At 41.9% G+C, this 123,867-nt stretch overlaps 1 protein-coding gene across 10 annotated transcripts; it reads left to right on the top strand.

The window, feature by feature from the left end:
• Nucleotides 1–10,319: 10,319 nt before the first annotated feature.
• On the top strand, nucleotides 10,320–121,577 carry MARK3 (microtubule affinity regulating kinase 3). 10 transcript variants are annotated; one of them, XM_084632626.1, is made up of 19 exons: nucleotides 10,321–10,840; nucleotides 25,031–25,069; nucleotides 34,169–34,360; nucleotides 47,888–47,941; nucleotides 54,144–54,192; nucleotides 56,959–57,024; nucleotides 62,744–62,814; nucleotides 73,554–73,610; nucleotides 74,505–74,741; nucleotides 74,837–74,956; nucleotides 76,323–76,422; nucleotides 76,680–76,792; nucleotides 82,086–82,239; nucleotides 91,515–91,732; nucleotides 99,317–99,420; nucleotides 106,646–106,903; nucleotides 110,853–110,879; nucleotides 117,337–117,381; nucleotides 120,536–121,577. In XM_084632626.1, exons 1-19 carry the CDS (start codon nucleotides 10,790–10,792, stop codon nucleotides 120,879–120,881), a joined length of 2,301 nt encoding a protein of 766 aa, XP_084488752.1. In that variant the 5' UTR covers nucleotides 10,321–10,789; the 3' UTR covers nucleotides 120,882–121,577. The 10 variants fall into 10 exon arrangements, with proteins under 10 accessions (XP_084488756.1, XP_084488752.1, XP_084488754.1 ...); XM_084632630.1 differs by lacking the exon at nucleotides 117,337–117,381 and having other exon boundaries at nucleotides 10,320–10,840; XM_084632628.1 differs by lacking the exon at nucleotides 110,853–110,879.
• The last annotated feature ends 2,290 nt before the right edge of the window (nucleotides 121,578–123,867 follow it).

Here is a 123,867-nt window from a genome sequence, read left to right on the forward strand (position 1 = left end):
AGGTCAGAAGGGACCGTTATGATCATCTAGTCCGACCTCCTGCACAATGCAGGCCACAGAATTTCACCCACCCACTCCTGTGAAAAACCTCTCAGCTATGTCTGAGCTATTGAAGTCCTCAAATCGTGGTTTAAAGACTTCAAGGAGCAGAGAATCCTCCAGCAAGTGACCCGTGCCCCATGCTCCAGAGGAGGGCGAAAAACTTCCAGGGCCTCTTCCAATCTGCCCTGGAGGAAAATTCCTTCCCGACCCCAAATATGGCGATCAGCTAAACCCTGAGCATATGGGCAAGATTCACCAGCCAGATACCCAGGAAAGAATTTTCTGAAGTAACTCAGATCCCACCCCATCTAATATCTAACATCTTCAGGCTTTCTTCATGCCCCAGGTAGCATCAGCCAGCCTATTAGCCTTTTGGGAATGAGTGCATTTCTGCCCCCTGCCAGAATACCTTGGAATCCTTTCTGCCTTACACTGAGATCAGAGTTCATTTTCCTTCTGTTTGAAGATGGCTTATAGGGGGTATGTCTGCACTGCAGCTGAGAGCAAGTCTCCCAACTCGGGGAGACAGACTCAGGATAGCAGGGCTCAAGCTGGTGCACTAAAAATAGCCATATGGAAATTCCAGCTCAGGCAGAAGCTCGAGCTCCTAGGCTTCAGAGCTTCACCTTCAGCCTGAGCTGGAAAGGCCACATGGCTATTTTTAGCGTGCTACTGCCATAGGCAGCAGGTATAATAAGCCAGAGGAGGCTATGGCTCCCCTGACGCAGCCGCTTCCAACCTGCCACCGGATGCCTGGGCCGTGGTGGCCCCACCTACGCTCTGCCTCTTCCCATCCCTGTTCTGCCCCTTCCCCAAGACCCCCACTGTCCGCCACTGCCTGGCTGAGTCACCTCCTCTCCTCCACTCCACCCCCCTCTCCATAGGTCCCTGCAACTCGCTGCATCCCTGTGGGCAGTGGGGGGCTTCACGGGGAAGAGGGTGGAGGGAGAAGGGATGCTGGGAGCAGCGGGCAGTGGGGGCCTCGAGGGGGAGGAGAAGGAGGAAAGTGACGAGTGGTGGCAGCGGGGAAGGGAGGCCTGGGGCAGAGCAGGGGTGCTGTGGGCAGAAGAGGCGGGACAGGGAGCTAGCCTCCCCCAGGGGAAGCTTTATCCGCTGCTCATGGCCAGTGCTAGTCTGTCTACCCAGGCTGGGAGGCTCGCTCCCAGCTTCAGTGTAGACATATCCTAGGTGTAAACCTAGTAAACTAAATTGCAAAATTATCTTAAGACAATTTTCATTAGAAAATTAAAACCTCCCAAAGTTTAGCAGTATAGAATCGTATCTGGTTTAAGACCTAAGTAATGCTTCACTAGTTTGGGTAACATCTTGTAATTACTATGGTTTTAAGCAAGAGGAAAATTCTTACATTCTTAGTGTTTGTATGTTTTTCCAGCATCCACTTCTTTCCCTGTGTTTTATTCCTGAGGTTCATGTGTTTTTCCAGGCTGTCACATCTTCCTTTGTGTCTCGTGTCTTTTTCTTGCTCCCCTTTTCCACTCCAGTTAGCGTCTCAAAGTCTGTCTGACCCATGCTGTTTCACTGAAGTTGTCCTTTTTCCCTGTAACTTAGCATCACAAGGTCCATCTCTAATGGAAAAATGATCCATTGCTGATATTCCTATCCCTCTCCCTATGTGGTGTTGAAATCAGTCTAACTGCTAGTATTGATAGAATAAAACTGCTGTCACCTAGAGCTAGTCAAAAAACAGAAATAAATGTTTGCAAAAAAGTCATTTTCATTCTGCTGGTTTCAAAAAGGAACAATTTTTTGTTCAGAATTTTTCATGAAAATGTTTTATAAAAAAACACAAGCTTGATCCTCCCCATCTCCTTTCCTTCTTTTAATCTCTTTTTGCCTTTCTTCCCCTTTCCCTCCCCATATTCCTTTTTTCATATTGGCACTAAAAAAGGTGGTGGGAGAGGAGGAAAAATGGGTGAGGGAAATGTATAAACATTTTCACAAAATGCAAAACTCAAAAATGAAAAAAACAGACTACATTTTCCACAAAATGTTGTTTAAATAATGGAAAATTTTGAAAAACCTCAAAGCCCCAAAACTATTTAATAAAAAATAAAGTGGTCTTTTTTTTTTTTTGACAAAAAAGATTTATGCTCAGAAAGTTTTCAGCCACTTCCATTTTCAATACCACAATGGAAAATGGAGAGAGACCTGGTAGAACATGAAGTCTATCCCATTTTTTGTAATGGTGCTGAAAGGTTGTTTTTTTGTTTTTGTTTGATTTGCACTGATACCATATTCAATTCCAGCCAAAGAAAACCCCATTGGTGGTAATCATGGATCTAATAAATATTTCCATCTCTACCTATGTGATCCTATAGTCTTAAGGGCAAATCTTGCCAGAGAATCCTCATCCTTCACACTAAGGCTATCAAAGAGCAAAGAGGTCTGGAAAAAGCTAGTACTTTTCCAATGATGAAGTGGGACACTGCTCAGAGAGGGCAAGGGAAAAATAACAGAAAATGGGGAAAGAGCAATAGCCAAGGGAAGAAAAGTAATTTGTGTTAATTTCCTGTGTTTATACTGATACATTTGCTATTATTTTTAAAACTTTACATAATTGTATGTAATATATAAAAAATAAATGAGAAACATACAAAGAGAAATTCCAAGATATATCAAAAATGAATAACTCCTGTGTGCACCAGATCTCAGGCCAAATTCTGCCCCAGGAGGATACATGTAATTCACATGGACTTCATCCTAGAAGGGAAGATTTTTATTAATTTAATTAATTAATTTATTAAACTGCATGAAGCACTTGATGATCCTGGCAGGTTGCACAAAGCTGGTCTGTCTAATAATAAAAATAACGAGGAGTCTGGTGGCACCTTAAGGACGAACAGATATATTTGGTCATAAGCTTTCGTGGATAAAAAACCCACTTCTTCAGATGCATGGACAAGATGCATCTGAAGAAGTAGGTTTTTTACCCATATATTAGTCTTTAAGGTGCCACCGGACTCCTCATTGTTTTTGTAAATACAGACTAAAACGGCTACCTTTCTGATGTCTAATAATGGCTCATGCTGGTCGCAGACCCAATCCTGTGACTTTTGCCATCACGTTCCATGAAAGCAAACTTGGGCTTCATGTCAAGTGGCAGCTAGTATCCTTATTCATTCTTTTTCACTCTTCATTGACTTGATTATTCTGGGACTAAGTTATAACCTTCTCTCAAAAATGATTAGTTTTAGGCATGTCACTCATTTTAAGGACCAGATCCTGCCCTGGTTTACATCTTGGGGAACCCCTGTCAGTTTCATTAGGGTTGCACAGGATGTAAGTTAGGGCAGGATCAGGTCCTATATCAGCAACTTCAGTTGACTATGCAGATAAATTCTATTATTAACCTAGTTTTGCATGTGTATAATTCATGTTTGCTTGAAATGATTGATGGTCCTTTCATTTGAAGATTTCTTTGATAATGTCAACAATTTCTTGTAATATAATTCACTTTTGTTTCTACATATCTTGAAAAGATTATTTTACTTGGATAATAAAACATGTCTTTCTATATAAAATGCGGCTTATGTGTGTATGTGTCATGGATCGAGAATTCTACCCAGGATTATTATGATGAATGTTAGAAACTATTCATATGATTTTGGTGGGATGAAACTGTTGTCCTTCCACCAAGTATTTTCATGTGAGTGTCTGATTTCTTTCCACCACCACTCCCATTTCCTATAATTAAAAAAAGTGTTACAACATACCTACAGTTTGAAATCTGTAGTGAAAACTGAAAAGAACCCAACTGTTTGTATATTCCCTGCTGCACCCAACATAGACTAAGTGGAATAGCAGACAGAAGGAGGCTTAGAACTGGAATAGCAGAGGTGTTGTAGGTCAAGATTTAAGTACTTTGGTAAAGCTATGTTGGGAAACTTGCACACCATCTGCCTGCACTCAAGTCAGTCCTGTAAGTTCCTTGCTTTTATCTGCACTATATTTATTCATATTTTTGACAAGGAGAAATGTATTTGACGCAGCATATTACAGCAAAGGCACCCAGAATACACAAACAAATTAAATCCTTATTCCGACGTTTTTGCAGAAGGTTGTTTATATGTAGGACGTACCTTAAGCACTACATATAATTATAAGGTTAATTCATTTACCTAAACAAATTTTACTTCACTAGAATTTGTAGTGTGCCTGTTTGTGTCAGTATGGAACTGAGGCCAGGCTGGGGACTTTGGAACAGAGTGTTTTTGGGAGCACATGGAACATCGTGGATGAGCCAGGGAGTAGGATGGGTTTGGTCAGTCGGATTGCCAGCTGCATGGATCCCCTGGCCACTAATCCTTCAGGGGGGAATGGGATGGCATATACTAATACTATAACCAGCTGCAGTAGCAGCCATTGACCAGACAGTCCAGTGTTCTACTTCAAGCCTCTAGGCCAGGGGAACAAGTCTATCTTCCAAACCTCTGTGTGGGTCCTTCACATAAAACCCATTTGCTGTTTACGAAGGTGTTGTGAATTTCCCCCTGCTGTGTGTCTAGCACCTGGAAGGACTATACATTTACGTGTTCTTATTTAACCCACATCAGTGCTACCAACTGTGGGTAATATGCACCACAAAAGCCCAGATTTTATCTCATTGTTATAAAACAATTTCTTCCCTACTATGTTCAGGCACATCAATTATTAACTTGCACTTGAAAACATTACATGTACTAGAGTCATCTATTCTCTTCCCATCATAGTGAATGGAGCCTTTGATTCAATATTAACCACACAGGAAACACAGTGTAGGTGGAACAGTTACATGCCTGACTCAGAAGGCAAAGCATCTGAAAGGATTTATGTTTAAGATGTAACTCCATCGGGGACATATGATATGCATAGAATATGAAAGGAAGCTCGTTATAAAACAACTCTGTTTTAAACATATTTGACTTAATTCATTGCTAGTGTCCCTTCACTGACTTCAGTGTAGTTACACCAAGAAAAAATTTGGCCAGTTGTTCTTTTGTATTTGTATGACCCATGAGAGTTCACTGATTTATAGAAGCTAAAATTAAGGCATTCTAAAACTTTATTTTTAGCTTTCTAAACCCTGACCTTGTACCTAACATGTAATCACACTGTTTTAACCATAGTTTCCTCAATTCAGTGATTCTGGCCCAAATCTTGCCCACCTAGCTGCTCCATGCATGCTCATGGCCCAAATGGCAGTGTAACTGGTGTGATTCTGCCATGTGTAGGAGATGGCAGAATACAGAGATACCATGTAGGAAGTTCACTCCCATTTTGGTCCATAAACATTGCTCCAAAGGCACTAGGTCTTCTGTAGCATAAGGAGTGGAGTTTGGAAGTTAGGCATAGACAGATCAGGAAAAGGTGCAGAAGTGTTGTCAATGGATCTGCAGTTATGCACCTCATAGCCAGTTCTCTTCTGTCCTTTCCCATTTGCAGGCAGGGGGGAAAGCAGTGGAGATGGAGCAGCTTTGCTACCATTCTGAGGAGATTCTATCTATTCTATGTTTCAAAAAAGAACTAGATAAATTCATGGAGGATAGGTCCATCAATGACTATGAGCCAGGATGGGCAGGGATGTTGTCCCTAGCCTCTGTTTGCCAGAGGTTAGGAATGAGCAATAGGGAATGGTTCACTTGATGATTACCTGTTCTGTTTGTTCCCTCTGGGGCACATGGCATTGGCCACTGTCGGCAGACGGGATCCTGGATTAGATGGACCTTTGGTCTGACCCAGTACGGCCGTTCTTATGTTCTTCCACCTCCAATGTCTCCCCTGTGGAAAGGTCATTTACATAGGCTTTGCACAGGGTCCAAGATTTGGGCAGTTCCTAATTATAAGTCGACATGATATATTGATTCAGCTTCTAGTTGTAGGCAGTGATCAGCTACTTGTCTATCAATAGCCTCATCGTGCACCATTTTTAAAAAAAATACATTTTCCCCTTTATATTATAGGACACCCCTAGGGTTTTGTATTCTTTAAAAGTTATTTGCTATTTTAAACACAAATACAAAGAGTGACAGAACAATCCAATAGATGTTCCATTGCACAACATTGCTAACAGGAAAAGTAGTATTAGGAAACTATTTCATATATTTTTTGTCTTTTAATGCTATTTAGCATCTGTGCACAGAACTGTCAATGACCTTGATGCTGCAAACACTTAGGCCTGTGAGTAACTACTTTCACCTGCTGATAGTTACTCACAGACCTAAGTGTTTTCAGGATCAGGGACACTGATGTTAGTGGGAGTCCCATAAGTGCAGTCTGAGACCATTAATCAGATTAATGAGCAAACCTGTCTATTTTGTTCCTTTTCTTGACTTCATCATAAGTCAATTACAGTTTTTAGAAACACCACGTAAGGAACATATTCTATTAGCAGCTGAGAAAGAAAAGGGTGAAGAATAGCTTCGGGGCTAACGCACAGGACTGAGTGTCAGAAGACCTGTATACTTTCTCTAGCTCTGCTTTAGACTTCCTTTGTAACTTTGGTAAGCCAGACAGAGGCAAATCCCTCCTCCTTCTGCAGAGGATCCTGCCTGCTACAAGAGAAAATTGTATGTGTGTGTCAGCATGTGGGGAAGCAACACATTTAGACAGCCTAAACTAGGTATGCATAGCCCTGTGTGGCACAGGTCCATGAGGACTTTCTGTGCAACTATACAGATCCACTGGCCATTGCCCCACAGATGTGGGCAGGAGGCAGGTGTTGTGGAGATTACTCTAGCTCTAAGGATAACAATGTGACACTCCTCTGCTTGGGGAGTGTTAGGACAGGATCTCTAAAAATAGGAACAATAATACCTATCCCCACAGGGGGTAGTGATTAAGTTCCCCAGACGCATTTTGGCATAGAATGGCAAGGTATTATTCTCATGGGATCAAATCCTCAGCAGTGCTGCGAAAGAAAAATGGACGGTACTGAGCACTTGTAGTAGTGACTTTTCTTTATGTTCTTTAATTCAAAATTAATTCTGCATCCAAGATAAGGAATATGAATATTCTTAAAACTGGTTATGCAAAATAAGTACTGACTGTCTGCAGTGTGTTTTTGTAACCCACACACCTTCTGGGTGTGGTGTTCTGTCCCATTTAGTGGCACTGAGACCACTAAGAGAGAGAGAATTAAATATGTCTGCTCTACACCCTTAGCTAACAGCCAGTTGGCTTTTAGCTCATGGGGTGGAGGCTTATGCACTAAGCATCAGATACCCCAGGTTCGATCCCGCCCGCCAATGACCAGGGTCTGTTGGCATTAGATTTTGATAACACAAATTCTCACCCCTTCCTACACACAGGAGCCAGCCATAATGTTAACACTAAAGCTCACCCATAATATTGTAGATCTCAATCTTACAAAAGGTCCACAAGTGCAGCCCCTTACTCCCATATGAAGTCCCACTGGACCTGTCACAGTTCTCTACTCACCCCTGGGGTGCCTTCTTGTTGCTGCATCTAGGGAACAGCTCCACCGAGTCTGAAAGCCCCTTCTGTCTTTCACTCACTTTGCAGCCCCTCTTATGATCCAGGAATTGCAGTGCTCCCTCTTTGTGGCTTGGGCCTCAGACCAAGTCACTATCATTTTCCCCTTTCGGGGAATCAAAGTCACTGAACTGGTTGACCAGGTATCATTCCTGCCAGTCCTCCAGTTCGAAGCTATGCCACTTCCCCAGTGACTAGTAGGGGAACTGAGGCCCATCCTGTACACTGGATTCCATCTTAGCAACCCTCAAATTAGTGTTCAAGGTCTGCACTATTTCAAACCTTACAGCTGTTTTCCTGATCCTTTTCCTACCACATCTCTATCAGGCTTTCACTCCACCACCCTTCTTGGTAAACCCTTCCTCAGGACCTGGACCTGAAGCTTCTACCTTCCCCCTGGGTTTCTTCCTTTCTCTGTCTAAACCCAGAGAAAGACTACAGGCGTGCACAATGCCACCTTTTGCTTCTTCAGTTCTGTGGTGTAGCAGACTCACTTCCTGAGTCTATGACAACATGCACTGTACTGCATATCTTGTTCATGACTTACAGTCTCACACCTTTCCCAGTATTCTTAAAGAATTGCAAAAGAGTAGTTTTTTTTAAAATTGGGCCTAGGGTTGCCAACACTCCAGGATTGTCCTGGAGTCTTCAGGAATTAAAGATTAATCTTTAATTAAAGATTTTTATGTGATAAAACCTCCAGGAATATTGCCAACCAAAACTGGCAGCCCTAATTGGGCCCCATTTTCCACCTCTTGCTGCTGTAAACTTTCTGACTTTATACCAGCCCTGCCTACTCCTGTCCAGGTGGGCTCCATGTCAGTGCTTTCCTGTCAAACATAAACTCTCCCTCAGTGTGGCCTATCTGGTAACTTAGCCTCTCCTGAGCCACACTGACTCTTCCCAGGCTAGTGTGAGGTGAACACCCCACCACAGGGCCATACTTACATAGCCCCTTTTTAGGGCTGGAGCCTTAAATATACCGTACCACAAAGGGAAATGAAAACTTCTGGATTGAGTATAAGGGCCCTATCTTGCAGTCTCTTGTGATTTTGCTTTCAGCAAATAAACTTCAGGATTGAAAACCCAGGGGCGTAACCCCTCACTTTGTTAATGCACAGCTGAATCAGCTCCAAAGTTTTCATTTCTAGACCAGAGATTTCCCAACATTTCATACTGTGGACCACATTTTTATAAAGAAATTGTCTCTGGCCTTCACCCCATCCATTCCCAATAGCATCATTCTGTTATTCTTGCTAACATAGACACCTCCCAATCACAAGTGCATGGACCACCTCCTTGCTGCTTCACAATCACATGCATTACCTTCCCCTACATCCTTCATGATGCACCATCTCCCCTTCCATTCACAAGCATGCAGGCCCCCTTCCTTCCCAGTCACTCTCACATGAACTACTTCCCAGCATTTCCGCGATCCTGTAACATTCTAGTGGCAACTACAGCAATTGTTTACAAAAATTAATATTAGGAAAGTATTTAATGTGTTTTAGTTTCAAATGCGTTAGCAGCAGGAAACAGAAAGGTGGAGTGAGCACTCTGAGATTGGCAAGCTCGCAAAGGCCACACTGAGAAACCCTGCAACACCCAATTGTTTTCAAAGGGAGTCAGTGTTAGACTGACCCTTATAACAAAATGGTATTGTATGTACAGGTTTCAGAGTAGCAGCCGTGTTAGTCTGTATTCGCAAAAAGAAAAGGAGGACTTGTGGCACCTTAGAGACTAACCAAATATGCTCAAATCAATTGGTTAGTCTCTAAGGTGCCACAAGTCCTCCTGTTCTTTTTATTGTATTTACAGTAACTGCCCCTACATGGCAGCATTGCTACTGGGCCACAGAGTGACTTGGGCCATTACCACGGAATACGCCACGCCGGCGGAAGTGGAGCAGGGCCATGGCAATGGCGCTACTGCCATGCAAGGCCAACCAGGGCAGTGCCCTGTGCGATGCAAGACGGAGCTGGGTAGTGCCACTCGGGCTGAGGCTGTGCGTGCCAGAGCAGAGTGTCACCACATGAGGTGGAGCAGATCCGAGCCGCTGGCGCCAACGCCACATGAGCTGCGTTGCCACCGGTACCAATGCCAGGGTGGCGTCAAGGCCACGCGAGGTGACTAGCGGGCTGCCACTAGGGCCAATGCCACAGAGGCAGAGCAGGGCAGTGCTGCCAAGGCCACGGAGGTGGCGCAGGGCGGTGCTGTTGGTGCCGCTGCCACGCGAGGTGGAGCAGGGTGGTGCGAATGCCCCGTGAGGCGAGGAGGGCGGTGCTGCTGGTGCACGCCAGGAGCCCAACACCTGGGCTGCGTGGCTGCTGGGGTGGGTGCGCCTGTGGCTGAGGGGCTGGGCGGGGTGGGTGAGCTCAGCAGCCCCAAGCCTGGACTGACACACAGGGAAGCTGACTGGGTGCCACCCGCCCCCCGGGGCGCTCAGTCCCTGCGGAGGCCTCTCCCCTCCTGCGCCCCGCCAGGGCCAAGCCGCCTAGCAACAAGCAGCCGGCGCCGGCCGCCCAGCCCAGCCCAGCGCCAGGGCAGGGGGCGGGCTCTTCCGGTTCAAGTCGGAGCGGAGGAAGCCGGGCGGCCATCTTGGATCCTCCATCCCGGAGCGGGCGGCGCTGAGCCGTGGAGTGGGGGCGGGGGCTGCAGGCTGCCGGAGCCGGCCCGCGGGGCTCCTGACACCCGGCTCGGAAGGCGCAGGGGAGCCCGGGCCAGCCGGGCGGCGGAGCGGGTGGGGGGGGGCCCGGCATGCTAGCGGAGGCCCGGTGAAGCGGGGCTGGGGGGAGAAGGGAGGGGGAAGCGCTTCGGAGCGGGCCTGCCTGGCTGCCAGTGCTCGGAGCTGGCTGCGGAGCGGCGGCTTGTTTTCCTGGCCGGGCTCTGCAGCGCCCCGCTGCCTTCTCCGGGCCGCTCCCTCGCCCCCCCTCAGCCCGCTGCGCTCTGCAAGGATCCCCCCGCCCTCCCCCTCTGCGCCCTGGGCTCCTAAGCTGGCTGTAGGATGAGCCCGGAGGACTCCCCGGGGGAGACGCTGCTCCATCGCCAGGCTGGAATATAGCTCGGAAGTGGGGTGGCGGCGGTGGAAATAAGCAGCCCCCCCACCCCTTCCCTTTGATGGTGGCCCTTCGTAACCGCTGTCTCGCAGCAGAGTGACAAGCATTCTTGGGGGGGGGGTGGTCGGCTTTTGTTGGGGGAGGGGGTGTTTTGTTTTGCTGTCGCAAGCAGCCAGTGGCTCCGGCACAAGCGAATTAAAATGTCCACTAGAACTCCCTTGCCTACGGTGAATGAACGCGACACCGAGAATGTAAGTAACCCGGGCCGCCGGCTGGGCTTTCTGGGGCGGGGGCGAGTGGGCGCTGGGGTGGCCGGACCTGCCCGTCACCCAGGGAACGGGTGGGCTGATGTGCCTTGGGGGCTGTGTCGCTTGTGTGGCTGAATGTGACTGCTCTACACAAAGGACGGCCTGCGTAGAGAGGGGTGGTTGTATTGTGTCCAGACACACAAATGTCTCAGAAGAAAAACTGCTAGAGAGAAATGTGCATTTGTTTCAGCAGTTGTTGGCCCTCTCTGTGCCAATATAAACCCATAGTTGTAATTTGAGTGAAAGACCCTGTACAGAATCAAACTGTGTAATTTAAAATCCCCAAAGTGGAGCCTGGCATTGTGGGTATATATTATGTTCCTACTGTTGTGACACTGGTTCAAGGCACTGTCCTGGCAGCTGGATGCTGTTAAACATCTGATGAAGTGAGCTGTAGCTCATGAAAGCTTATGCTCAAATGAATTTGTTAGTCTCTTTTTCTTTTTGCGGATACAGACTAACACGGCTGCTACTCTGAAACCTGTTAAACAGATGTTTCACAGGTGTGTGAAGAGTATTGTTAGTGTGAGTGCTGTCATTGAGGTCCAATGCCTGCTTATTAAATTACTTAAATTACGGTTTAACTTAGTGTTTTTCAAGAGCTTGGTTTACTAGTGGTGGTAAAAAAAAAAAAAAAGACAAACCCTGTAATGTTTTAATGATGTATCTTATATGGTGCAAATTCAGTACTGTCTCGTATATTAGTGATGCAGAATTTGAGAAAAATAATCCATCTGCTCTGATGTTTGTAAGCTGAAGTGTAAAATAATCGCTAAAACAAGCCAATAAAGCACTAGTAAACAGGGTGCAGAGAACAGTCCTGTACTGGCAGGGGAGGACTCGATGACCTAGATAATAAGTCTTTCCATCTCTAATTTGTATGATTATTAATGACTAGAATAATAGCTTTATTGTCACTTGTTCAGATGATATTGGAAGGTCCCCTTTTCTGAATTAGCAGCAAAGTCAGAAAGTCCTTCCTCTGTTAAAAGGTAGTATTTGGCAGTGAACGCTAAACATATTCTAAATAAAACTGCATGTTTTTAATGAGCTCAATCAAACAGTAATATAGTTAGCATTTTATCTGAAATATTTTTAATATGTAAATAAATTGTATGTAGAAACTTAATATAATAAAAAATCAAACTCAGTGAGACAAACCCTCTCTAAGTAGGAACCTTATTTGCTTAAAGTTGAGACCAAACTTATTTGACCTCAGAATAATCATTCTAAAAGGAAAAATTATTAGGAAAAAAACTGGTCTTTTTGTGTGAGAAGGTATGCAGATGAGTTGTAGTTTATACTGCTCTGAAGCACAAATTAGCAAAATCAGTGAGCATTATTCATATTTCTTTCTTTATGAATATAACCCAGTGTCCTTTAGAAACTATATGCTGGGTCTGAGTGAAAGTGATTGGGGAGAGAGATACCTGTTTTGGACTGAAATAAGGAAAAAGAAGATTTAGGCTGAATATTAAGAAAAACTGCTAGATTTGTTAGAGAGCAAGTAGTCTTCTAAGGGAATTGGTGGAAGCCCTATTGCTTGAGACATTTTAAAACAAGACCAGACAAAGCATTAGAAAACATGCTGCATAAAAGAATCACTGCATTGGCAGGATTTGGATTTTATTGACATAATACTCATTTTTCACTTCTATGTTCTTTATTTGTCTTAGCCTTTGGTACAACCTGCCGGCTAAGGGCTGTATTGAGCAAAAAGTCAACTAAGCATATTTTGTTGCAGAATCTCAATGGGCTTCAGCCCAAGGGCCAAAGCTGCCGTGTGGAAGAAAAGCATTAAAAATGAAAATTGTAGTGGCCTCTTGTATTCAGCTGAACTTCCAAATGGCTAAAACAGATTCCCCTGTGATGTTTTGCCCAGTCATCGTACTCCTAGCTGCATTGGATCAAAGTTTTTAAATTCCATTTTGGCCTCATCTTGATCAACCAGTCAACAGTGCCCTTGTTGCCAAGAAGGCCAGTGGCATTTTGGGCTGTATAAGTAGGGGCATTGCCAGCAGATCAAGGGACGTGGTCCTTCCCCTCTATTCGACATTGGTGAGGCCTCATCTGGAGTACTGTGTCCAGTTTTGGGCCCCACACTACAAGAAGGATGTGGAAAAATTGGAAAGAGTCCAGCGGAGGGCAACAAAAATGATTAGGGGACTGGAACACATGAGTTATGAGGAGAGACTGAGGGAACTGGGATTGTATAGTCTGCGGAAGAGAAGAATGATGGGGGGGATCTGATAGCTGCTTTCAGCTACCTGAAAGGGGGTTCCAAAGAGGATGGCTCTAGACTGTTCTCAGTGGTAGCAGATGACAGAACAAGGAGTAATGGTGTCAAGTTGCAGTGGAGGAGGTTTAGGTTGGATATTAGGAAAAACTTTTTCACTGGAGGGTGGTGAAGCACTGGAATGGGTTACCTAGGGAGGTGGTGGAATCTTCTTCCTTTTGAAGTTTTTAAGGTCAGGCTTGACAAAGCCCTGGCAGGGATGATTTAGTTGGGGCTTGGTCCTGCTTTGAGCAGGGGGTTGGACTAGATGACCTCCTGAGGTCCCTTCCAACCCTGATATTCTATGATTCTATGAAACCACTTTAGAAATTGTTTAAAACTGGTTCTATAATTTGGTTTAAATCCTAGTTTAATAAGTTGGAAACATGTTATTTGACATTGGAGCTAGAGATGAAGTTTTTTTCCACACAGGGTATTTCATTCTGGTTTCAAAATACAGAACAAACTCCTCAGTAATTTTCTTAATTAATGTACAGTGCTTGTCACCTTTGCTTACAGATATGTCACTTTATACTCTGATCAAAGCAGATTTGCAAGTTAAGCAAAACTGAGCTGGGTGACCACTCAGGAATACCTGTAATTAGTAGTAGTGTGATTCAGTAAGCTAATTCTTCCTTTTTAGTCACACTGAACCAAAACCCAAATATATAGTACTGTACTGCTTGAGGTGCTGCCTTCAGATGTCGTGACCATCAATGATAAAAACATTTGCTCTGTGATCTTTAATGTAAAGTGTTGTTCTGGCCAAATTTAAACTGATATTTACATTCTTTCTGCCTAAATTACCTCTAAATTCAGTTGGATACAAAATTAATTTTATTCCTATTTTAATTCTAAAATACAGTATCATTCACTCCTAGTCTAACTGTTCTTCCACCTCCAAGATGGTTGTATTTTATTAGAAGGTAAAATGAAGCCTTAACTACCTAGATGAGGCTTAATTAGTTAATGTTCCTAAAGAACTTTGATCTTTAGATGAAAGGTGCTTAGAAATGCAGAGTATCCAGGGAGCCTTTTGGCCATGGTCATGGGACTCCGTAATGTCTTCTGTATACTAGGAAAATTACCTAGTGCTGATAAAGGGTGCAGTTTAACTGGACATATAGGCAAGGCCTCCTCATCAGTGCTTAATTTTTTTTTATCTTTTAATAAAAGGCAATGTATAGCTCTCTTTGTTACTGAAAGATCCTTCAAAACGTAAACCATTAGAGTGGAAAGTTTGTGTCAGTCGTTTTCCCTTAAGGCCATTGGTTATTCATGTTTCCCAGCCAAAAAGGGCTGGCCATTGAGGTTCAAGAATCTGTGACCAGGAGTCCCTTATATTTCTCAGGAAAAGGATCAGGGGTGACTCATATATAGGGGAGCTTTCTGACTTCCACTGATAACACGAGGACTGCTGCAGGCTGGCTGACTGCCTGAAAATGAGCTCTGAGCTACCATTGTAGCTTCTGGCCACAAGGGTGGAGCAGCTCATCTTAGGAACCTGCTAAGCTGAAGGCTGTTGGCCAAACCTACTAAGTCTCCTGGTATTTCAGGGAGACTCCCATATACCACCAAAAATTCCCAACTCCTGATTTAATAACGTCGCCCACATAAAGATCCATTTATGTCAAATTAATAAATTCAGTTATATTACCCAGAATCGTATGCATCAGCTACATATGCGCATCAGCCTCTCTTTCTCCCTCAGTCAGTGAGAGACTGATGCACATGTGTGACTGACTCACAAGATTCTGGGTAATGTAGTTCAGGGTCTGTAAAGTGCTATTTAAAGTAAGGGGTGAAACAAGGCATCTCGCGGTCCGCCAGGGGCTTACCCTGAGCAATCCGTGAACCAAGTTTGGGAACCCCTGCTCTAGAGAACAGAGAATGGGGAAAATAAATGGACAGAATGAGAGGAAGGTTTCTTCTTGAGGAGAGAAGATGAGGAAACTGTAGCTAGAAATGAGAGGAAATATAAATGGTATGGAAATCCTTAGAATCAATGAGATTTTAAAAAACATGAAGAAATGGAAGGGGTGAGAGAACCACTTTCAGGCTAATTAATTTTATTTATTTATACTTCTATTTTATTGTATTTCCATTACATAAACTGTATATCTGTAAAGGGGTGAGGTGACTATTTTGAGCATTTATTAATTTTGCTAACTACCCTGAATTCTAAAGTTTAAATAATTGGAGAAAAATAACTACAATTTGCCCTTTAGTAATCTTCATGACCACAGCGAATGTGGTGGATTACCCATTTAAAAAATGTTGAGATGTTGGCAGCTATTACTCCTGAGGGCATTCTGCATCAAAAAAATAAAAATTCTGCAAGTTTTATTTGTCAGTAAATAAATGCAGAGGCTCCACATGGCAGTGTGGCGCATAGGCCACTGGCTGCATGAAAGTGGGAGATCACCCTGCAGTTCCCCCACTCCCACACCGTGGACACGGACTCAGCGGTGAGGCTGCACCTGACTCTGACACAGTACAAGGCCTGGGTCTGCCCCAGAAACACCCTGGGGCCCTGCCCCTCTGCGCCAGGCACACCAGATGTGGGCAGGCAGGCTCAACCAGCAGGATGCAGATGTGAAGGGGCTCAGTGTTGGGGGGTCCAGGTGTGGCGTGAGAGGGTTCTCTGTTGGACAGTCTGGGTGCAGGCAGCTCAGTGTGGGATCTGGATACACAGAGGCTCGTTGGGGGGTTCCAGGTGCAGGGGCAATGGGACTCTGCAGGGGCTTTCAGATGAAGGTGGTTGGGGCTCAGTATAGCGGTGTGGGGGTCTCAGCAGGGGAGTGTGGGTCTGTGTGCAGCTAGTTGGGGGTAAGTGATGTGGGGGCTCGGGGTGGTATGGCTCATCAAGGTGGGGGTTTGTGTGCAGGGAGCTCAGTGCGGGGGTGGTCTGAGGTTCAGGGATGGGAGTCTGGAGGCAGGGGGTCTGGGTGAGGGGGGCTCCAATGCAGGAGTTGAGGTTCAGTGGGGTGGGGTTCGGGTATGGAGTGCTAGGGGGTTCTGTGTGTACGGGGTGAGGCTTGGCAGGAGTGTCTGGGTATGGAAGGTCTGGATGCACGGGGGTTGGGAGGATGGGGGAGCAGCTCCCCATACAGTGACCCCTCCCCCCCTGCCCCTGCAGCTGAGGAGTGATGGGGGCAGGAAGCAGGGGAGGATGCTGAGCTTCCTGCAGTTGGGGGAGGTTTCTTGGGGTTGGCCTGACACAGCCGCAGCCACTCCTTGCAGGGGAAGAGGAAGTCCCGTCTCTGACGGGTTCGGTTACAGAGACCCCCTTGGGAATGTCACCTGATGTGCTGGAATTACCTTTGAGCCCATTTTCCACTGTCAGCTTCAGACTCCAGAACCCTGCCTTGTTGAGCCAGACACGCTAGTCTGCTGCAACACAGACCCAGGTCTGGTCCACACACCCAAAGCTGCAGACTTCAACCAAAAACTGCTCAGCAAGTTATCTATTTCCAGCACCCAGACACCCAGTTCCCAATGGGATTCAAACCCCAAATAATTTCGTTTTACTCTGTATAAAGCTTATATAGGGTAAACACATAAACCATTCGCCCTTCATAACACTGATAAGAATGGCCCTTCTGGGTCAGACCAAAGGTCCATCTAGCCCAGTATCCTGTCTTCTGACAGTGGCCAGTGCCAGGTGCCCCAGAGGGAATGAACAGAACAGGTAATCATCAAGTGATCCATCCCCTGTTGCTCATTCCAACTTCTGGCAAACAGAAGCTAGGGACACCGTTCCTGCCCATCCTGGCTGATAGCCATTGATGGACCTATCCTCCATGAATTTATCTAGTTCTTTTTTGAACCCTGTTATGGTCTTGGCCTTCACAACATCCTCTGGCAAGGAGTTTCACAGGTTGACTGTGTGTTGTGTGAAGAAATACTTCCTTTTGTTTGTTTTAAACCTGCTGCCTATTAATTTCATTTAGTGACCCCTAGTTCTTGTGTTATGAGAAGTAGTAAACAACACTTCCTTATCTACTTTCTCTACACCAGTCATGATTTTATAGACTTCAATCATATCTCCCCTAGCTGTCTCTTTCAAGCTGAAAAGTCCCAGTCTTATTGATCTCTCCTCATACGGAAGCCGGTCCATACCCCTAATAATTTTTGTTGCCCTTTTCTGAATCTTTTCCAATTCCAGTATATCTATTTTGAGATGGGACGACCACATCTGCACACAGTATTCAAGATGTATTTCTTGAGTGGTAACAGCTAATTTAGATCCCATGATTTATATGTATAGTTGGGATTATGCTTTCCAGTGTGCATTACTCTGCATTTGTCAACATTAAATTTCATCTACCATTTTGTTGCCCAGTCACCCAGTTTTGAGAGATGATCTATATATAGAGAGAGATGCACAGATGTTTGCTCCTCCAGGTATTAATCACTTACTTTGGGTTAAATAACAAAAGTGATTTTATTCAGTATAAAAAGTAGGATTTAAGTGGTTTCAAGTAATAACAGACAGACTAAAGTAAGTTACCAAGCAAAATAAAACAAAACAGGCATGTCTAAGCCTAATACATTAAGAAACTGAACACAGGTAAATCTCACCCTCAGAGCTATTCCAATTTCACAAACTAGACTCCTTCCTAGTTTGGGCCCAATCATTTCCCCTGGTACAGTTCTTGTTAGTTCCAGCTCAGGTGGTAACAGGGTTTTTTCTCATGACTGCAGCCCCCTTTGTTCTGTTTCACCCCCTTTTATAGCTTTGGCACAAGGTGGGAATCTTTTATCTCTCTGGGTCCCCACCCCTCCTTCTAAATGGAAAAGCGCCAGATTTAAGATGGATTCCAGTACCAGGTGATATGGTCACATGTCCTGTGAGACCCCGCCCCCCAAGCCTCCTTTCTTCCCGCCTGACTCTCAGGAACACTGGAAGGCTTACAAGTAAACAGAGCCATTTACAACCAATTGTCCTGGTCAATGGGAGCCATCAAGATTCTAAACCACCATTAATGGCCCCCACTTTGCATAATTACAATAGCACTTAAGAGTAATACTTCATATTTCTAGCTTCAGATACAAGAATGATACATTCGTACAAATAAGATGAGCACGTTCAGTAGATTATAAGCTTTTGCATAAAGCATATTCCAGTTACATTATATTCACGCTCATTAGCATATTTCCATAAAACATATGGATTGCAACGTCACACCGTCCTCTCCTGCCACCAGCCCAGCCGGGAGTAGCAGCTGATCCCGGCTCAGGGTAGGAGCCACTGGCTGGGGTGTCCCCAGCGCCATAGTGATTTACCTCTCCGCTGGCTGCTCCAGATGCCTGAAACAATGTACCTGCACTGCTAGGGAGTGGTGTTTGATTGCTCTTGCAGCTTCCCTGTCAGAAAGTCATTTTTCTGCAGGGAAGCAAAGAAATCTGTGGGGGACATGAATTCTGTGCATGCACAGTGACACAGAATTTCTCCAAGAGTAAACTATGCTTGCACAAACCAAACCACAAGTAGGTGGACTCCACTTCTGCAAAAGGAGGTTCCTGGTAGCTCTGAAGTCCAATCACTCCCTTTTTATTTCAAATGAGTGAGTGAAGTTTGGTGTGGGCCCAAAAATTCATCTTACTAACCCTCCCAAAATCCTAAATCTGGCTCTGAAAGTATTATATTATTATTTAAAGTACATTAATTTATGCAAATTAGGGTGTTTGCAGACAATCTGGAAGATTAGATTTGATTTATGCAATGTTTACCAGAAATGTCCTATTATAAATAGAAGTATGTAACCGGAAGGCTATCTCTGGCAACATGAAATTAGGGTCAGAAAAATTCTGTGTACCTATTACCAAAAGAGGTTTTTTTTTAGACTCCTCCCCCCCCCCTCGAGGGATAGCTCTCCTTGAACGTTTTCATAAGATATTTTAAACATTGAGATAACTGAGAAGAGAAGGTTCAGAGGTGACTTGATTACTGTCTGTAAGTACCTATATATGGAACAAATATTTGATAATGGGTTCTTCAGTCTAATGGAGAAAGGTATGACACCATGCGATGGCTGGAAGTTGAAGCTAGACAAATTCAGATTAGAAATAAAGCATAAATTTTTAACAGTGAGTTTAACCGTTGGAACAATTTACTGAGGATCATGGTAGCTATTCCATACTAGCAATTTTTAAATGATGATTGGATGTTTTTCTAAAAGATACGCTCTGGGAACTATTTTTGTGGCAGTTCTATGGCCTGTGTTATATAGGAGGTCAGACTAAATTATCATAATGGTCTCTTCTGGTCTTGGAACCTGTGAATTGCTATAAATTAAATTGCCACCTTCACTTAGAAGAAATTAAATATTAATAATATTATATAGTTACATGGGAAACTAATAATATAGTTACATGGGAAACTCCACATGACATGTTTTGTGCTTATCACAAATTTAAATTAAGAGTGTGAAATATACTCCTTTGGATTTTTTAGTAATTGGGATACCTTTAAATACAGCATTGTACTTCTGGACTACATCTAATATATTTGACTATTCTTGTAGTGTACTAAGAGTTAATAGTTTGACATGTTAAAGTTAGGCATGTGACATGCCAATTTGAACTACCCTGAATCATCTAATCCAATGGTTCTCGAACTTTTTTTTTGCGGACCACTTGAAAATTGCTGAGGGCCTTGGCGGACCACTTAATTATATTTCCAAATGTTGTTTGTACCGTTAGCTAACTATTGTAAAGCACTTTGGATAAAAGCGCTATATTAAAAAAACCCTTAATATTTTTTTGTTCTGCAAATAAAAGCACACAACTCATATTTTAATATCAGTAGTCTTACCTTTCTAATGCGATGGATGTGCCCTCTCTCCCCTGCCGTGGCAGCCCCTGAGCTGGGGCTGGGAAGGAGGAGGGTCTCTCCCTCTCTCCCATGCTGTGGCAGCCCCTGAGTTGAGGCTGGGAAGGAGTTGGGGGGGTCTCTCCCTGGCAGCCGCAGCCCTGGAGCTGGGGAAAGTCACCTCTTTATCTGGACACTGCAGCCCTACATGTCCCAAATTCCCCCCCCTTTCATCCCACTGCCCCCTCCCACCTACCCCCTATTCCCCCAAAGGACACCACCTCACCTTACATGTGTGTCTTCTCCAGGGTCCAGGCACCTAATTAGTGGAGCCATGACTGTGCAGCTCCACTAATTTGGTGGGTGGCCCTTCATTGTCTCTTGTGCGGCTGTCCAGGCGCGCACCTTAGAGGGATCTATCTGCGGACCACCTTAATGGAACTTGTGGACCACTGGTGGTCCGTGGACCACCGGTGGTCCACAGACCACAGTTTGAGAATCTCTGATGTAATCTGTATCTCCCAAGTTAATTGGGTGTTGTGGCACGGCTAAAATACCTTTTTTGGGATGAGTTTCACAAAATACATTTTTGCATTTTGATTAAGTGGTTTCCATTCTTTCTGTTTTACACCACATTCACAAACAACTAAAAGAAAACTGTACCCCTCTAGCTTGACCCAGAAATCTTGCAAAGAAACCAAATAACTTCTCGTTGACTAAAAATCAAGAGTGGTGCAAGCATAGATAATTCTGGCTAAGATTGGAGGTAAGTGTCCCTCTCCATCCCCTGTTTCTCACAATAGCATATGTTTTCGCTACTTCCTCCCATGCTTGGTCAAATACCACATCGTTCTGGGACTGTGCTGGCACAAAAATGGGAGGACTAAGGGCTTGTCTACACTTAAAGCACTGCAGCAGCCGTAGCTGCGCTGTTGTAGCACTTAGTGAAGACGCCACCTACGCCGACGGAAGGGTTTCTCCTGTGCGTATAGATATTCCATCGCTGAGAGTTGGTAGCTAAGTCGACAGGAGAAGCCCTCCTGTCAGTATAGCACTGTCTAGGCCAGGGGTTAGGTCAGTATAACTACATCGTTCAGGGGTGTGGATTTTCCACACCCCTGAGCAGCATACATGTACCGACATAAGTTGCTGGTGTAGACCAAGCCTAATCAAGCTTCTTTTGAGGATGGGAGAATGATACCTTGTTCTATTTAGAGTGGAGAATGTCCTCCACTTAAATCTGTAGAAGTTGAACTGCAATGGAGATATACTTAATAGACTATATATGCATGTAGGGGTTGATTTTGAGGGGTGCTGAGCACCCTTAGTTTCATTTAAATCAATCTCTTGAGGTCCAATTTAATAAGTATATTTATGGGTCAAAGCATGTGTCTTCTAAAATGGCATCTTGTTGTGCCATTGTATATCTAAGCTTTTATATCAGATTTATTCCTGCAGGATTAAAAGTCTAAACAATGTTTTTCTAACTGCAAGCTTGACCTGGTGTCTGGGTCCTTTTCGTTTCATACATATTTACTAACGATGATTCTGGAACCAACTTAGTTGGCAATTTTATTGATGATGCAGAGCAGAATGTGGCTTGCTCCTCTTCAGCTATTACTCTCCAGTGCTGATGTTAGTAAATATTCATTTTGGTCAGTAAATAAAGCAAATATTACTTGGAAAATGATAAATTTCAAATCCAGATATGTGAATATCAAGTGCCTTAAACTTTATTTTCTAAACGCTTCCACACTTGGGTATATTTTGTATTAAACAGGATTCCTATATTGGGTTTTGTAACCTGTGATTAGCACTAGACAACAAAATACACTTTTATTTTCATATAGTATATGGAGTATGGCTCTCACTCATCATTTGCTGTGTCTGTTGGAACTGAGAAAAAACAGCGATGTGACTACACCGGAAGGGGTCTCCGAGGCGGAGTAGCAGCAGCACCCTTAGTAGCCTATTGCCCTACAAGAGCAATTTGTCTTATGTCTATGGTTATTGAGCCTTAACTAGCAAATTATTCCCAGGTCTGGATCTTTGGTGTTATGATCACCAGCTTTGTCACTGAGCTTCTGTCAACAGAACTCTTTTTGTCCAACACAGTTATTAGTATTTCTCATGCAGAGCTAACACAAAACATTTGAGGGATGGAAATTTCTTTGCCACATATGGCAGGGCATCACACATCCTGTTGTTGACCAGTCAGTGTTGTTAGCCCTCGCATGTCTATTGAATGCAGTGTTTTGGGGCTCTGTCACATTTGCTGAGACTAAGTGGGTGTGTCCCCAATTCAATTATTTTCCTCCCAGGGGAATTAGGGGTATGTGTCATGATGTCTAGGCTATTTGTACTAAAGATTAATTTCTCGATCTTTTTTTTTTTTTAAACTGATTGTTGTTTGGCAAGTGTGACCTTGTTTAACTGGCCAATCAATTTCATTGAGTGTCATACTAGTTGGACAAATGGCAGAAGGTTATCTGTCTGAGGCCGTAACACTGTATTTTCACAATAGTTTCTTTTTGAGAGCAAGACTCTGACTTGGAACCATCCAAACCATCTCACTAAATGCTTATGGTTTAGTGATAGAAGGTTCCTTTATCCACTTCTTTAATTCTGCCTTAACTTTTATATGCTCTATTTGATCACATTGATCATAATGGTGTGATAGCACATGTAGAAACCATTACTCCTGGGGGAATTCTGCACCACTGCGCATGTGGAGAATTTATGTCCCCCACATATTTCTTTGCTTCCATGCAGAAAAATGACTTTCTGACGAGGAAGCAAAGGGAAATGACGAGCGGTCATGTGACCTTCCCCAGAAGTATGTTTCTGGTGCCCAGGGCAGCCAGTAGAGAGGTTAATCACTGTAGGGCAGGAGGCTGGACTGGGGAAGACCCTGCTGGTGGTTCCTCCCTGCGCCAGGCTCAACTGCTAGTCCTGGCTGGGCTGGGGAGCACAGGACTTCCTCTTCCCCTGCATGGCATCCAGGGTCAGGTCAGATACACCCCCACATTTCTCCTCCAGCTTCAGGAAGCTCTGCAAACTCCTCCCCTCCTTCCCACCCCCCCACCCCCACCCCTGCTTCCTGCACCCATTGCTCCTCAGCTGCAGGAGGAGGGATCCCTGTACAGGGAGCTGCTCCCCCGTCTGCCCAGCCCCTGAGCATCCAGACCCCCTCATACCTAGACCTTCCCACTGAGCCTCATCCCCCCCCCTTCACTCAGAACCTCCCCCCCAATGAGCCCCCCTCCCTCTGCACCATCCCGACGAGCCACCCACACCCGGATCCGCACCCCACCGAGCCCCAACCAGCTGCATCTGGATCCCAACTCCACTGAGCCCCATTCCCCCAGCAGCTGGACCCTACAGTGAGCCCCCCACGCCCAGACCCCACCATGCTGAGCCACAACCACCTTCACCTAGACCTTCCTTCAGAGTCCCATTACCATTGCATCCAGAACCCCCCAACAAGACCCTATGCATCCAGATCCCCCCCCGTACCCGGATCCTCCACTGAGCTGCCCGTACCTAGATTGCCCCACACAGAACCCTGTCAACCCACATCTCTATCCCCCCACACTAAGCCCCTCCACACTTGGATCCTGCCTTGCTGAGCCTGCCTACCCACATGGAGGGGCGGGGCCTGGGGTGTTTCTGGGGCAGGCCCAGTCCTTGCGCTGTGTCAGGATTGGGTGCAGCCTCACCACTGACTCCATGTCCCAGGGAGGAACTGCACAGTGATATTCCACCTCTGTACAGTCAGTGGCATGTGCTCCCCAATGCCATGCTGGAGCCTCTACATTTGACAAATAAAATTTGCAGAATTTTAAAATGTGTGCAGAATTTTTATTTGGCACAGAATGCCCTCAGGAGTAAAACTATGTACTTCTGCTAATGCTCTAGGGGCCAGATTCTGTCCCAAGTCCTTACTTGTGTTGAATAGTACGATGTATAGTCCCATAAATGTCAATTGGATTATGTGTGAAGTAAGGTACTACTACTCAGTGTGAACGAGGGGAGTGAACCTGGTGTTAAATACCTTATGGTGCTCTAATATTTCCAGTAACTTGATAATGTGACTTATTAAATGGTAATGGGAAATTAAATTAAATTCTACTTCACCTGTATTAGAAGTAACACTAGGTTACTATGAAACTGAATTTCAGACATCCAATATGTTATGTTTGCATTCTGTGTCCGGGCATGGACAATGAAAAAACTTGTCAGTTTCTTGGTTTTACTTAATTTCTCAAATATTTGCATGATGTTTGAATTATAAACACTGCAGGGAATGCGATTTTTAACGTTTTTCCATTGAAATTTTAAAAAGCACACATGGTGCAGCTAGTTAAATTGACAGGATTCTTATTGGCTCCATTACTTTCCAGAGGGTTCTATATAGCAGCCATAAACATTGATAAGTCAGGTCACTTTACTTCGCTGTAGCACAAAGCTATGGGTGACTGCAGAGGCAATGGAGATGTCTACAGACGTTGGAAGACAGCACTATATATTGGCTTATGTTTGCTTGCTATGTGGAAGGCTGTCATCATAACCACATGAGCTAGAGACTTCAATTTTTTAAAAGACAGTTTTCGTTCTACAGAAATTGATATAATTGACCTCCCTCTCAACAAAGCTTCATAGAAAGCCTGAGTGAGCACGTATATGTTTTTTTCAAACCCTGTGTGTAGTCTGTTTAATACTTTATGCCCACTGGAAGAATTTATAATAAAATTCCATTTACCCCAGGTTTTCCCAGCTCTGTTAGCAATTTCCTAGAGTACTATATTTAACTCTGAAATCTTACTAATTAATGAATCTAATCATCCTCTCTGTCTTGAGTGTTCCTGATGCACCCATCGGGGTGTCTAAGCTCTGAATATTTAGATGTAATGTAGAGCTAACATTGTCCAAAGGAATGTCAACTGTGTGCTCCTCCAGGCTTCATTTGCTTTTCCCTTTTTTCCTTCTTCTCTTTTATCTTTTTTCTCTTCATGCTTATCATTATCTGGCCTTGAGAAAGGATGTCGTCTCTTCACTGGGGGAAGGCTTTTGCGAAAAGGTGGGTTTTGCATTGTGTTCTGAAAGCTTAGGCTCAATCAGATCTCTTGCAGTAAGGTGTTTCACAACTGCGAGGTCCTGTGCACCTCCTCCTTAAATGTCTTCCTGAAGTCAGAATCCCTATGGAGAAAAGCTGTCTTCCTGGGTTGGAAATGGAGAGGTGGCTTCTAAGATAGCCACCTCTGTGCAAGAGCACCTTAAAGATTAAGACTTTGGATTAGGGTACTGCATGTATCAAGACATGGAAAAAGCGATAGTTTTGTGATAAGGGCGCTGAACTGGAATTCAGGAAATACATTTTAATACTGGCTGTGCTACAGACTTCCTGTGTGTTCTCTGGTTAGTCAGTCTCTCTCTGCCTCAGTTTGCTATCTGTAGGACAATGCAGTTGTTCCTTAACTGACCATGATGCGAGGATAAAGTCATTTTGTGACACTCTGCTGTGGTAAGTGTCGTAGAAGAGCCTTACATTTTTTTAAACTGTTTCCACATATTTAACCCACCAGTCATTTAAAAAAAGGTTAATTGCTAATAAAACCCTAGATGGGGTTAAAATATTAATGTTTTATTTGTGACTTTAAAAGTTATTAAATGGCCCCAGCCTGCCCTTTGCTTCCTGTTAGAAGGCTGGGGCTGTTACAGAAGCCCTTACTAGATGAAAACCAGTGGGCAGAACTGCATGTATTAGGTTGGGACTCTGCCTGTGAAAAAAACAAAAGCTTCTCTAAGGATAAGCTGTGTGGGAGGGAACTGAGAATCTGCTTGTGCTGATGGGTTAACAATGTGTTGAAGCAGTTGGTCAGGAAAGCAGCTTTTGAGCTATGCTGCTTGCCAGGGGAAGTGGGTAACTCCATTAGCAGGATAGGAGATACTATACTACTTCTCTTGCTTCTCAGCTTCCCCAAGCTTTCCTGAACAAGTAGACTTTCTGGATCAGTTACTCTCTGTACCACACCTCTGCTCCTTTGGGAATGTTTTGGATAGGTGGTAGGAGATTTCTTGTCTTTTTTTCGACATGTGGAGGAGACCCAGTGTAGCAGAAGGAACTTTGCCTGTCACCTTGTGCTGCCCTGATGACTTCTGCTACATGCATTGACAGAAGAGTACATGAAAACCTCCTCTTCAACCAGGGTGTGGAGGCTTGGGCTATTAAAAAAAATAATAATCATACACTCAAATTTAATACAAAAAGTGTATTTTCATAGGAACTCATACTGAGTAGCCATAAATGTTGACTTTTTTTAAAAAGGTGATTTGATGATAGAAGTAGTAAGAATTATAACTTAAAGGGTGGCTTTTGTCACCATCACAATTAATGAGGCTTCATCCACTCTCAATATGCTGCTGCATCATCCCTCTTTAAAAAAAATTTGCATCCTAATTTAGCAAGTTCATCGAAGTTGCTGTGTGGAAAATTGCCCTAGTTGAGAAAATGAAAGCTAGTGTAAATCCGATACTTCAGGAAGATGGAATAGAGGAATAATTACCCTTTCATATGAGAGGGGGACTTATTTAATTGTTTAGCATTTTACAGCTCTGAAAGGATGCATAGGAACAGAATTCTTTGGTAATTGATATCCCTGCCTTTTGCATTTTACCTGTACAGTGTCAGGCCCTCTGCTCTACCATCAGTTTCACAAGTAGAAGCGGATCTCATGCTGGAATTTATAGAAAAAGTTATAGATGTAATTTTCTACTTGTGGGGGAATTCTGCACCATTATGTCTGTGCAGAATTCATGTTCCCCACAGATTTCTTTTCTTCCCTGCAGAAAAATGACTTTTTCACAGGGAAGTCGCAAGAGTGATCACCTGCCCCTCCCCACCAGCATGGGCATATTGTTTCAGGTGCCCAGAGCAGCCGGCAGAGAGGTCAATCACTGTGGGGTGATGGAGCTGAGGACTCTCCAGCTAGTGGCTCCTACCCTGCACCGGCTCAGCTGCTAGTTCTGTCTGGGCTAGAGGCAGGAGACGAAAGAAATTGCTCTTCCCCTGCAAGGAGTGGCTGGGTCTGGGTTAGACCCACCTCCAGAAACCTCCTCCAGCTGCAGGAAACTCTGTACCCTCCCCGCTTCTTGCCCCCATCGCTCTTCAGCCACGGGGGAAGGGGCGGCGAGGAGGAGGAGCAGGGAAGCAGTCACTGTATGGGGAGCTGCTCCTCCATCTTCCCAACCCGTGTGCACCCGGATCCCCCACACACAGACTCCCTACACCGAGCCTCATCCCTTGCACCCAGAATCCTTCCACCAAGTCACCCGCACAGAACCTTTGCCCCACTGATCCTCACCCCCTGCACTCCGAGGGGCCCCCCCGTACCACTCCCTCCCACTGAGCCCTAACCCCTCTGCATCCAGACCTTTGTGCCCAGACCATCCCCCACTGAGGCCCTTGCACTTGAACCCCCACGGTGATGAGCCCTACCCTCCCTGCACCTGGACCCGCAACCCACTGAGCCCCAACCAGCTGCACCCAGACCCCCACTCCTTCAAGCCCCACTCCCCAATACCACTGAGTCCCCACATCGACACCCCTGCTGAGCCACATACCCCCCAGACACTTTTTCTGAGACATAGCCACCTTAATCTGGACCCTTCTGTCCCTTCACCTGGAACCCCACAATGAACCCCTGTGCATCCTGATCCCCCCTGCGTCTGGTACCCACTGAGCCATCTGCACTCAGATTGCCCCACACAGAACCCACTCACCCCACCCTGGATCCCCCTCCACACTTGGATCCTGCTGGGCTGAGCCTGCCTGCCCACACCTGGTGTGCCTGGCGCAGGGGAGCAGGGCACTCGGGTGTTTATGGAGCAAGCCTGGCCCTTGCGCTGTGTCAGGATCGGGTGCAGCCTAACTGCTGAGTCAGTGTCCTGGGAGCAGGGAGGCTACAGGGTGGTCTCCCACTTCTGTGCAGCCGGTGGCCTGTGTTCCCCGCTGCCATGCTGGAGCCTCCACATTTATTTACTGACCAATAAAAATTGTAGAATTTTAAAATATTGTGTGCAGAATTTTTATTTTTTTTTGGTGCAGAATTCCCTCAGGAGTAAGTTTTCTAACTCAGGAATCCCTTGCATCTCACCCAGGGGAATTCCATATTAGGCCTGATCTTGGCGGCGAGAGAGAAGAATTAATCACTTGCACTTAAGCAACCACTAATTTTAGTTCTGTGATTGATTTGATTGCCTTTTTTATGTGCAAACAGAATAATTCCAAGCCACTAATGTGAATATACCTGGTGCTGCAAATGGGTCAGTTTCACAAAGCTGAAAACAGTTGAGCCAAATCAGTTGGGGGGAGAGAATATAAATAGAAAATTGAGAATGGTATATTGGGCACTGTATAAGAACATTTTACTAGATGTCCAGAAAGTACCATTGAGAGAGGATACACAGGTTAAAAAAACACAGCTTGTCTTAGGAGGGGAAGTGAAAGCAGGTATAAAAAAGGGGAAATTGATACATCGAGAGAGATATCTAAACGGGGAGAGTGAAAGCAGTGAATATAAGCTAGGAATTGTAGAAAATTGATAAGGGAAGCAAAAGGACATCTGTGACCTGCAGAATTAAGGACAAAAAAGAGTTTTTTAAATATATTAGGAGCAAAAGGAAGCCTAACAATCGTTTTGGTTCGTTACTAGATGGAAATGGTAGAATTCTCAGTAATAATGCAGAAAAGGTAGAAGTGTTCTATAAGTATTTCTGTTCTGTATTTGAGAAAAAGCCAGATGTATTCATGTCATATGATGTTAAACACTTTTCTATGCCAGCAATAACATCCTTCTTAATTATATAGCAGCCACTTTTAAAATCAGCCGCTCTAGACAACTTGCATCCAAGAGTTTTGAAAGTGTTGGCTGATGAGTTTAGTGGACCATTACTGTTGGTTTTCAGTAAGTCTTGGAACACTGGCTTTCTTTCTGTCCTCTGAAACAACCCAGCTAATTATAGGCCTGAATTGGTCCCAGATAAAATGATGGACTGTCTCAGATAGGACTCAATTAATGAAGAATTGAAGGACAGTAACATGTAATGCCTGTCAGCAGAGGGTTATGAAAAATAGAACTTGTCAAACTAGATTTTTTTCAAATGAGATTACAGGTTGGCTGATGTGATATAGTTAGATATCTGTATAAGGCATTTGACTTGGAACTTCATGACATGATTAGGAAACTGGAAGGATTCAAAATCAGCATTGCATACATTAAATAGATTAAAAACTTCTCTAATGACAGGTCTCAAAATGTAAATTTAAAGAGGGAATCGGTATTGAGCACATGTTTATAATGGAACCCCATAAGTATCAGTTTTTTGGCCCTACATTATTTAATGTTTTTATCAATGAGCTGAAAGAAGATGTAAAATCATTACCAATAAAGTTTGTAGATATTGCAAAGATTGGGAGACTGGTAAATAATGAAGAGAAAAGGTCACTGATACGGAGCAATCTAGGATGCTTGGTAAACTAGGCTTAGGCTAACAATATGCGTTTTAATACGGCCAAAAGTAAGATCTGTCACCTTGGCCTGCATTTTTTGTTCTTTACTTACAGGATGGGCAACGCCGTTCTCCAGAAACAGTGACTCTATAAAAGATGCGGGGCGACTTTGTGGCTAATTAGCAGAACATAAACTGCTCCCAATGTGATGCGATGGCCGAAAGGGCTAATGCAATTCTTGCATGTGTATATATAGGGTTATCGAATAGGAGTATTGAGGTTATATTACCTCTATATTTGGCACTGGTGGAATATTGTGTCCAGTTCTGGTGTTCACAATGAAGAAGGATGTTGATAAATTGGAGAGGATTCAGAGAAGAGCCACAAGAATGATTAAAAGATTGAAAAGCGTATCTTATGGTGAAAGACTCAAGGAATTCAATCTGTTTAGCCTATAAAAAGAGAAAAGTAAGGGATGACTTGATCAGTACTTACAAGGGGACCAGAAATCTGGTAATAGAGAGCTCCTAAACCTAACAGACAAAGGTATACAAGATCCAAGAGCTGGAAGTTGAGGTTAGACAAATTGAGACTAGAGATAAGACACAGATTTTTAATAGTGAACGCAATTAACCATTGGAACATCTTACCATGGGTTGTGATGGATTCTCCATCACTTGAGATTTTTAATCAAGATTGGATGTTTTTCTAAGATATGCTCTAGTTCAACCACTGGTTTTGGACTTGAAGTATGAGTTAATTCAGAGAAGGGTTATGGCATGTGTTATGTAGATCAGACTAGATGATCACAGTGATCCCTTCTGTCCTTAAAGATCAGTGAAGCATTTTTCGTTGCAACTGACACTTGAGCGTTTGCAACCTTGTCATACCTGCAGTCCATTTGTGATCTTGTGCACATAGCTGAGCTTGGAGCGAAATAGAATTCTGCTGGCATGATTCTTCCAGATCAGTGAGGATTACTGGGGCACTGGTTTTAGGCTGTCCCCAGCTAAAAGAGTAGTAGAAGCTGCAAGCAGAGTGAGGAATTGAAGGAAGAGGTGACTGGGATCCACTTTGGAGGTTGAGATGGGCAGCACCAACAGTGAAATGACAGCGGAACGGACATGAGCTAGGTGGCAAGAAATACTTGCGGTTGGGGACAGTGTTTAGATACCCAAGTGTGAAAGGTGTGTATGGTGAACGTCCTCGGGGTTGGGGTGGACAGTATGGAGGATACAGAAAAATATTGGGTAAGTGGAGAGTAGGAAAAACAGGATGGATACAAATTGATTTTTTTTGAAGGATTTTTTAATTTAAATACATTTTAATTTAAAAAATAAACTTATTAAATCTGAAATTATGGCAACCCGTGTTAAAGCCTAAATTGTCTACAATCAATCATTAAAATAAAATGTAAAAAAAATATCCAAGCAGTATATATTTGCCAAAATTTTAAACACAGTCAGACCCCTGAACTGGTGGAAGTTAGTGGTTAAGCATCTGGATCCAGAGTGTGTTCAAGTGCTAAACCAGCTTTTGATAGCAGTAGCCTATTTTGTAGGTGCAAAGAGAATATTTTCTTCTTCTCAGTTTATTCTACTAGTTCAGTTCAAGGACTAGTCTATCAAAGTTGAGAAACCAATTGGGAGTCAAAAAAGCAGAAAAACTTTGTTTTCTTCTTTGAATCCGTAAATCAAAACGAAGCATAAGAAGATTAAATCTGTTAGTTCTAAAATCCTGAAGAACATTGTGACCCAGAAACAGTTCAGTTGACAACAGATAATCTTAAATGAGAAATGTGTTTTGATAAACTTTTTTCTTATGTATTCAACATATTAAAGGTAGTTTTATTTAACTGATAATTCTGAAATGCTGTTTTTGTGCATGTTTCTTTGAATTCCAATTTCCATTCAAATGCTGCTCAACACAAATAATGTGTAATATATATTACACATTTGTGTGTGTATATATATGTATATGCATCATTTATATTTTCTAACTATTCAAATATTAAGACTGAATGTATGTTAATTTATATAATTAAATTAAATAAATATATATAGATATAGTATACCCTTTTGGTTAGCCAAAAGTAGTACTGAATTTATTGTAAAGACTATGTTTAGTTACAAATCAACATGTTTTAATGGTAACCTGGCTTTAGGAAAATAACTTAAAAAAGTACAAATGCAAAATAATATTAAAATTGATGATTTAAGTCAAAGTTTCCTGCTTGCTGATTTAAATAATTATTAAACTCAGTGATTAAAATAAATCCATCCTCAGGAAAAGGAATGAAGGGAGAACAAAAACAAGAAAGCCATAATAAGGCTTTGTTTTATAGAGTTTCCTTTAAATCATATATGAAAAAGAGATGGGAGGAGAAGCATGGAAAGAGGTTTCACCTCCTCACAAAATACCTGTTATTGACTTGATATACCAAATTAGTTCAGACAGCACAAGGGGACCCATATTATTTTATGCATCCAAGTGAGACCATATGGTGGGAAAGAGGAGAGAATTGGGACCAAAACCCAGATTCTCTTCCACCCTACCCTGCTGTGGTAGATGCTCCCAGCAAAAGCTCACTGGTTTCAGTCTTGTCTGAGAAATGTAATTCAGGGGTTCGTCTAAAATTGGCAACTGTGCAAGAGGACGGAGGCAGTCAATTCCCATGGTGCTAAATTGAACAGACTGATTACTCAAATGCATTGAATCCTCCTTTCCCATATAGACTTCTTGGATACATGTTAACACTAGTACTACTTCAGAATGAGCAGTTGATCCAAAGGCCTTGAAACAAATACCACCATGATAGGATTTGACAATTAAACTCTGGGCTATTAGGGGTTATTTTCCAGGATACTTGAAGTTCTCTTTCTAAAGTTTGTGGATATACAAAAATGTATTTCTGTTGGCATTGCAGCATTTCTGTTATAGCAAAGTTTTTGTTAGCAGAAAATAGCTTGAAGGTTTTACATTCAGCTAACAGTTAACAAATGATATATACTGTTGGCTCCTTGCCATGAGAAAGTGCTACAGTACAAGTGAGTTCAGTGTACAAATAATCAGAAAGTTGACAAAAGGGTTAAAAAAAAATTCAACAAATAGTTTTCCTTTTCCTTTTTTTTTTTTTTTCAACTAGGTCTTGTTTGGGAGCATTTTAAAAAACACTTTGAGGAGGCATCAAACTCAGCCTGTGGAACAATTTCTTTAGAGCAACCCCATCCTTCCTTATGTGACCCAGGGTGTCTAGGGTAGCCCCCATTGAAAATGCAAGGTCAGAGCAGGCTGCAAAAAGGAGAGCAGATTCTTGCAAATTGGAGATGAGCACTGTTAGATTCACCAACCGGTCACAAACTATTCTCCTGGTCCCCCACACTAGTTATCAAGAAGCTGAAAAAAGAAATCACGCAACCCCCTTTACTGCATTCCAGTTCTCTAGTTCCCGATCAACACCTAGGTCCAGTAAAGTGAGAAGTTATTTACAACTCTGCTCACTATTACAAAAGGTTCTTCTAAACACCAAAGGGCCAGCCACGTTACCAGGTCAATATTAGTTTGGATCTTACCCAAAATACCACACTGCCAGCCAATCCTTTAGTATCTAAAACTAAAGGTTTATTAGAATAGAAAAGAACAAGGAGAGAGTTGTTAACTTGTCAAAGCAGTCAGATACATACATGAAACTTCAGGGTCCATATATCAGATTCTTAACTGTATTGGTGAGTTTGCTGGCTCGAAAATCCCTCTGGAACACATCCAAAGCTTGGATCATTCAGTCTTTGTTCAGAGCTTCAGTTTGTATGTAATGAAGTTACTCCAGAGGTGAGGCACAGGATTGAAGACAAAATTGAGAAGATGCAGCTGCCTTTTATATCCTTTGCCATGTGGCTTGTACTTCCTTTGTCCCAAACAAACTCTCAACACATGGGCACTTGCAGTTCCCTGTACAGACTTGTCCTTACTGTCCGGCTGACTCATAGGTGTAATCTCTGCCTTCTCTCAATGAGTTAATTGTATGGCTGATTGCCTTTGATAGGCCATCAAGCAGGCTAGATAGTGCTGATGCCAATCTGTCTGGGGCGTGTCACCCAGAAACACAGCACACATTTGAAGTACAAATATACAATACATATTTATAGATTACAATACAAAGATGATACATACATATAAATGTGATTATTATATTTAGCGAATTAAACTTTTACACTGATATCTTACATGGCATATCTGATTAATTACATTGGCAGGATATTATTGATACCAATATTATAAGTGTCTCATGTATTCCATACAGCATCAGACCATATGTCAAAATCCTAAAAAGTACTGAGCCTTTGTACCTAATACTTTATTCAGTGGATTTTGTGGGAGTTCAGCACCTTTTAGAATTGAACCCTTAAACAGCGGTGTGGAATCAATACTGAAGTTGATCAGAGCTGCCTCTAACTGCTGCCATATAGGCCCATAAGAAAGGAGAGAGTGTGTGGATCAGATATACTAGTGACACCCAAAATGTGTAATTGTACATTGCTGTAAAACAGAAATTTCTCCAGTTCAGGTTAATTACTCAGCGATATGTAATGCTTCAGAACTTCGTTTTTGTAATTGATGTACTTGTTTTATTTAACACTTTATCTTACACATTTATTATCTTTATCACAGCACACCTCTCATGGAGAAGGACGTCAAGAAGTTTCCTCACGAACTGGGCGCTCTGGAGCTCGCTGTAGAAATTCTATAGCTTCCTGTGCAGATGAGCAACCTCATATTGGAAATTACAGACTTCTTAAAACTATTGGAAAGGGGAATTTTGCAAAAGTAAAGTTGGCTAGGCACATCCTTACTGGCAGAGAGGTAAAATGCTTTTGTTAACTCTGTAAAGCATGCTCTATTGCACTGGTTCTGAAAGTGCACTTTAAATAGCGTTATGTGGAGTCCAAGAATAACATGGCATTTTTCTTTAGAGAGAAATGGATAAACCCCCAAAACTTCTATGCATTTGCTGGAAAGTGAAATGTTGAAAACAAAAAGATAGAAAACTAAAGTCTTGGCTTTTAGTGATGTATACAAAATGCTGTTTATTAAAAAGGGCCTGTTTTATACTGGATCTTTAAGAAATGTTTGTTAGCAAGTTGTTGTCTTTGGCAATTCTTCAAGGTTGAGGGTGATTTCTTTCACAAGTTCTATTTTTATTGAGGCGTCTGATTGTTGCCACAGGCTCGTTGGCAGACGTTGCAGGTGGTGTTGGCCATGATTGCTGGGTGACGGTTGTCTGGCGTTTTTCTGTGACCAGGGCAAGGCAATTCTCCTCAAGTGGACATTCCTTCTCTGACAGGTCTTCACCAGTTATCCCTATCCCGGGCTACTGCCTCGCAGCGTGTGGCGTCAAAGCCACATCTCTTGATGTTTATCTTGAGGGTGTCTTTAAAGTGTTTCTTTTGACCTCCCCGTTTCCTTTCCCCTTTGGTGAGTTGGGTGTAGAGCAATTGTTTTGGTAAGTGTATTTCAGTCATGCACCCACAGTGCCCGCTCCGCCTCAGCTGGTGCTGGATGATCCGGGCCTCAGCACTGAAGATGTTGGCCTCTGTGAGGACACTGGTGTTAGTGCGGCGATCCTCCCACTTTATGTTGAGGATCTTCTGAAGAAAGTGCTGGTGCTGGCATTCCAGGTTTTTCAGATGTTTTCTCTAGGACATGGGGCGGCTCTCCCAATGTTGCTGCCCCAAGCAGTCGCCGCTGAATTGCCGCCGCTCCCAGAAGAGCGGCAAAGCTGCCGCCGAATTGTCGCCGCAGGACGTGGACTGCCACCTGATTCCAAATGCTGCCCCAAGCACCTGCTTGCGAAGCTGGTGCTTGGAGCCGGCCCTGTATAGGACACCCAAGTCTCACAGCAGTAGAGGAGAGTTGGGATTACCACTACTTTACAACCTAAAAGTCGAGGGTGTGTTCTGAAGTATCTGTTAAGTAAATGAATAATATTGAAATTTGCTAGGAGAATTCCTTTGCATATGCAAACAGAGGCAGAATATATAGCACTTATAAGCTCTTTGAAGCAGGGAGCCTTTGTGTGTTTGCACAGAGTCTTGCACAATTGAGCCCTGACCCATAACTAGTTTCCTAGGTGCTACTGCAATACAGTTAATAAGTTGTAATTTACATCTGACAGTTCCTTTCTGTGGAAATAAATTATATTCCTACTACTAAACAGTTTATTTGCTATAGAAGGTGTTTCTTGTTGCTGTACCTTCATTATCAATAGCTAGTTTCAATCTACTGCAGGGTAAAGACTTTTCCTTTTCAGCACTTCTTGTTGACTTAAATTGATGGGTTTGGAATGAACTTGGGCATTGTGAGGTTGAAGTGACCCTATTGGCCAAGATCTACAAGGAAAACTAAGTTGCTGAACGCAGTAGTATTGGGGATTTAGTAGGTGGCGTTTCCATACCTGAGTCAATACAGAACCAATGGTACTGGAGGCAGTGGAGGTGTCATCTCTAGAATGGGCCATGGTTGACCCATCCACCACCTATCTCCAGAATAATGCTGGTGTCCTGACTTCTAATTTGGGTAATTACATTCTGACTACTTAAATTCACTTTGCATTAATAATATTCATTATTTTGTGTCCTAAGCTGTTGTGTAATATTGCAATTTTCTGTTAAATATGGTTTAGAGAATGTGAATGCCATGGACTCCAGAGGTGGGATGTAGCATGTGACAAAGACCCAAAAAAGAGGATACCTTTTTCCCTTTGGTGTAAATCTTTTGTTTAACCTCAGTTTCATGATGTTACATTTCTGAAGAAAATAACTTTCAACAGTAAAAGTGAGGGACCATCATATTTGTGTGGAATTTACGTAATTTGGAGACTAAAATAAATGGCATCTCTCAAAATGAGGGACACTTAAGAGGTATGCTCTTGTAAGAGAAGCGTATAAAGTACTTTGAACTATTTCTGGAGGAAAGACAACATATAAATATGGCAGGTTTCAGAGTAGCAGCCGTGTTAGTCTGTATTCGCAAAAAGAAAAGGAGTACTAGTGGCACTGTAGAGACTAACCAATTTATTTGAGCATAAGCTTTCGTGAGCTACAGCTCACTTCATCAGATGCATTCAGTGGAAAATACAGTGAGGAGATTTATATACACACAGGTTTCAGAGTAACAGCCGTGTTAGTCTGTCGGAATATGAACAAGAGGCTGCTCGGCAGCTCTCCAACACGAGTTTCTACAAGCCATTACCCTCTGATCCCACTGAGAGTTACCAAAAGCAACTACAGCATTTGCTCAATAAACTTCCTGAAAAAGCACAAGATCAAATCCGCACAGACACACCCCTGGAGCCCCGACCTGGGATATTCTATCTACTACCCAAGATCCATAAACCTGGAAATCCTGGGCGCCCCATCATCTCAGGCATTGGCACCCTGACAGCAGGATTGTCTGGCTATGTAGACTCCCTCCTCAGGCCCTACGCTACCAGCACTCCCAGCTACCTTCGAGACACCACTGACTTCCTGAGGAAACTTCAATCCATCGGTGATCTTCCTGATAACACCATCCTGGCCACTATGGATGTAGAAGCCCTCTACACCAACATTCCACACAAAGATGGACTACAAGCCGTCAAGAACACTATCCCCGATAATGTCACGGCTAACCTGGTGGCTGAACTATGTGACTTTGTCCTTACCCATAACTACTTCACATTTGGGGACAATGTATACCTTCAGATCAGCGGCACTGCTATGGGTACCCGCATGGCCCCACAGTATGCCAACATTTTTATGGCTGATTTAGAACAACGCTTCCTCAGCTCTCGTCCCCTAAAGCCCCTACTCTACTTGCGCTATATTGATGACATCTTCATCATCTGGACCCATGGAAAAGAAGCCCTTGAGGAATTCCACCATGATTTCAACAATTTCCATCCCACCACCAACCTCAGCCTGGTCCAGTCCACACAAGAGATCCACTTCCTGGACACTACAGTGCTAATACACAATGGTCACATAAACACCACCCTATACCGGAAACCTACTGACCGCTATTCCTACCTGCATGCCTCCAGCTTTCACCCTGACCACACCACACGATCCATCGTCTACAGCCAAGCTCTGCGATACAACCGCATTTGCTCCAACCCCTCAGACAGAGACAAACACCTACAAGATCTCTGTCAAGCTTTCTTACAACTACAATACCCACCTGCAGAAGTAAAGAAACAGATTGATAGAGCCAGAAGAGTTCCCAGAAGTTACCTACTACAGGACAGGCCTAACAAAGAAAATAACAGAACGCCACTAGCCGACACCTTCAGCCCCCAACTAAAACCCCTCCAACGCATTATTAAGGATCTACAACCTATCCTGAAGGATGACCCAACACTCTCACAAATCTTGGGAGACAGGCCAGTCCTTGCCTACAGACAGCCCCGCAACCTGAAGCAAATACTCACCAACAACCACATACCACACAACAGAACCACTAACCCAGGAACTTATCCTTGCAACAAAGCCCGTTGCCAACTGTGCCCACATATCTATTCAGGGGACACAATCACAGGGCCTAATAACATCAGCCACACTATCAGAGGCTCGTTCACCTGCACATCCACCAATGTGATATATGCCATCATGTGCCAGCAATGCCCCTCTGCCATGTACATTGGTCAAACTGGACAGTCTCTACGTAAAAGAATAAATGGACACAAATCAGATGTCAAGAATTATAACATTCATAAACCAGTCGGAGAACACTTCAATCTCTCTGGTCACGCAATCACAGACATGAAGGTCGCTATCTTAAAACCAAAAAACTTCAAATCCAGACTCCAGCGAGAAACTGCTGAATTGGAATTCATTTGCAAATTGGAGACTATTAATTTAGGCTTAAATAGAGACTTGGAGTGGCTAAGTCATTATGCAAGGTAGCCTGTTTCCTCTTGTTTTTTCCTACCCTCCCCCCCAGATGTTCTGGTTTAACTTGGATTTAAACTTGAAGAGTGGTCAGTTTGGATGAGCTATTACCAGCAGGAGAGTGAGTTTGTGTGTATGGGGGTGGGGGGGATGTGAGAGAACCTGGATTTGTGCAGGAAATAGCCCAACTTGATTGTCATGCACATTGTGTAAAGAGTTGTCACTTTGGATGGGCTATCACCAGCAGGAGAGTGAATTTGTGTGGGGGTGTGGAGGGTGAGAAAACCTGGATTTGTGCTGGAAATGGCCCACCTGATGATCACTTTAGATAAGCTATTACCAGCAGGACAGTGGGGTGGGAGGAGGTATTGGTTCATATTCTCTGTGTATATATAAAGTCTGCTGCAGTTTCCACGATATGCATCTGATGAAGTGAGCTGTAGCTCACGAAAGCTTATGCTCTAATAAATTGGTTAGTCTCTAAGGTGCCACAAGTACTCCTTTTCTTTTTGTATATACACACAGAACATGAAAAAATGGGTGTTATCAAGGAGAGTACTGTTATCTACTGTAAGGAGAGTGATCACTTAAGATGAGCTATTACCAGCAGGAGAGCGGCAGGGGGTGGAGAAAACCTTTTGTAGTGATAATCAGGGTGGGCCATTTCCAGCAGTTAACGGGAACGTCTGAGGAGCAGTGGGGGATGGGGGAAATAAACATGGGGAAATAGTTTTACTTTGTGTAATGACCCATCCGCTCCCAGTCTCTATTCAAGCCTAAGTTAATTGTATCCAGTTTGCAAATTAATTCCAATTCAGCAGTCTCTCGTTGGAGTCTGGTTTTGAAGTCTTTTTGTTCTAATATTGCGACCTTTAGGTCTGAAATCGAGTGACCAGAGAGATTGAAGTGTTCTCCGACTGGTTTATGAATGTTGTAATTCTTGACATCTGATTTGTGTCCATTTATTCTTTTACATAGAGACTGTCCAGTTTGACTAATGTACATGGCAGAGGGGCACTGCTGGCATACGATGGCATATATCTCATTGGTAGATGTGCAGGTGAACAAGCCTCTGATAGTGTCGCTGACGTGATTAGGCCCTATGATGGTGTCCCCTGAATAGATATGTGGACACAATTGGCAACGGGCTTTGTTGCAAGGATAGGTTCCTGGGTTAGTGGTTCTGGTGTGTGGTTGCTGGTGAGTATTTGCTTCAGGTTGGGGGGCTGTCTGTAGGGAAGGACTGGCCTGTCTCCCAAGATTTGTGAGAGTGATGGGTCGTCCTTCAGGGTAGGTTGTAGATTCTTAATGATGCGTTGGAGGGGTTTTAGTTGGGGGCTGAAGGTGATGGCTAGTGGCGGGGTTCTGTTATTATGTGAGTTTATAAATCTCCTCATTATATTTTCCACTGAATGCATCCGATGAAGTGAGCTGTAGCTCATGAAAGCTCATGCTCAAATAAATTGGTTAGTCTCTAAGGTACCACTAGTACTCCTTTTATTTTTGCATATAAATATGAGAATTCATCATCCTACTGCATGTATAATCATCGATCTGAATGTCCTCCCCAAAGGTATTGCTCAGAGGTTTTTTTTGAGAGATATTACAGCTATTTTTGTGGTCATGTACCACTGTTTTGGTCAGTGATGTTTCTGAACTTCAAGAATAATCAGCATTATGTGCTGTTGGTTGTGCTGTGCCCTCTTGCTGTCAGTGAGATATGCACTGAGAGAAATCCTGATTCCTAGTATGAGGGGTAAAAATTTTACTTTAAAAGCTAATTTACTTTTGAGTCAACTCTTCCATAGAGTTTTAACATTGTGTGTAAAGTTTTATTGCCACAGTGAAAATACCTCTGTATACTTGAGTTCTGTATTTTAAAAAGCCCCCAACTACCTCATAATGACTCAAGAACTAAAAGGGAAAAAACTACTCATTCATGAAACAAGTACATGCTGAAGTTAGTTACTAAAATGCTATAGAGACTTTTCAACTATTTCTATATTTTTTTCTAACTGTTCAAGTACAACAGACCATAATAAACCATATTCTAAAGAGCTCAAAGTAAAACTGAGGATAAACATATTTTCAAAAGCATCTAAGGGACTTGGATGATGTCAGCTTCCAAGTACCTTTTTAGAAGTGACTTAGGCACTTGTCATTTAAATGACATGTGCTTTTGAAAATGTTAACACCAGCAGGTCCCAGAGTGTGAATTCATCCCATCTTGATCAGCATCCAGTCAAGGAAAGAATCAGAATTATAATGGTATCTGTCATCTGCTGTGAAGTGGAACAAAAGATGCCCAGCCCTGTACTTCATTCTCTCCTAATTGCAAAGAAAACTGCTAGGATCAGAAGTTTCAAATTGGAATACCTCAATAGTTTAGCAGAAAAGTCAAAATTAAAATATACTTGAACCTGCTTGGGCACCAAACGTAGGCAGTATTCCTATTTAAAGCAAGCTCTCCTTAGTCCCATCTGACAATTCAACAGGAGAAATTTGTTTTATTTTGGAATGACCATGTTCTCAGTGTAGGTTTTTGCCCTTTGCTTTGTTTTGGTTCTGTTCCCAGAGTATTTATGAAGATGCTCCTTGTTGTAGCAGCCATCAGGAAGGAAGGGATCCATTTCTATCTCCTCCTAGACAACCATTTGATCAGGGTACAATCCAAAGACATAGCAGAAGAAAACTCTCCATGAGCATTCCAGACTCTGGAGAAGCATGGCTTTGTCCTCAATCAGGAAAAGAGCCAATTGACTCCTCCATGGAAGATTCAACATTTGGGACTAAAATTGTGATGGTACAGGTAAGTATTTGTGTCTCTGGAGAGAGAGGGAAAACTAAGAACACTAGTTTTGAGTGGTTAGCAGTTTCAGAGGAGCGTCACTATCCATTTGTTATGTTGTTTCTGGAAATGATGGGGTCATGTATGTGTTCCCTTCAGTGGACCCAGGCTCACATGAGACTTCTTCGGAACTTTTTTCTATACCAAGTTTTATCTTGTCCAGTATCAAATGTCCAACACCTAGGAGTAGTACTGAACTCACTCCACTAGTACCTGTGGGGCAGCAGATTTACATAAAATAGTCGTCATGCCTGAGGGCCAGCCTAGAAGGTTGCAATACCCATTCAGGAAACTAGAACAATCCTATGATCGTGGGTTTCAAAAGAGAGAGGAGGCCCATTGTAGATGTCTGGAGCTTAGGGTGATACAGTATAGCGCTGCTTCCCACCATGAATAATGGTTGGTTGTTAGTATAATGGATAAATGTCTGCCACAACTTGCTTACTTGTAAGGCCTCTGTCTTCAGAGGGAGGCACAACAGCAGCCTCTCCTGAGTAGAAAGAACCTGGGAAGGTTAAATGTCACTGATGACTGGAGCAGCAGGAGGAAGATAGACCAAACAAGGTGGAGGGTTTTTCTGCAGATTTCCACAAACCTGAAAAGAACATTTGGCCCTTCAGTGGCAGTCCTGGTTTGCTTCCCTTCAGTTTCAAGGTTCTCAAATTTTTGCCCATCAGAAGGACCCAAGGGTCATAGCAACAGATGTCCTGTCTTAGTCCCGGCACCAGAGTTCTTGTATGCTTTTTCCATTGCTTCCTTCTTTTATTGAGGATTAGTCATTAGATCAAGAGGGAGAAAACAATAGTAATCTTAGTGGCACCCCTTGGCCAAAGAGGCAATGTTGTCCCAACCGAGTCATTTCAGCAAAGAGGTCTCCCTCGTTTCGGGTACACTGGAGGGATCTTTTATCTCAAGGCTTAGTGTTTGCGTGGTGGTTCCTGAGAAAGAAAAAGAGGATATTTGGAAAAGTTCATCTCCACTCTGGAAACCTCACCGTGATTCCTTTCTGACATATGAGAGAGCATGGCTGATATTCAAAAGTAATGGTATAAGATCTACAACACTCCTTCAACATTGACCACGATGTTTGGAATTCTTGCAAGTTGGCTTTGTATCATGGGTATCAAGAGTCTCCATTCTGAAGGGCTGACTGATGTTTTGTCAACCATACTTAGTATAACAGGTAAGACGAGGGTTTTATCTCTTCCTCAGGATGTCAGCTGTATGTAGGAGTGGCAGAATTTGGTTTTTATCGTTTTTTGTAATTTTGATCGATCATATTGATTTTTATCTTTGTGTTTATTTTTAACTTTTTTAATTTTCACAGGTGCGGGAAATTAGGGGGTGTAGGATTAGGGTGGTGGTGGTGACAGTAGAGTTGCAAAGGGCTTTCAGCTCAGCCAAAGGACCCGAGATAACCCCTGGGTGCAAGGTCTGGGGGAGATTGAAGTCCTGGCCCAGCAGAGCAGAGATCCCCAATCAGGGCCACAAGGAGGAGGAGGAGCCCCCAGCTGCAGGGACCGCCACCCCACTGCTGAATGGCTCCTGCCCAGGGATGGGCCCTCTGCTCTTGGTTGTGAGTGAGTGAGTGGCTGTGACAATGGAGCTACAGAGGGCGCTCTACGCAGCTACTGGGCTGGTTTCACTGGATCCCTGCATACACTAGGTGTATGGGAGGCTGCACTTGCTGACTTTTACTGTTGGATTTTTTTGTTGATTTGTGTGTCCAGTGAAATTGATGTTTACTGATGACTGACAAGCCAAATCCTGCCAGTTTACTGGTATCAGAGAGCTTTCTTTGGTGGCAGTAGTGCCATGTGTATAGAGGTGAGAGGTGGACTTAGTTTACAGGACCCAAATCCGTTGAGTCTTTATAGGTAGAATCAAGTATCTTTAAATGCCACCCAGAAACTAATTGGAACCTAGTTCATGTCAGAGAACAAATTTGATCTGCTTCCTGCAGGAAGCACCACTTAATCAGACATCTGCATTCTATGCCATTTCCAGGTGGTCTTGAGGGGCCAGCACCATGTACAACATGTTAAAGTAATCCAATCTACAGGTGGATCACTGTGCCTCCAGTCTGTATCCAAAAGAGGTCTCAAGGTGTAAATAACCTTTTTATCTAGACAAGTGTAATTTGACTGATGTGATATGAAGATAAAAATATGTCTTGATCCCATGCAAGGTAATGAATCAAAGGAAAGAGACTTATTACTCAGTGTGTTTGTAGGTTTTTTTTTTTTTTCTAAAAGGGATGTTTCAAGATTTCATAATAGAATTTAACCCCAGAAAATGGTAGTGAAACTGAACTTTGTTTTTTCACAGCATACTCTGTAGTGGAATGTACTACCCAATCCCCTCCAACGTTAAAATGCTTTTTTGTAGTCTACTGGTGACAGCTCACCACTGTCTTACATATAGAAAGAGGCTCAGAACAAACTTGAATCTGAACTCTCTTGAACTGTGGGAATATTGAGATGCTGATCTGGTTCTGAACTTCAGAGTTCAGGCCTATGTCTGTATATAATGGCTTCTCTGATAGTGAAGGTGGTTCTTTAAGTGCTGGTCTCTGTTTATTCCACTATGGATACTCATGTGCTTCGTGTACCTGAGGCATGAAAATTATTGCTAGCCGTGTCCTTTGGACCCTCGGCCTCATGCTCTGAACTTAGGATATAAGGGGCAGTGTGGACCGAGCACTTCTCCAGTTCCTTCCTGTGATCTAAGAGCGAATGCTTCAGTGTCCACAGAATTTGCTGCGTCCTTCAGCATTTTTTAAATAGTTTTATTTTACAATAGATAGCTAGAATAGATTGGGCTTGGAATGTCTGTGACAGGATGCTCTACCCACTGCAGATATAGCATCTCCTGCTGGCCCTTCTGGGAAATAGCCCACCAGGTTGACACCTCTCCCCACAGTTGCAAGCTGTCCCTCCTCCTCTGTCTTTGTCTGCAGCCCCTCTTTAGCTCCAGGAGCTGCTGCGGCCTCTTCGTGACTCACCCCTCCGGCTAGTTCACTGTCGTGGTTCCCCTTCCAATTGGGGGCTGGAAAGGAAAGGAAATCTCCCAGACAGGCTCAGGCAGTTTTCCTATGCACTACCCCACTGGTGCTACTTCCACAGTGACTGGTTGGGGAACCTGGGTTCACCCTCTACTCTGGGTTCCTGCTCTGGGACCCTCTAGTCAGCAGTCAAGGTATGTTCCACCCATACCTTGCTGCATTCCTCTGAGTCCTGTCCTAACCTTCTGACTCTTCCTCCCTTCTCTGGGTCTGTCAGTTTCACTGCTCTGTCCTCCCATGGAGCAACTGCAGCCTAAGTGTGTCTGCAGTCTCCAAACGCTCCTCCCTCTTCCAAGGGAGTGACTACAGCTTATACCCTTTATACATGAATTTAAGGAGTACTGTTATTGCCTCTCTTCCTTATTCAGCCTTCCTGTTAAACTTTAATGGTTGTGAACTTAGACCAGTTTGATCTAGCCTTACCCACATAAACCCATGTTGTACATCTACCCTCTCATATTCACACCATTTATTTTCAGTTGGTTAATTTATTCATGGTAACCTGCATTTGTGCATTTCTCTCTTTGATAACTCAGATATTTAAACATGTAAAAGCATAAAGGTGGGCACTTCTGCTGTTGGATAATAATCTCCCTTTGAGAACTGTAAAAGGTGTAAAAATTGGCATGGTAGAAAAGGGTGTGTTGTTGGAATCCAGAATCTTTTTCACAATGTTGAAGTCTTAAGTGTATTTAAATAAACAAGAGATTCTTTGCCAGAAGCAGGAAGCCTGTGAAGAAGTCGGTGGGTTAAGGGGAGCAATTAGGAAAATAAGGACATTGCTGGAAAGCTAAGAGACTCATTGATCTTTGCTGCAGAGGATATTGGCGAGATACCTGCCTTGGAACTGCTCTTTTCTGGCAGTAAAGATGAGGTACTATCCAAGACTAAGGTGTCAGAAGAAGAGATGTTGGAACAAATTGATGATTTAAAAATCAGTAAGTCTCCAGGCTCAGATGGTACACATTCAAGAGTTCTGAAGAAGCCTAAGTATGAAGTGGCTGAGCCGCGAACAGAAATATGCAGTGTTTTACTGAAACGGCTGCTTTTCCAGAGAGTTTGAGGGTAGCAAATGTTTTACCTATGGTTAAAATAAGGTCTTGCAGAAGTGATCTGTGGAATTAGACCAGTGAGCTGTACATCTGTTCCTGGCAAACTGGTTAAAATAGTAATTAAAAATAGAATAGTGAACACTTGGAAGATCATTGTATCTAAATCTAACCATTACTGCTTCTGCAAAGGAAAACAGTCACACTAATCTATTACAATTCTTCAAATGTGTCAGTAAAGTAGTGGATAAAGGAGATTAAGTTGACAATTTTAGACTGTCAAAAGGCATTTGAGAGGGTCCCTCACAAGAGATTGTCAAAGAAACTAAGTAGTCATGCGGAGAGAGGCAAAGTATTGTTATGGATCAAAAATTGATGAGGTGACAGGAAACAGAATAGCATCCAATGACCAGTTCTCATGGCAAAACAGTGGGGTACCTCATGGTTCTGTACTAGGATCAGTGTTGTATATATTAAATTACTTGGAAAGGTAGTGAGCCTTGAAGTAGCAAAATTTGCAGCTGAGACAATCTTATTTGGTTAGTAAAGACCAGAGAGGACTGGTGAAGAATGAGGAACATGATGGCAAATAAAGTTGTGTTGATAAGTAGAAAATAATGAAGACTGTAGGAAAAATGTACACTATTCATACATAGGGCCGTACCAAATTCATGGTCCAATTTGGTCTATTTCATGGCCACAGGATTTTAAAAAGAATAAATTTAATTATTTCAGGTATTTTAAATCTGAAATTTCAGTGTTGTAATTGTAGCAATCCTGACATAAAAATGGAGGGGGTGGGGGGCGGTGTGTGTTGTGGTACTGCATTCAGTGCTGGGCAGCTGGAGAGCAGCAGCTGCTGGCTGGGAGCTCAGCTCTGAAGGCGGAGATGCTGCCAGCAGTAGCGCAGTAAGGATGGCATGGTATGGTATTGCCACCCTTACTTCTGCGCTGCTCCCTGCAGAGCTGGGCCCTCAAGTCAGCAGCTGCCACTCTCTGGCTGCCTAGCTGTGAAGGCAGCAGCGCAGAAGTAAGGGTGGCATGGCATGGTATTGTAACCCTTACTTCTGCACCGCTGCTGCTGGAGCACAGCCATCCAGCTCTGAAGGCAGTGCAGAAGTAAGGGTGGCAATACTGCGATCCCCTAAAATAACGTTGTGACTCCCCCATAAGTCCTTTTTGGGTCAGGACACCCAATTTGAGAAATGATGGTCTCGCCCGTGAAATCTGTATAATATAGGGTAAAAGCACACAAAGGACCAGATTTCACGGGGGAAGACCAGATTTCGTGGTCCGTGATGCATTTTTCATGGCACTGAATTTGGTAAGACCTATTCATACACCTTACAAGGTCCTAAATTTAACTTGGAGAAGGGACCTGGTATCATTGTAGGCAGCTCAATGAAACATCTGCCTGTTGTGGGTTTCATACACCTTTCTCTGGAGCATCTAGTACTAGCCATCATTGGAGAACAGGATACGAGACTAGATGGACTTTGGGTCTGATCTGATAATTTCTATAAATGGGCTCTTTTTAGTCATAAGAAGTTGTCTAACTTATTTTGTAGCTCAGTTGAAACACAGTGTCTCCCCTTCTTTACTTCCCTGCATGCTCTTGATTTAGAGATCCTTTCATGTCTTCCGATGAAGTGAGCAGTAGCTCACGAAAGCTTATGCTCAAATAGATTGGTTAGTCTCTAAGGTGCCACAAGTCCTCCTTTTCTTTTTGCGAATACAGACTAACACGGCTGCTACTCTGAAACTGTCATGTCTTATAGTGCGTGGCAGCCTTGGCACTGAATTTTCGTTTGATCGGTTTCTTGAACTCTTACATTTCAGTTTTTAAGAATTAATTGGTTCAAAATTTTTGTGCAATGTTTACAGAGAAGATGGAAACCTGATAAAAGAATGAATGTTGGTGCGGTGTAGTTCATTTCTTTGTTATATATAAGATGCCATTTCTCTTCTTACCAAGAAGGGAATAACATTAATAGAATGCTAACGTTGAGCACATACTTCTTCAGTGAATGGCCAAAGGTCAATTTAACTGCTGTGAAATTTGTGTAGCAGTACCTGTAATTTGCTATGAAACTTTGCTTTTAAAACATTTTCACAGTTTGCCAGTCTATAGGTATCATTTTATAAGATTATAATCTAGAGGAAAATTATTTCCCTGCAATACAGTATTTAATATTTAAATTGCATTGCAATACATCTTACTTCCTACCATTTGAACTTTCCTCTGCTGTAATACCATTAAGTGCTGTTTTTTGTCTGATTTGTCCAATATGTCCAACAGAACTGAAGCCTACTTTTATTTTCTTCAGGAGTCATTTTGTTCCAAATACGTTTATTCAGAGTGTTTTATTAATAAAACTATATCTGTGAAATCTTCTTGATCTGATTTCATGCCTTGCATTTCTAAGACTAAACAACTGTAACCATGTTACAGACTAATCACATCTAAACTGGAAATACTGATCATAAACTTTTTTCTTCTAGGTTGCAATAAAAATAATTGACAAAACACAATTGAACCCAACTAGTCTTCAAAAGGTAGGCTTCTTTGTTTAACTGTTCTTATCTTTCACCTGTACTACAACTTGTTTCCCTTTACCTCTTCCTTCTCTGACTCCTAAATTCACATGTTGTGGTCCCTGAAGCAACACCTACCTCACATTTCATATAAATACACAACTGAGCTACTGCACCTTAATGCTAACTTTCCTTGTAAAAGGCCTGTTTTGGACAGTTTTGCAGTCTTGCAAGATGAGCACATCCTTCAAATAAAGAATACATACAAAGCTACAAACAGAGAAAATTACATGTCTTTTGCCAGTCTTACTTTGTTACGCAAATGACCTGAACTCTTAAGTAAATTGAAAAAGAGTTCATCTGGCTTCCTTTTTTTTTCCTTCCACATGTGTCCAATTCAGTAAAAATGGCATCCACGAGCATCTGTTTTATCTCAGTCACTTCAATAGTCACGTTGTTAAATTTACAACTACAAAGTTTCAGTCTCTGGGCTAAAAGTCAAACGGTGTCTATGCCTCATACATAATCACCAGCAAAAAAGATTCTGCTAATTGAAATGTAATTCTTTTGATGAGTGGGGGTGGAGGAGAGAAACCATCTCACTTTCTGCCATAGTCATATTGGCTCATCTATGCTAGCAAGAATAAGTGATAAATACTATTTTTGTCACTAAGTACACAGATACGACCTAGAGTTGTACACAGGGGGAACACCTGTTAGGCACTTTCCTGACTAAAACACTGATAGCCAAAGGCTTTTATGTATGTACTTTAATAAAAATATATGGATTTATCCTATTTTGGTAAGATATAATACCAGGAATTTGTTTTATGTGAAATCAAGCTAAATACACTAGATAACAGATATTTATTCAGATTTATACAAATGGTTAAAAGACCATATGCATAGGTGCTTTTATCTAAATTAATGGCACAAAAGCAAATGGGGAAAACACAAGCTTTTGGGGACTGGATGGCTCAGTTAATTAAGAGATGGAGTTTTTCATTTGGCTCAGGTAAACTATGACTGTAAGTTATCATCTGATGGCTCTTTAGCTTCTCTGAAAATAGTTTCATTCAATTTTAAGTAAAAGGTACACCCATCACAAAAGCAACCACCACAGTCCACTTTTTTGGGGGCTTCAGCAGAAGTGCAGAAAAATGCAAAAATGTATAAATATACATTAAAACATTTGTGATGCAATTTGTAATTATATGTTTGTTGGCTTTATTCATATTTTGTATTTAATTATATGAGTTTTACACTGAAGTTTTAAAATATTGTTATGAAAGTGTATGTCACTTTAAATAAGAGAAGTTACTACATTGTTGGAAATCTACACATGAAAGTCAAATGATTTGTTAGTTACTCGAGCACCTTGGAAGAAGAATTGGGGGAGAGATGGAAAGACAAACAGAGAGATAGTGGCAGGTAATCAGGAATGTTCAGAGCAGCTTTTTTGTGAGTGGTGAAGGGGCAGCCAGAAAAAAGGGAGAGGCATGGAGCAGCTGAGGAGAAACAATATCCATATCTTAGTGTATTTCAAAGATCTCTACTATCTGGAACTTGTACCACTACGCGGAAAGCAAACACCTTGCAGGTCACAGGATTTAACAAACCAGGAAAACCCAAGGTTAGAAATATGTACTCATTGATCCCTTTCCAGTTTTCAACCTGTTCCATCTCAATTTCAAACCATTGTTATGGCTTGATGGTTCTCATTTTCATTTTATTTTTTTATATTTACACTTCAGTTGTGTAGCTGGTTTTAGTAGTTTGGGTTAGGATTAGATTTTCGGAAATTATTGCCACCTATTTCCTTAGTATCCGAAGATCAAATGACTTGTTATTTCTTAAAAGAGAGTCTGGCAGAATAGGGTCAAAATATTGGGATGTAGATGAGATTAACATTAAAGAGATGAAGTTGCTAACCTGTTGGTTTTGGTGAAGATCTCATGTTTTAAGAGAGTGATGTGATTGAATGATTTACTCTTCCGTGATCAAGCAAAGACGATAATTTATTTCTTGCAATAACTTTTCAAAAACTTGGGGCACAAGTGTAATTGTGGAAAATACACATGCCCAACGTAAGTAGAATTTGTGCATACAGAGAACCAGTTAGACATGTACCTAATCATCCACACACGCATGCAGCTGCATGTGTAAAGGGTGATGTTTCAAAAGTTTGCTGCATGTTGTTTGAAGTTAATCTTTCAGCATCAGGGTTGTGTAGCAGAGTTTATAGCCGGCTGTGAATCAGCAACGAAGATGTGCAGTGCAGTTTGCAAAGGTGGAAGCTGTCTCAGCCTAGGAACCTTAGAAGCATAGATAAAATATTTGGTGGTGATAAGAATGGTACATAGTAGCTAAGCACTGACACTCCAGCTGTATATGAGTCATCTTTAGGTGACAGAGCCAGTGATGGTGATGCTGGCGCCTTCCAGTCTAGTAGTGTCCTCTCTCTATCCATCTCTCATCCCAAATGTTTGGGTTTTTTTGTAGGGACACTTGAGATTGATTTGTGTAAAGACAACTTACTTTCTAGAACCTAATTACTATGATAATACCTCTGCATATTTTAAATTTATTTGAATACTGTACTTCCCTGTTCTTGTAGCGTTTTCCCTGCTAGTATTGTTAGATTAATCAAATTTTTCTAAAAGCCCTCTCTTGCCCCCCAAAATATAACATGTAATTTTTTGAAAATGAGTTTCTATATTACAGAAATTCACTTTATTTTAGCTAAGATACTGTGTATCTTGTGTACATTATTAATGCAATGATTTATGATTTATAACTAGGTACTGTGCTGAAAATTCCTTCCTAGTGAGGAACTTGACATAAATAAAATTGCTAAGTCATTCTGGAAAAATACATTAATCAGTTTTCATTTTGTGTGTTTCAACTGTCTTAAGGAAAAATAATTACCATACTATGGTGCAAATCACTTGTTAATTTCTTTTTTTAAGTTAAGTATCCAAATATATGATGGCTGAAGAACAGTGTGTAGTTATTTGGCAGTTTACAGGCACTTTCCTTTAAGGACTTCAAAGCATTTTACAAACAGTTAATTTAAACATACGGTGTCCTTTCTGTGACACAGTTTTATCTATGGTACCTACCTCAAGGATAAGTGTCCGGGACTAGAAATGTCCTGCCTGTTTATTGTAACCACTTGTCTTATGCTTAGATTGTGAGTTCTTTGGGACAGTGATAGAATTTAAGTTTTTGTACAGTGCTTAGCACAGCATGGTTCTGGTCCCTGATCAGGGCTCCTAAGCACTGCCAGAATTCAAATAACAAGCGTCTCTCACAATGAATCAGTTCATAGTTACAGTTAGAAACAGAACTCCAGCCCCCTTTTCTGATCACTAGCCAACACTTCAGTTTGCATGCATCACTTCCTATATCTGTCCGAATATAGGTTTAAAACTTAATTTAACTTTAGGAACGTGCACAAAAGCCCTCTCCTCCTGAACTATTTCTCTTTGTGTCAAGGCTGTAAGGGTGTGCTTTTAGGCTAGCTGAATTACTGATCGTAATCTTAATTTTCTTTGTTGCCGCTTTTGTTACCTCTTGGTTTCTCAGTAAGGATCACATGGGTTTTTAGTAATTTTTCACTGAAACTTAATACCTAATGCTAGCACCATTTTATTCTGCTATGTAAATAAGCTCTGAAAAATAGACAGGCTTAGTAAAAGTAGTGTGATTCTCAGTGTCTTGTTTTCCAGGTTATTGTGGGGGCCTAGGGGCACTCTGGGGCATGGTAGAGAGTCTGTATACACTTTTCTTGCCCGATGACTACTTCTGCTCAATCCCTCCAGTAACAATTTTGCTTAGTTCTTCCCCTATATCCAAGCCTGCACACTCCTTAAATTAGCAAAGGTGAACACGTGGCTTTGTTTGTTAATCAAATGTGGTAACACACCTAGTTCTCTCATATTTTAGCATAGTTGCTGTTGTGCCTGCCGCTCTTATTTCTTTCTCCTCCTCTGTCTACTTCATCCGTGGTGAAGCACCACTGTTATGGACCATTAGGATTATTCATGGTCAAAGATGTTTGTGCCATTCAACAGGAATGGTGCAAAGGATTTTCTTTTCCTCCATTTTGTTGGCTCTTATTTTTGTTTCTCACACCCCAACCTTTTTTTAATGTAAATTATTTTAATGTCCATTGAGTCATAGCTGCAGCTGCTACTCCCTGCAGATTACAAGACACATTTAAATAGGGAAGATACTAATTTTTTAGAATGTGCGGATAGATCTTGTTGAGGGAAACTTGCAGTAGCACTATGATCTTATTTTCATCAATTCTTGTTATCTCTGACTTAATCTGCAGGATCCTCTAGGCACGGAACGGTCACTCATTTTTGTCCATTTTGTAATGTAGTGTATTTTCGACTTAGATCTTTCTTTATTAAGTATACCATAGCCTTTTAATTCACTAGTGAAACTGTAAAGCTACTGTTGGATTTAAAAAAAAAACCCACTTGATTGCTCCCTTTCTTGTCAAGCCAGAGCAGCTTTCACAAAATAATCAAGACTTGAGAATGCCAACCATCTGGAGTCTTGGGATGATGTGAGGGGATGTGAACGGTTTGCAGTTGATTACAACTTACTGCGCTGCCTAAAAAGATGATTTCTTGTGTCCCCTTCTCTCAAGCCTCCTGAGAATGGACATTTGCAAAATAAAAGGGAATGTATATACAATAGCATTTGTATTTCAGTGTTCTCATGGTGATGTCTATCTTATATTTAGGTTGTCAGTTAGAAGAAATGAGTGTTTATGGCATTCATAATTCAAGTTTTTGAAGGCAGTACTACATATTAAAATAACATGACGTACATGTCAGTTTTTCAGTGTAACAGAAAATAAGTGCATAAAGTGCAGAAAGAGGAGAAGGGTTAACTTTGTCTTTTTTAATTTAAGAAAACTATACATCAATAATCCAAGACTTTGCCTTAGTGTAATTTGTCATCTTGGCTAATATCAGAAAATTGGGGACTGATTATCTTATTTTGATATTAAAAAAAATAAAACCCTAGCCTAACACTTGTGTGTATATATATAGTGTGTCAAATTTGACCATGATATAACTTCTAAAACTATTTTATAAGAAGGGCCACATGGCTTCCCATTTCCCATATAGGCAACAAAGTTCCCACTTGTGGAATTTCCGTTTAATAGTCCCATCATGGGGAGGCATGGTTTGTATGCCTCTCTCCTCTCCCCACAATGGAACTGGCAGGCAGTTGACCCCTCCTAACCCTGCATACCCCTCTGAAATCTAATTAAGCAAGGTCCTCTCCACTCAAGAAAGTATAAGAGATGATAAAGGACATTTTATGTAATCAGTAAGACTCTAGAGGTGAGGCATTACCTGAGATTCATGACCAAATAATCCCCTACTTGTCATAATGGAAGGGAAATGCGATGGATTTTGTTTGCTGTCATTCATTTTGGTAAGTAAATGTAGTGTTCATGAAAGGTATTGGATTGACATCCCAGAGGCCAAAGTTGGCTCTCTAGCCACAGAACAAATACAACATAGGCGGTGACAAAGCAAACATCATCATCATGAATCCCTGCAACTGTGCCTCAATTCTTACTTGGAGGGACCTTCCTCTGGGACCAAGAGGGAGATTCTCTCTCACCTACTACCTGATTAGTGCTTGCTTGTTGGCAGTATCTGTAAAAATTGTTGTGCTTTTTGTGATGTAAATAGTTAATGTTGACCAGTAACTTATTTGTGACTATCAGATAGTGACTGCTAAGCCATTCGAGAGCTATCTTAAAATAAAATCCTTTAATACACCATGGTATTGCCAGTATTTGGAATATGAAATGCTGCAGTAAGTATGACCTTCATAAGTAATAAATGTAACCTTTTAATGAAACTTATTAAAGTGAACTGGATCAGAACCAATAATCTTGAGATTAAAGCCTCAGTTTATCTCTTGAAGTATCCAGTGTCCCTTTAGAAGAACTTTTTTTAAAGCTGGCATTTTACTCCTCTTGTCTGAAAAAAGATTATTCTGTCCATTTGAAAGTAAAATATGTAGTATTCCTGTGTTTCTCACATTTACTCTACCATTTATTAGGATTAGGTATGGAACTCTAAACATTAGATATAGAACAAAATAATCAGCTTCTTAGAAAGAAATGAATGGTAATTGTTTTGTCACTAGTTTATTTGATTTCCTATTATCTTTTTTATTTCAGCTTTTCAGAGAAGTAAGAATAATGAAGATTTTAAATCATCCAAATATAGGTATTTCATGTTTTCCTAACATGTTGGTTCTGTGTAACTAGCTTTTTAGAAGACTGCTTGTTTTCGGAGTGATTGCACATGTCCATTTTGCTTTTGGTGTGTGAGAGCTCCAGTGCACAGTTGTCAGAGTTTTTTCCCTTAGTGGTACCTGGTGGGGCAGCATGAGCACCCTCTGTTGCCTCTCATACCGCAGGCAGGTATAAAGAGCTGTACCTCCCCAGGGTACAGAACAAGCTGGCAGACCACCTCAGCAGGTCGTTTCACAGCCAGAAGTTGTCTGTTCACCAGGACATCACAATTTCAATCTTCCAGAGGTGGGGCTTTCCGCAGATAGACGGAAATTCACCACGCAACACAACAGGAAGTGCCAGCAGGTCTGCTCCTTCCAAAATCACAGCCCAGGCTCCAGCGCGGACGTGTTCCTCCTCCATTGGGGAGGTTCTCTCCTATACACCTTTCAGACCATACCATTCGTTCACAAGGTTCTGCTCAAGATCCGGAGAGAATAAGCTCAGGTCATATGGATAGCACCAGCCTGGCCCCATCAGCACTGGTACACATCTCTCCTAGACATGTCTGTGGAATCCTCAATCACCCTGGCGCTCATCCTGGACCTTCTGACACAAGATCACAGTCATCTTCAACATCCAAATCACAAGTCGCTTCACCTCACAGTGTGGAAACTCCATGGTTGAACCTAATGGAGCTTCCCTGTTCAGACCAGGTTAGAGAGGTCCTCCTTGGCAGCAGAAAACCCTCTGAGAGCCACATACTTGCTTTCCTCCCAAAGGTTGTGTCACAGTTTCAAATCAACCAGGACATCTTTCTCCTGGTATTCTACCCTAAGCCTCATTCCAGCAGCAGGGAGCAGAGGCTTCGCTCTCTGGATGTCTGCAGGGTACTAGCCTTTTACATCGAGAGAATGAAACCATTGAGAAAATCAGTCTAGTTATTCGTGTCAGTGGCGGACAGAATGAAAGGTCAGCCTGTGTTGTCACAATGTATCTCATCATGGATAGTGTCCTGTATTCATAAGTGCTACAACCTGGCAGGTGTTCCTGCACCTCCAATCACTGAGCTCTTCACCAGGCGCAGGCTTCTTCAACAGCATTCCTGGCTCAGGTTCCCACTCAGGAAATCTGCAGGGTGGTGACATGCTCCTCCATCCGTACTTTCGCCATGCACTGTGCGATTACCCAGCAGGCCAGAGACGATGCGGCGTTCGGACGAGTAGTGCTCCAATAAGTGGAAGACTCCAACCCTGCCACCTAAACTTGGGCTTATGAGTCACCTGATTGGAATGGACATGAACAAGCACTCGAAGAAGAAAAAACAGTTACCTTCTCGTAACTGTTGTTCTTCGAGATGTGGTGTTCATGTCCATTCCAATACCCACCCTCATTCCACTCTGTCGGAGTAGCCAACAAGAAGGAACTGAGGGGGTGGCGGGTCGTCAGGGCTCTATATTGAGCACCATGAAGGCGTGACTCCAGGGGGTGTCCCAACCAACCAGAGGGAGGCTGCTTTGGGAAAGAGTCTTCTGGCTACTGTGCATGTGTGCGCGTGCGCACACCTGATTGGAATGGACATGAACAACACATCTCGAAGAACAACAGTTACAAGAAGGTTTCAGAGTAGCAGCCATGTTAGTCTGTATTCGCAAAAAGAAAAGGAGTACTTGTGGCACCTTAGAGACTAACCAATTTATTTGAGCATAAGCTTTCGTGAGCTACAGCTACAGAAATGGTGTCCATTTCCATGACCCATCCTCCTTCCCCTCTCTATCAGAGTCTTTCTAGAGTAAGGAACTGAGGAGGGGGGGTCGGGGCAGCTTGGCCTTTTATACCTGCATGCAAGGTACTTGAGGGCACTCATGCCACCTTGATGGGAACTGTTAAGGGAAAAACTCCCCAACTGTGCACTGGAGGATGCACATGGCTACAGTGGAACGGACGTGCAACATATCTCAAGGAACAACAATTATGGAAAGATTAGTTACAGGTTTTTTTGTTGGTTTGTTTTAAGTTAAAGCAGTGGTATACAAGTGTAATGAAGGTTCTGCATCATGGAGCCCACTTAAAGTGGTGATAGGGAGATAAGTGCTTTAACGTAAGGGCATTTCATTGGCTGCATAGACTTGCCTTGCCACGCTGATGCACCACTATATCTGAGAAGTGGTTTTTAAAGAGGAGAAAAAAGAATACTTATTGCCTGGGACCCCATGAATAATGTGATTATGCAGTCACACAAAGGACTGAAAATTGCTGCATAATTGTGCTCCAGAAGCCAACTTTCACTTAAATAAAATTTAAAAAAACCTACTCCCATGGGAGAGGAGAGAGCACTCAGAATGTAAAATTAATTTAAAGTGATACAGTATTGTCTTCAGATTCTGTAGACAATAGTTGAGGCAACAACGTACCCTGTATATAATGTATACAAATTACTGTTACCCAGTACTTTGTTTTTTGGGAGCTATGCTTAAATTAATTGATTTTTTTTCACTTGACCCTAAACTGAGGGTGTTCCAAGCCAGAATTGTACATTCATAAAAGTTTGACCCAGACTGCAAACTACTAATAAAGCATTTCAGTTTTTCCATTTAGAAGCATGAAATGGAAATAATTGCTTTTGAGAAAAGTTGTTTTGATATTGTCAAGCAGCAGTAGTCTACTTTGAGAGAATCTTCCACAAAGACTAACAGAAAACTAGACTCCTATAATTGGTTGTAATCTTTTAGTAAATAACTGCTCTTTTTTCCTCTAGTGAAGTTATTTGAAGTAATTGAAACTGAAAAAACTCTCTACTTAATCATGGAGTATGCAAGTGGGGGTAAGTATTTTCCTTTTATGTGATACAAATGTAAAGAAATTGCCAAATGGTATTAAAGTTTTCTTTTGTAATATTCCTTAAAACAAGAAACATTGATTTCATGATAGTGCAACATTTCAGGTGAAATGTTAATTTTTTGGGAGGCATTTTCTTAAAGCTGTGCAATTTTTTAAGTAAGCCAAGCTTTATTGAAATCCAGAGGGAATTTTTTTCATAATTTTCATTGATCAGTCAGTCCATCATAGTGGTAATAGCAAAATAAGGATATTCACAATAGGCAGGAATTGGTATGACAGTTGGTTTCATTGATGTGGTATTTGGTAAAGTTAAGTATATATTCAGATGTAGTATTGTATGAAGTAATAGCATATAACATTCAGGTGGAAAAGTGTAGCAAATCTATTTGTCCTTGCATTTTAAATAACCAGTACTTCAACATTGCACTTCTTGTTTTTGAATGTTGGTGACATATGGACTATCCTGATTAAAGTGGCCCTTTTAAATTAAAGTAAGATCCGCAGTTACCAAAATCTTCTGGACTCTTCATTCTGACAGCCACATGGGCCTCTTCACCTTGAATGGTCCCTTGAAAAATTTAACTACTTGTGCTAAACAATCTGTTCCACCTTGTATTTAGCTGTGACGCTGAATACGTTTCCCAAACCTGAAGAGCTGTGAAAGCTCAAAAAATTGTCTCTCACCAACAGAAGTTGGTCCAATAAGATATTATCTCACCCACCTTGTGTCTGTAACCCCCTCTTTAAGTTCCTCCACTGACTCCCCCTTTTGAATAATTAATTCCGAATTTTTGAGCAAATGTGAACATTTTCTCAGTGTTTTCCGCTGTTTGTAACTATAGCTAGAATCAAGGCATCCACTTCCTGGACACTACAGTGCTAATAAACAATGGTCACATAAACACCACCCTATACCGGAAACCTACTGACCGCTATTCCTACCTACATGCCTCCAGCTTTCACCCTGACCACACCACACGATCCATCGTCCACAGCCAAGCTCTGCGATACAACCGCATTTGCTCCAACCCCTCAGACAGAGACAAACGCCTACAAGATCTCTATCAAGCATTCTTACAACTACAACACCCACCTGCGGAAGTGAAGAAACAGATTGATAGAGCCAGAAGAGTTCCCAGAAGTCACCTACTACAGGACAGGCCTAACAAAGAAAATAACAGAACGCCACTAGCCGTCACCTTCAGCCCCCAACTAAAACCCCTCCAACACATTATTAAGGATCTACAACCTATCCTGAAGGATGACCCAACACACTCACAAATCTTGGGAGACAGGCCAGTCCTTGCCTACAGACAGCCCCCCAACCGGAAGCAAATACTCACCAACAACCACATACCACACAACAGAACCACTAACCCAGGAACCTATCCTTGCAACAAAGCCCGTTGCCAACTGTGCCCACATATCTATTCAGGAGACACCATCACAGGGCCTAATAACATCAGCCACACTATCAGAGGCTCGTTCACCCGCACATCCACCAATGTGATATATGCCATCATGTGCCAGCAATGCCCCTCTGCCATGTACATTGGTCAACCTGGACAGTCTCTACGCAAAAGAATAAATGGACTCAAATCAGATGTCAAGAATTATAACATTCATAAACCAGTCGGAGAACACTTCAATCTCTCTGGTCACGCAATTACAGACATGAAGGTCGCTATCTTACAACAAAAAAACTTGAAATCCAGACTCCAGCAAGAAACTGCTGAATTGGAATTCATTTGCAAATTGGATACTATTAATTTAGGCTTAAATAGAGACTGGGAGTGGCTAAGTCATTATGCAAGGTAGCCTATTTCCCCTTGTTTTTTCCTAAGCCCCCTCCCCCTCAGACATTCTGGTTAAACTTGGATTTGTGCTGGAAATGGCCCACCTTGATTATCATGCACATTGTAAGGAGAGTGGTCAGTTTGGATGAGCTATTACCAGCAGGAGAGTGAGTTTGTGTGTGGCGGGGGGTTGGGGGGGGTGAGAGAACCTGGATTTGTGCTGGAAATGGCCCACCTTGATTATCATACACATTGTAAGGAGAGGTTTCAGAGTAACAGCCGTGTTAGTCTGTATTCGCAAAAAGAAAAGGAGTACTTGTGGCACCTTAGAGACTAACCAATTTATTTGAGCATAAGCTTTCGTGAGCTACAGCTCACTTCATCGGATGCTCACAAAAGCTTATGCTCAAATAAATTGGTTAGTCTCTAAGGTGCTACAAGTACTCCTTTTCTTTTTGCGAATATAAACTGTGTTCTAGCTGTTATATTTGAATTCCTAGGCTCCATAGATGCATAACTAGTTTTCTAGTTGTCTAACTGGGACTAATGGTAGGGAAGGGCATAAGAACGGCCAAACTGGGTCAGACCAATGGTCCATCTAACCCAGTATCCTGTCTTCTGATAGTAGACAGTGCCAGATACTTCATAGGGAGTGAACTTCTAAGTGACCTTCCTTAGAAGTTTTTAAGGTCAGGCTTGACAAAGCCCTGGCTGGGATGATTTAATTGGGGATTGGTCCTGCTTTTGAGCAGGGGGTTGGACTAGATGACCTCCTGAGGTCCCTTCCAACCCTGATATTCTATGATTCTATGAACAGAACAGGATAGTTTATCAAGTGACCTATTCTCAAGTCCCAGCTTCTATCAGTCAGAAGTTTAGAGATTCCCAGAGCATGGAGTTGCATCCCTGACTATCTTGGTTAATGGCCATTGATGGACCTATCCTCCATTAACTTATCTGCTTCTTTTTTTAACACAGTTACATTTTTGGGTTTTGCAACATCCCTGGCCCTGAGTTCCACAGGTTGACTGCGCATTGTGTTAGGAAGCACTTCCTTATGTTTGTTAAACCTGCTGTCTGTTAATTTAATTGGATGATCCCTAGTTCATGTGTTATCTGAAGGGGGTAAATAACCCCTTCCTTATTCACTTTCTCCACCTCATTCATGATTTTATGGACTTCTATCATATCTCCCCACAGTCTAAGCTGAACAGTTCATCTTTTTAATCTTTCCTCATATGGAAGCTGTTCCATACCACTAATCATTTTTGTTGCCCTATTTGGTACTTTTTCCAATACCAAAATATATATATATTTTTGAGATGGGACACACTGTATGCAGTATCTATCCTTTTCGTAATGGTTCCTAACGTTGTTAGCTTTTTTGACCTCTGCACATGGAGCATGCTAGTGTGTGTGCACCTCTCCCTTCTTCGATAGTTTTTGACTTAAAAGTAAGGTAATACTGCCATCTAGTGACTGGCTTGCAGAGGATAAAGGCCTAAAACTACTACAGATAACTGAGGGCATGTCTACGCTACAAACTTAAGTCGATCTATGTTAGCTCAACTTATACCTACCGTTGTAATTACTGCTGTGGTTCGTGTCCGCACTAACTTCCTTCTGTTGGTGGTGCACATCCTCAAAAGGAGTACTTCCACTGACTTAAGAGGCGTAGTGTGGAGGACTGAGAGGATGGGCTCTCAGCTCCGCATGCAGCTTTCCCCTCTGTCCCCCCTAGCTCTTGGCTACCTGCTCCCTGCCAGGAGCCCAGCTGCACCCTCAGGCTCTTGGCTACCCGACTACTGGGCTCCCAGTGGGGAGCCAGGAGCCCAGGCAGTAGTGCTACTGAGAGCAGAGAGCCGGGGGCAGCTGGGCTCTAGCTGGAGCCCTCCATCTGCCCTGGGGTGACAGCCCAAGCTGTAAGTCCGGCTTTCTTGTCAATTTCACAGTTCCAACAGGGAGCTGTGAAATTGACAAGAATGACAGCTAACAGCAGATGTAAGTAACCTGCAGTGTCTATACGGGCACTGCGTTGCCCTAACTACACCAGTGTAAGTCCTACACCTCTCATGGAGGTGGAATTATTATGTCGGTGTATTAGGACACTTACATCCATAGGAGCAAGGCTGTAGCGTAGACACACTGACATAATTAGGTCAACGTAAGCTGCCTTACATCAGCCTAATTCTGTAGTGTAGACCAGGCCTGAGACGCTCCTTTTAGCTGAAATGAGAGACCTGTGTGTTTGGCACAGAAGCCATTAGTACTATTATATACTTATGGAATATGCTACATGAAAATATAATAGCAGATGACTGTGCCCCAATATGGATTCCATTCCGAAAATTCCCCTTTATCTACATTTTAGTCATCTGTCTCAACTTAAGTTAAATATTCAGTAAGTCCCTCGGTTATTTGAACTACTGTTTTTCTCTGCTTTTTATATTCCTGAAACATTTCCGATAAACAGGGTTGGAATTTTTCTTTGTCTGATCCCCTGCATTTCTATGAATTTTTATTTACTAATACTTTAAAAAGAAATAGCTGTAAGATATATTTCAGGGAGTTATCACTGACTGTTGTATTTTAACTGCTACTCTGGAAATAAAAAAAAAATCTGTTCAGAAGATGCAAACTTATCAAACCATTCACGCAAACTCCTTTTGTCAGATGTTGTGTTCTTTATTGTAGTGTCTGTTGTGCATTCTGTACTTAAATCAGTTTGAGTTGATTCCAGGTTGTGACTTTTTCAAAATTAAAAGTACTTTTAATTATATATTTTTCCTTTTTTGAAGTCATAATGTGAAAAATGTTCTCTAACTTATCTGAGAGTATATAAATATTAAAATAGTGATTTGATCTTTGAACTCCTAAAATCTTAGATTATTTAAATGAAATGATTTATTTGTACTTAAAGACCTAATTATGTATGTGGAAGCATTACCTCTTCCATATCTAATGCTTACAGTTTTTCAGTAGAAAAACATTTAAGTCACACTGTGACAAACAAGTCGATATTTCACTGGATGGATAGCAACATTTAAAAACTAGTCAAGGAGGCTAGTTATAAAATGCCAGACATTAATTGACTGTTTAAAAATGCAGCCCTTTTCAATTTTTCTTCAGTACTATGTCCTTCAAATGTCCCTTGACATGTTGCATTGTTTCGTTCACATTTTGGAAGTCTTCCAAGGACCTGTTATGCCAGGATGCTTTTCTTCAATGTCTTATATATATGATGATTAAATTCTGGCTTTCTTCATCACATCAGTCTGGATGGTTTTTATAATAAAGACCCCATTTTATTTCAACCACAGGTTGAAACAGGGATTTGCATCATTGTAATATAATTTTTGTACACTTAGATTAACTATATTATAACACTCTGAGGCTACAACCATATTTACAAGATCCTTTAAACATTTTTGTACTGTAGATGAGGCTTATGACAGTCATCTCTGTGATACAGCAGATATTTTTCTAATGGAAATCTGAAAGGAATTCAGGACTTTTTTTTTTTTGTAAAGAAAGGCATGCTGCTCATTTTCTACCATAAATGATTGAAAACAAGTATTTTGCCTACATTCGGTCACCCAGCTAGTTCTTTTTAAAGTTTTTCTTTTCTCAGTGAAATTACTACATCATAGTAAATCACTCTTCTGGGCTCTTGCTATGAACCTTTTGCAAAAATGAAAAGTTAGTCCCTGTTATGATTGTTTATTCATGTGAAAAATCATTCTAACTGAAATCTCAAATTTAGCTCAAATTTTGACATTTATGTAGCTCATACAATATATGTTACTCTTACATTTACGAAACTAACCCTAGATTTTGAAATTAACTAGCTAGTATTTTAAAATATTCAACAGTTCTCATTTAATCTTTGATATGTTTCAATTGCAGGTGAAGTATTTGACTATCTTGTTGCACATGGAAGAATGAAGGAAAAGGAAGCAAGAGCTAAATTTAGACAGGTATGTATGATAGACTAACAGCTCTTAAATCCTCAACTTTAGCATTAAAAAACAGTTGACAGTGAGCTTTCCCATGGGTGCTTTCAAGCACGCTCTGTTGCTGACTTTTTGTTGCATTAAATAACAGCAAAACTAGTAGATTCCTGTAAAAAGTGAATCTAGAGTGCTAAATTATATATGACAATTAAGGACAGGGATGTCAGCAGTACAGCATGTGATGTTTAGTCCAGTTCATGTGCCAGAAAACATGACATAAATGACATCATAAACAATAATGAATATGGATAATAAACTGAAAACTTATTTGCAAATGTACTGTTATTCCCCAGTCTTTATTTTCCTTACCAGCTTTTGTTGATGATCTATTCCATGGCATACCATCTGTGGACAGTGATCTAAGAAGAAAGATCAGGAGTTAACTTCATTTTAAAAATCTGATAGCACAGAGGGAACAAGCACAGCTGTTGAAGAAAATCATATAATTTTACATACAATCTAATGTTTCAATTATGTTAAGGACATTTTGCATGAAGTAAATCTCGTAACATAAATGGACACCTTTATGCTTGTCTGTTCTGTCTTGAATAGAATAGTGTGTCCACCATTAGTTATTTGGGAAATAGTGGAAAAGTAGGAATAACTCGCTTATTCCCTGTATCTAATATTTGAATGTGTGTAATATGTTTCTGTGGAAATGTACTGTGCAGAGAAGTTTAACTGATACAAACAGTAACCTCACTAAAGTAAATGTGACAGTCGCAATAAACAATAGGAAAAAAGGGCAGTATTATTTAGGACAGCTTCCATTATAAGGAGGCAAAAATAAAATCAATAAAAGAAAGCACTATTTCTCTTTTCATTTGAATCCTCCCTAAGTCTTGCAGTATCCTCCTTAATCTTTTGCAAGATCCAGCTGGCAGACATCACATCCCAGAAGATATTCTTTGAGTAGTGTGCAGATTGACAGGCATTAAGAGCCATTTCTGCCACTCATTCACAAAACCCTGGCGTGTATTGTTTTTGTTTGACAGGCTGTATTCCAGGTTCCTATGCTTAAATTCAGGAAGACAGAAAAATCTCCCCTTCAAATTCAGAGTTTTTGTGTGTGTTGCTTTTGCCCTCTGTCCCTTACAGTCTCAATGATATTAGCTTCTGGAGTTGTCATTCCCATCTCAGATATTGGGCTGTACCATTTTTTTAAATCCGAAAGGTTATCCTTCAAATGCAAACCCAGTAATTTAAATAAAGTTTTTCTAAGATTCAAAAGGATCAGGGAATTTTCTACCCACTGGCATGCCTAATACTAATTTTCAGCGGTCAGATCTGCTTCACCAGTATGTTCACTCTTCCCCATGGCTATTGTTCTTAATCAGGAGATTTTTTTTTTTTCAAAAGTTCTGTCACAGTACTTACATGTTTTATTACTTCATCTACAATGTTGTATACAGTTGACCCTTCAATCCCAGTTATTTTATTCAAGTCCACTGACTTCTCTGAAAGGGAATTTGAACCAAGCCACTCTTTCCCCAAAGAGTTTATAAAACAGAGGTCACTGAACTCCAGTTCTAGAAACCTGTCTCATAGTATTTTAAAAAAAACCTGAAGGTATACAGCAACTTTTAGAATGTTCTACTAATCATATAGTCCTTTTGAGTGAGCATTTTCCATCATGGCACTGTCATTTGGGGGCACAGGATAATAAGAGCAATATTTTGGTACATGCTCAACTTCCTTGCTGTCATCCAGGTTTTTCTTCTACTTTGAAAAAGTGTGGCCATGGCTGATTATGCTGCAGTAAATAGCTTATGTATTATGCATAGAACGCATGTTTAACAGGTGAAGTATGAAAGTGTGCAAATGCCAAAAATATAACCATGCTCTGCTGCTCTCCATTTTAAGCTGCTTTTGTGCCTCAGAGAGCAAATATTTGCACTTTAAAGATGTTTTGGATTCTTTATACAATTTACTTCCCCTTGCCCTACCCTCAGGCCTCTGGGTTGATAGTCTGCTCTGATCATCCTTCCTCAGCAGAAAAATTCTCCAATGTGTGAGATGTATGAATAAAAATTAATGAAAAAAAAGGAACCCAAGTTTGTGCCTTTTGGGAAACGAGCAAATTAGGTAATTGATGCCCCCGGACTACTCCTCGCCTGCATTAGTTTGTTAGAAAGTAGCTTTCGTTAATCTTTCTGCCTCTTCTCTGAGAAACTCTAGAAGCAGGGCTGTTTGTTAATATTCTTCTTTGAGTGCTTGTTCTTGTCAATTCCAGTTAGGAGTGTGCGCGCCACGTACACAGTCGTCGGAAACTTTTCCCTTTAGCTCCCATCGGGTCAACTGTGAAGCCCCCTGGAGTAGCACCTTCATGGTGGTGGATATAGGACTCTGCCGACTCTGCACCTCCTCAGTTCCTTCTTACCACCAGTGACGGTCATTGGATCTGCGATCTCTTGCCTAGCAAGCGCTTCCCTTAGCATTCTTTACATAGCGAGGTTAGTTTAGTTTAGTTGTAGTTATTGTTAGTACATAGTGTGTATATATAGTAAGGTTTGGGAGCAGGGTTTCCCCAATCCCAACGCCCCCAACTCTTGGGCACCGGGGCGTGCCGCAAGCCCAAAGCTTTAAACCCTGCAGAACCTGCAGTAAGCCTATGCCAATGTGTGGCCTCCATGACTCGTTTCTGAAGCATCTGGGGGAGGCACACAAGGCAGAAAGGTGCAAGATATGCAGGGCTTTGCGCCCCAGGACAAAAAAGGAGCGAGATTTCCAACTTAGGCAATTGCTCATGGAATCCTCTCTTCGTCCTCAGTCTGCTGTGGACCACCAGGACCCAGCACTGAGCGCGTCCGTACGGAGCATCAGTACGTGACAGAATGCCAAGGAAGGACTCTAGTCTGAGACCCTCGTAACTGGCACTCTCCGGCACCACATGCTGAGGAGACAACCCAGCATCCCTCGCATTCACCGGTGCCATACAAGCGGCATAGAAAAGCCGACAGGGGGCGGTCCCCAGTGCTGAAAGCAGCTGGACCCGCAGGTGCTGCACTGGTGCGTCCCTTGGAGGAGCATCCGGCACCCAAGCAGCAAGAGTTGGCACCGTTGACTTCAGTTTGCCTGAGGTGAATGTCTAGTCCGGAGTCCAGCAACTCCTCAGATGGGCAGCGCCAGGTGGAGGAGTTGGAGCTACCCTCCACCCTGGACAGTTTTGCAGCTGCCAGAGATTTAATTGCCATGACGGCTCCTCAGCCCCCGGTGGTCAGAGATGAGCTCTGGTGCTGTCTAGAGACAAGCAGACCATGATGCAGCACTCACCCTCTCTTGTCAGGCACCGTTTGCCTCGGCCCCCACTCCAGATCATCATCTCCAAGGCACCGCTCTTCTGCTCTGGATTCTGTGCGGGGTTCCCCAGCATTAGCAGGATGTTGCTCCCCTTCCCTGGCACAGAGGATGGCGCGGCACCTATCCCCGGCTCCGAGAGAGGACGGCACCAGATTCCTGGCACGAGCGCCTTGACACCGGTCCCCCGCATCATCAACTTGGCACTAGTCCATAGCACAGGACACTTCGGCTCCACCGTGGTCATCACAGTGGAGATCCATCTCATCAGACTCAGTGATTCCTTCTATTCCTGTTGAAGCCAACACAGATCTGACAAGCAACGGAGGTAGGCACCAATGGCATGGCACTCCCCCAGTGACAGCCTCCAGCACAATGGCCCTTTTGGACCCCCTGGCCTTACCCTCAGGCCCAAGGCTCTTTTTCTAGGGGCTCCCGCTCGGTGGCCTCTGAGCACCAACCACCCCAGCCAGCCAAGGACCGGGCTATGCCCTGGGGATCTGAGGCCACTTTGGCACAAGCCTCCCAGATCGCTGCAGAGGCAAGACCCATTGCAAAGTCAGGCTACCGCCACCATGGCTACGGTAGCTACAGAGGCCCCAGATACTGACCAAGAGGAGGTCAGGAAGCCGGAGGGCCAGGAGGACCCCGTTCCGCCTCTGGCCTCTTCATCTTTGTTCCCGGACGAGGCAATGGCAGGAGCTTCAACCTCAGGCCCTCCTCCAGTTGACCACAGGGCCCACAAGGACTTCTCCAGAGGATTGCCCACAACATGGGATTACAGGCAGAGGAAGTGGTCGAACCCAAGGACCCCATGGTTGACATCCTCCCTCCAGAAGGACCATCCCAGGTAACTCTGCCACTAATAAAAGCGATCCAAGCAATATTAAGACTCTGTGGCAGACCCCGGCTTCAATCCCGCCTACTGCCAGAGGTGTGGAGCGCAAATACTTCATCCCCTGTAAGGGGTACAAGTATCTGTTCTCTCACCCACAACCATGTTCTCTGGTAGTGTCAGCAGTTAATCAGAAAGAGAGACAGGCAGCAGGGGCTGGCCCCTAAATCCAAAGAGTCGAAAAGGATGGACCTTTTCTGCAGGAAGGTATCCTCAGCTGCAGTTGCGTAAAACCAACCAGCAAACTGTCCTCCACAGTAGATATAACTTCAACTCATGGGACTCTGCGTTGAAGTTCAAGGAGCTGATTCCACCAGACTCCAGAGCCGAGTTCTCTGCTATTATTGATGAGGGGAAGGCAGTGCCGCGGACCTCTTTGCAGGCTTCGTTGGACTCTGCGGACTCGGCTGCCCGCACTCTTTCCTCAGGAATAGCCATGAGGAAGAGCTCATGGCTTCATGCATCCGGGTTGCCCCTGGAGGTGCAGCAAACCCTGCAGGACCTACTGTTTGAAAGCGCAGGGTTATTTTCGGAGCAGACAGACTTCTGCACAGCTTAAAGGACTCCCGGGCAACTATGAAATTGTTGGGCATGCACTCAGAAACCCAGTGAAAACATTTCAAGCCCCAACGGCAATAGCAGCGCCCATATCCTCCTCGGCCGCGGCAGGATTTTTATAGTTATAGGGGCGGGAACGGCAGGCACAAACTTTCCAGTCCCCCTTCTGGGCAGGGCCAAAGCCCAACCTTCGTCAGGCTGTAAGCAGGCCTTTTGAAGGCGAGCCTGAGGACAGCACACCTACCACGACACCAGATCCTTCCCATTGCTTCATGAATTGTCTATCCCACTTCTGCCATGCTTGGTCCCAAATAACATCGGACCACTGGGTTCTTCACATGGTAGAAGTGGAATGTTCTGTCCAATTCTGCTCTTCCTCTCACCCCCTTTCCCTGTCCCTCTTCAGAGACCCTGCTCACAAGCAACTCCTTATCTAGGACGTGCAGGTGCTCCTCGCCATAGGAACAGTGGAGGAGATTTCTCAGGAGCTTTTGGGCAAGGGATTCTATTCCCACTATTTCCTAATCCTCAGGGCAAAAGGGGAGGAGGGCTTCAGACCCATTCTAGACCTGCGAGGACTCTACAAATTCAAGGTGAAGTTGAAGTTCTGCATGGTCTCCCTGAGCACAATTATCCCTTCCCAGGATTCGGGAGACTGGTACTTCGTCCTCCACATGAAAGACGCGTACTTTCACATAGCCATTCGGCCTGCACGCAAACGATTCCTACGATTTGTGGGCAACCACAAACGTTATCAGTTCACGGTCCTCCCATTCGGTCGAGCGTTCACCAAGTGCATGTTGGTCGTAGCAGCCTTCCTCTGGAGGAGGTGGGTGCACGTATACCCATACCTCGACGACTGGTGCTCAAAGGGTGCACCAGGGAGTAGGTGGAATCTCAGGTCCATTTAGTCAGATCCACTTTCAGAGGACTGGGCCGCCTCCTCAATGTGAACAAGTCAACCTTGTCTCTGACCCAGAGAATAGAGTTCATTGGAGCAGTGCTGGACTCGGTACAGGCAAGGACATTTTTACCAGAGACCCGATTCCAAGCCATGTCAGATATTATTTAAGGCCTCCAGCAGTACCCGACCACTACTGCACTTAGGTGGTCTGGCATGCCAGACTGAGTCTCAAACCCTTGCAAGCGTGGCTCACGTCTGCCTTCGCCCAGGACGCAACAGCCTGGACTCAGTGGTGAAGGTGCCAAAGCACATATTAGAGTCCCTCCAATGGTGGCTCAACCCTCGGACGGTGTGTGAAGGAGTCCCCTTCAACAGCCCCCAGCCCTCCTTGACCCTGGTAATGGACACGTCAGTTCTGAGTTGGGGTGCGCATTTGGGAGATCTCCAAACACAGGGCCTGTGGTCACAGGATGAGCTCTCCCTTAATATCAATATAAAGGCGCTCAGGGTAGTACGACTAGCATGCCAAACTTTTCAGGCCCGGCTGCAAGGACAGTGCTTGGCAGTGATGACTGACAACCCCACTGCCATGTTTTACATCAGTAAGCAAAGTGGAGCCCATTCCTTCCCCCTGTGTCAAGAAGCCCTCCTTCTATGGGACTTCTGCATCGCCCACTCCATTCACCTGGAGGTGTCCTATCTCCCAGGAGTTCAGCACGAACTAGCAGATCACCTCAGCAGATCATTCCTTAATCACAAGTGGTCAATCTGTCCAGATGTCATACACTCCACCTTCCAAAGGTGGGGTTTCCTGAAGTCAATCTGTTTGTCACCCAGAGCAACAGAAAGTGCCCAATGTTCTGCTCCTTCCAGAGTCACAGCCCTGGCTCAATCACAGAAGCGTTTCTGCTACCCTTAGGAGGCAGACTGCTATATGCCTTTCCACTGATCCCTCTCGTGCACAGGGTACTTCTCAAGGTCTGCAGGGACAGAGCGGAGGTAACTCTGGTGGCCGCAGCATGGCCTCGACCACACTGGTACACCATGTTTCTGGAGCTGTCAGTGGACGCCCTGATTGCATTACCACTCTACCCCGATCTGATCACTCAAGACCACGGTCACCTTCACCACCCAGACCTCCAGTCCCTCCATCTCATGGCGTGGAAGCTTCATGGTTAAACCCCATGGAACTTCTGTGCTTGGAACCTGTAAGAAAGGTCCTACTTGGCAACAGGAAACCATCCACCAGAGGCACTTAACTAGCTAAGTGGAAAAGGTTCACTTGCTAGTGTGCCCAACAGCACACACCTCCACTCCAGGTACCTGTATCACTTATTCTAGAGTACCTTCTGCACCTGAAACACCAAGGCCTGGCAGCGTCATCCATCAGGGTACATCTCACTGCTATCTTGGCCTTCCACCGTGCAGCATCCAAATGCTCCATATTCGCCACCCCCACCGGTAGGACGTTTTCTCAAGTGTCTGGAACGGCTACATCCTCAAATTAAACAGCCTGTTCCTGTGTGGGACCTTAACCTGGTCCTCGCCATGCTCATGGGGGGGTGGGGGGCTTTTGAACCTCTGGCGACTTGCTCACTCCTTTACCTGTCATGGAAGGTAGCCTTTACATCAGCTAGGAGGGTGTCAGAATTAAAGATCCTTACCTCCAATCCACCCTGCAGAGTCTTCCACAAGGATAAGGTGCAACTCAGGTCTCACCCAGCCTTTTTTCACAAGGTAGTGTCACGCTTCCATACTAGCCAAGACATTTTTCTACCTGTCTTCTATCCTCAGCCTCATCACAGTAGTCGAGAGCAGAGGCTGCACTCATTAGATGTTTGGCGGGCGCTAGCGTTCTACATCGAATGCACAAAGCTGTTTAGGCAGTCGAACCAGCTGTTCATGGCGGTAGCAGACCGGATGAAAGGGCTCCCGGTCTCATCTCGAGGAATATCTTCCTGGATCACTGAATGCATCTGCACACATTACAAACTGGCCACGGTCCCGGCCCCAGCACTTACAGCACATTCTAAGAGGGCACAGGCCTCGTCAGCGGCATTCCTGGCTCAGGTCCTGATACAAGAAATTGTCAGAGCAGCAACTTGGTCCTCAGTGCATACGTTCACCTCTTGCTATGCTATCACCCAGCACAGCAGAGATGTTGCAGCATTTGGCAGAGTGGTGCTCCAGTCAGTGATTGATTCCTTAACTCCAATCCCACCTCCAGGGTGGAGCCTGGGAGTCACCTGATTGGAATTGACAAGAACAAGTATTCGAAGAAAAAACTGTTACTCACTTTCTCGTAACTGTTGTTCCGAGATGTGGTGGTCATGTCCATACCAATACCCACTTGCCTACCCCTTTGTCAGAGTAGCTGGCAAGAAGGAACTGAGGAGGCACGGGGTCCTATATCTGGTGCCACTTCAGGGGGCTCCACAGCCCACCCAACGGGAGCTGCTAAGGGAAACTTTCCGATGACTCTGTGTGCACCACAACCTGATTGGAATGGATGTGAACAACACATCTCAAAAAACAACAGTTACGAGAAGATGAGTAATTGTTTGTTATCCATAATGATATTTGGAATTGGGCAGATGTCAGGGCAGATTTGTAACTGTTTAGGCCTATAAAAAACCTCCACAAATTAAATCAGCAGTGCAGTATGTATCAGACAAGTAAGAAATCAACTGCTAGTGACAGCTCCACAATTTAGGTAGATTTTTCAGACTGAGACACCAACTTCATAATGCGAACAGAAGGGAGAAGGAAACCAATGAGATAAACAAAGGGACCCAGCCCAGAGAAAATTATAAATAAAAACATTTTTGGTACAGTTCTTCATTGAATTTGTGTTCTTTTCCTTCATACTGTTGGTCTCCTTTCCTTTCCTTTCCTTTCCTTTCCTTTCCTTTCCCATGCCTGCCCTTTTCCCCTTTCCTTTCCATTCTTAGCTGTTGCTTCACTGTTTCAGCCCCTAAATTTGTCTACAGGTGCATCAGCTAGTACAGAAATGTCAGCAATGAAAATCTCATGATCAACATGTTGTTTCTATGACCATTTGGGATCAGAAGTGACGTTTGCTTCCAGTTGAGGATGGCGTAGCAATCAGACCATATTCTGTCTCTGCACGCTATTCAAGTGAGAGGCTCATGAGATACTAGTCATGTTGATGGCCCTGAAGACCTAGGGTTTCTGGGGATGGTTTGGGGAGGTGAGAAATATAGTAGAGCTCTGACTGGGGCTTGTGGTGCTAGAGTAATAGAGGAAGAGAAGAAGGTAGACAGGTGGATGGGGTGTGAGGAGAAAGCTGATCATAAATTAATAAGCATTATAAAAAAGTCTATACTTATAGAAAAAGGAACACAGAATGAGGGAGACAAATACAGAAGGAAATAAAAGAAGTAAATGAAAAATAAACAAGTGACTGTGTAGTTAACCTTTTTATAGAACATCTGCTTCCAAGCTGTTGTCTGATATACATAAATATGAAGGCTAGGACTATAACAGGGTTTAAAAGAGAACTTGTTAAGTCCATTAATGGCTATTAGCCAGGATGGGTAAGGAATGGTGTTCCCTAGCCTCTATTTGTCAGAGAGTGGACATGGATGGCAGGAGAGAGATCACTTGATCATTACCTGTTAGGTTCAGTCCCTCTGGGGCACCTGGCATTGGCCATTGTCGGTAGACAGGATACTGGGCTGGTCAGACCTTTGGTCTGACCCAGTATGGCCATTCTTATGTTCTTGTAATTTATAATACAGACACGACATATTTTCATTTGAATACCAGAATGAAACACCTATCATTTAAGTGTAAAATGCAAACAGATCTAGTCTAGACATGAAGAATTTTTACTCTAACATGCTTGCAAATAACCTTGAGTTACCATTCTGAACACTGAAAAAATAAGAGAAAATTCTTTCTTGACTCTGTTTGCATGGTCATACGCAGAGCATTGGACTATTACCCAGCTATAGCGGAATTGTCCTGTTCTGATGTGAAAACTGGCAATGAATTACAAAGTTTAACATTACTTCACCTTTTTAAAATTGGTGATCTTCTCAAATGAAACCTACTAATAAACTTGCTCATAAAAAAATTAAAAGAATATAAAGATTGATGTTTCATGACCTTTCAGTGTTGCTATGCAAAGTTGATTGCACGTCCAACCTTAATTCTGACCCGATGTTCATGTGCATTACGATAGTGTTTCATTACATGATCATATACTGTGTGTCAAATAAGACAGTGTAATGTACAATTTTTTCTACAGCTTTACATACATACGTCACAGCTTATATTAGAGTACTACTCTGTGAATGCCACTGTCCCCGAATGCCTTATTTAAGTCATTCACTGTGACCTTATATGATCCACCATGCAAAGTTGCAGAAAAAAATATTCTGTATTTGAGAAATGTGGTCATGAAATTATTGTATGAAATACACCTAAAAGTACACTGAACAAGACCAGAGTTCTTTCACATTCCCTTTAGTTTGCTACTCATTGCATAAAGTGCAAAGTAAATGAGGTAAGGTGTGCTCAGATCCTTGCCTGGCTCATGATGCACAAACCTTCAGTAACTTATGACTCCCTACTAACTTATCACACAAGTTGTTTCTCTCACTCAAATCGCTGAACCGTTTCCCCCCAAAGTATCTTTAAAAAAAAAAAAATCTTCAGGCACAGACTGAAAAATTTCAGTCCCATATTGAAAATTTCAGAAAGTTGTGAATGAGTAAAGACATGAAATGAAAACCTTTCCGTGACCTTAATAAAAGGTGAGCCTGCCCTGCTTCGATAATCAGCCATGCAGAAACAATGAAGTCCTTTCAAAGTGTAACAGAAGTCAGTATGTTGAATAATAAGTTTATTTTTAATTACACTTTTATTAACTTTACTCTGAATGTGGTGACCATTGTGGTGGTTGGTTGTATGGCTTTGAATGCATAAAAACTTGTCAATTTTAACAACTCATATTGAAATTTCTGATTACACATCTGTTTCTTTGAGGTGTCACTTATATAATTGGGCCTGTTTTCTATCCAGATAGTATCTGCAGTGCAGTACTGCCATCAAAAACATATTGTTCATAGAGATCTCAAGGTGAGTAGAAAAAACCCCAACCAAAGTTTGTGTGCAATAGTTTCGTTCTTTGTGCCTATAAGATTTAGAGTTTTAAATCTTTTCTATGGCTTACAGGATGTTTCAAATGCTATTAAAATATATTAAATATGGAGCTATTTCTTTTTTAAAAAAAATTGGGGGTGGAGGAGATGATGAGATACATCTTAATGTAAGGATTTGGATGGCATATGAGAAGTGGAGCCTCTGACCTCTTTGTCACTAATTGAAATCTTGCTCAGTTTGGTAATGATAAAAAACATTACAGTTGGATAGCAGATGTGAAAATCCTTGGTGATTCTTGTTGCCGATATTAGTAGACAACCCAAAAAACCCCACCATCATGGATGGGGTGGCTTCTCTTAGGTTTGGCACGAGTTGGTGTGGCATTATGAGAGAGCTTGCTCCATTCCTTATACTATAACTGTATAAGGTTGCTATTACTTGCAACCGAAGTGTGGCACATTTCATAAATCTTATCTTCACTTTATAGTAGAGATTTTATGTACTACAAACTTTTGTAAGCATTTACCAGATAAAAGTGTAGGTTTTAAGAGAGATGCAGTTTCATTTTCATCTTTTTACATGGAAACATTAAAGTTACAGAAATACCAAATAGTTTTTCATGAAGTAACCAAAGGGATGATACATGTGACTAGCTTTATTTAGTGTAACAGGTGCCATAAATCTGGTGAGATTTTAAAATAAATATGAAAATTACTAATTTTGTTAAGATGTTTTATTATTTTCAATAAAAAAGCAATTTTAGTACACTTTTGGCTTTTTCCTTTAAGAATGAATAAAAAATTGAACAATAGCTTTTGTAGAAAAATCTGAAATTTACACAACATAGTATTTTTCTTTTCTTCCTCCCAGGCTGAAAATCTATTGCTAGATGCAGATATGAACATTAAAATAGCAGACTTTGGTTTTAGCAATGAGTTTACAGTTGGAAATAAACTGGACACATTTTGTGGCAGCCCACCATATGCTGCTCCAGAGCTCTTCCAAGGCAAGAAATATGATGGACCTGAAGTAGATGTTTGGAGTTTAGGTGTTATTCTTTACACTCTTGTTAGTGGATCTCTTCCTTTTGATGGACAGAACTTAAAGGTATATTACTTACTCTACTAACTGTTGTAATAATTCAACAACAGTATTTTAAACTATGCCTCAGACTTTTTATAATTCTCTTCCTTTCTCCCAAGGAACTGAGAGAAAGAGTACTAAGGGGAAAATACAGGATCCCTTTCTACATGTCAACAGACTGTGAAAACCTCCTCAAACGTTTTCTGGTGCTAAACCCAACTAAAAGAGGCACTCTAGAGGTAATAGCATGAATAAAATACTTTCAGACAAAATAGTAATTAAAGGTGATTTACCAAGCTTCATTTGTACCACTAATACTTGCTATTCCCCTCCCCCATTAGCAGGTATTTAACTTCAATTGATATTTGGTGCCTTAAGAGTTCTAGTGTGAGTTTTGGGCACAAATATGGCAAAGTTGCACCTGTTCCCTCAAGTCAGTTTCTCAGTGCAGTGAAGAAAGTTTTTTTTTCTGTGCGTATGCAATCCAACGCAAACTCTTAGATGGTTGCCTACTTACATGTGTACTCTGAGCATGCACCTGGGATTAAGTGGGCAAATCCATAATGCGTGAAGAAATTGGGGTTTCGTGCATGCAACCCTAATTTGAATACACATCAGTTGTTTTCATGCCTACGTTGGGAAGTCACTTAAGAGCGCACATCTTTGAAAACTTGATTTTTTTCTTTGTTTCCTTAAAAGCTAATAACCCAAAGCACAATAGTATCACTATTGTAAACTGTAGTTTTGGACTTTCAAAATGTACCGTAGTATTCTACAGTAAGGTATCTTGAAGATGTATAGAGTAATCACATGAGGAGGAGTTACTGATTACTACCTTCAAAAGTAGTGCACTATGGCTAGGCATGGCTTGCATTTTAGTACATTCCTATGAAAGACTGTTGGAGTACAGTAATATCTGTGACTTCCTAAATAGTGCAACATTAGAGAAGGGTTAAAATCTCAGTTTGGATTTTCTTAACCATAATACTTTTAAACAAGTGCTTTCTTTTGTCTGCTCCTCTTTTTCTTTTGTATTCTTGATCAATACTTTATGCTTTAATTTAACTCCTTGAGAACTGTCTAGTTCCCAAGTGAGTAATATTTAAAATGGTGAAGTCTGCAAGAGGTTTTGTGGCTGAAAGAGGGCATTAGTGTACAAAATCCAGTGAAGATTTCCTGGATTAGGATGGTTTCCTGCATACAGATTCTTGTCTGGAAGAAGTCTTTAACTACTCTCCTCCCTGTGCTCTCACTGCAACCAATCTCTCCATACTAGTACTTAACTTTGACCTTTATGCTGGAATACAGCTGATGGGAAGTAGTCTGTCTAGGAGCACAACTCCAGGGAGGAGAGGGAAGAGGACTGGCAATAAGGCTGGCTAGTTTCAAATATGAGTTAGGAATTATTTGGAGCTTTCTGGAAAAGAATGGTGGGTAGAATTAGAAGAGGAAGCAAGGGACATACCTCTTTAAACCCAAGTCTGGATTTGCTTGTTTTCAGTTCTTCAGTGCCATACATTTTTGATAGATGGGACTTTGACCTTTCAGTGTCTTGTTTCGTTTACAAGTAAATATCTTACACTACTAAGCAACCTATCTTTGTAGCAAATCATGAAGGACCGGTGGATCAATGCCGGGCATGAAGATGATGAGCTAAAACCTTTTGTTGAACCAGAGCTAGACATCTCAGACCAGAAGAGAATAGGTAATTCAGTGTTTTCCAGTATGTCTGCATTTAACTTGCAGTGTTATGAGTTCATGTACTGTATAGTCAGATCTGATCTGTGCTTAATATGTATATTTAGGTATTTGAAAAACAACTTTATTATTAGTATCTAATAGACATTGTTCCCACATTTAGATGTTTTGTTCCATTGTTAGAAATAGGTTTTTTGAATATGGAAACAATCAGTGTATCTGTTAAAGCATATTGTGACTTACAAACTCCTTCCCTCCTTTCAGATATTATGGTTGGAATGGGATACTCTCAAGAAGAAATTCAAGAATCCCTTAGTAAAATGAAGTATGATGAAATTACAGCTACATACTTATTGTTAGGGAGAAAATCATCAGAGGTGAGTATAGAACAGGAAAAAAGTTAAAAATATTCTGATGGTAAATGCAGAAAAACTATGCAGAGCAATTCAAGTGAAAGTTATGGTTCCTCTTTGAGAAATTGTTTACATGAATTCCACTATTGGGTGCATGGTCCACCATGTGGACAGGATCAAATTTTTTTGGCCAATAATGTCTGTTGTGGCTTCACCTGTGTCCTAAATATCCTTGCATGTCCCCCTACCGAAGGGCATAAAGGACAGAGCAGGCCCCATTGTCCCTCAATTCTTCAAGTGCTTGTCTGTATATATTCCACTGTTGATGTGCACACACTCAATACAATCCTGTTTGCATTCTTTTACCCTGCAGTGTCCATTCAGGCCCTGTGTGCAGAGTGAGTTTCCTTGTACCTCTAGCCAAAGGCATAAAATGTGCGGTGATCCCAACTTCCCCTCAGTTCACCACCCCGTGTCTTGCAGTGTGTGAGCCTCTTCCCTCACTGTGTGTCATTTACCCATTGTTTTGTAAATAGAGACTTAATAGCTGGTGATCAGTGTATAATTTTTGATGGCATTTCCTTTCTTCTTCATCAAGAAGGAATTTTATTTTGCCTGAGCATCTGTCCTGGTTATCTGATTGGTCATAATGACAGAACACAAGTCTCCAGGCTTTAGGAATTGCCCTTCATGTGAGATAGTAATACCTCTAAATGATGGGTATACCAGATGCTTACTGTGTCTGGGTGAGAGGCAGATAACCGAGAAATGTCATCTGTAAATTATTTTTTAAGAGAAACCAAAGATCTGGGGAGGCTTGCCTGAAAGTGGTCCTGCTGGAGAGGTTAAAACATCCTTCTTGAAACCCTGAGATGGCTGGGGCAGGAGAAATTTCTGAGCACTCATCTAAAAGGGCTCTTGTTGGCTCCTCTACTTATAGAGTTGAAATAGCTGCCTCTAAGGATCTGATGAAAATCTCAAGGGATAGGGAAGGAAAGAACAGAGTCCACACCGGGAAGAGATATAGGTCTCCATCACCAGGTCCTTTTTCAGGAGCCACAAATCCTCTTGAGCCTCAGTTGAAAAGGGTAGCAGCATGCCCGAAAAGGTATGCTCTGGAACACAGTCAGGCATCGAACCCAGTGCTTCTATGCAGTCTTCCCTTGTATTGGTGCCATCCTCTCATAAAACTTTAGTAAGAACATGCCAATACGAAAGTCAGACAAGTGGTCAAAAGGCTAACTGGTGTTTTCAGGACTGGACTCCTGACATCTCTTTAACTCCTTTGTCCCTGGTTGTGGTGTTCCTCCTCCCCCCCCCCCCCCCCCCCCCGCGGGGCTTCTTCTAGGACTCAGAAGACACACATACTGCACTCAGGAATGTGGGCTAACAGCAGGATTGGACTAGACAGACACTACTGGGAGCTGTCAATCAGAGGGGGACCAAGAGCTGCCAATTGGAAAAGAAGGAAATTGGGCAGTATGTTCACTGGAGTCAGGTTGAGAACAGGTGGTTATGGAGTATTCCAAGAGGGAAGGAAGCAGGGCAGAATGTGCATGGAGCAACAGAACCAAATCTGCAGGGAATCCATGTGGTAGAACAGTAATAAAATGGAAGAAATTAAGAGAAAAAGATGATAGCTAAACCCAACTTAGCATATCAAATTCATTTCTCTTGATTTAGCAAGTAGATTTTGTGAACATTTGTGACTGGAGTCCAACAAAAAAGCATTACTACACTGCTTAGCTGTGTTAAGTCATTGTTAACTTTAATGTAGATGCATTTTTCTCAAAACATTATTTAATGTGGTGCCTCATGGCATCAGAAGTCCTGATTAAAATTATACCAAAAATAGATTCCCAGAGTGAAGGAATAGTTGCTGACCTAGGAATATACACACAATCCCAATTCTGCTGTTCCTTATGTTCAAGTTGCGTTCCGATTTGCAGAGTCATTTGTTTCTCACTAGTAGCCACGGGTGTGGCAGTTGGGCCAAGTAATCCTTCATATGTGCCATCTCCTTCATGCAACCAATGTAGAGTAAGGGTAGTGATTGGTTGAATTACCTCTTATCACAGTGGTCTAGGACTCTTGGCATGGCATAGATAAATGCCTTGGTTTTGCACAGGTATAATTAGTAGGGCTGATTAAAAATATTAATCTTTTTAATCGCGTGATTAATCATGCTGTTAAATAATAATAGAATAACATTTAAATATTTTTGGATGTTTTCTACACTTTCAAATATATTGATTTAAATTACAACACTGAATACAAAGTGTATGGTGCTCACTTTATATTTTTTATTACAAATATTTGCACTGTGAAAAATAAAAGAAATATTTTTCAATTCACCTAATACAAGTACTGTAGTGCGATCTCTTTATTATGGAAGTTGAACTTACAAATGTAGAATTATGTACTAAAAAAACTGCATTCAAAAATAAAAATATGTATAACTTTAGAGCCTACAAGTCCACTGGGTCCTACTTCAGCCAATCGCTTATACAAACAAGTTTGGTTACAATTTGCAGGAGACAATGCTGCCCGCTTCTTGTTTATAATTTCACCTGAAAGTGAGAACAGGTGTTCACATGGCACTGTTGTAGCTGGCATTGCAAGACATAGATGTGTTAACGATTCATATGTCTCTTCATGCTTCAACCACCAGTCCAGAGGGCATGTGTCCATGTTGATGGGTTCCGCTCGATAACTATCCAAAGCAGAACGGACCAACGCATGTTCATTTTCATCATCTGAGTCAGATGCCACCAGCAGAAGGTTGATTTTCTTTTTTGGTGGTTCAGTAGTTTCCACATCTGAGTGTTGCTCTTTTAAGACTTCTGAAAGCGTGCGCCACACCTCGTACCTCTCAGATTTTGGACGGCACTTCAGATTCTTAAACCTTGGGTCGAGTGCTGTAGCTGTTTTTAGAAATCTCACATTGGTACCTTCTTTGCGTTTTATCAAACCTGCTGTGCAAGTGTTCTTAAAACAAACGTGCTGGGTCATCATCTGAGACTGCTATAACGTGAAATATCTGGCAGAATGCGGGTAAAACAGAACAGGAGATGCAGTTCTCCCGCAAGGAATTCAGTCACAAATTTAATTAATGCATTATTTTTTTAACGAGCATCATCAGCATGGAAGCATGTCCTCTGGAATGGTGGCTGAAGCATGAAGGGGCATACGAATGTTTAGCATATCTGGCACGTAAATACCTTGCAACACTGGCTACAAAAGTGCCATGCGAACACCTGTTCTCACTTTCATGTGATGACGTAAATAAGAAGCGGGGACCAGTACCTCCTGTAAATGTAAACAAACTTGTTTGTCTTTAGCGATTGGCTGAACAAGAAGCAGGACTGGGTGGACTTGTAGGCTCTAAAGTTTTACGTTGTTTCGTTTTTTAGTGCAGTTATGTAACAACAAAATCTACATTTGTAAGTTACACTTTCATGATAAAGAGATTGCACTACAGTACTTGTATGAGGTGACTTGAAAAATACTATTTCTTTTATTTTTACAATGCAGATATTTGTAATAAAAAATAATATAAAGTGATCACTGTACACTTTGTATTCTGTGCTGTAATAGAAATCAATATACTTGAAAATGTAGAAAAACATCAAAAATATTTAATACATTTCAATTAGTATTCTATTGTATAAGTGTATTAATAGTGATTAATTTTTTTAATCATGATTAATTTTTTTGAGTTAATCACATGAGTTAACTGCGATTAATCAACAGCCCTAATAATTAGTAAAGTCCAAATGGGTGAGAACTTAAAATTGGACTATAATAAAGCTCAGATCTCAGTGCTGATTGAATCTGTTGATATTCTGAACAGAAAGAGCTCTCAGCTATCCTTGTAGCTGTTTTCATTGCTTCACGCTTACTCAACGCACATTCTAGTTAGTGAAAATCCTGAAATCTTACTATATAGATTAACAGGACACTGAGGATACAAATCTGCCTACACAGGCTATTGTCTTTAGAATGCCTACCAAAACATGGCAGACTCTACATCTGATCTTCTTCCCACTCTGTCTCACCCCACCTAGCCCCAGAAATTTAAAACAACATAATTACTCTCTTAATATAACGCTGTAATGGAAGGAGAGTGTGGGGTCTCCTTTTTCCAAAAAGGGTAAGGAGATATGAAGACTGGTTGGGGTAATGTGAGAATCATATATGAAGAGATGTCAGGGCAGTTGGCAGCTAGAGCAAGGGTGAGTGCATGGCAGTATAATAACTTGAGAGCTTCCTGGCTGAAAGATAATAACTAAGACTCTACCTAATTTGTGGTAGTGTGGAACTTGCAGATCTCAGCAGTATTAGGCTTCCACTGCAATTTTGTCAGCCGTCTGGGGCTGACAGCAGAAGCCCCAGCCGCCAGTTGGCTGAGTCTGACAGTGGGAGCCCTAGCCATCAGCCACTGATGGCCAAGGCTCCCACTGTCATCCCCACACATAGTTGCACAAAATGTCTGGTTATCAAAAAAATATAGCAGGCATAACATAATACTGGAATGTTTATATTCTAGCAAATTTTTCTTAAACATATAGGTCTTCTCTGGCTTTTCCAAATTACCACAATTAATAAAGGTCCATTATTACTTTTCTGCAATTTTCCATGTCTAATCTGCAACTCTCAGCTGCAATTACTTGACAATCATCCCATGATTCAAGTAGGGCCTTAACAATAACTTTATTGTGGGCTAAAACATCATATTTTGACTTCAGCACTATAGCCTATCATATTCTGGTTACCTTTTAAACAAAAAATACCTTCAAATATTGGTTAAGCATTTTAACGTATTTTTAAAGTTGTCTATTTTTGTATTGTAGCACCAAAAGTGTGGTAGGCACTCTATACTCACTTTGGGGCAGGGACTACATTCTAATGTCCGTATAAACGGAAGCAAACTGTTCAGAAGCAAACACCCTCATCTCTCCCCAACCTTATCCCATAAGGAAGGGGTTAGAAGATCTGTTTCTTAGCAAAATAACTTTTTCATAAAATGCTCCTAACATTTCAGAAGTAACTCAAACTATGCAATGTTTTGTATAGCTAACGTAGCTTTGTACAGATTTGGTTACTTATTTACCACCAGCTGAGTGAAAAATGAACAGAGCACTGTTCATATTTTTACTGGTCCTTTAGGCACAGAACTGGATCTGACTAGTGCACTTTTAAGGAACATTTTAGAGTGAGAAACTTTTGAAATTTTGCTTACTTAAGATTACAGTCAGAATCTCTGGACATTGTTAAATTCATTTTGATTAAACCTCATTTTTAAATTTTCTCTTAGTTGGATGCTAGTGATTCAAGCTCCAGCAGCAATCTTTCCCTTGCTAAAGTTAGGCCAAGTAGTGATCTCAACAACAGCACTGGACAATCGCCTCATCACAAAGTGCAGAGAAGCATATCTTCCAGCCAAAAACAGCGACGGTACAGTGATCATGGTGAGTGACCCTTTTTCAGTGTGATGACACACATCTACTATAAAATATTCAGTATTTCCTTACAGCCTCCACCTTTTAAAAGGGACCAACTTGCTTATGGTCTGGTCATTTACAACGTAGTGACTAATTCATTGTTTTACAATGATCAGGTATTCTTATGTATACTTTAGAAGATCTCTCTGAAGAGGTCTTAATGTGTACTGAGTGAACCAGCTTATTCTATTATCATGGCAATATTTTCTCCTGCCTGTGGGACCATCCTAGGAAAGTCTTGCTACACAAGTTAAACAGCATCACCATCCCCCACTTCCATTATGGCCATACAGCTTTTGTTTCTTTTGGCACTAATAGGTCAGCCTTTATCTAAAAGAACTTGGAAAACTATCTGTCCCCCACTATTTCTTCTTGTTTCCTGTGGGGGCTGTCACTTGAATGCCCTGCAAAGGTCCAGTTTTTAAAGAGTACCAGTGACTACAGCCAAATTTAGAATTTTTCTGCCTCATGGGTATGCAGAACAGTCACACAGAGTTTACTAAATATCTTCTAAATCTTCCTGCCTATACACTGCCTTACAAAGGGAATCTCCTTTTGGCCAGAACATACTACAGTGGTTATTTGCAGGCAGGAAAGGTTGCTTTCCTGTCCCTGTGTCTTCTCGGATTACGTTGTCTTTTTTGTTAAATTTTCTAATCTGTAGAATCAGTTTGGTTATTTTTGTTTGAAGAGAGAAACCAAAACACTTGAATGGTTTTGACTTGATTTTTATCCCCATTAAAGTGTGTCAGGAGAGAAAGGGAAGTCTGACTTTCAAAATATAACATCCACATCTCAACTTCTTACATTTTAATAGCTGGGAAAGGATTTGTACAAATAGTTGGGCCTTTGGACATTTTGCCTGATCTTCACGTGTACCAGAACAGCTTTCTGCCATTCTTCCCCAATTCCGCAGGCATGTGGGGGGCCTACAGCACAAATTAGGGTGGGTTGTGTGCCAGCAATAATTGCCCGCAGGTGCCATTCCACCATCTCAGAGTTGCTGGAATTTAGCTTAGTCTGGCTGGGTTCTGGAATGCCCATTGAACCTGCCATGACAACTTTATGCAATCAGAGATCCCTTGCTCAAAGGAAATCCCTAACTGGGTTTAGACTAGCTTTCCAACTTACTGTGCCAGTGGCGAGAAAGGGAATAAAGCACAGCCAAATATATGGCTCAACACTTAAAGTAAAAGAGGAATTACTAGAAAAGTACAATAGGCAGTGTTCAAATGTTGAACTTCTGGAGCCAAGCAAAACAAGGTAAGAGCCTTAAGGGGACCTTTCAGAGGGTCTAATGCCAGATGTTTCTTACATTAAAATCTGAGGAACATAGAATCCTAGAATATCAGGGTTGGAAGGGAGCTCAGGAGGTCATCTAGTCCAACCCCCTGCTCAAAGCAGGACCGATCCCCAATTAAATCATCCCAGCCAGGGCTTTGTCAAGCCTGACCTTAAAAACTTCTAAGGAAGGAGATTCCACCACCTCCCTAGGTAACGTATTCCAGTGTTTCACCACCCTCCTAGTGAAAAAGTTTTTCCTAATATCCAACCTAAATCTCCCCCACTGCAACTTGGCACCTTCCTTGTTCTGTCATCCACTACCACGGAGAACAGTCTAGAGCCATCCTCTTTCAGGTAGTTGAAAGCAGCTATCAAATCCCCCCCCCCCCCCCCCATTCTTCTCTTCCGTAGACTAAACATCCCCAGTTCCCTCAGCCTCTCCTCATAAGTCATGTGTTCCAGTCCCCTAATCATTTTTGTTGCCCTCCGCTGGACTCTTTCCAATTTTTCCACATCCTTCTTGTAGTGTGGGGCCCAAAACTGGACACAGTTCTCCAGATGAGGCCTCACCAATGTCGAATAGAGGGGAAGGATCACGTCCCTCGATCTGCTGGCAATGTCCCTACTTATACATCCCAAAATGCCATTGGCCTTCTTGGCAACAAGGGCACACTGTTGACTCATGTCCAGCTTCTCATCCACTGTTACCCCTAGGTCCTTTTCTGCAGAACTGCTGCCGAGCCATTCCGTCTCTAGTCTGTAGCGGTGCATGGGGTTCTTCCGTCCTAAGTGCAGGACTCTGCACTTGTCCTTGTTGAACCTCATCAGATTTCTTTTGGCCCAATCCTCCAGTTTGTCTAGGGCCCTGTGTATCCTATCCCTACCCTCCAGCGTATCTACCTCTCCTCCTAGTTTAGTGTCATCTGCAAATTTGCTGAGGGTGCAATCCACACCATCCTCCAGATCATTTATGAAGATATTGAACAAAACCGGCCCGAGGACCGACCCTTGGGGCACTCCACTTGATACCGGCTGCCAACTAGACATGGAGCCATTGATCACTACCCGTTGAGCCCGACAATATAGCCAGGCTTCTATCCAACATCTATCTTCTACCTAACATCTCCAAGTAAAGAATTTAAATAGTTTTATGTTCACCACCCATCTGTCCTTGTACCAGAGAAAATGTATACAAATTCTGTATCTTTGGTGGAAAATTGTGCTAAAGGGAGCTTTAAGAGTTAGCTTAAATCTCCAACTTATTAACATTTTAAAAATTGACTTTGTCTGTGAGCAACTCAAGTTTTTTACACATTTTTTAAAAGGCAGAGGTTGTTAATATTCAGAAGTTTGGAAAAGTTCTTCGAGTGCTTGCTCATGTCCATTCCATTGTCTGTGTGTGTGCTCACCACATGTACTGGAGCCGGAAGTTTTTCCTTCAGTGGTATCCGAGGGGACTGGCTTTGGCACCCTCTGAAGTGGCACGCATATGCGCTGGTATAAGGAGCGGCCGCCCGCTTCCCCCTCTCTCGGTTCCTTCTTACCGTCAATGACAGTGCTAGAACATCTCCTTGCTTTGGCACACTTTCCTATCTCTACTGTGTCTAATAGTGAATTTGTTGTATATAGTTGTTTAAAGTTGTACAGCTAATAGTTCCCTTAGTGTTAAGTTAGAAATAGCTAGTTCCATATGGGACTTAGCCTAGGGACGGGGCATGCTCCAGGCTTCAAACCTTGTGACTGTTGCACAAACTTATGACAGTCAGTGATCCCCATAGAAGCTGCCTGAAGTGTTTAGGGGAAACCCACATGAGCAACAAATCTTGCATTTGCAAGAGCTTCAGGCCGCGAACCAGGAAGGAGCAGGACATTTGTCTCTGAGCGATCATTATGGAGTCGGCCCCCACACTAGCCTCAGAGTCGACGAGATCGGACTCTGCTCCAAGCACTGTAGCCTCAGTGCAGAGTGCGCTGCCAGCACCAAATTCTGACTGGCGCTGATCCCCCTCCCCGGTACCGGCTAAAAAGCAAAGAAAGGCCAGGAGGGGATGTTTTCCTATAGTCTTATAAAGGGAAAGAGAGAGCCGGAGAGCAAAGACCCATGCGGGGTAGCTCTTCCCCTCTGGATGGTGGCCAGGCTCTGACTCCTGTTGAGCTGTCAAGGCCGCTTCAAAACCCACCCACCACCCCGGGAAGCAGCAGAGGCACTCAACACCTGGCAGTGCCATCCATGCTGGAGGCCTTTCAGGCCGCTATGGACATACTGTCCCTTCCTGTGCAGCCCACCTGGCCACTGAGGTGCATCGTTCGAGGGGCAAACCTGCCCTGGGATCCTTCCAGCGGTCTCCATCAGTACGGCACTGCTCCCCACGTCAGGGAGTGCCCTGCTAGCGGTCACCTGAACAGGGTGACCACCAGCCTTTGGACACAAGTTGGCTTGCCTGCCAGAGTTCCCAGTGTCGGTCCCCAGACTCTAGGCAGTGTTCCTCAGGCTCTAGGTGTCAATTGCCAGCAGTCTGGCACAGACCTACAGAAGCGTGGCACCTGTCCCTGGTTCCGGGAGCATCCAAGCCACTCTCCCAGCCCACGGTGCCAGTCCCTGGAGCCATGTCACCGGATTGCCGGCCTGGTATGGATCACCATAGGCCTATTGGCGGTCTCCGAGACATCAGTCTTCTCACTTCTGTTCCAGCTCACGGTATATGGAGCGGCACCACTCTCTAAGCACGAGGCATCTATTGCTGCAATACCATAGCCAAATGCCGACGCTGGTCACTGGGGTCACAGCACCGAGACCCATCACCCCCGTACAGGTCCCCAGTGGAGGTCCATGGGCAGAGCCAACGAGATTGGGGTACACAGGCAGCCTCAGTACCGTTCTGGTCCCCCAGATAAGTCTCTCCCTCCTCAGGTTTGGACACTTTGGAGAACCTGCCTGCAGCCCAAGGCCACCCACTGGGGCCATCAGCATTCCCCTCTTGGCTGCCAGAGGCCAGCCCCCTGGGAACTATGGAATCCTTGGGGGTTTCCCCACTCATCGCAGGGGCATAGGTTGGTCTCAGGGGCGTCTGATAGACAGTCAGTGACGGTCTCCCACCCACCCCCTGACTTGGACGCAGAGTCAGAGCAGCTCCCCACGGTCAGCCAGCCTCAGACGAGGCTCCCCTAGCAGAAGTGGTGGAGTTGGCAGATCCACCTGTACCTGCCTCATCATCATCTTCGCCCAATGAGGCGATAGCGGGGTCCTCTCACATGATCCCCCAGGATGATGCCAGGGCCCACCAGGAGCTTTTGAAGAGAGTCGTATCAAACCTGGGGCTGGAAGCCAAGGAACGGGCGGAGCCCTTGGGCTCCCTGTTCGATGTGCTAAGTTCAGCAGCCCCCTCCAAGGTGGCATTGCTGGTGCATGAGGGAGTGGTTAAAATTACTAAGGCCTTGTGGCAGACACCCTCCTCCCTGTCCTCCATCTCCAAGTGGGCAGAAAGAAAATACTACGTCCCCGCTAAGGGATATGAGTATCTTTATTCCCACCCTGCCCCAAGCTCACTGGTTGTGTTGGCAGCCAATGGGCGTGATAGACAGAGCCAACCCAGATCAACTTCTAAGAAAAAGGAGGCAAAGAGGCTTGATCTCTTCGGGAGAAAGATTTATTCTGTGTCCATCCTCTAGCTGAGAGTGGCCAACTATCAGGCCTTACTTGTCTGTTATGATTTTAATATTTGGCAGTCGATGGCAGAGTTTGTGGATTTGCTGCCAGAGGAGCCCAAGAAGGAATTCCTGGCTATCATAGATGCAGCGCTTTGACCAGGGCAGCCCTCCAAGCGGCCTCATATGCGGCAGATTCTACGGCCTGGGCCATGGCTTCGGCCATTTCTCTGCGGTGTGCATCCTGGTTGCAGTCGTGGGGCCTGTCAGTGGAGGTTCAGCAATCCATCGAGGACTTCCCATTCAATGGCCTGGCACTCTTTTGGAAGAGACAGTAAATTAAATGGCCTGAAAGATTCTAGGGCTATCTTGTGCTCCCTGAGCCTTTACATGCCGGCGCTGTGAAGGAAGCAGTTTAAGCTGCAACAGCCCCACAGGTTCAGGAGCCAACCTCAATCAGAGCCCTTCTTGGGGCTATAAGCGCTGGCAAGGTCATAGGCCGGCCACCTTAACTCACTCGAGCTCTACCCATAACTAACCGGGTAACAAGCAGGCATTTTGAGGGTGCGCTCGAGCCTGTGTCCTGCGCCTTCCAGCCTGTGTCCTGGATCTAGCACCCCAGTCATTTCCCAACCATTTGTCCCCCTTCCTCCCTACCTGGACCTCTCTAACATTGGACCAGTGGGTCCTCAGCACGGTAGCAGGGAGATATAACCTCTAGTTTATTTCTATCCCCCCTTTCCCACCCTCCCTCCTCGTCCCTCTTCAGGAATCCTTCTCATGAGTATCTGCTCACTCAGGAGGTGCAAGGCTTTCTGTGGTTGGGAGCCGTGGAGGAACTCCCTCTGCATTTGCGGGGGAATGGGTTTTACTCCCATTATTTCTTTACACCAAAAGCCGAGGGGTGGTTGTGTCTGTGCCCCATCCTCGACCTGCGGAGCCTCAACAAGCATCTCAAGAATTTGAAGTTCCTCATGGTCTCCTTGGCCTCCATCATTCCTTCCCTGGATCCGGGAGACTGGTACGCCACCCTTGACCTGAGAGATGCTTACTTTCCCATATCGATATTTCACGGACACAGACGGATCCTACGTTTCATAGTTGAGACTGCCCACTAGCAATTCGCAGTGCTCCCTTTTGGCCTATCAATGGCACCCAAGGGTGTTTATGAAGTGCATGTCGGTGGTGGAGGCCTACCTCAGAGGTCAGGGTATCCAGATCTGCCCATACCTCGATGACTGGCTCATCAAGGGCCAGTTCAGGTCCAGCACAACGTTGAGACATTGCGAGCCACGTGTCAAGCTCTGAGCCTGTTGATAAACTATCTGTTGGACTGGGATCAGCATTGATTTTTGTTCGTTTATCAGAGAAGTATTCTACTCTGCCCAAGCGAGAGCATTCCTGCCAGAGGCTAGGTTCAGGAAAATGTCAGATCTGATTGTCAGCGTCACTGCCCATCTGCTCACCACTGCCTGGGTCTGGCTCAGACTATTGGGGCACATGGCAGCATGCACGTACGTTGTCCGAAATGTGAGACTCAAGCTGCGTCCCCTCCAGATGTGGCTGGTGTCCGTCTACTCCCTGACCAGGCATCACCTGGACACGGTCATGACGATCCTGCCATGGGTACTTACCTCCCTGCAGTGGTGGTCCAACCCAATTCTGGTGTTGGAAGGGGTGCCGTTCGCGAGCCTGCAACTGACCCATAGTCTCCCTGATTTCAGATGTGTCCGACCTAGATTGGGGTGCACATCTCAGTACACTACAGACTCAGGGGTTATGGTCTCGAGAGGAGCTCGTATTACATACAAACGTCAAGGAGCTCGGACCCATCCATCTGGTTTGTGGTGTCGCTCACCACCTCACAACTTGGATACTGGGTGACTGAATCCAGAGGAACAGGCAAGTTTTCTTGGAGAGCAGAAAGCCCTCCACCAAAGCAGCTTACCTGGCAAAGTGGAAGCGTTTCTCCTGCTGTGCATCAGAGCAAAATATCTCCCCGACCCAGTCATCTCTGCAGTCCATCCTGAATTATTTGCTTCACTTAAAGCACCAAGGCCTCGCCTTCTCTTTGATCAAGGTGAACTTGGCAGCCATATTGGCCTTCCACCTCGCATCCCGGGTAGTTTGGTGTTCTTGCATGAGACGTTGATCAGGTTCCTGAAAGGACTTGAAAGACTCTTTCCGTCAATCCGGGACCCGGTATCCCAATGGGACCTCAACCTGGTCCTCTCCAGGCTCACGGGTCTGCCCTTTGAGCCTATGACTTCTTGTTCCCTTTCCCACTTATCTTGGAAGGTTGCACTCCTTGTAGCTATTACCTTGTTGAGATGTGTCTCCGAGATTAAAGCCCTCACTTTGGAGCGCCCATACATCTTATTCTACAAGGACAAGATTCAGCTGAGGCCCCATCCTGCATTCCTGCCAAAGATGGTGTCACACTTTCTTGTCAACCAGGATATCTTCCTCACGACGTTCTGTCCAAAGCCTCACACAACCAATGAGGAGAGGCAGCTGCACACTCTAGCTGTCAGGCGTGCCCTGGCTTTCTACCTGGAATGCCGCAAGCCCTTCCTCAGATCGACCCAGCTCTTCATCGTGAGAGCTGACAGGATGAAGGGTCTTCCAGTGTCCTCTAAGAGGATTTCCAATTGGATCACCGCCTGCATTCGTACTTGTTACAAGTTGGCACAGGCTGTGCCTCCACCGATAGTGATGGCCCACTCAACTGGGGCTCAGGTGTCTTCAGCTGCCTCCCTGGCACATGTCCCTACCCAGGACGTCTGCAGGGCCGCGACATGGTCTTCAGTACACACGTTCACGATGCATTACGCCATCACCCAGCAAGCCAGAGATGATTCATGCTGGATTTGGCAGTGCTGTGTTGCAATCAACACATCCATGAACTTCTATCCGCCTCCAGTGGTACTGCTTGGGAATCATCTACAATGGAATGGACATGAGCAAGCACTTGAAGATAAGACGGTTACCTTTCATAACTGTTGTTCTTTGAGATATGTTGCTTATGTCCATTCCATGATGCACCCTCTTTCCCCTCTGCCGGATTTCTGTCAAGAAGGAACTAAGGGAGTGGGGGAAGCCAGCAGTACCCCCTATACCGGTGCATATGTGCACCGCTCCAGAGGGCTTCAGAGCCGGTCTCCTATGGATACCACTGAGGGAAAGACTTCCTGCACCGGTGCATATGGCAAGCACGCACACCTACAATGGAATGGACATGAGTAAGGCTAAGATTGTCGCAGAAGTCACTGAATCCATGACTTTCAGTGACCTCTGTGACATTGGGGGGCCCTGCAACTGACTGGCCAGTGGTGGCAGGGCAATCCCAAACTGCCCAGCCACAGCTGCTGGCAGCCAGGGGACCCCGGAGCTGCTCAACAGCTATGGGCCACCCCCCAACTCCTCCCCCTTCCCACAGGCTGCCCAGCCACTTCCGCTGGCAGGGGAACATTGGGAATCATTAAGAAAGGGACAGATAATAAGACAGAAAATATCATATTGCCTTTATATAAATCCATGATATTCCCACATCTTGAATACTGCGTGCAGATGTGGTCACCCCATCTCAAAAAGGATATATTGGAATTGGAAAAGATTCAGAAAAGGGCAACAAAAAATAATTAGGTATGGAATGGCTTCCGTATGAGGGGAGATTAATAAGAGTGGGACTTTTCAGCTTGGAAAAGAGACTAAGGGGGGATATGATCGAGGTCTATAAAATCCTGACTGGTGTGGAGAAAGTAAATAAATGTTGTTTACTCCTTCTCAGAACACAAGAACTAGAGGTCACCAAATAAAATTAATAGGCAGCAGGTTTAAAACTGACAAAAGGAAGTATTTCTTCACACAACACACAGTCAACCTGTGGAACTCTTCGCCAGAGGATGTTGTGGAGGCCAAGACTATAACAGGGTTCAAAAAGAACTAGATAAATTCATGGAGGATAGGTGCATCAGTGGCTGTTAGCCAGGATGGGCATGGATGGTGTCCCTATCTTCTGTTTGTTGGAGGCTGAGAATGGGCAAGAGGGAAATGGATCACTTGATGATTACCTGTTCTGTTCATTCCCTCTGGGCACCAGGCATTGACCACTGTCAGAAGACATGATATCAGGCTAGATGGACCTTTAGTCTGACCCAGTATGGCCCTTCTTATGTTCTTATGATCCTCTGACCATTGTTTCATTTATTTTGACTTTTAAGATATGTGCATATAAATGTATTTGCATAATGAATAACAAACTTGATAACCTCCACATTTGGGAAAAAAAAAAGTTTTGTTTTGTTTTTTAGCTGGACCATCTATCCCTCCAGTAGTGGCGTATCCAAAAAGAAGCCAGACTAGCACTACAGACAGTGACCTGAAAGAAGATGGAATTCAGACACGGAAATCTAGCAGTAGTGCTGCTGGGGGAAGAGGAATTGCTCCAGCTAGCCCTATGCTTGGAAATGCTAACAATCCAAATAAGGCTGATATTCCTGAACGTAAGAAAAGTTCTGCTGTCCCCAGTGTAAGTGGAAGCATTTATTCTTTAAAGCATATGAACATGAAACACTTTAAAAGTAGGAGGATGTCACTCAACCCAATGGCCTGTCGTTGGTTTTTGCTTTATTTGATTTTTTTTAATGCTTTTATCTTCATCTCACTTCATTCCCCAGGAGCAAATGTAAGTATCGCATGTACTTATTTGTATACTGTTTGCTTCAGTCACCTGCCCAGGAACTTAGTTCTTTTGCCTATTGCCATTTTTGAAATAGTTCATTAGGGTAGGAACCAGAGGTACATTTTAAATAAATCCAAGGCAAGAAAAGGAACTAAGAGGCTATCCTATGGAGCAGATAGTATGGGTCATGGATGGTCTCTGAAATCCCACCCACTCTTTTGGATTTCCTCCTCCCAAAAAAGGGATCCCGGCCACAGCATTTATATCCCATATCCTTTTGGATACATTGATAAAAAGGGTCACCTGTACTTTGCACTAGGCATTCCTTAACACATTTTAAAAATGCAATAATACAGATTACTCCATGGACTCCTGCCCTCTGACCAGTAATTAACATATTACCAAACAGCTGTAGCTTTAAATATTTCCCCTGCCCCCAATAAATAAATAAATACTTATTTGAACTGAGTTTTTGCTTAAATACAGTGCTCAGCTTTGGGACTTGAGTTCTCTTAAAATGATCCTCTGATCTTTCTGCTGCAGTGCTTTGAGCGGATTAGTTTCAGTGAAACTCTCCCACAGTAACTTCCAGATCCTTCAGCTGGTAAGTTACTAGGGAGCTGAGGTTATTCCTCCCTTCAGCACCTATACCTTAGCTCAGTTCCCAGTCCAGCTTGTCTCCATTCAACTGAACATTTTGCTTGATTGCCAACTTTATAACTAAGGTTGGAAAACAGTTTTCACAATAAGTCTGTTTCCACAAACTCAGAATTTCTGGAACATTCAGCTTCTGCACAGAAATCTTCCTTGCATTGTGAATTTTTTAAAGTATCAACAAAATCTCTTCAGCCATTATCCAGCTTGGGATGGTATATGTTTCTTTAAAGATGCCATCCTGGGCATTGCAGGATCATTGCATGGCAATCCTATTGCACTTGGATTCCATGGTCGCAATATAAAAAGTGGCAGAATTTCCCTAGTGCAAACGTTTTTAGTCCTCTGAGGCCAAAGAGAAGCTCTGCAGGAGGCCTTCAGCCTCACTTATTAGTTGTGTACCAGCAGCAGCACTGCTTCGGTTCCTGAAACCTTCCAGCCAAGTCATTCTCAGCTACAGTCTGGCAATGAACTCCTCCTGCAAGAGGGATCCCCTCCCCTCGCCTTCTGTTCAGCTGTGGTTCATACATCTGCTCTGACTGTGCTATGTGTATTCTTTTCTAACCTTCTCTCCACCCCCACCCCTCCTTCTTCTGATCAGTGTTAAACTTTCTGGTAATTGTTTGTCTCTCTTGGTGTTCTGGGTTACCTGGTCCCAGAGTGCTAGAGCCTTTAAATTGGTTTTGTCCTACCACTGGCCTTCACTCCAGTAATCTTTTTTTGTTTGGCAGCAGTATGTTTTTGCTCCACACTCAGTATTATTGGTCTTTTTTTCAGCCCTGTTGCATTATAGCCTCAGTGTTTCATTCTTTGGTATTTTGGCTTGCTCTGTTACACCAGCTAGATCCTGACATCAGTGGCTTTATTCCAGTGGTTTCTGGTTTTACATTGTTGTAACTGAAATCAAAATTTGGGCTATCGTGACAGATCCATGGAATACTTGCTTTGTTCATGGTAAAAGGGTCTGACTTGCGCGCTGAATCAAACAATGGCACTAATATGATCAGAAACCGGATTATAACACACAATAGAATGGAGTCATAGTTTGATTCTTTTAATATTTAACCATATAAACTTAACAGGTTTTCCAGTGTGAGTTCTTGTCATTTTTAGAGTTCGCTGTTATAACTGGTGTGTATGGGAAGCTGTTACTTCCCACACAGTTCAGGAATTGGCTAGAGAATTTAAGGGCGGTGGTAGTTGGCATGCAGCCAGAAGAAAGTGGGTTGTCTTGTGCTGACCTACCATTCTGAGTGCAAAAAATCCTTCAGGTACAGACGATCCATCCTGCCTCACTGATTGCATAAAGCCTAAAATTGATAATCCCTTGAGATAACTTCCAAGAAGCAGAATTACTAGTAACTTCTCCTTTCCTTTTTTAAAAAATTTAAAAAGTAACCACTTTTTTAAAAACAAAGCTACTGCAAAATGGCAGAACTTTGAAACTTGGTATGGGAATAGTCCTTGTTGAAGACTAATGTATGATTTTGAAAAAGTCAAACTTTCTTTTTTAACTGCTAGAACCATTAAACAATTGCATATTAAGCTTGTACAGCAGAATATTTTCTAAGTCTGCAAGTATATACTTCAAGGCAAGTGTTGTGCATGTGTGTGCAGCTGATTAGTGTGTGTGGGTTTAGGAAATGTAGAACTTTTGCTTCTAAAGCTGATAGAGCATGCAGGCTCTTGCAAGTCAGATAGCTCTGCAAACCGAACAGCAGTACAGTAAGAATCAGATTAGGTCCATTAGCAAAATACTTCTCAAATTTATTTTGCTTTATAAAGTTGTTGGAAACTAATATGTAGTCTGCTCAATTAAAATCTCAAAAAAAAATAAGGCTTTAGCAGCAACATAATTCTGCCATATTACTCATGCATACTATTCATGGATTGTTTGATATTTCCAAATGTATACCTTATTGCTGTCTCCCAACCTAAAGGGCCTTCAGAATAGTTCAGGATGGCAGTTCAGAGGAAGGCAATTATCGTGGGTGAAAGAGGCTTCGGAACCCTAGCAACAAGAAGAAAGTCAAGGAAAGTGTGGGCCCCTTACTGAATGATGGAGGCAGCCTAGTGACAGAGGATATGGAAAAAGCTAATGTACTCAATGCTTTTTTTGCCTCTGTCTTCACGAACAAGGTCAGCTCCCAGACTACTGCACTGGATAGCACAGCATGGGGAGGAGGTGACCAGCCCTCTGTGGAGAAAGAAGTGGTTCAGGACTATTTAGAAAAACTGGACGAGCACAAGTCCATGGGGCCGGATGCGCTGCATCCGAGAGTGCTAAAGGAGTTGGCGGATGTGATTGCAGAGCCATTGGCCATTATCTTTGAAAACTCATGGCGATCTGTGGAAGTCCCGGATGACTGGAAAAAAGCTAATGTAGTGCCCATCTCTAAAAAAGGGAAGGAGGAGGATCCTGAGAACTACAGGCCAGTCAGCCTTACCTCAGTCCCTGGAAAAATCATGGAGCAGGTCCTCGAGGAATCAATTCTGAAGCACTTAGAGGAGAGGAAAATGATCAGGAACAGTCAGCATGGATTCACCAAGGGCAAGTCATGTCTGACTAATCTGATTGCCTTCTATAACTGGCTCTGTGGATGAGGGGAAAGCCGTGGACATGTTGTTCCTTGACTTTAGCAAAGCTTTTGATGCTGTCTCCCACAGTATTCTTGCTAGGAAGTTGTAGTAGTATGGGCTGGATGAATGGACTATAAGGTGGATAGAAAGTTGGCTAGATTGTCGGGATCAACGGGTAGTGATCAATGGCTCCATGTCTAGTTGGCAGCCGGTATCAAGTGGAGTGCCCCAAGGGTCGGTCCTCAGGCACCTCATGGTGCTCATAAATGATCTGGAGGATGGTGTGGATTGCACCCTCAGCAAATTTACAGATGACACTAAACTGGGAGGAGAGGTAGATACACTGGAGGGTAGGGATAGGATACAGAGGGCCCTAGACAAATTAGAGGATTTGGCCAAAAGAAATCTGATGAGGTTCAACAAGGACAAGTGCAGAGTCCTGCACTTAGGACGGAAGAACCCCATGCACTGCTACAGACTAGGGACCGAATGGCTCGGCAGCAGTTCTGCAGAAAAGGACCTAGGGGTTACAGTGGACGAGAAGCTGGATATGAGTCAACAGTGTGCCCTTGTTGCCAAGAAGGCCAATGGCATTTTGGGATGTATAAGTAGGGACATTGCCAGCAGATCGAGGGACGTGATCCTTCCCCTCTATTCGACATTGGTGAGGCCTCATTTGGAGAACTGTGTCCAGTTTTGGGCCCCACACTACAAGAAGGATGTGGAAAAATTTGAGAGTCCAGCGGAGGGCAACAAAAATGATTAGGGGACTGGAACACATGACTTTTGAGGAGAGGCTGAGGGAACTGGGATTGTTTAGTCTGCAGAAGAGAAGAATGAGGCGGGATTTGATAGCTGCTTTCAACTACCTGAAAGGGGGTTCCAAAGAGGATGGCTCTAGACTGTTCTCAGTGGTAGCTGATGACAGAACAAGAAGTAATGGTGTCAAGTTGCAGTGGGGGAGATTTAGGTTGGATATTAGGAAAAACTTTTTCACTAGGAGGGTGGTGAAACACTGGAATGCGTTACCTTGGGAGGTGTTGGAATCTCCTTCCTTAGATATTTTTAAGGTCAGGCTTGACAAAGCCCCGGCTGGGATGATTTAGTTGGGGATCGGTCCTACTTTGAGCAGGGGGTTGGACTAGATGACCTCCTGAGGTCCCTTCCAACTCTGATATTCTATGATTCTCTTGCAGACTTTCTGCAAATGTGCTATGACATCTTTAGAAGAATCAGCAAGTGACTCCTTGAAAGCCACTCACTTTGTCTCCGACTGTAGCTGATTGTACATGCAGCTAACTCGTCCAACGCAGCTGCAGCAGCTGCCAGCCCAAGCTTCTCTTCAGTATGCTCATGGTGCTCAGCTCAGCCTTTGATGGCATCAGAGGATGCTCCTTATTCCCAGAAATATGTAGCCACCACCTTCAAGTGTACTCTGCAAAGTCCCACTCATGGGATTCATTCTTGTAGCAGTGCCTGTTAGAGAGCTCACTCACCCCTCCTGCTCCCCCCTGCATTCCTCTGTGTTCTCCGGGTATGCCTATAAAAGGGAATGTGCCCTTTGCCACCGCAACTCCATCCAGCTGCGACAGCAGACAGATGTGAACTTCTGTGGATCCACTGAACCTGAATTTTCTCTCTTGAAGAATAGTGTCTTAGCTTAGTGTGTGTTTGTTTAGTTTTAAGTTCAGCTTAGGATATGTCTGACTTAACATGCTGCAGCTTCAGTGTAGACACTATGTGCTCCAACAGAGAAAAGCTAGAAAAAGGGGTTGGAGAGGCTCAGCTGTCAATCTATCATATAGTGGCTCAAAAAAAAAATATTTGGGAACAAACGAGTTCATGAATTATTGTGCCAAAAGATGTACATCATACAGCACGCAGGGCAGTGTTGCCAAGTTAACCGTGCTGTTACAACCTTTTGTATTGACTGGCAAGTTTAATGCATTGTTAAGGTTGCAAAGTTAAGTTTTCATTTTCATATGCATGTATGTGTAAAATGCATTGGCAGATTCCTGTGGTCTTTATATGGACAAACGCCCACTAAAGTCATTATATGTTATAAGTGAAAGCTCTGTAGAAAGCTTGATGCAAATTCTGTAGCAAGGCCTCTGGTTTCTTAGCAATCCAGGGCAGCAGACTAGAGGTTTTCCGGCAGCTTCAGATAAATTAAAAATTGTTTCATACTGAATTTAATATGAAAGTGAATAATACAATTAGTTCACAATTTGCTGTTGCTTAATTTGGTGTTAAATTCAACTTTTTACACTTCCTCTCAATTTTTATCTTTCACCACCATGTCATGTATTTTTCTATCTTCAGCTGGCTGTTTTGCCTACAATGTTCAGTAAGTTAATGCAGTGTTAACTTTTAAGCCTAATAATAATAAACATTAACACCCCATTCAAATGAATGGTGACTGTTCATATTTAGAGCTGTTATTTCAGCTATTGGCAGGCTTGAGCACATGACTCTGCATCAGCTTATAACCAGTTCAACTTTTTAAAGTCTGCAGCAATTGCTAGAAATTTCTTTTAAATGAGACCTTGGATTCAAGTGTACAGTTCTGAAGAAAGATGGATTTTTCGTATATTCTGCAGCTGTGGAACTGTGGGGAATTTGGAACCTGATTATAAACAGATACGTATCAGAACTTTGCCTGAGAAAGGACTGCAGGGAGCTGTCTGATATATTGAACAACAGGTTTTTTTACTGACCCCCTCTTGGAACCTTTTTCAACTTGAAAAGTTTGTCAGTGGCTACTGTCTTTTTTTTCTTAGGCCCATTTTTCCTCAGTATCTTTTTACCTTTTATTCCATGAGAAACTACTGTAGTCATTCGTTTTTATGCGGAACCTTATCTCAAATTCTTTTTTAAAATGCACTGAGTTTCCCTTGTCTATCACAGCAGTAATTCTCTAAAGAACTAGAGCAGATTAGTTAAGCACTATGTCCTCTTCCTAAATTCTTACTGGCAATCTGTAATTGACACCGGCTTGTCCATGTGTTCACTGATAACATCCCTTAAACTGGTTTCCAAGATTTTTCCCAGCAATGGATGTTTAAACTCGGTAACCTCTCTTGTGTCATGCTTTGTCCCTCAGTCCTTTTTAAAAACAAAGCACAGTAATGGATTTATTTTCCAATCCTATGGAATGTATCCAAAATCCAGTGAACTAGAATGAGAAGGGGGAGTCAGAGATTCACCAGTTTTCTTGCTTGCTTCCACTAAAACCCATGGGTGCATGTTTATCTGGATCTCATGCTTTTTCTACATTAAGTGCATCTAACTCTTTTTTTTTATATGTATATAATTCTGTTATCTGTGCACTACCTAGCTCCTCAGTCGTTCCTGGAAAATTGACCGCCAAGTTGGGCATATCTCCACCCTCTTCCTCTGCAAAGACAGAGGCAAAGTAATTAATTCTATTTCTTTATCCCCCTCTAAGGTCTCCATTTTCATTTTCAGTGGCCCCGTGGTTCTCTTGTCTTCTGTCTAATGTTTTTGTGTATTTTTATATTTGAAAAATGTCTTAACTGAGATTTTCTGGAATTTGCTTTTTTATTTTAATTGTTCATTATTGGTTTCAGAACTTTAGACTCCTTTATGGCATTAGTATTTTTAAGAGCTGTTATTTATTTACTTCCCCACTGTACTTAGCCACATCTGTTTGTTTCTGATAGATCTTCACTTTTCCTGTCAGTTAACTTGTTTGGGGTTTGATTCAGTTTCAGAAAAGTGTTTTAAGAAAAGAAAATAATTTCCACATTCTAAAAGTCATAATATATCTTTCAAGAATATCTGGTAAAGGAACTACAGATCTAGATTAACTTCCATAAAATTCTCATTTTTATTTACATCAATAGTTGAGGGCATTTGTGATTAAAGTTAAGCTTACTCTATTAACTCTTGTTGAGTAGTCAAAATAAAATGAAATTGTGTTTCAAACAGTTCATTCATCTTAGCACTTTCTTATAAAGACCAGCAGTGTCACCATAACTAAAGGGTATTTCTGTTTATCTTACCTAATTTGGAAACAAATCAATGTGTAATGCTTTTACTATAAGCTGTAGAACAAATTATAGCATAAATTTAAGGAAAATAAGCTCTTCAACCACATATTGTTGATATTGATTTTCCGTGAGTCTTGCACAAACTTTTTGGGTGGATTAACACACATTGTATCTTTAATTGTAGAATAATACTGCACCTGGGGCAATGACACGCCGCAATACATACGTTTGTAGCGAGAGAACCACTGCAGATAGACATTCAGTAATCCAAAATGGCAAGGAAAACAGGTATGAAATTTCTCAAAGAAAAATCTGCTGTACTCGTTTTCTCATGCTTCGAAAAAGTTGTTGTATATGATTCAAAGTGAAGCAATACCATTAAGTGTTATGTTTTTCTCTTAAAGGTAAGTACGAATCCACAGCTCATGGATACTTGCAAGTATTTTAAATTTTTGCAGTATGTAGACCTGCAGTATTCTACTAAGGTTCCCAAAATTTGTAGATGCTAACTTATGGACCGTGATCATATGTTCTGTGGTTGGATAGCCTATGTGCACAGGTTATAACTTGAATCATTCAGTCATTCTTCTGGATATTTGGACAAGGAATGCTCTGTTTCAGTAAAAGATTTTTGGTTTTAGAAAATTAAAGAAAGGCATCTATTTGTATTAGAGGCCAAATAAAAACCCGCCTGAAAATGGTAGTGTGTGTGTCTGTCTGTACATATTCCACTCTATGCCGTGCTCATTATCTTGCCAATGGAGTGTCATATTTTAGAAAATCGCTGATTTACTCTAGAAAAACTGCCTTCAGACCAGATAACAGTGTGGGGCCTGTTACTTATATTGTAGAATTTGCAGGCTCAATTTGCCTCCATCATATCATGAAACATTAAAATTTAACATAATCCTACCCTGTCAGGGGTAGGAGGGAAAGGAAGAGGAACATATCAGTGTGAGCATCCCCTTCACCCACAGAGGCAGCTTGTCAAGTAGGATATTTGGAGCACATGTGTGATTTCTTTATTAGCTGGAGTGCAAGTCAAGAACCCAGCCCAGTCCCCCATTACTGTGCTGCCTGGAGCTTTACTGGCTCTAGAAATTGCCAAGTGGGGGGTTAATTTTGTTTTTCTGTCAGGAATTGGGGTGAATTTTAACTACAACCAGTTGAATTTGAAGCCTGCACCAGTTAGTTACAGTTGTATGATTCTGCCCTCCAGGTGGCTACAATCTGTGGCAAGTTATTGAACAAATGGGACTGTAAAGAAGCAAAGCTCCTCTCTGAGGACATGTCTACACTACAAACTTAAGTCGTTCTTTGTTAGTATCCACAGTAATTACTGCAGTTTTTCATGCTCACACTACCCTTCTATCGATGGCGCGCATCTTCACCACGCGCACTTCATTACATTGACTTAAGAGCAGCAGTGTGGGGGCTGAGAGCCTGGGCTCTCAGCTCGTCACACAGCTCCCCACTGGGAGCTCGGCTGCCCCTCTGGGCACCGCCAGGCTCCCAGCTGCCTAGAGCCCGGGAGGCAGCAGGGCTCCTAGCCGAAAGCAAGGAATCTACCAGCCTTTCTTGTCAATTTTACAGCTCCAGCATGGATCTGTGAAATGGACAAGAATGACAGCCAACAGCCAATGTAAGTAACGCAGTGTCTGCATGGATGCTGTGTCTCCCTAACTACACAGGCCTACACTTCTCGTGGAGGTGGTGTTATGTCAGTATAGTAAGGCACTGACATCGGCGGGAGCAAAGCTGTAGCGTAGACACTGACATAATTAGGTCAATGTAAGCTGCCTTATGTTAACCTAACTCTGGCTTGTAGACCAGGCCTGAGTGAGGGTTCATATACTGTTCATACGCAAATACGGGCTGTCTCCCTAAACTAGGTTTCAGAGTAGCAGCTGTGTTAGTCTGTATCCGTAAAACGGAAAGGAGTACTTGTGAAAATTTGTTAGTCTCTAAGGTGCCACAAGTACTCCTTTCCCTAAACTAGGTGACTGTTAAGTTTGAGGGGAGTTACATTATGCAGGAGATTTGAGGTTGCCAGTCAAATCAATGGTGGTAATTTTTTTGCTGGATATCTGGGAAAAAAACAAATAGCTCCCTTCTCATCAGTTTCTTTCCATTGATCCCTATTTTGGGATCTTTCTGGCAGAAGAAGGGAACAGGCACTTGCTGCAGTCACTGTGTGGCGTTGCCGTCATTTCACAAAGGGTATGGCTTTGCCTCCTGCTTTCTTCTCCAGCAGCATGTAAAAGAAGAGGGACTGAGTTGGACGTGCTGAATGAAGGTTCGGCATCATCTCCACTGGTGTCTGGGATAAGGGACATGACTCTGACCTTTTGTCTCCTTCCACTGGCCTTCAGCAAGCCTGGCAGGAATTAGGGAGAGTTAAAACCGAAGTCTAAATTGACTCTGCACACTTCTCTTTTCCCCCTGCCAACCTGGCCAACTGGGCCTGTAATTGACTAGTATGCAAATTACAGCCCTATTAAATAGTGGTGTCTGTCTATCTCTTCCTCCATTGACTAGTCCTTGTTAATATTACTAAGTCTTTGCTTGAGTTAAGGAAAGGGATGGAAAACCTTTTTAATTTAAGATATGTTAATGTGTTTTTCTGGACAAGTTCTTTTTAAACATGATGCTGCATGCAACCAAAATGATGTCCAAAATGTACAGTTCTGAACAGTTGCTGTACCACTTTAGAGATACGCCACCTGGTATCAATCCAAACACATATTTTCACTCACCTTGCATGCAAACTGCTTGATTATATTCTGCATTTATTAATCTTGATCTTAAAACTGCTTTCCTGATATTTCAGTAGCTTCAGCATTTTAATAGCTCTGAGGTAAACAATAGTCATTAGAAATATTCATACAATGCATGTGAAAATGTGTCCCTTCATACCATTGTTTGTTAGAGCTCATTACTTGCTTAGTTAGGTAGTCTGCTCAGTTTCTTTTATAATCCATCTTTAAATTAGCACTCTGTTTTGCAGCATCTTCTGGTCTATGAGGTCTTAACTTGAAATAAACTTTCAGGTTTAAGAGATTCCAGTGTTATCCTCTTGGTCTTCTGCTAGAAGCAGCTTCATTCTGTATTGCTGAGAAATTGCTCCTTTGTCTTTTCTGGCTTTGACTTTCTCAGTATTAAAACCATGCTTCAGTAGACTTCATTTTGTCCAAAGTCAGTGCTATGTGCTACATAGCAATAAATAAACCTGTGTGTTGGCCCCACGGACCTTCATAGACACATACTTTATATTCTGTAACTTATCTTCACTTTCAAAAATGCTAAACAGTCCTGCCTTCTGCAGCTGTCAGCAGGGAGGGAAGTTTCTATTCTTGATCAGAGTGTAATGCAAGTAGAAAACCTATTCCAAACTTCAAATTTGTTAGGACATACGTTGTGTCCTCGTTAAGGCATTTATACTGTTGATGTCAGAAATTTCACATTAGCTTTTACCACTTTTTACTTTTGGTTAAAACATGTTGGACTTGCTGTTATGGAGTCTATCCTTTGATATAACAACGTCTTTATTGGGTTCCATAAATAGAGGTACCACGGTAACTAGCAAGATCAATAAGTGTTCATTAAAAATACTAAAGTTTGACAGAATAAAACACAACATTGTTAAGTTTGTCTTTATAACTGGAAATTCCTGGTTGTGATTCAGTGGATTTCACTATTTGTGCATGTAATAGTACATCTTAGATTGGCACAGTCTGAGAATTGCTGTAGAGGGTAATAGAATCATATCTCAATATACGTGGTAGCTGTTGTTGGACATAAGCTTGACTGATTTAGCATCTTTTAACACAGATTGCCGTAAATGCAGTATTGATTGGATCTAGAATAAATGCTGCTTTTTCAGTTCTTTTAATCTCTCCAATACTCTTATCTCTCAACTCTGTGAAAGATAAAACTCTAGAATGATCTGTGATGTTTTTCTTAGATGGGATTCTGAAGTAGAAACTTTGTTTGAATTCAGGGTTTCTTTAGAAATGGGTTTTGTGGCTTTCAAATTGCACTTCTCTGTGATAGGAATTATTGTAAGGGAGAACGGCTTTAAAGAACATTTCAGCTAAGATTTTAGGTTTACTATAATTGAGGATATTGAGAATAGTGACCCACTGAAGACCTGACGAGCTCTTCTAATGTCAGGAGAGAACGTGTGTATATATAAAAGCTTAAATGTGTTTCATGCCTTTCTTTACAAAACATGTTATCCCACCATATGCTGCATACTTGTGTTTTTTTACACATTGAGTTTTGACACAGGCAGCATATTTTAAGAAAAAATAATCAATTAGTGTAGGGACCAAATATAATGCCTTCCAAAGAGCTACTCTCTTTTTCCCACTCAAAACATCCCAGCTTGCACCACAGTTTGTCACAACTGTGGAAAACTGTTGGAGGTGGCTTATGGGGTTCGTGTGAGTACATTGTTTGCAACACCTCGCCTTTTTTTATAAAGATTTTTATTGTAACAAAGTAGTAGTATATCACAAAAGAAACAGTTGCAAAACCATGTTAGGCGCAAAGTACTTAATCATTGCCATCACTGGTGTGCAGCAAGCTTACAAACCAAAAAAGCAGTCTTAGCAGCAGGATATGACAGCACCAGGAAAATGACTTCTGGCAAAGGTGGGATACAGAAGATTCTGAGGGAGAAAGCTCAAATGTTAAGCATCTGTTTGGAGGTAGGGGACCCAGTTTCTATAAATCTAATAATGCCCTTAAAGATAAATAAAATTTAGAACAAATAATCCCCAGAAGGGGAAACAGTCAGTGTATCTTTATAATAAATTATACAAATTAAGTTTTGAACCTCTAGTGATCAGGTGTTTCAGGATTATTTATCCGTTAAAAAGTGTTTATCTACTTGAGATGCTTGCTATTGAGATTAAGACCTCTCATGCAGCTCTGTGTTCATCCTCCCACAATTTCCTAACTCCCTGGTGTTGAAAATTTTAATGAAAGGCAAAATGGGTTGGGCTTCTTATTAAAATAAAACCATAAATAAAAAAGAAGTGATTATAGACAGGTATGCTGATGTATTCATCTGGGAAAAAACAGGAATGATAAAATAACATATCAGATCCATTCAGTGAAAGGCTTTTTAAAAAAAATTACCCAATTTACGTAAGAAAAAGCTCTATTAAAAATGACTGGCATGTTGACTCTGAAACTTTTTTCAAAGCATGCTAAATAATCTCTAAATCTATAGTAGGCAGCTGATAGTCTAACTCAGGAGTTCTCAAACTGGGGGGTCAGGACCCCTCAGGGGGATGCGAGGTTATTGCACGGGGGGGTCACAAGCTGTCATCTTCCACCCTAAACCCCGCTTTGCCTCCAGCATTTAAAATGGTGTTAAATATTTTAAAAAGTGTTTTTAATTTTTAAGGGAGGTTGCACTCAGAGGCTTTCTATGTGAAAGGGATCACCAGTACAAAAGTTTGAGAACCACTGATGTAACTGAACCAGCATCCTTAAAGATCTTCTGGAGTTCTGACTTAACTGAATGACACAGACTCCAGAGCTTGTGCCCCCAGTATCTGTAACCACAAGGGCATTTCTTAAATGTAAATGTATGTAACTTTTTCTTTTGATCACATGGAACAGCAGGTTTGGAACTCCTGTTGCCAGATACTGAGTTTCTTCCCTGAGCCTGAACAATGCTTATATTTTACCACCTAGTTTAAACTATGAGGCACCACATGACAGCCATCCATCCTTTTTGCTGAAGAAGATTCAATAGACCTTCCTTCAAAGCATGAATGTTAATCAATGTACTGCTTAATAATCCCCAAGTACAAAGTACTCTCGAACAATCTTGTCCCTTGCTCTTCACAGAGATATTGAACTGCCATTCCAGCGCTCCAACACCCCTAGTCCTTGTAGCAGAGTAGACTCATGAGTAGGATAAACTCATTTTTAATTTTAATTTTTTTATTTTTTTGCTATTCAGCATAGATATCCTAAGCCTTCAAGTCTGGGTTATGTCCATTAAGTCCTCAAACCATTACAGTGGTTGAGGTTTATTAAAATGAGTGTCCCACTGGAAGAGCAAATTTTTAAAAAATCTGGACACTTTCAAGCAGCAGCAGAGTACTTGACTGGAATTACTGTTCACCCAGGAGATCATTCCCAATCATTAGACCTGGGGTGTTAAGAATGTTTTTAAAAAAGCATTTTTCATAGGAAAAATAACTGATACAACCCGCACCTTTATTTCAAATAATACTTTGGTGCAGATCACTAAGAACTTCAAGGCCCAAGCTTCTATACATCTAACTAGTCAAGACAGGTGTCCACAAGCTAATGCTGTCAATGCATTTGAATTGTCACATTGCAGAAAAGGACAGTTTTAAAAAAACAAATAAGTTTTAGTCAGTGTAGAATAGTTAATTGCTCTAGCTCCTACGCAAGTGATGGTAATGCTTATATTCTCTTTGACACAAGACAGATGTTTGTGAGAAGAAGTGTTTTCTTTTCACTATACACAGTAGTTTGCACTTTGTCATTGGTCCATCATGCTGTTCTTTCTGCCTCTGCCTGAACCCAAACCCCCTCGCAGCCTGACAGAAATGTTCGCTTATGCAGCTAGCCCTGCTTCAGTTTGTACCACCTCCTCCTCCAACATTCGGCTGCGACATCAGAAGTCAATGTCCGTGTCAGCCTCTGTGCACACGAAGATGATGCTACCTCCAATAAACAATGACGCAGATAACTTCAAGCTTATGTAAGAAAAACTGAAATAATTGTGAAACTAAGTTTTACCTGCTTTTTAACTTTGTGCTGTGGAATTTTAGTCTTAGATTTGTTCTAGGCTGTATTTTCTGCAAGATGTTTCCTAATTTTTAGTTTTGTTTACATTTATTGTTTTGTGGTGTTTGTGATATCCTACCATAGTGAACATTTAATACTTTTTTCTTACTACTAAAATGATAAAAAATCCCCCTGTTCTTGAACACTTTGTGGGGGGATTATATTCTAATCTTTTTGTACTGTTAGGAATTTTAATATTTTCAAGTAGATTGCTGGTATATAGAGTTCTGTTACAAGATGTTCACAAATTAGCAAGGTTCTCCACAGGCATAGAAAGGAGAAAGCAAGGTTATACATTATCCATTTCCCTCACACACACCTGGAAGGAAGATTGTCCTTCCTTCTTTCATCAGTCTTGTCAGTGAAAATCTGTATGCACAGTTTCCTCTAATTCCCAACTGGCTTGCTCAGTATTACATTTTTCTAAATGCACAGATTTGTGTTTAGACTTTCTTTATTCCTAACTTTTTGTAAAATATTACTTGATTCTGTAATGTGATGTAGTAACTTTTTGGTTTTTCTGCCATGGCCTATATAAGGATATCTTTAAGCGTACTGTATTGTAGAATTTACGGTTGCACATTTGTAGGTATGCATTTGTTCCTGCAAAACTTTGGTGTTTCTGTAAAAGATAATATGAAACTGTATAATATGTTTTTGTTTCCTTCTGTAGCACTGTTTCTGATCAAAGAACTCCTGTTGCTTCAACTCATAGCATTAGCAGTGCAACTACACCTGATCGCATTCGTTTCCCAAGAGGAACTGCCAGTCGCAGCACTTTCCATGGTCAACTCCGAGAGCGACGTACTGCTACATACAATGGACCACCTGCCTCACCCAGTCTATCCCATGAAGCAACACCCCTTTCACAGACTCGGAGCAGGGGCTCCACTAATCTTTTTAGTAAATTAACTTCAAAACTAACAAGAAGGTAAGGCTTGTTTTAAAATAACAGCTGTAATAGTGAGAATTTTTCTTCGCTTAAGTACTTCCCATTCTCCAAATACTTTTTTGCTGCAGTTCAGTTCTATTCATATTCATTGAACAACGTGTTTGAGCTGTTTCTGCAATTTGAAATGCTAGATGTATTAGTTTTTGAATTTTTTTGAGTTCTTTAGATCTTTGAAAGCCATTGTTCTTATAGTTTATAATTATAGTCAAATTAATTTCTATAGGGTTACATGGGTTATAAGTTGGCAGAATTTGGCCTATCATACTTCCTGCTAGGAAACATAATCAACATGTCTCACCTTGATCTGTAACATACTTGGGCTTTTATCCTGCAGAGATTTACTCACATGGGTTAACTTGACTGTTCATTGCAATGGTGTGGTCTGTCACTAGGACTGATTTCTGTCTGGAGTTTAATGACAGATGGGGCTAAGGAGCTATAAAGCTAGACTTGTCAACTTTCTAATCACACAAAACCAAACACCCTAGACCTGCACCTTCTCCGAGGTCCTGGCCCTGGCCACTACATTCCCCCTCCCTCAGTGGCTTGCTCTCCCCCACCTCACTCACTTTTACTGGGATGGGGCAGGGGGTTGGGGTGCGGGAGGGCTGGAGGACTCTGGGAAGGGGACAGAAATGAGAGGTTCAGGGTGTAGGAGGGGGCTTCAGGCTTGGCAGGGAGTTGGGGTGTGGGAGGGGGTGAGGGCTCCGGCTGGGGGTGTGGGCTCTGGGGTCGGGCCTGGGATGAGGGGCTCAGGGTGGGGGAGGGGGCTCTGGGTGGGGCGTGGCTTTACCTCGAGCAGCTCCCGGTCAGTGGTGCAGCGAGGGGGCTAAGGCAGGCTCCAGAAGCAGCAAGCAGGCCTGGCTCCTAGGCAGGGCGCTAGGAGGCTCCATGCGCCAGTCTCACCTGCAGGCACTGTCCCGCCCTCTCCCCAAGCTCCCATTGGCTAGTTGCTAGCCAATGGGACTGCGTAGCCGGTGCTCAGGGTGCGGGCAGCGCACGGAGTCCCGTGGCTCCCTCCCCTAGGAGCTGGACCTGCTGGCTGCTTCCGGGGCGCAGCACAGTGCCAGCCAGGACAGGTAGGAACTAGCCTGTCTTAACGCCGCAGCACCGTCGACCGGACTTTTAACGGCCCGGTCGGTGGGGCTGACCGAAGTCATCAGGGTCCCTTTTTGACCGGGTGTGCCAGTCGAAAACCAGAAACCTGGTCACTCTATATAAAGCTGCCCTAATTTTTGAAAGAGTCAGCCTAGCCTAAAAGCTCAGTTTAAACAGAAGCCGGCTCAACTCTTGAAAGATTTATTTGTGTGGCGCTTAGTTTAGGCATAGACCTGACTTAGTCTTAAACGTTATAGCCTACCCAAGGAGCTTAGCCTAAGCAGAGACTTGCTCCTGTTTTGAGGGTTTTTACTTCAGCAGGAAGTTACAACGTTCTGAATTTGCCATTGGTAACTTAAGTTTCTTCTGTTCTCACAGGAACTAAAATTTAAAAATCATATTTTTCATATACATCTTAAACATTCCAGAATTCTTTATTTTCCTCTTTTTGGTATCTGAGCTGAAGACCTATAGTTCATGCATGTTAGAGAACTGCATGACATTTGTGTGTTCATCTTCGAGCTTATGTGTACTTTTTTTGCAGGAGTGAGGCTTTGGGTCCTATACACACACCTTCTGATTCTCTTCTACCTCTGTTGTGCCTTTAGTAGCCTAATCTTGCTAAATGATTTATAGACTATTCCACTTGAATCTTTGACTACTTGTTTTGTACTAGGCGTATACCCCACAAACATTGACCCATTCACTTACTTTCTTTTTTATAACCTTGTATACACTATTTCTCACAGTCTTCTATCCTTTCTTCAGAACTGTGTGGGCTAAGTCAACCTAATGTTTCCTTATATCTAACTAGCGATTCCAGTATGGGGAATTTTTGCTTTAAAATTTAGAAGTTTTCTTTGACAAATCCAAGGCGCCTCAGTCTTGTATTTGGTAAGCTTTTGCCCTGCTCCAAGTTCTCCCCTCTCTGCTGTACATTATTTTGAAAAATTACCAGGTTAAAGAGGGGAGATGTGTGGAGATTTTTTTTATCATTAAGATGTCTATTTTTATCTCAGTAACTTTTACCTATAAATGTTGGCTTAGAAAAAAGCTTTACTTATTCAAACATTAGATCCTTTTGGAGCATCTTTTTCTGTCTGTACTATTGCTAGTTTTATAATGTTTCCTTTCTTAATGTTTCCATCTACCATTAAAAATGTGGATGTATTCATGTACTATGAATTTGTAAGCTTTGAGCCCTGCTCCTGGAACCTATTAGCGAGCATTGTCAATTATTTAGAATATAATTAAGCTTGTAAAAGCTTGAACTCTGTTTTTTAATTCACAGCAAAATAGCTTTTGGCCAGACCCCTTTTGACAGTAAATAATTCCACTATCTGGGGATTATTTAATAAACTGCACAAATGAAATACAAAATCTCAATTTCTTGTTACATACTATGTATTAAGTATGCATTCAGAAGCCCTGTTCAGAATCAGGCCCCTATCTTGCTTGGTGCTCTACAAACTCATAGGAAGGCACCCCATCCCTAAGGACTCAGCACTTCGTTGTTTCTTTTTCACCTTTGCAGAAAAACATCCTTTTAATCTTAATCTTTTCATATCCTGCTTCATTTTTCCTATGGGTAAACTCTTGTGACAATAAATTACTTATATTAAGGAGTGGGCAATTTCACACTTTTGCCGCTAAATATAAATGCATCGTTGAGGCAGTTTGTGACAGGTTGGGTCAAAGAGACTCCCTTGGGACTGTCACCTGATGTGCTGACACTACCTCTGAGCCCATTTTCCCTGGCAGCTTGGGACTTCAGAACCCTGCCTTGTTGAGCCAGACATGCTAGTTTGCTCCAACACAGACCCAGGGTCTGAACTACGTCCCCCAAAAGCTGCGGACTTAACTGAAGACTGCTTAGAAAGTGCTCCTGTCTCTAGCACCCAGATACCCAGTTCCCAATGGGATCCAAACCCCAAATAAATCCGTTTTACTCTGTATAAAGCGTATACAGGGTAAACTCATAAATTGTCTTCCCTCTAGAAGTGGTTCCAAGTAATGACAGACCAAACAAAATAAATTACCAAGCAAAATAAAAAAAAACACGCAAGTTTAAGCCTAATACAGTGAAATACAGTCTGCTCTGTGAAAGAAGCTTATTGGAACATCTCTGAGGGTGAGATTTACCTGCATTTAGTTTCCTACTGCATTAGGCTTAGACTTGCATGTTTTTGTTTTATTTTGCTTGGTAATTTATTTTGTTCTGTCTGTCATTACTTGGAACCACTTAAATCCTACTTTTTATACTTAATAAAATCGCTTTTTGCTTATTAATTGACCCAGAGTAAGTAAGTAATTCTTGGAGGAGCAAACAGCTGTGCATATCTCTCTGTCAGTGTTCTAGAGGGAAGACAATTTATGAGTTTACCCTGTATACGCTTTGAGTTAATGAGAAATGAGTTAATTTTGGAGCTATTCAACTACAAAAGTTGAGATTTTTTTTTCCTGTCTGAAATACATAGGGCAATAGACAAAAAATCAATCCCTTTGTAAGTGCATACAGTGCTACAGTTTATGAATATTTTTAAACTGGTATACATTTGAATTCATAATATTTAGTGATGACTCTCTTCAGAAGAAATGTTGGAATGCTCTCAGAAGGAAAACAAAGTTGAAAACAATAAAATTAAGAGGAAGTTTCCTCAGCCCTGAAATCATTCTTCTAATCTCAGAATAAATTTGAAACTTTTTATTTCCAGGTGCATTTAAATATGAAATCTCATTGTTATTGCATGTTTCACTTTTTGAATGAATTTTCAATTTAATTGGTACAAACTTTTTTTGTTAATTATTGTTTTGGCTTAATTTCTTTTAGAAACATGTCATTCAGGTTTATCAAAAGGTAGGATTTATTTATATTTAAAGAAGTGGCTCCTGCAATTAACATAAAATTTGGCTTTCTAGCCTTGGTTTTCTAAAAACTAAACTTTCTGCTGAGAACTAAATACTTTCTTCCTTGAAAGGAAAATATAGAAGGAAATCCATTGACTAATGATGATACTTAAGCATCTGTGGCACCTGTATAACAAGATGCAAAGCATGCCTTGTGCACTCTTCTTTCCTTGATAGAGTTGATAGTACCAAAAATAATTCTGTTCTTTGTACTAATACACTTAGCATGCTTATGTTTGAAGAATGACGTGTTTGATAACACTGAAAAATGTAGACAAAACATAAGGGCACAAATGTGTAAAGGTAAGTGATGCTCTACATACTTTATCCTCTAATTTTCTTTATTAGGAAAATTCTTATCAAAATAGTGTATTAGTAATTTGCTTCTGGTCATAACAAATTTAGACATTCACCAAATTTGACTTAAAATTACAAATCACTTGAGAGATTGGAAGTTTGCATGAGGGATGAAGGATGTACATTGAAAATCTGCAAATAAGAAGCATTTTGTAGAGTACCCAAAGCCAAATTACTTCCTCTTATACTGTCCAGCAATGACATAAATTGAAGCACTTAATTACAATTTATAGATAAACAAAAGCACAAAAGTTATGCAAGTGCATTGACAAAAGGAACCAATCTTGGAAAAACTATCCTACATAGAAAGGTTTTAAGAAAACAGGCAGAACTGATTCTTCTTGCTTTAATACTGGCATAAATTACAAGTAATTCTGTTGAAGTAGGTGAAAAAAGAGCCAGGCACCCTATTCTCAAAGCTGTATTGCTTCAGCACTCTTCTCCTAGTTCTTTGGAAAGCCCAACCATCCATAAGCTAAAACATGGGAAAAAAAGACCAACAGGAAAAAAGCTACCAAAATATTCTAAAAATGAAGCTTGATGGAAATAAAAATTTTGACTTAAAAACTGCTTACATCCGTATTTTCTTCAGAGAATAGAATAAAAAATAAGGAAGCTTGAAAAAGACTGTGTTCCAATAACTTCATTTCTTTCAGTATAAAACTCTAAATTCAATTTCACAATGAGAAACTAAAAGTTGTAGGAAGTCCCTCTGAAAGAAATATTGCTAGAGCTACTCGCAACTCTTTGGTCAGTGAAGACTTCTAAAACTTTGAAACAGCTTTTTGATTTAGCTAAATTTTCTAGTAATATCCTACAGTAGCCTTTTAAGTGTTGCAGAGCTTCTCTGGAACGATACCATGCTCCACTGTTGAGAGAAGAAGTTTTGATTCAGAAGTGCCTGCCCCCCCAAAATTCATTTCAGCCCAACATACTTTACTTTAAAAATGGGCATCAATTTGTACTTTCATTCTAAAGGTAAAATCATCACTGATATTTGCAATTTGAAGTTTGTCATACTTTCTTTAGGCAAGCTGTGATATTGTTAGGATATAAATTTAGTTAATTCCATTAGGAACTGTATGTAATTCAACTCCAAACTAGCTGCGGAAGTTCACATTCATTCAAGAAAGTCAGGCTGTGAAAAATACCCTGCATACTAGACTTGGAATGGTTTCTTTGTTTCAAAACAAATCCTAGTATTACATTACACGCCCTCTTAGTGCTATGTCTGGGGCATTCCCAAATGTGAACATATTTTAGAATTCTTTTATTGGATTAGTTGCCATCGGCATTAATTGTCGGTTTACAGGAGTGTAAATTGGAAGGAGGAATATACATGGACTCTTGTAGTTTTATTTGTTGATCGGGTAGATCAGAGAAGAAATTGAGTGCCAGCAATCTTGTACATTTGACAATAAATAAAGGCAAATTTCTTAACTCAGCGTGTAGCCTGAGCCACCGAATTCTGAACAGTTGCAGAGGTCAGTGTGAGTTCTGTGAATTGCACAGGGATCTGAGATTGAAAGAGAGGCTTTGCCTCTTCCAAAGCTACGGCTATGGCTACTGTAAAACATTAGAATGTTAATTGAGCAAATAAGCTGCTATTTCCACAACTGGACTCTCATTATAATTTAATTGTAAGCCTTTACTGCATTTTGAGGCAAAAAGTGAGATGCATCTGTTAGTTGGGAAGTTCAATTACATTTTATAACTCGCGTTCTAGTGAGTTACCTTTGAATAGAAATATGGTACTGTAATATAAATTTCAGCAGTGGTTCATGTTCTGATACTAACTTTTTCAGGGTATTCTTGTTTAAAAAGAGACTTGCGCAACAATGCACCTCTGAATTTTTCTTTCTATTAGTAGATGTGTATGTGCATGTGACTTCTACCAGTGTGCCTATCTCTCTCCTTCTTGTAAGCAGGCAGTGAGTGAAGTGAAATACATTGTTGCCTATAGCAATGCTACTGATTTTTATTTATTTATTTATTTTGCCAAATTCTTTACCTGCTGTGAATCTAGTCTACTGAAATTCATTTTATTTTAACATTGGAATTTATTATAGTTGCCACAAGGACAATATTACAACTTCACTTCAGAGAGCTCGGCAAATTCTGAGTGCTACACATTTCATTTGTTTTTTAAAAATTAAATGTTAATAGTAGTGCACTGCATTCTGATAGGTTTTATATCTCTCATCTCTCATATCTCATGTAACATTAACAAGATACTATACAGTGTCCTTGCATATCTGTAGGGATGCCTGTATGTTGTGGAAGGCTAATTTGATACTTGGATAGCAAAGGTGTGTTGATATTTTGATAGCTTTTTTGTTGTAGAATCTTTTCTTTAAATAAAGGTAATTTTCCTTGAAAAACCAGGTTGTTTTCTTTTATGTATAAATTAACTAAATCTTATTTTAGTAGACTCCTTCCATTTCCACTCCCCTATAATCATTTATGGCTTTTAATCAAGCTGTGAAATATTCTTTAGACAGTTTTTATTTTTTAATGTTTCACTGGGTTTTTAACTATACATATATACATAGAGAACACTTGCAATGCACAAAACATAATTTATGATAGATATACCAGAAGAACAGTACTACGTCAACATATCACTTATGCTATTGACTACTTTTCACATACCATTTAACAAAAGTAAATGAAGTGCTGTAGGCATTGTAATACAGCTGTGGGCATAAAACAGAAAAATAAAATATAAAATTACTCTATCACAAAACTAATTAGCTTATTAGTCAGCTCCTTTCTTTAACACATTATCTGCTCAATAGTCTTTGGTTATAAACCAGGAGTTTGTGTTCCTTTCAGTACTGCAGACCACATTGGCAACTTGGAAGCCTAAAAACTGTATCTGACTTGGAAGCATATACAGTATGATTTTAATCAGAAGTGCACTGGTGTGTGTTTTACTTACAGAATTCTGTAAGTTTGCATGGTGCTTTATAGAGCATAACCATGCTTCGAGGTCCAAGGGGAAAGGAATATGAATGAGAAGACTGACACTGCTTCTCTGAAACTTCATGCCAGTTTTTATGTTGGAGGTCACACATCATGGAATGTAGTTTTGAGTATATTTATTGGTTCAGATTTTAATTTTTAAGCCTATTCACAATTATAAGTACTTCCAAAAGAGGCTTACAAATAAGAGTACTTAACTCAAGTTGTATCTTGGTGCAGGTGTTTAGTGAATACCTTTGATTTCTCTAAATGTAGATTGAGTATTTAGAAGTTGGTCAATTTTAACTGAACTTCAGCCTCATCTGCTAGGATCAGCTGAAAATAGGTCTGAAACCAGAACAAACTATTTTTGTCCCTTTGAAAGTCTGAACTTTTGAGTAAGCTAATCTTGAGGTTTCTTGTATCATTCACTACAGGGATGACAGGTCATACTCTTATTTCTTGAGCCTTTGTTGTCAACTGAGAAAGCGAGTCTGATGTGATCTATAAATGCTTGCAACTATAAGCAAAAATGTTCTCCCCTACTTCCGAGGAACAGATGCCTCTAGTGCCCTTCAGAGAGTATTTTTGAGTACAGCACTTGACATTTTGTCATCTGAGTCAGGAAGTGACTTCAAAGTTACAGAGAGAGGAGTTTGCTGTGCCTTCCAGAATGAGCCTTCCACAAGATCCTTTGCAGGTCTACTGTTGAAACCTCTGGATCTGTTCAGCTTTTATAGCTTTCTCCCTTCCCATAATTCTCCATGCTTTCACTAGTGTTCCATCCCCCGGAGAAAGTGATGTAAAGAGCAGCCCAGAGGTCTTGACTTGTACACTACAGACCTAGTAGGCTTTTTCCATTTCTGAGTTCTCTAATATCCATTCATTCTAGAGAAGCACATCAGCTTGACATATCTACTAAAGTGATTATAAATGTTATTGGCATTTTAATCTGTCTTTGACAGGCTTCACAATTCAGTAACTAAGAGAACTAAATTATTTTACTGACCAATATGGACAAATATGTTGCATAGCTTAAAATGATTGTCTCCATCCTATATTGCTAGAGGTGATGATAGAACCATCTCTTCTTATAGGGCCTGAACCTGCTTCCACTGATACAATGAAGAAATACACATTATTTTTAATAGAAGAAGCATCAGGCCCTTAGTTAAGAAACCCCTTAGAATAGTCGTTGAGAGAGGCCTACTCCGGACGGCCGTTGTGGTACTATACACTCTGTGTTGACATAGTATTCTGGCAATAATCTGAACAGGACTCTTGCTTCAGTGTGAGCTTCATTTAGCCCAGTTTTTTTCCCTTCAAGATTTTAAAATAAGACCGCAGTGTTGAGACACTTTGAAATGTGATTCTGACCCCAAAAAAGTAGCCGAGAGCAGTGTTCCTGTATGCCTGCAACAGCATTTTGTTTGTATTAGTTAGGAAAAAGTTTGATTTATTGTTTCTTTGGATTCTCTTCTATATACTTGTGTGTACTTGTTTTATGTAAAATCTTGCTATAAAGAAGAAAAAATACGTAAAACACACCTTGAAACTCTCCTTCTAGTTTAAGGATCTTCTTCTTTTAATCATGTTCCCTACCCCCTTCCTACTATTGTTTGTTACATCCTGTCTTTAATCAGATGGTAAACTCTTCAGGGCAGGGACCATATATCTATGTCGTACAGTGCCTGGAAGCACAGTAGGCTTCTGATTGGGGCTTTTGGGCACTGTGGCAATATAGAATACTGGTTTACCTGTAATTCCTTATCTTCACTTTAACTTTTATGTTCCTTAAACCTGTCTCACTGCTTTCTTGCTGGTTTCAGAGTATTACAGTAGCACCTAGGGACCCTGGTCGTTGTTCACAGTCCCTGTTCTATTCAGGTTCTTATACCATTCCCTGCAGAATAGCATAGGCGCACCGTATCCATTTTGACAGGGATGTACACGTAAATATAGAATTCCTGCCACATAATTTATAAACCTATGTTAATAGATTTAAACGTCACTGTGAAATAGTTAGGATTGGTATACAACATACGTGACTTGAACCCACAAAAGCAAAGAAACTAAAAGCTACATGACAGTACCTATGTTCCCAAACCGGCATACACTTCATCACCACAGCTACCATACACCACAGATGATGCACGACAGTTTTAACTCTCCCTTCTCATCCTCACACCATTTACCAAGCTGCCCTAATCTACTATGATTAGTTTGGTGTGTTAATGTTGTGTATACGCCTGGGGTGAGAGAGGCATGGGAGAAAGTAGCCAGGTGCTTGGGGGAGATTTTTCCACCTTGAGTCTGTTTTGCCTTGAGGGTTGCTTAAATGTAACATTAATATATAACAGTGTTAAGTAACTTTTCTGCCTGTAATCTTTATATTGCTTAATTTCTTTTACTCTTCTGCATGTGTCTTCTGGAAGATGAGTCCGTGGTACAGGAATTCAGAAGAATTCATATTCAGAGGAATTTTACATATTGAGAAATCTTGAATTTACCTTGAAATTTTTCTTATGCTAACTTTAATTTATATCCTGGTTTAAGGGAGGGTGGGAGAAATTAATAAGATGATCATTTTGATCTACAAGTTTCACTGTATTTGATCTACAGGTATGAGTGTGCATATTAAAGCTGTTTTTAATACCATTGTTCTCTCTTTTATAGCTTAGCACTTTAATTTGAACAATAATTAGTATATCTTTGTTTACGCTGAATTAATAAATTTTACATATTTCTAATTCAACATTCTTCCCCACTGGAATCTTAACTTTTAACTTCATGTGTACATGTGTCAATATAGTATTAAAATTAATACTAAAAGTATCTACTTTTTAGAAACTGAGGCTTATAAATACATATTGTTTTGGTGGGCAAGACATTTGTGGTATTCTAAGTTTGCTGTGATCTTGAAAATCCATTGAATCATTGTTGCCTAAAGTGTCATAACACAATATATTATAATTACGGTATCATTAAAATATTGCATTTAGCAGCTATTCAGCTATTATGTATGCTAGTGTAAGATTTGTCTTCTCTTTCCCACTTCCTTTTGTTTCTGCATTCTTTTCAATGAGGCTCCCGACTGAATATGAGAGGAACGGGAGATATGAGGGCTCAAGGTGAGGGTAATGATTTTTGTTTAAAATGTTACTTAGGCAAGCTTGAACCTTTTTCCCCCTGTTTATGTGGTTCACGGGTTCTAAGCAGCAGGTTTTGTTTCCTTTAACTCCACGAAACTAAACCAAGAAGTCCTCCTGTCTGCAAAACAGTGATTAAAACATTGAGTGACTTGGTTCTAAACTCTTCCATCTTTCATGTTGCCTTTTCCCTATATGTATTTCTGCATTTTAGCAGCTGGGCAGGCAGGCAGACAGCCCCCAGTGAGACTGCAGAATGGTTCTATAATCCAATATTGGAGGGTGCTAAAGTGTGTGGATGTTTATTTATTTTTACCCTTTTCAAGGTTATGAGCATAATCTCTGACTCTACCAATCAGCTTGAGGCTGCTCCTGTGAAAGAAAGTCTCCGCTATGATAACTCACAGAATTATCAAATAGGTCATCTTCATGCTGAATTTGTTTAACTTTCTAATCAAGTTTTTAATTTTATTCAGTACTTTTTTCACAAAGTTCTGCCAATACGATGGTACAGAAGTCTGTTTCATGTAACTAGAAACTGTTCAAAAAATGTCCATAAAAGGGACTTAATTTAGTAATTGTTAAAATACTTGTCTTTGCAACGGAGGATGTGAGGGAGATTCGCAAACCTAAGCCACTCTTTTTAGGTGACCAATCTAAGGAACTGTCCTTATGAGGTGTCATTAGAGGAGGTTTTGGAACAAATTGATAAATTAAACAGTAATAAGTCACCAGGACGAGATGATATTCACCCAAGAGTTCCGAAGGAACTTAAATGTGAAAATTGCAGAACTACTAACTGTGGTTTGTAACCTATCATTTAAATCAACTTCTGTACCAAATGATTGGAGGATAGCTAATGTGACACCAATTTTTAAAAAGGGCTCCAGAGGTGATCCCAGCAATTACAGCCCTCACTTCAGTACCAGGCAAACTGGCTGAAACTATAGTGAAGAACAGAAGTGTCAGACACATAGATGAACATAATTTGTTGGGGGAAGATTCAACATGGTTTCTGAAAAGGGAAATTATGCCTCACCAATCTACTAGAATTCTTTGAGGGAGTCCATAAGCATGTGGACAAGGGGATCCAAAGGATATAGAGTACTTAAATTTTCAGAGAGCCTTTCACAAGGTCCCTCACCAAAGACTCTTAAGCAAAGTAAGCTGTTATGGGATAAGACGGAAGGTCCTCTCATGGATCGATAACTGGTCAAAAGATAAGAAAAGATAGGAATAAATGGTCAATTTTCAGAATGGAGAGAGGTAAATAGTGGTGTCCCTCAGGGGTCTGTATTGGAACCAGTACTATTCAACTTATTCATAAATGATCTGGAAAAAGGGGTAAACAGATGATACAAAACTGCTCAAGATAGTTAAGACCCTGGCAAACTGCAAAGAGCTACAAAGGGATCTCACAAAACTGGGTGACTGGGCAATAAAATGGCAGGTGAAATTCATTGTTGATAAATGCAAAGTAATGCACATTGGAAAACATAATCCCAACTATACATATAAAATGATGAGGTCTAAATTAGCTGTTATCACTCAGGAAAGAGATCTTTTCCAATTCCAATATATCTTTTTTGAGTTGGGGTGACCATATCTGCATGCAAAAAAGATATTTTGGAATTGGATAAAATTGAGAAAAGGGCAACAAAAATGATTAGGGGTATGGAATGGCTTCCATATGAGGGTTGATTAATAAGATTGGGACTTTTCATCTTGGAAAAGAGACAAATAAGAGGGGATATGATAGAGGTCTATAAAATCATGACTGGTGTGGAGAAAGTAAATAAGGAAGTGTTATTTACTCCTTATCATAACACAAGAACTAGGGGTCACCAAATGAAATTAATAGGCAGCAGGTTTAAAACAAACGAACAGGAATTATTTCTTCACAAAATGCACAGTCAACCCGTGGAATTCTTTGCCAGAGGATGTTGTGAAGGCCAAGACTATAACAGGGTTCAAAAAAGAACTAGATAAATTCATGGAGGATAGGTCCATCAATGGTTATTAGCCAGGATGGGCAGGGATGGTGTCCCTAGTCTGTTTGCCAGAAGCTAGGAATGGGTGATGGGATGGATCACTTGATGATTACCTGGTATGTTCATTCCCTCTGGGGCACCTGGCATTGGCCACTGTTGGAAGACAGGATACTAGGCTAGGTGGACCTGTGGTCTGACCCAGTATGGCTGTTATGTTCTAAACTGAATTATGAATCTTAACATACCGCTGATTTTAAACTGTATGGTATACCATGAGAGCAAAAATAATCTTTGAAGAGGTTTCTGATGCAGAAAACACTTTTATGCACCTATCTGCATGTTACCAACTACTTTTCTGTGAAGGTTTCAGTACACAGATTTCAGCTCTCTTTAGCCATGTGACCACTAATTCATAGCTGAAATACAAGAGTGAGCTGATATTCTACAAATTTCTGGAACTTGTCTTCTGATCCATCTGTTTCCACCACCACCAAAACAAGAGAAGAACATTGTTATTACTATGTGCTTTAATTCTTACATTTGATAGTCATCAGATTTTCCCAATGTACCTTCTGTTGTAGTGACAAGGAGATTATTTTTGTTAACATTAGTTTGGTATGTTAACTTTCTGTATTTTATTCTGAAAAAGGCTCTCCAGTAACTTCAGAAGTTAGACTGTTCATCATTGCAAGTTATATGTCAGGTGTGGCCTAAGTCTTTAAGTTGTGACTTAGAGCTGCTATCTTAATGAGGGTTCCAGATTTCTAGAGCTTTCTGGTGCTATATGGCCCAGAATATTGGTCCATGTAGGCTGTAACCTTAATTGAATTACAGGTGAGTGAAAACTTACCTTCACCATGGTAGTAATCAAGTTTTTCATCGTCATGTCCCCATTTGTTCCAATTGTTGTTCACACTAGTTGTGTCTTGGCTTAATTAGATTGTATGCTTTTGGGGTGGGAACAGTCTTACTGTGTGTATATAATATGCAATGCCTAGTACATCAGGGTCCTGTTCCAAGTGGGGGGCCCCTCTAGGCACTTCTGTAATACAAAAAATGCACACTGAACATGGCAGTTACTTCACCAACACAAGATTTAAGAGGCTATTGGTTGTTCTATTAAATAATAAAATGTTTTCTTTCAGTCGCAATGTAGCTGTGGATCAGAAGGATGAAAACAAGGAAGCCAAGCCCCGCTCACTGAGGTTTACTTGGAGCATGAAAACTACCAGTTCCATGGATCCTAACGATATGATGAGGGAAATTCGTAAAGTCCTGGATGCCAATAATTGTGACTATGAACAAAGAGAGCGTTTCTTGCTTTTCTGTGTCCATGGCGAGGGACATGCGGAAAATCTTGTACAGTGGGAGATGGAGGTGTGTAAACTGCCAAGACTGTCACTGAATGGAGTCCGCTTTAAGCGGATATCGGGAACATCCATAGCTTTTAAAAACATTGCTTCCAAAATTGCCAATGAATTAAAGCTGTAAGAAAAAGTAATTAAGTTGTAAATTAAGTAGCAATTTCAAGTGTTTTTGAGAACACCGATGGAAATGTATAGAATAATATTTAGGCAATAATTTCTGCAACTTTTGAATCATGATATTAAAAAAAAAAATTGAAACAAGCTGCTGAGCTGGGAGGGAGAGTTGGACTTTTTTTTTTATAAGTGCACTACAGCATTAAAGTTGCCTACTATGTAAAATATTACCCCTTCTGCTTTATTTCCATTGCTCTAAGTCTTTGACAACAAACTGAAACACACAATATATACATTTAAATATGCCTCCTGTTTGTGTGGATGTGAGAATGTACAGTATGTGTGTATAATATATTAAGTATTATCTGTAAACTATTCATTGAAAACATCAGAGCTGTACCCGTACCTCTTTTGGAGCTAATTTTGGTGCTAAAAATTGAAATGGCCAAGGAGGAAACACTTGGGTTAATATTTAAAATAATTGAATGGTTACCCAGTAAATGCAGTTTTACAGTTCACTGCTGTGTTAAGAAAAAAGTGTGAAGGGTTTGGATTTATGGTTGTGAACATTACTCCTGTTTTTAAGTAGATCTCATGAGATAATTAAACATTCACTTTTACTCAGTAAGTCTTGCATTATACTTCTCCCACTATTTATTATTTAAGTCTGAATCAGATTAAAAATTAGTTGATTTATGCATTAAAATTAGGGTAAATGCTTCAATTTCTCTGTTCATGTTAAACACAAGTGTAAAAATATATCCTTTTTATCTCTTTTGTCTTTCATGACTTAGTAGAATGGGTTACCGTTCAGTAAGCTCTACCATTTACTGCTACAGAATGTAAACAGTGTTCAATGAGAACATCACATTTAGTGTCTTATCTTGAGGTAGAAATGTGTTTTAAAAATCTGACTTGCTGGAGCTTGACTTAGTGACAATTTCAGACAAAGTTCCTACTGTAAAGGCTTGGCCAGTTTCTTCAGAAGAACAAAAGGACTCTCAGTGAATGAGAAGTTCTGGTGAGAATTACCACATGCCTGAGATGCTGTCTTTCTGCGTTACTGCTGGACATACGTTATCCTTTCCCCTTGAGCTGTGAGCGTGCCCTCTTGTTAAAATCCAGAAGTGGAAAGTCAATGTCTGCTGATCACTTTTCATACTTTAAATGAATTTAATAGTGATGCAAGATACCAGATTGACAGACCGCCTTAGAGACTGAGCTCCTATCATTTGACAAACACAACAGCGCAGGTGGCAGTGGTTCCGCCCTCCCTGTACCCCCTGCTAACGCCCTTGCAGTGCCCTCAGCCCTGTTCTGTGAGGGACTACTTACATAGGTGGAAAGAGAGTTCGATCTCCGTGTCAGTTCTAACTTTTGGTCTCTGCTGAGACTGCTAAGGAGTCACTTGCGGTGGGCTTTTTTTAGTGTGTGGAGAGGAAACCTGCCCTCTCTGAATTCTGTCTTGACCAACTCATTTCCTACAGACCACCAAGCAGCCATCAAATGGTACCAATTCTTAGTCGCTACTGACCCGGGATGGATTTGAATCAGAAACCTGGATTCCCCGATCCATTCAATCTACCTACTAATTTTCCCTTTCCTGTATTCAGTTTGCTATTTCACTAAGGATTTGTGTAGATAATACCCCCGTATTATCTACTTGACTTTATTTTATATAAATTTAATGCTTATGGTCCTGTTCCCATGCAGCAGTTAGGCATGTACTTAACGTGCTTTAATTCAGACCCTTAGCTTGCTTTTTAAAATTACAGTGAGCTAATATAGTTCTTCATTGTGTGCGCAACTTAGGTTTGACCCAAGGTGCAAATGCAGAATCCCGAATATTTTGCACATTAAGTTTTGTGATCCATGCTCTGTAAACAAGAATTTCTTCCTTTATACCTCTTCCTCAGTCTCTAGTGACCTTGCCCTAAGCATTGATAATTATGCTAACTAAAGGATAATTATAGATGTTAAATGCATTAAATATTCCTGAATTTACATTTTTTAATCTATATATATTTTGTATCATGAACTGGCTTTAGAACTCTTGGTGCAGATGGAGTTTGATGGGCTGTCAGTACTCGTGCTTACTTTGCTCAGGATGGTCTTGCCATGAAAACTCCATTCTGTAATAGCAATAAGAGATTTCAGGACAGATGTACTTCTCAGGTGAGGATTCACATAGCCTTTAGCTTTCTACGTTAAACACTGCTCAAGGTGTATTCTTTTCATCCAGTAGTGTACTTCCGGTTGTCTTATAATTTAAACTCCATGTTCTGATTAATCATAGCACTTACTGATTGTAAATCTGTATTCAGTGGAAATTCCAAAAAAAATTCATATTAAATGTCTCTTGCAATACTCTGGGTTTTTTTATCCGTTCAGTATATAATTGTTTCTGCAAAGTGCAACAGTAAGTATCATAAGTTTAAATATTTTTAAAAGTTTGTACTTAAGTATTTGTCTTAAAATGTATTCAAAAGGTACTTTTAGAAATAATCTGTATTTAAGATATTAAAATACACCACATGACGTATTTATTATCACTAGAAACAGGTTCTTAACAGCTTCCTTCTCAAATATAATACAAAACTGTCAATTGCAAAAATGTTACAAATGTTCTTGATCATAACACATACAATGTCCTTCATTCTAAAGTGCAGAAGCTTGTAATTATTTGTCTGGTTCACTGGTAGGACAATCACTGAAGGAACTATATTTTGCTTTATTAAGAAGATGCTTAATATAAAGATATAGGCCTCAATTCTGCATGGTCACTGGAGATCTTTTAGCTCAGGGGACTGCCTGCTGGTATGAGCTCGCAGGGTTGGGTCTATAGTTACTTTATATATCAAACCTCCTTGTAATCAGAGTCCAAGATGTGTGTTGTGGTGATAATAGCAGTCCTGGGCACCTTATGAGATGTTGATCCAGGGCTGAGAAATGCTTTTGTAACAGCATTAATTCTGCCCTAGAGATCGGAGTCTCAT

The sequence above is a fragment of the Lepidochelys olivacea genome, assembly GCF_965140295.1.
Source record: "Lepidochelys olivacea isolate rLepOli2 genome assembly, chromosome: 6".
In the NCBI taxonomy this organism is placed as follows: domain Eukaryota; kingdom Metazoa; phylum Chordata; order Testudines; family Cheloniidae; genus Lepidochelys; species Lepidochelys olivacea.

Coding starts and splice junctions, on each gene's coding strand:
- MARK3 (XM_084632626.1), top strand. CDS start 10,790: ATGTCCACTAGAACTCCCTTGCCTACGGTGAATGAACGCGACACCGAG. Junction 10,841..25,030: donor ATGAACGCGACACCGAGAAT/GTAAGTAACCCG, acceptor GCCTTGAGAAAG/GATGTCGTCTCTTCACTGGG. Junction 106,904..110,852: donor ACTTCAAAACTAACAAGAAG/GTAAGGCTTGTT, acceptor AATTTCTTTTAG/AAACATGTCATTCAGGTTTA.